At 38.6% G+C, this 144,179-nt stretch overlaps 3 protein-coding genes across 11 annotated transcripts; 2 read left to right on the plus strand and 1 right to left on the minus strand.

The window, feature by feature from the left end:
* Positions 1-10,141: 10,141 nt before the first annotated feature.
* Positions 10,142-33,346, plus strand: PCF11 (PCF11 cleavage and polyadenylation factor subunit). 4 transcript variants are annotated; one of them, XM_037138589.2, is made up of 16 exons: positions 10,142-11,181; positions 14,791-14,916; positions 16,958-17,146; positions 17,495-17,689; positions 18,814-19,928; positions 20,335-20,515; positions 20,620-21,103; positions 21,646-23,207; positions 24,493-24,592; positions 27,286-27,405; positions 27,913-28,015; positions 30,037-30,220; positions 30,724-30,879; positions 31,313-31,405; positions 31,909-31,944; positions 32,823-33,346. In XM_037138589.2, the coding sequence occupies exons 1-16, from the start codon at positions 10,990-10,992 to the stop codon at positions 33,036-33,038; spliced, it is 5,052 nt and encodes a 1,683-aa protein (XP_036994484.1). In that variant the 5' UTR covers positions 10,142-10,989; the 3' UTR covers positions 33,039-33,346. The 4 variants fall into 4 exon arrangements, with proteins under 4 accessions (XP_036994484.1, XP_036994483.1, XP_036994486.1 ...); XM_037138588.2 differs by having other exon boundaries at positions 10,143-11,181; positions 27,910-28,015; XM_037138591.2 differs by having other exon boundaries at positions 10,144-11,181; positions 20,620-20,710.
* A 7,874-nt stretch (positions 33,347-41,220) lies between these two features.
* ANKRD42 (ankyrin repeat domain 42) lies at positions 41,221-86,597 on the plus strand. 5 transcript variants are annotated; one of them, XM_037138595.2, is made up of 13 exons: positions 42,093-42,127; positions 42,606-42,779; positions 43,616-43,782; positions 48,699-48,806; positions 53,080-53,199; positions 56,417-56,552; positions 62,159-62,359; positions 66,762-66,887; positions 71,271-71,376; positions 74,067-74,242; positions 77,221-77,347; positions 81,551-81,695; positions 85,840-86,597. In XM_037138595.2, the coding sequence occupies exons 2-13, from the start codon at positions 42,722-42,724 to the stop codon at positions 85,927-85,929; spliced, it is 1,560 nt and encodes a 519-aa protein (XP_036994490.2). In that variant the 5' UTR covers positions 42,093-42,127; positions 42,606-42,721; the 3' UTR covers positions 85,930-86,597. The 5 variants fall into 5 exon arrangements, with proteins under 5 accessions (XP_036994488.2, XP_036994489.2, XP_036994490.2 ...); XM_037138596.2 differs by having other exon boundaries at positions 43,619-43,782; XM_037138593.2 differs by lacking the exon at positions 42,606-42,779 and having other exon boundaries at positions 41,221-42,127.
* A 3,632-nt stretch (positions 86,598-90,229) lies between these two features.
* Positions 90,230-108,715, minus strand: CCDC90B (coiled-coil domain containing 90B). Of its 2 annotated transcripts, XM_037138598.2 has the most exons (9): positions 108,405-108,715; positions 105,778-105,897; positions 104,426-104,529; positions 99,677-99,778; positions 98,967-99,008; positions 98,801-98,872; positions 98,644-98,697; positions 96,966-97,080; positions 90,234-92,437 (listed from the first exon to the last, which is right to left on the minus strand). In XM_037138598.2, exons 1-9 carry the CDS (start codon positions 108,502-108,504, stop codon positions 92,382-92,384), a joined length of 765 nt encoding a protein of 254 aa, XP_036994493.2. In that variant the 5' UTR covers positions 108,505-108,715; the 3' UTR covers positions 90,234-92,381. The 2 variants fall into 2 exon arrangements, with proteins under 2 accessions (XP_053526742.1, XP_036994493.2); XM_053670767.1 differs by lacking the exon at positions 96,966-97,080 and having other exon boundaries at positions 90,230-92,437; positions 108,405-108,614.
* Between the last annotated feature and the right edge of the window lie 35,464 nt (positions 108,716-144,179).

Genomic DNA, 144,179 nt, shown 5'->3' on the forward strand with positions numbered 1-144,179 from the left:
GGGAGGGTGTTTATTCTCTTGGCTTCCTCGCTGTGGTGCCACTTCTGGCTGCCTGAGTCCCTCAACTAAAATCGCAATTCCTATGGAAGGCAGCAAATCTACACACACCGCTTTTGTTCTAGGTTCTGGAACCCTTCTCTCCCCTTGTCCTTTGGACCTTGGGTTGATTATAGCACTACTGGCCTTGTGGGACCCTGATGTTTACTTTAAATTTTTTTTAAAAGATTGTATTTATTTATTTTTAGAGAGAGGGGAAGGGTGGGAGAGAGAGAGGGAAAGAGAGAGGGAGAGAAACATCATTGTGGGAGAGAAACACTGATCAGCTGCCAGTTGCTTCTCACATGACCGCAACTGGGGACCTGGCCCACAACCCAGGCATGGACCCTGACTGGGAATCGAATGGGTGACCTTTTGGTTTGGAGGCCGACGCTCAATCCACTGAGCCACACCAGCCAGGGCTAAATTTTTTAAAAATTGATTTTTAGAGAGAGAGGAAAGGAGAAAGAGAGAAAGACAGGAAGGGAAAGACAGAGAGACAAAAACGTCAGTCTGTTGTTCCACTTAGTTATGCATTCATTGGTTGATATGCCTTGGCTTATCAGCATGACACTCTAACCAACTGAGCGACATGGCCAGGGCCAATCTTCACTTTTATAAATCTGTAGATAAACATTCCTTAGCTTTCAGAGTACCAATTGTTCCCATCTTGACTATTACACTTTCTAATATTTATTGTCCCCTTATTTGGAAGCAGAATGCTCATTTTTACCTGAGTTCATTGCTACACAGCTAAAAATCTGTTTTTTCAAGTTTTCTTGTAGCTAGGCAGGGCCGCAGCAATAGAAATGATACCTGGTCCTTCTTATATCTCTTAAATAGGAATAGGGTCCACCCTTTTCTATTCCTCCATCCTGCTGTCTAGACAATGATACGATTCCTGGAGCTCCAGCATCTGTCTTGGAACGTGAGACTTAGAGCCACGCCCTAGAGATGGTGGAATAGAATGTGAGAAGGGACCTGGGCCTCTGACAACTGATAACTTACTATAAAAGCCCTGCACTACCTGTTTGCAAATAGGACCGTCTATTTGCATGAGAAATAAACTCTATAGTGTGCAAGTCTCTGTTATATTGGGCTTTTCTGTTATGTGCAGCCAAACAAATCCTAAATAATGTATTTTTGTAACTGAGGCTTTATGCTATGGTAGCTACTTCCTGTTTACATAACCTTATCACCCACTAATACATTATTTTTTTTATTGCCTCTTCCTCCCATTAGAATGTAGGCCCCTTAAGGACAGGGATTTTGCTTGTTTTGTTGTATCTCCAGCACTTAGAACAGAGTTTGCCATTAATAGGGGCTCAATAAATATTTGCTAAAGAATGAGAAAACGAATGAATTGGGTATCTGATGCAAACTGCAAAGGTGGGCACTGTTGATTGAAGGAGCCACACCGGGAAGTGTATCTTATACTCATTAACATATGATGATTACACTGTAGTTTTTTTGTTTCACACCTCCATGCCTTTGCATTAGCTGTTCGTCCTGTCCAGAATGGCTTTTCCCCTTGTTCATGAAGCACACTCTTACCTATATCTCAGGTTTTAACCTAATCATCACTTTTTCTGGGACACTATTCTCCAGGCAACAAGTAGTGTTGATCTTTCTTTATTCAACTCTATTTTCAATTCTTAGTTGAATTATAGCACTTACCACACTGCATTGCATTAACTGTGTACATGTCTGCCTCCTCAGCTAGATTCTGGGTCTTGAGGGTAAAGTCTATGACTTATCGCTATCTTCCCAGCATCCAGCCTAAAGCCCATCTCATAATGAGACTCAGTATATGTTTTCTGAGTTATTAGCAAGATGAAAGAGCTGAGGCTGTATTTTGATTCTTTGAGTGAGAGTAAAAACCATAAAGTCACTTTTGAATTGCTAGTTTAGTGGAAAAAAATACTGTGTAGGACCAGGCAAAGGGCAACCTGGTCCCAATCTTAGAACTTCCTCCCGGGTGACCTCTTTAAATATTTTTAATCTCTCTGAACATCTAAACCCTGAACCGTAAACGGGGATATAATGACCTCGCATGGTTGTTGTGATCAAGTCAATGATTTGGGGTGAAAGCACTTTGTAAACAAACTGGTAAGTTTCAGGCAAGAGCAAACAAATTACCCAAGTAAGGAGTTTGGCCTTTTTAATACAATCCCAGAACGTTTTTCTCCCATTCCTCTAGGTGCAAAGATGTATCTGTGCTGTAATTTAGGTCCATCTCTTTATCTTAGACCTTGAAAAGCCTCTGTAAGCTGGGGCAGCTTCCACATTTTGAGGCTGCTTGTCTTGAATCAGTCTTCTCCCTCTGATGCAGGTAGCTCTAGGATTGTATATGTTTCATTTAGGATTAATATTTATGACAAGACCTTTCCTTACTATCTATGAATCTGATACAAAATAGCAGCCAGAATCTGAGGCCTTCTTGTACTTGAAACCTGTGCTAAATGGCTGTAAAACGTAGAAGACCCCTCCCCTCAGCTTCTCAAAATTGAGCCTCAAAGTGAGTGTAACACTCACTTTGTTTTTCTCTTGTCCTTTGGGTCTCTTCTTGATTTGTTCTAGTTGGCTAAAGAACTTGGCAACTCAGCCAGTGAGAGGAGTCCTTAACAACCTAGTGGGAAGGGTGAAAGAAGACGCAGGGGGAAGATTCGAATGACAGAAGAGCCTTTTATTGGCTACCCTTAGTGCTCAGGGATGTTTTCATGGGCCTCACCTAGACTTATACTTTGATCATATGCAAACACGGGATCATTATTAACTCAGCCCTGGAATGCCAGCTATCAACACTGATGATGTAATTGCTATGGTGTGATTCTTCTGGGCTGGCTGCTCAGGGGCTTCCGGGTCCCAGCTGTTGCTGGGAAATCATGCGGATTTTGCAAGTTGCTCCAGGGCTTCCACTGCTTCTGTTTTCACGATGGTCGTAACTACATTTTCCCACTTTCCCTTATAGTGTCTATAACCTCAGGTTAGTTTTGGGATTAAAAAGTCTCTCTTTCCAAGTCATAGGTGACCTCATGGACACTGAAACAGCTGTGACATTCAGTTTTTCAAATTTCTGCTCCATTCAGAGTATTTCTACCACACTCGCCATATTTCATCTTACTTCCTCGCTTTTGCCCTCATTATTGCCCTCATCTGTTGTGCTCTTCCCTTATTAATATTAAATCATCTTTCCATACCCAAGTCTCAAGAACCCATCTCAATTTAATTAAACTTTTCTCAAATTCCAAGAATCTATGACATGGTAGGCACTGTGTCGGAATATGGGGACACAAAGGTGAATGGGATGAGAATGTGGCTGATAAGCTCACATTCTTGGATGAAAGACAAGAAAACTCACTGAATACAATGTGATCAGAGGTATCAATTAATGGCATGGAAAATACATACGCCTGGAAGAGTTTAGGGCATCTTATGTATTTTCTATGAAACTGTTTTGAACCACTCAAGACCAAACTTATGTATATGTTGTGGAAACTCATTATACTTGGCATCACTTAGCTTAGTTCACGTTATTTTGTGTCACAGTTTAAACCCCTTGAATTTAAGAACCATGTGCTCTTGTAACTCACCCATGTCACATAACATATTATTAAACATTCAACAAATAAGTATAACATTCACTAATACTTATTTGGCTTAATAGTTGTTTCCTTGATTTGGGATAGAATGGACTTAGAGAAAGAGCTTGGGGTGGAAAATTAGACAACATTGGGTTCTGATTTTAGCAATGGCATTTGTTAGTGGTAGATTTTGGCAAGACATTTAGCCTCCCCGAGTCTCAGATCTTCTTCTGAAAATGGAGATGAGAGTATCTTCCTCTGAAGTTGTTATTATTTAATTTGGACTGGTACAGCCACTGTAGAAAACAGTCCAGAATTTCCTCAAAAAACTAAAAATGGATCTGCCCTTTGACCCAGTGATCCCACTTCAGGGAATATATCCAAAGAAACCCAAAACACTAATTAAAGAACACAAGCACCCCTATGTTCATCACAGCATTATTTACAATCTCCAAAATACAGAAGCAGCCCAAGGGTCCATGAGTAGATGAGTGGATAAAATAACTATGGGACATTTAAACAGTAGAATACTACTCGACCATAGAAATGGGAAAATGTTACCCTCTTGACAGCATGGATCACATTATATTAAGTGAAATAAGCCAGTCAGGGAAAGACAAATACCATAGATGATTTCATCCCTATGTGGAATCTAATGAACAAACTGAACTAACAAGCAAAATAGAGACAGACTCATAGATAGAGAGCAGGCTGACAGGGAGCATTAGTGGGGGAAGTTAGGGGGGGAGGGACTGAGCAAAAAGAAAAAGGACTCATGGGTGTGGACAACAATACGGTGATTGCAGGGGGAAGGGCTATAAGGGAATGGTAATGTAAAAAACACAATAAAATTTTTCTTTAAAATGAAAGATATGGTCACAAACTTTGGAAACTTTTTCCCAATTTGTTAATTTATTCATATGAAAATCATGCAAAGCATAAAAATTAAACCATATCTAGTGATTCATGTAATCATAAGATTATAAGATCTGTGAGGCTGAGGATCAAGTCTATTTTGTTCATTATTGTAACTTGTTTATTTCATGCAAGTATTCAATAAAAATCTAAAGGAATGAGTAATTTGATTATAGGAAATTTATATCAAAAGAAATATAACAATTCACAAAAATCAGCTTCGGTTACCTGGATATTTGAAATTTGGACTGTTTTAAAAAGTCGAGATCAAAACTCTATCCTTCTGACCCCAATCTGACTGCCTGTGGCACAAAACCAGGGCGTAACAGTGTCTGATTCAGGAGGGTAGGCAGTAGGACTCCTACTAAGCAGGGGCTCCTGAGAGCTCAGTGGGGCAGCCACAAACAGAACAGGCACAGAAAGTGGAGTTTCACACTCCAGTAATCTCCAGTCAGAATGGAATTAGAGAAAGAGCTTGGGGAGTAAAGTCTAAAAAGGCCCCCAAATATTGATTTTGATAAGAACAGGAAGGGTGACAGCCATTTAGCCAACTACTCTCTGAGAAAAGGTGAGGCTTTTGACCTGTCGTGGGTTGTTAGGTGGGGAATTGGTAGCACCACGTTTCTCGACTATTTTCTAGTTTTTCAAAACACTTTGCTTCTTTCTTTCCTAGTGTAGTTGAGGTAATTCTATGAACATTTAAGCATTTTCTTGGTCACAGATGGTGTGCTTAATACCATAGGATGTAAATATGAATGCCATCATTCTTTATGGTAAAAATAATTACCATTTATTGGGCTTTTAATGGTATTTGCCAGGCACTATATATTTTTTAAATGTATCACCTCATTTAATCCTCAAGTAATCTGTGAGATTACTATTATTATTATCATCATCGCTGCTTGTTTTATACATAAAGAAAACGACCTGTTACAGTAACATAGTTAACAAGTAGGATTAACAAGTAAGTTAATCAGTAAGGTGTGGGATCTGGCTTTGTTTACCTGATCCAAAGCCCTTGCTCTCTTAACAAGCTATCAAAAGACTCTAGTAAGTAATTTGACAAACAGTTGCTCACTGCTAGCAATGTGTCTCACATCTGGTATGAAACAAAATAGGTTATATGTTTAAAATATTTTAAAATTTAAATGATCTTTGCTAACTAGGCATTCCTCACACCAATATTTTTGGAGAGCCATTGGCATTAGAAATCAAAATTTAAAACGTTTAACTCTTAATTCTACTTTAGTAATTATCAAGTAAATCTGAATAAGCAAATATATTATTATATTTGGGGTTTTGTTATTACCGAAACAGTCCATGAGATAAGGATATGAGAATAAGTGGTTAATTGGAACAGCGACCCCAGAATCAATGAGGAAGTGAGGAAATCAGACAGGGAAGGGCAGTGAAGTCAATACAAAGTGCAAGATTAATTAACAGATTACAACTATGGGCAACTGGGGCTCAATCCTTCTCAGGGGCTTATAATAGAATTTGCCTTAAAGGTGTCTTACCCAAGGAAGTTGAGGTAAGAATTCACAAGTTCCCATCCAACACTGGATGGTGAGCTGCTGGGTTAATGCCCTGCCCATGCACAGACCAAGCTTTCTCTTCCTACTGAGAAAGCCTAAGGTCAAGTCACAGGTGCTTGAAGTAGAAAGAGATCCTGAGGGTAAGGAAACAGTGAGGGCCAAGGGAGTATCCATGGGGAACCGACAGCATCTGTTGTAGTATATTAATATATATTACAGGTGTTAATTGAGTCATTGTCTATGATAACTAAACACTATACACAACCTAAATATACCGTAGAGGGGATTGGCTAAGGATGCCTAAACAACCTTATGACAAAGAGATATGAATTCTGCTAAGCTTTTTCAAAGATGAAAACCAGGAGTCCTTAACCTAGTGTGGAGAGGGAGAAGGCCGCTTTTCGAAAGTGACCATAGCCATGTGTATGTTGGGAGGGAAGATGAAGGGAACAATCCAAGCAGAGGGAATGGCATTGCTACAGCCGTTGCAAAGGAGGAGGCTTGGAGTGGGGCTTATGTGGCAGGAATATAGAAAATCAGGGCAGACTGGCTTCCTGGGGTTCAGGGATAAACAAGGACCAGAGTAAGACCAGAGTAAATGGGTCCTTGTAGGATTAGGGACTTGATCCTGGTTGCAGTGGGAACCCATGGAAGGGTTTAAGCTTTTTCAGCAGATCTTTAAAAATTGGTGTATCTTGATGGCTCTGGCTGTAGAATAGAGGGAGGAGGAAACTGGACCTCTAAGTTCTTTGAAATGAAGAATGTCAGGCTGCTAAATGTATTCCAAAGCTGATTTTGTTCTATTAAAAAATGATATATTCATTTCAAATAATCAGAAATACTTGTTAAAAAGTTTTTATTGAATTTATTGGAGTGACAATGGTTAATAAGAATTATAAAGGTTTCAAGTGTACAATTCTATCATATGCCATCTGTATATTGTTTTGTGTGTTCACTACCCAAAGTCACCTTCCGTCACCATTTATTCCCCTTCACCCTCTTCTACCTTCCCCCACTTCCTTTTCCCTCTGGCAATCACCATACTGTTGTCTGTGTCTATGAGTTTTATTTTTTGGCTGTTGTTTTTTTACTTAATTCCTTCACCTTTTTCACCCAGCCTCCCAACCCTCCCCCGCTCTGACAGCTGTCAGTCTGTTCTCTGTATCTATCATTCTGAATCTAACAAACTAAACTAACAAAATAGAATCAGAAATACTTTTATTTTTTATTACCTAACCTAATTCAACAAAGGACTGCTGGTGTTCATGTTGCCCTTATTTTACTTAATAATATCCCCAAAGCTCAAGAGTAATAATGCTGGCAATTGGCTATGCCAAAGAGAATCTCTAAAGTGCTTCCTTTAAATGAAAAGGTAAAAGGTCTTGACTTAATTAGAGAAGAAAAATCTATGATAAGAATGAATCTTCTGTCTATAAAACTGTGAAGGGAAAAGAAATGTATACTTGTAGTTCAATACTTTAGCATACTTGTATTTGAATTATAAAATGTGTGTAGCCCTGGCACTCAGTGGATTGAGTGCCAGCCTGCTGCTATCTGAAAGGTCACCAGTTCCATTCCCAGTCAGGGCACATGCCTTGGTTGCAGGCCAGGTCCCCAGTGGGGGCCGTGTCAGAAGCAACAGATTGATGTTTCTACCCCTCTCTTTCCCCCTCCCTTCCCCTCTATCTAAAAATGAATTTTAAAAAAGTGTAAACAATAAAGAATATTTAAATGGATAACATTGTTCATGTTTATAGTAAAAAATATATTATCTATCATATATACATAAGACAACATATATATTACATATAATATATAAATATAATATATACATTTATTATATATAATATAAATATTATATAAGGTGGAGAAAAGTAGGTTTACAGTTGTCATATTGAAAATAACACAATCATTAGTAAATAGGAATGAAGGAATAAACTCTTTCACATACTATTGTAAACCTACTTTTGCCCCACCCTGTATGTTGCGTATTATTTACACACACCGGATTCACATATTAAAGGGGAAATTCCACCTGCTGGCAGTGCTAGTTAACTACCTGTTTTCAAAGGGATTGCAGTCTTTTTTAAACAATCACTGAAGAAGTTATTTTTTAATTTTGCTGTATCATTGGGGTCAGTTGTATATATTTTTAGACTACAGTTGATGTACAATATTATATTTGTTTCAGGCATACAACCCAGTGATCAGACACTTACATAATTTATCAAAAATATTGCTTTTTAATTCTTGTTTCCTTATTTCCTTTTTTAGTTTCTATGTTTAGTATACACATTTTAGTCTTTCTAATGGCATTAAAAATTTACATCAGAAGGATAATTGATTGCCTAGATGAGAGTTTTTGTTTTTTGTTTTGTTTTTTTAGAAATCAACTATTCTCTTGCAAACACTCTGTGAACTAAGGGAGAAGTGTAGTTATTTCCTCAAAGTAATGGAAAGGTTTCATATTCTTCAGAAACACAATAGTCAATGGGTTTCATTTTTGAAAATAGCTCTGTAATACCCACTATTTCCTAGTCAGATATAGTACTTTTTCATATTACTCCATGAGATTATAATTATAATTAAGCTTTAAATTTCATGAAGGCTGGACCAAGGGCCTATCAGGTTCACCACTACAAATAACAGAGCTAGGCTGGTAACTGAGGCTTAATGTTGGTGCATAGAGGGCATTAATTGCATATTCTGGTGAAAGAATTAGCACTGAAATAATCATGGGAGAAGTTTCATGCATTTATTTGTATATTTAAAAATACTGATTATCTTAGTTTGCTATCTGTTCTGAGAATATAAGGGAAAATATTCTTGTAGTATAGCATATCATTCAAATAAGATTGCTACCTCACTCTTGAGTTTTCCACATCCTTTGTGGGTAATAGATTTGTTGATTTATATGCGAAGCATATGTTGTTTACTCTGTGTAACCCTCGGAGGGTTACAAATAGAAGAACTTTAAAAACTTTTGTTTTTAGACGTGCACGTGGTTGTTATAATAATATTAAAAAATGACAGGCAGATATGTTCTATAACTCAAAGTTTAATAACTAAATTCACGTTTAAAATTATTAAGGAAAACTGTTAGAGGACTCTCTCACCCCAGGCATCTATCTCACTCCAGAAAACAGGAATTCAGAAAGTTTCAAAATTTTAACTGCCTATTAACTACCAACAATGGTATGAAATTATTGAGATCAATAAAGAGTATCCACCAATATTTCTTAGCTTCACATGAGAAAAGGCAAGCTCTCCTCCCTGGCTTTATTTCTCATTCATATATGCAGTATGACGTTAAGATGAAAGATACATGTGTCAAAACAATCTTGTATACTGTATGCGCAGTTTATTAGATATCAATTATATTTCAATACAGCTGTAAGAAACCCCAAATAAAACAAAATAAAAAGAAATACAAGTTCTATGTTACATGTACAAATAAAGAAATTGCTTCATTTATTTCTTAGGAGCAGTTACTTGGGGAACGACAAAGTATCTCTGCAGAGCCTGGTAGCCTAATGAAGCAAATTTTATCTAATTACTTTTCCTTTTCTTTTTTTGCTTAGATTTAGGCTATTATCTCTACTAAATGAAAAAATAGCCTTTCAGTTTGTGTTACGCTGCAGCTCCACGGTGGAACTATTTGAGCCCTTTGTGTTTTTAAAGTATCATTTTCAGCCTCCAAATTAAATTGTAGAAGCTTGGGAAAAGAACCTCAGAGATGAAATATGAGCATCTTTCCTACGTGCCCCAAATAGCGTATTCTACGGCTGTTTTGAAGTGTCTAAGATTGACAGAGAGAGCTATCGCGATAGGGGCTGGGCGTGGCTGTTTTCAAAAACACAATCCAGAGATCTGAGTGGGCTTCCCAAAGATCTCCTAATTCCTAGGGAAGAGACTTTCACACACACAACCTCTCAAATAAAGACATTTTCCTACGTATTCAACTCAAGAAAGTCAGTGTTTTCATTGGTGGACGTAGGAAGTGTACTGGAGTCGACTCTCCAGCGACGCCTCCCGAGGTTATGGATAAATCCGACGTTTTCCTCTTTTCAGTTCCGGGAGAAACGTGGGTTTCAGCAGCTGGACGTGGCCGGGATCTCCGCGGCACCTGAGACTCGGGTGGTGAAAGGAATGGGGAGGGCCTAAAGCCTCCGCTCCCCTGGGCTCCCCCAACCCCGGACGCCAAGGGAGGCGGGAAGAAGGATGATTGACGGAGTCGATCAGTGGCTAGGGGATTGCAAAGGAAGGGACAAGGACAACGACAGCTGAGCTTTCCCCTCAAACAGGTTGGGTTGGGCCTCGAGAACGGCCTCTGTCAGGCCTACTGGCCTCTCTGAATGGGTTGTTATGGTAACAAACAACCGAACAGTCCCTTACAAACGAGCCAATAAGAAGAGCCGTCTTTTTCCACCGTTTCTTCGAGCCTTAGGTGTTGCGAAAGCACGGGTAGGGGCGCGGAGGAGACGGAGCCCAGACGTTCTGCGGTGCTGCCGGAGGAGGGGTTTATGACGTTACCGGGAGAGCCAATCACATTTGTGTTTGTGCAACGGCCCCGCCCTTTTACCGCACATTTCCCCTCCCCTAGCTCATTTCGCACGACGCAGCGGTTGGGAACACAGACATTTTCGGAGCTGGAGCCGCCAGTGCCGGCGCCATTTTGTGTTTGGAGAAAGCGGCCTCTGTGGCGACTGGAAGTGGACGGAGATCACCCGTGAGAGGGCGGCGTTTCATACCCGAGGTCCCCTTTGTGTCGTCCCCTAACCCCCCCTCCGCGGTCAGCATGTGGTGAAGCCGGAGCCGCGAGAGACCCGGGGAGAGGAAGAGGAGTCGGAAGGGAGGCGGGGTATCGAGAGCGGCTTCAGCTTCAGCTGCGGCGGATCTCGGAGGGGGGCCGCGGCGCAATGTCAGAGCAGACGCCGGCCGAGGCCGGTACTGCGGGGGCCCGGGAGGACGCCTGTCGGGATTATCAGTCATCACTCGAAGACCTGACCTTCAATAGCAAACCGCACATCAATATGCTGACCATTCTAGCCGAGGAGAACCTGCCCTTCGCCAAGGAGATCGTCTCTCTCATCGAGGCCCAAACCGCCAAGGTTTTTATACACCCCGCAGCCTCCTATTCTTCTAATACTCCCTGATTTTAGTGTCAGCCTCATCCCAGGTCTCGCTTCTATCCGAAGGGGGACAGTTCTTCCTCTCCAACCCTCCCCCCCCAACTCTGGCTCGGTCTTTGGCCCAAGCTTCGAGCGTGGGCCTCTCTTGGGGGGAGGGAGTGGGGAGGATAAAGGGTGGAGCCCCACTTCCGCTTACCAACTCCCTTTTTAGGTCACCGCATTGTACATCCCGACACACGCTTTGAATAGAGCCCTTTGGGGTGGGGGGAGACTTAAAGGCAGTTTGTGTTGTGGGGAACTAAGAGTTAAAACCATTTTAAGCCCCTGGGAAGGTGGGGAGTGGTTCTTCTCCCACATCCCCCCAGTATTCTTTTGGGTAATTGCTCTGTGGGTTGGAAGGAGGTGAAGGGGGACCTGGGAGCGAGCTGTTGGTGGGTGGGAATAGGGAATTGGCCCCGAGTGGAGCAGCCGCTTGTTAGGAGCCCAACATGGCGCCTGGAAAGCACATGATGCAAAAGGGAAGAGAGAAGAATCCATTCCCTGCCAGCCAGGCAGCTGCTCACACCCGTCAGCCCCATTTTGGGGTGGGGGCGGCTAGATACAACTTTTATTCTCCTATGGGAGTGCTTTATTTGTCCCCCAAAATGGGAAATTGGGGTTGAGGGTGGGGTATGGGTGGGGGGAGGAGATCTTATCCAACCTGTAGGTGGAGAACTGGCCCATTGGGTAACAAGTACTTGAGGTTTTTTTGAAAAGTTAAGTCCCTCCTCTTCCTTCTCTCTTTTTTCCTCCCTCCCCTGATGGTGAAGACGTGCTTTTCTTCACCCCTTGACAGAAGTGGTCCTCTGCCACCCTATATTTCCCTGTAGTCCTCCTCTTATGCGGATTCATGTGGGAGTGATATGTCACTTAAGTTACTGTTAACTTGGTTATCACAATGAATTTTAATAGCTTCCCAGCACAACGTTTTATTTTTCAAGCTTGTACTTACGGTTTAGTTTTTTCTAGTTGTTAGTGATTGAAATTATCAGGATGAGCCTCCTTTTAGCAGAGTGAACCCCTTTTAAAAGGCCACTTTAACAACAACCACCAATATATTGTTCAGAGGCGGTTTCTGTCTAGTGTAAAACTGAGTGGTCTGACTAATAAATGGTTTTGAAATGTGTGACTGGTATTATAAAATTTGTGAATAAAACATATAAAATATGTATTTGTCTTTTTTTATTTACCTTTGTAAGGTGTAGAATCTGCTTCCAAGACTTATTTTTATCTACGTGGTTGTGTGTTTTAAACAAAAGTCTTTAAGTGACTTGGGTTCATTCTTTAGGTTCCATCCACTCTTGGGTAAATCCGTTCACAAGATACACGGTTTCAGGTGGTCCTTTCATACCTTAATTTAAAGAGGACAAAAGTTTTTTTTTAAGGGCCCAACAAGTTTGTCATGCTCAGTCTGACAGCTAAAATGCAAGCGTTCATTCTCCTCTTCCTGTGAATGTCTGTGAAACGGCTATTTTTTTAAAGTATGAGATTTAAAAAGGAAGCATTCCTCATACTCAACATTTTTTATTGATAATCACAAACATGTTGGACATGAAAACTTAGTTTTTGCCTCCTTGAAGGCTTAACTTGACATTGTTAAGCCTTTAAAAGAAAAATGAAACCACTTACGCTTTAAAAAATAACATTGATTTTTAAAATTTAAAAAATCTAATTACCTGGTTTTGGGTGGTGGGGATTACTAATATTCCATGGAGCCTAATGTTTTAGTAGTGCAGATTGTCACTCAAAAGTTTTTTTTTTTGCTGGGTTATGGACCCAGAAGATCTTCGAGAAGTGAAAAGTAAATGCTGAATATAGTGATCACATTAAAACTTGTGTTTGTCTATGGATACACAGTGGTGAAAATAGGTGGACTATTTGCTGATAAAAGCTGAAATTTTTTGGCACACGTTTTCTGGTTATTTTTGTAAAGCCAGATTGAGGAAAAGATGTAAAAGTCACTTTGGGGAAATACCTTAACCGGGGTTGGGGTTGAGGGTGAGGGGAGGGATTTTCTGTCATTTGGTAGTAAACTGGCTTGGTTTTGTGTTTCTGGAGGTGAATGTTTGTGTCCTTATTCTCTAGCATCTCGGCATTACTAAACTTAAGGATTCACACTTAAATTGACTACATGAGGCAGTAGCGAAAAAAATTTTACATATAGGATTCACTTGTGCAATAAAAAACTAGCCTACTGAACAGTTACTGGCTTTATAGAAAGCCTGTTATTTTCATAAATACCACAATGACTAAAATGGTGTAAAACATGACATGATAAGAAAGACACAGCAACATAGCATTTGACACGTTGATTCTTAATTTACCCACGTGCCGTGGCCTTGTGAAACCCTTTTATTTGATAGCATTGCAAAAGAAAATTTTAATACAAGGTTTTTCAAAAGTTTCCTTAGCCAACTTTGGTTGTAGTAAAGATTATTGGAAATGAGCACTCTTCTACACACTTGTATGGGCAATTGGTTTTGCGAAATAATGGACTTGTGTACTGCAGAACTGTGAGCCTACCCTAGCTACAGGTAGCTATGGGTGTTGTTCAGAGTTAAGATTCCTATACACATGGGATGGGTAAATGGGGGAGGTTTTTTTTTTAAATCATGGTTGCTTCAGTGGAGTTGGATTTAACACTTAGTGTATGTGGTGTGTCTTAATGCTGCTCAGCAAGTCTGTGAACCTGCTGATGCTTTCTGGAAACTTGCTGTGCCTTCTAAAAGCCAGTGATGGGTAGGCATTGCAATTGAACTGGGGCAACGTTTGTTTGCTTTGGAAAGGGCCACCTGTATCCGCATCACCACACTGGCTCTGCACAAATTTAGAACCTCTGGTTTGTGCATGCCAGAGGAAAATAGTTCGACGGAGAGTCCATGCTGTGTGAAGAAAATCTTCAGGACAAATCCTGCCTTCCAGAGTCAAGTTCAACCTGATTTACATGACTCAGCGGCTGCTCCATCCAGTTTTTCTTGTATCAGTAATAACTTGCACCTTCCTGCAAGTTTAAAGGTGTTTTTTTTTTTTTACCATTAACTTCATGTGTGAAGTATACTTCTTTGTACATTGGATTATAGATAAGTAATCCTAATGATTTTACAGGTAACAAAAGCTTCATAGAATTTAACATATAAAATATACTTATGGAAATTAGGGTTTCTGCCAGAAGTCTGAAAACTTCATTAAGTAGGTACACCATTCTAAGTTAACGTGGATCACAAGTCTTATACTTGGATTGCAGAAAATAGCCCACTTTATTTTTGGTCACTTAAAATGGGTCTTTACCATATAGAATGTGAAACTCCATTGAGCATTAAATGAGCTTACTAGAGATTAAGGTTTTTCTTAATGGTGATTTTGAGCTTATTTTGTGTGCTCAATTAAAGATCACTGTAGGAGATGAGTGAACACAAATGTTTCATAAACGTTAATATTTAAAATTACCAACAAAAAGAGGTCTGTATTATAGGTTTAAAAACTCACTTTTAAAAGTACTTTTTTGGTGGCAATTCATTATACTAAACTTCTTAGTTTCTTTTTATTCAGGCTCCTTCCTCAGAGAAGCTTCCCGTTATGTACCTTATGGATTCTATCGTGAAAAACGTTGGACGAGAGTATCTCACTGCCTTTACTAAAAATCTAGTTGCAACATTTATTTGTGTGTTTGAAAAGGTATATATTGCATTTAGAAACATTTGAATTTTTAAAAAAATGTGTTCCTGATTAAATAAATACTTGCCTTTGTGTTGGGTTTTCTTGGGTGGTAAAATGTTTTCTCTTGGACATTTATCAAGTACCATGCTAAAGTTAGTGTTTTGTGTTAGATATTTAATGCAGATTCTAGGGGTTTTACATTACCCATTTAAGACTGGGCTGCTTTTAGGTGGGCAAAAAGATGTGAAACTATTAAGAGTGTTTTAAATTCCATTGTTTACATTCTTGGTGTGTGTTAGGGTGTTGGCTGTTTCTATCTGGAAAAGTATAATCCATGAGTGTCTTTTGACCTGTGATTGATGGCTTAAATTTATGTGATTTTTTTCCTGGAAATGTTTTGTTACTTTTCAAGTATGTTTTATATTAATGTTCTAGGATTATGTGAATAGTGGACTTGTTAATTGCCTTAGGTTATATTGGAAATAATTTTTATTCCCTTAGTGTTCAGAGAAAGGCTTATTTGTTTCTATAGCCAGAGATGGAACATTCCTTTGATAATGTTGTATCTGGCAGTTTGGTAAATACAGGCATTATGTTGAGGAGGACCAGAGACTTGTTTTATCTTTCACACACAGTAAACGGGCATTTATAAGATACTATGGTTTAGAGACTGTTTCCTAACACAAAAAATTGGTAGTTCTTATATTTTAGATGTACTCGTGTTTAAGGAGAACCTATAGTGGTTAGACTTGGAGAATTTGGATTATTTTGAAAGAACTCTTCAGTATCAGATTTTACTTGATTGTTAGAACAGCAAATGTAGTTGTTGCTTGAGTAGTTTTTCCCCTTTAAATTCCTAGAGAAAAATACTGCTAAGTAAGTATATGCAGAAGAAATTTGGAAAACTTTCAGATTGTGTTAAGGAGATTGTTAAAGTGTAACCTTTGCTAAATACTTCTTACCTGAGCCTGTAGCCTTAAGAAGAGGTTCACTTCTCTTTATAGAATTTGGAGAGCTAAACCAGCCTCTTGGTTTCAGTTTTAGTATGTTCAAATTCATTTTGGTGTTTGGTAGAATATCTTTACTGAATCTAAGTAGGCCTTAACACTATAGTTGATGAACATGAGCTTGTAGTAAATACAGTTATTGAAGATATAGGTATGGTCAAGGCTTTATTATCCTAAATTTAAATACCTTAACTCAGTTTTCCTAAGTACTAGGTTTCTCTAATGGCTAATTTTGAAAACATTGTTATGCCTACCATAAGCATGATTAGTTGTTATATAAAACTAAAGCTAATGCTAATCAGTGGGTAAGATTTTGAATTTTAATAATTAAGGTGCCTTCCACACCACAAATATCTTGTTTTAGGGAGAAACCATACTGTATTGCAGAAGATTGATTAGTGAGATAGTTTTGTCTTAATTTTAACTTTGTACTACCATGTAAATTAAGAAATTTAAGCCTTGCTCAGGTAAATTGTTCCCTAGTTTTATGTTTCTGTGCAAAGTAAGAATAACATTAGGAATGCTATATGAAACCTTATAATTTGGAAACATTTGGTACTTTTTTTTTTTCAATGGGCCTCTCCTATTTCGTGACAAGCAAGTTCAAGAAAGTCCATTAGTAGTTTTGTTCATTTGTCTGATTTTGCCACACCTGCGTTCTGGCCAGAAGGTACTTGGAGGTTTTTTTTTTTTTTTGAAGCACGTGAGCATCTGTGGTCTGTATCTTCTTTGTCTCAGTAATCTCAAAGCCAAACTTATAGAATTGCACTCTGGAAAGTACAAAGACTTGCCTAGTGGTTTGCTTTCAGGAAGGCTAGATGATGATGACTTTAATTTTTCTAATTTTTTTTTGAGGGAGAAATTTACATTTACAAAGCAAATATATCTTAAATAAAGTTTTACTGTTGCATATATTCATCAGTGAGCAAGTATGAATGCTATATATGAAGTACAACAGGGATTGATTTAGCCTTTTACTTATAGCCTTATACTTAATATTTAAAACATTCTATAGTAACTTAACAAGCCATAGAATTGTTCTGTTGTTTTAGGTGGATGAAAATACTAGAAAAAGTTTATTTAAGTTACGTTCCACATGGGATGAAATATTCCCATTGAAGAAACTTTATGCCCTGGATGTCAGAGTCAATTCATTAGATCCTGCTTGGCCTATTAAACCTCTACCCCCCAATGTGAATACATCTAGCATCCATGTGAATCCTAAATTTTTAAATAAATCGGTAAGTTTTACACAAATGGTATATAACTAATACTTTTAACTGTCAAGTTTTGACTTTTCTAAAATTTCTTGCCTGAAATAACAAGAATATTCTGTGCTGAAACAGTGTAAATTTTTTTTTCCTTCAGGTTCATAGTGCATTTAAAAATATATTCTTGTTAGGTGTTAACATAGTATGCTTATTTTGACTTTAAATTCCTGAACAGTTTTCTTCGTTCTTTTAAACATGATTGGCTGTTTAAAATTATAAAGGGTATTTATTAGAGATAAGCAGGTAATTTTTAGTTTCCTCTTAACTTCCTTTTTAGTTGTGATACATAGTTTTTTAAATACTAATTTTCTCTTATAGCCTGAAGAGCCTTCAACACCTGGCACAGTGGTCAGTTCCCCTAGCATCTCCACTCCTCCAATGGTACCTGATATACAAAAGAATCTTACCCAAGAGCAACTAATAAGGCAACAGTTACTGGCAAAACAAAAACAGTTATTAGAACTTCAGCAGAAAAAGCTGGAGCTTGAACTAGAGCAAGCTAAAGCACAACTGGTAAGTAGAGGAAATTTTCACTTTAAGTATTTTAAACATGTCTTCTGATAGAGAAGTAATTATTTTGTATTTGAATTTTATTAACATTACTTTTATTAATAGTGTGTTTTCCCTCTTTTATTTCACAAATTATGGTGATTTTGCTAGAGGAAATCTTTATATCCTTATAATACAACTCGAATATAAACTACACTATTTTCTTTCAAGTACCTTATTTTTTAAAAATTTTTATTTATTGACAGAGAGAGGAAGGGGGGGAGAGAGAAACATTGATTTGTTGTCCCTCTTTTTTATGCATTCATTGCTTGATTCTTGTATGTGCCCTGACCTGAGCAACCTTGGTGTATTGGGATGACACACTAACCAACTGAGGTGCCCAGCCAGGGTCCTCAAATATTTTTTATTTGATTGCTATGTTCTATGATAACCTTAGTTTTGTTAACAGTTATGTCATGTTCAGGTAATATCAGACCAATATGGTAGATATTGGTGAATACCTGCCATAGGTTGTGGTGAGTGTTTTTACAGTTTTGAATCTTTTATGAGCTTTTGCTTCATGAGCAGAAATCAGGTTCCTAGAAGCCATCAAAGAAAAGCCATTATAAAATGGCTAGGAAGTTCAGGAAGTCCATAAGGAGTCCAGGAAGACTATATGTTTATATGCACCAATCACTTTACACTAAGTTATTTTACTTGGCACTTATTTAAGAGTGGGGAGTTTTGTAAATTTATTATGAGTGCCACTTTTGCAGGAACTGAGTTTTATAACACTTTAGCTGGGACAATTGGCTCTTGTGAATCTGGAGTGCAGTGATTTATTTAGCAGTATCTTAGCATCAGTCTGGCTTAGAATCCTGAATAATGGGAAAGTGGATATTCTGTCCAGTCTACCCAGAGATTATACTATAAAACTTCAAAGTAAAGTACTAGTAAGAAGAGGCCATGTAAATAGACTAATTTTCTCTTTTCACTTTAATCTCCATTTAAACATTAGAAGTATACAGTGTAAAAACAGCAATGAATAAATGGATGTATTGAAGAAGCATATTCTTTAAGCTTCAATTTCTTGATAAATAATCTGCACATTTTACAGTATTAACATGAACATTTTCTTTGTATTTCAGGCAGTTTCTCTTAGTGTTCAGCAGGAGACATCCAACTTAGGTCCTGGATCTGCACCATCCAAATTACATGTTTCACAAATTCCTCCTATGGCAGTTAAAACTCCCCATCAGGTTCCTATGCAGCCTGAGAAAAGCCGTCCAGGTCCATCCTTACAAATTCAGGACTTGAAAGGAACAAACCGGGATCCCCGTCTTAATAGGATGAGTCAACATTCTTCTCATGGAAAAGATCAAAGTCACAGAAAAGAATTCCTGATGAACCCATTAAGCCAATCTGATATTAAAACAAGTAAAACTATACCCTCTGAAAAACTAAATTCATCCAAACAAGAAAAAAGTAAATCAGGTGAAAAAACCAAGAAAGAACTTGACCAATTAGATTCTAAATCGAAATCGAAATCGAAATCACCATCACCTTTGAAAAACAAATTATCTCACATAAAAGACTTGAAAAATCAAGAATCTGAATGCCCAAGGGTGTCTGATATGAGCAAGAGAGATCCAAGATTAAAAAAACACCTCCAGGATAAGACTGATAACAAAGATGATGATACAAAAGAGAAGAGAAAAACTGCAGAAAAAAAGGATAAAGATGAGCATATGAAATCATCTGAACACAGACTGGTTGGAAGTAGAAATAAAATTGTTAATGGCATTGTACAAAAACAGGATACAATAACAGACGAATCAGAAAAACAGGGAACAAAACCAGGGAGATCAAGTACTAGAAAGCGATCAAGATCTCGATCACCCAAGTCTCGGTCACCAATTATACATTCTCCTAAGAGAAGAGACAGGCGGTCACCCAAACGAAGGCAACGGAGTATGTCTCCAACCTTGACACCCAAACCTGGAAAGATTCGCCAGTCGGGATGTAAGCAGTCACATATGGAAGAATTTATGCCACCTTCCAGGGAAGAAAGAAATGCTAAGAGAAGTACTAAACAGGATGTTCGAGATCCAAGACGAATGAAAAAGACTGAAGAGGAACGACCACAAGAAACTGCAAATCAGCATTCTACAAAATCAGGCACTGAACCAAAAGAGAATGTAGAAAATTGGCAAAGTTCCAAATCTACCAAAAGATGGAAATCTGGTTGGGAAGAAAATAAAAGGTAGGATGTTCACATTTTTAATCAAGTAGAATAATATGTCATTTTAAAACAGTGCTAACTTAAAAATTGGATAATGTTCACTGGGTGTTAAAATTAGTGCTTTATTTTTCCATATAATTCTTAAACCCTCATTATAGGTTACATACCATTATTATTCCTATTTTACAGATAAGGAAAGTGGAGTTTAGGAAGGTTAATCTACCAAAGGCCACATATCTAGGACAAGGAAGAAATAGAATGTATATATGATTTTCTTGACTTCAGATCTTGTGCTCTTAATCATTTAATTAACTTTTATGATGACTTATATTCACTTTAACCAGATCCTTTGAAAAGGATTCTTAAGTATGGTCCTGAGTATTAAGAAAAGTTTATGAAGTAACAGAACTGCTTTTATGGTTTTCAGCATACAACAGAATGATGAACATAGTAAATCTCCTCATCTAAGACATAGAGAAAGCTGGTCAAGCACTAAAGGAATCTTGTCACCTCGAGCCCCAAAGCAGCAGCATCGATTAAGTGTAGATGCCAATCTTCAGATTCCCAAAGAGTTAACTCTTGCAAGCAAAAGAGAATTACTTCAAAAGGTAGTTATCATGATCCCATGTAATCATTACTCCTTTTGTCTAAGTATTTTTGTAAGTACTGTTTATATTTAAAATACTTGGTTTCCTTTTATTACCCCATGCAGACGAGTGAACGTTTAGCATCTGGTGAAATTACACAGGATGAGTTCCTTCTTGTTGTGCATCAAATTCGACAGCTATTTCAGTATCAAGAAGGTAAACATAGATGCAATGTACGCGATAGTCCTACAGAAGAAAATAAAGGTGGATTAAAAAAGAAACCTCTCTTATCTGATGCTGAATTAACCTACTATGAACATAAAGCAAAACTGAAAAGGACACAGGTTCAGCATTCATTTCCAAGACTTGATCTCTTAGATCCTGATATTTTTGACTACCCTTTGACTGATGCCTTGTTGTCTGGAATAGAATGTGAGCCATCCAAAAGTAAACATGCAAGTAGGAATAGTGGAGCACAGTTTGACAGAAAAGAACAATTTAGTGAAAGAGCAAGACGTCTTTCTCCTATTTCTGGGAGTCGTACTTATGCTGAGAATCTTTCACCCCATGAGGGCCGGAGAAGACATGACGAGCAAGTCTCTACTAAAGGTAGAAAGTTAAATCAGATTATGCCTATTGAATCACACAGCAGTGAAGGGAAAATAAACAAGCTAAGTGGGGATGGATTTTTGTGACTGTTCAGAGTGCCTTTTTCTGTTTTGATTTGGTATTTTTCCCTCAGAAGGGAAGAGAGTTAATACTTAAAAAAAAAAAACAAGTCTGTGTCAGGTACTTTAAATAGGCTCTTTATATATGTAATCTTAATTTGATCCTCACAATGACCCAAAGAAATATATATTACCCCATTTTACAGATAGGAAATAAGACCAGAGAGGTTAAATAACTTGGTCTCAAAATCAAATAATTAGTAAGTTGACAGAATGGGGATTTTTTTTTTTTTTTTACCCAGGTGTGTCTGACTCTGGAGGGCATCTGTTTACCTGTTGCTTGGTGCTATTTTTTTTTCTCCCTTCTAAGTGAGATAGTTACGGATATTTTTGGATAAACATTTACATGAATATAGGAGGTCTGTAAGATAATTTTATATAAATTCAGATTTAGGGAAAATAATATTTTTTTCTTTTTAAAAGGTGTACGAGAAGAGCAGAGATCACCATTCAATGATCGTTTTCCACTTAAGCGACCTAGATATGACGATTCAGATAAACCATTTGTAGATAGCCCAGCATCACGATTTGCCGGCCTTGATACAAATCAGCGACTTACAGCTTTAGCTGAAGACAGACCATTATTTGATGGACCTAGTAGGCCATCAGTAACCAGAGATGGCCCAACCAAGATGATTTTTGAAGGACCTAATAAATTAAGCCCTAGAATTGATGGACCTCCTACACCAGGTTCTCTTCGGTTTGATGGGTCACCTGGACAGATGGGGGGAGGTGGCCCTTTGAGATTTGAAGGACCACAAAGTCAGCTAGGAGGCGGGTGTCCTTTGAGATTTGAAGGTCCTCCAGGACCAGTAGGGACACCTTTGCGGTTTGAGGGGCCAATTGGTCAAGCAGGTGGAGGTGGTTTTCGGTTTGAAGGTTCCCCTGGTCTGAGATTTGAGGGATCTGCAGGTAGTCTAAGATTTGAAGGACCAGGGGGCCAGCCTGTGGGTGGTCTCAGGTTTGAGGGACATCGGGGTCAACCTGTGGGTGGTCTAAGGTTTGAGGGACCTCATGGTCAGCCTGTGGGTGGGCTTAGATTTGATAATCCCCGAGGTCAGCCTATAGGTGGACTTAGATTTGAGGGGGGTCATGGGCCATCAGGACCTGCAATTAGATTTGATGGACCTCATGGTCAGCCAGCAGGTGGGATCAGATTTGAGGGTCCTTTGCTACAGCAGGGAGTTGGGATGAGGTTTGATGGCCCCCATGGTCAGTCAGTAGCTGGTCTGAGGTTTGAAGGACAACATAATCAACTTGGTGGGAACCTTAGGTTTGAGGGTCCACATGGTCAACCAGGAGTTGGGATCAGGTTTGAGGGACCTTTAGTCCAACAAGGAGGTGGAATGAGGTTTGAGGGTCCTGTGCCAGGAGGTGGCCTGAGAATTGAAGGGCCTCTGGGTCAAGGTGGTCCAAGATTTGATGGTTGTCATGCTTTAAGGTTTGATGGGCAGCCAGGTCAGCCATCACTCTTACCAAGATTTGATGGACTACATGGTCAACCAGGTCCTAGATTTGAAAGGACTGGTCAGCCAGGCCCACAGAGATTTGATGGACCACCTGGACAGCAGGTTCAACCAAGATTTGATGGTGTGCCTCAAAGATTTGATGGTCCACAACACCAGCAGGCATCAAGGTTTGATATTCCCCTTGGTCTTCAAGGCGCACGATTTGACAATCATCCTTCACAAAGGCTTGAATCAGTTTCTTTCAACCAGACTGGTCCATATAACGATCCACCTGGCAATGCTTTTAGTGCCCCGTCCCAAGGACTGCAGTTCCAAAGACATGAACAAATATTTGATTCACCTCAAGGACCAAATTTTAATGGACCACATGGCCCTGGAAACCAGAGTTTCTCCAATCCTCTTAACAGAGCTTCTGGACACTATTTTGATGAAAAAAATCTTCAGAGTTCTCAATTTGGAAATTTTGGCAATTTACCTGCTCCAATAACCGTAGGAAATATTCAGGGATCTCAACAGGTAAGTTTTGCAGTTACTGCAAAATTATGTTTTGTGGTGTTAACCATTTTTAATGTTCCTAGAGTTTGAGAAAGGTTTTCAGGACATAGTTTATTCTATAGATTTGAATATTTTTAATGTATTTCAAAACCCCACATACTAGGGAAGTGAGAAGAAAGTCTTGGGGCTGAAATTTGCAATTTCAATCCAAGGATTTTCACTCCTTGAGTATCTAGGAGAAATCTATCGCCCACCCCCACCCATCATCTCCTCTTTCTCACCCACACTTTTTTTTTAGTAGACTTTTTTTTTTTAGAGGAGCTTTAGGTTCACAGTAAAATTCTGCTGTGAGGTACAGATATTTGCTGTATACCTCTTGCATTCACACATGTGGATCCTCCCCATTATGGATTTTTGTTCTTTATTATGTATACATACCACTGAAAGTTCACATGGATACTGAACAAGGTTTATGAATGGATATTTGTTTACATACCAGCAACATTTAGAAGTGTTACCTCACTCTGGAGTATAAATACAGTATCTGTTTGCCTGTACAGTACTTTTTCATGACTATTTTACTTTGCAACATTCCCTTGATGTCTTTCACAATCTACTTTGTAACCCAAAGTGTAATGGCCAGGCAAGATGATCACAAAGTTCAGATTGCTAATTAAAACAAGCTTTGAACACAGGTCACATCTCTGGATGTCGGTTCTATTTACAAGAGAAAGCATCACCAAGGTAAAGTGATTTGTGTAAGGTTACACAGCTAGTTGGTGGCTATCTTGTGTTTGCATGTGATGTCTTAAAATGATATCTTAAATTTTTAAAAGAGGCTTCACATCCATTCTCAGTTCTTTATAATTCTGTGAAACAGATTCAGGAGGTTATTATTGTTCATTTTTGTAGAAAGTGTAGAATTGAAGGGACCAGTCAGGTTATAGTAAATCTTTATTACCATAGAAACCAAGCCTTATGATTCATATCTGTGACTATTTTTTTTTTAAATATTTTATTTATTTATCTTTAGAGGGGAAGGAAAGGAGAGAGGGAGAGAAACATCAATGTATGGTTGCCTTTTGTGCGTCCCCTGCTGGGAATTGGCCTGCAGGGGACTGGTCTGCAACCCAGGCATGTGCCCTGACTGGGAATTGAACCGCGATCTTTTGGTTTGCAGGCCCGTGCTCAATCCACTGAGCTACACCAGCTAGGGCTATCTGTGACTATTTTTATCTGACAAGGATGTTAAAGTTTTACTTAAAATATGGAAAGGATGTTCTTAAAACTAAGGTTTCTCTTAAAGGTTCTGACTGGCGTTGCTCAAGCAGTACCGTTTGGCCAAGGACAACAGTTTTTACCGGTTCATCCACAAAATCTTGGAGCATTTGTTCAGAATCCTTCAGGTATGTACTTTCTGAACTTTTCAAAAGATAAATAATTATTGTCTTTTTGAATAGCTACCTTATTAATTTTAAAAAATGACAGTGTTGAGAGGGCATATGTGATTTCAGGAAATATAATCTGGCTGGAATGTTTTGTTTTCTTTCTGGGTTTACATCGTTGATGTGTGTTCACATATTGATTTTGTTTGACAACTAGAGATGGTTAATCAGGACTAGCAATCCATTAAAAATAAGAGGAATGAAACCTATTGGGTGCAAGCTGGAAAGTGGGATAGTAGTGTAATACTTGTGCTGAAATGAAATAAATGACAAATCTCAGGAATCTCAATTATTTGATATTTTGAGGTTTTGTTTTGTGTGTATATATGTGAGATAATCCAATAACCGTTAAGTAAATACTGGGTACATTGCCTTATAAAGTTGACCCGTTCATGTGTTTTTAATGGGCACTCAAATAATAATTATACCCAACATGTTAAAAGAGTAGAAAAAACTTCTGTGGTTCCCTTGCTAGCTCCCCTTATAAGCGCCTTTGTTACTGTGTGGTGAAGTGTAACAATATTGTTATGACTACAATAACAATATTGGATGCAAGGGCTTTAAAAATCAATTTTAGTTTTAATATGTGAAAAATAGGAAGTATAAATTATGGTGGTTTATAAAACAACTGCAAAGTTAATGCATTGAAAACTAGCGCACCAAGTCATAGTGATACTTTCTTCATTTTTGAATCTTCAGAAACATACTCCAGTATGGCAGTATTCAGTTTACAAATTTAGGGAGTTGTCTAAAACTTCGGACGTAGCTAGGAAAGTCCTAGCCAAGTTCTAGTTAATGCCTTAGATCTTAAACTGTGTCATCATAAGAAATTTATTCAATTAATTTGAAAGCTTTTTGTTTTTAATTTCTAGGTTGACCATCAGGATTAGTTAGTTTTTTTAAAATAAGATTTTATTTATTTATTTTTTAGTCAGGGGAAGGAGAGAGGAAGAGAGGGAGAGAAACATCAATGTGTGGTTGCTTCTCGTGTGCCCCCACTGAGGGCCTGGCTCACAACCCAGGCATGTGCCCTGACTGGGAATCAAACCTGTGACCCTTTGGTTCGCAGGACAGTGCTCAATCCACCGCACTACACTACCCAGGGTGGATTAATTAATATTTTTAATGCGTGTGGGGTTTTTTTTTTTGATGTCATTGTAATGAAAGAGATGGAAGGAATTTGGAATCTAAAGTTGAAAGACCAGGCTTAGAATCCCCACTCTGCTATTTCATGGATGGGCAGAATATAAGCAGATAACCTCTCTGGGTTTGTTTCTTGTAGACAGAATTTGATAAAAGTTATTTGCCTAAAAATTTTTTTATAAGAATCAAATGAAATTGTATATGCAAAAGTACTTTGTAACTCGTAAAGTGCTATGTTAATGTGCTTTTCTTTAAAGTTCAGATGTTCTTGTTGAGTAGAGAATTTCATGTGCATTTGGTGCACAGTTTTTTTTAAACAAATAGTGTATATAATGGCACATACCTCAGTGCATTATAATTATTAATTCATTTAGTTCTCATGACACCCTTAGCTAGGAACAATTACTGTTACTACCCTTTTACAAGTAAAGGAAACTGGGGTACATAAAAGCAGTGTGATCATGTCACACAACTAGAATGTGAGATTTTTAGTTAGAATCTCAAAGAGTCTGGTTCTATAGTTCATGCTTTTGATCACCGAACTTGGCCATCTGTAGACATGTGAATGGCTGGTTACCACTCTAAGACATAGACAGCTAATTCTAATGAAATGTAAATGTTAAACTAGTATGCGAAATGCTGTTGTTATTGACTATCAGGGTTGATTTATTCACTCATACGTGTTCAGACATTTCATTTCAGCAGACACTAATTACGCCTATTGTGTCCAAGCATTGTGCTAAGTGTGAAGAGTATGCAGTGGTTAGGAGCAGGTATTATGTATATTGTGGATGCAAATTGAATTCCTTCTCACAAAGAGGAATTTTTAGTAATTCACAACTTTTTCTAGAGGTGTAGTGAGATGCATGATAGATACATTAAAATATTTTTATAGTTGAGTGAAAGGATCAGAATTAGATCTGTGCTTAACAAGATATGTAATTGGATTGATTCCTCATAAGTGAGGTTAAGGAGAAGATTGTTATCCTTTTGTCATTTATTTAAATTATTGAAGCTGTTATAAGCCTCACACCTGTTTAACAAGAGCCTGAGCTGCTTTGCAAGGGTAATAATTCAGCAAAGGGCAGAGGGTAGGTATACTCTGAGCCACATGGCTCATCTTCCTTCATTAGTTTCCCTGGGTAGTCCTGTCAGGGGGTAGAAGCACTTCCACTTAGGCTCTGGGTATTTTTTTCCCCCCATTATGGTTAGAAGATGAAGATTAGAAAATTAGATAGCTGGAAATAAAGGTGGTGTGTATGTTGCATTGCATAGAAGGGAGTATGAGTATAAAGTATCATACTCCCTCCCATCATTTAGTATTTGTCCTAGAATATATTAAGATCAAAAGTTCATTTTAGGAGCTTTTTAGATAATTTATAGTCATCCTTAACAAGAGTGTGTAAAATGTATTGTTTGATAGACATCTTGAAGCAAACTTTGAAAATGTTTAGTATAATTTATACCTTCAAGTTCTAGTTTCATTTGAAGAGTGTTATTTTTCTTTAAAGGAGCCCTTCCTAAGGCATACCCTGATAATCATCTCAGTCAGGTGGATGTAAATGAATTATTTTCAAAACTGCTTAAAACAGGAATTCTCAAATTGTCCCAGCCTGATTCAACTACAACACGTAAGTATGTTTCCATACTTCATCTACACAAAGCTCCATTAAGTTACAAAGATATAATGTTAAGTTATGATAAGAGTTCTTACTTACAATAATTGAATTTTTAGGTATACTCTTTATTTTTTGAAAATCTAATAGAATTGGTTTACAATAATTCTTTTTAAGTTTTCTAAGGTGGAATTATTTTTGTAACGGACATTGTTTCAATTGACTAACATTCCTGATGCAGATAATGTACAGGCTTTTTACTAGTTATTCTGGGTTAGTTTTTAGAAGTAATTTGAATATCAGTGAACTAGTTTTGTGAAATTGACTTTTAAAGACCTAATATTATTTATCAATGTAAAGAATTGTATTAAGTTTCTTGGCCAGTAAATAAATACAACATTACAAACACTAAATAGACAAGATGGGCTTCTCTATTGCTTATAATATTGTAGTATTCCTCTATAAGTAAGAAATGGAGACTGATATTGAGAAATTGGTATATATTTTTGTTAATTGAAGAAGTAAATGAAGTTGCTGTTCAGCCTTCCACTGAAGAGGAGGAAGATCAGAATGAAGATCAAGATGTTCCAGATCTTACCAATTTTACAATTGAAGAATTGAAACAGTATGTAATCTGATTTTCTTCCTAATTTTCTAAAGGACTGACTTTACTAACAGTGGACAGTATTGTTAGTGCTATTAATTTTTACCCCTCTTACTGTTTTTAAAATTTAGGGAGCCTGTTTTCTTTTTTTTTTTTTTAATGTTGTAAACTATACATAACAAACTTTAGGAAACCCGTTTAAATCTTCTTTTAAAATATGTCTGCCACACAAGTGTTTAGGTCTGAAGGCTATCCCAAATGTCTGTTTTTTTCATATTGGTGCTTAGAACAACAAATACAGGGAGTTTAAATATTAGGTATTGATGATCACTCATTTTCCTTTTCATTTTCATCTTCCCTTAATCCTCATTATTTTTTCTTTATTGATATTCTTATATTTCATGATAAAGAAAATTAGATTTTTGTGGTCTAGTCTTTCAAAAAAATTTTAAAAATGGATTTCTACGTTATAAGTAATGCATGTTCATTGTGGACAATAGAAAGTACAAATGAAAGCAAGAAAATAAAATTACCTACAATTCTCACTTTGATAATAGTGTTAACCTTTGTCCCATATCGTTTTATAAATTTTTATTGTCTATATTATACTTATAAAAAAATCTAAAGCTTCTTTATGGATTCGTTATATCTTTATGAGTATTTGATTTAAAAATAGAATAGCTAATGTTTTTCACTTTTAAAATCAGTATTTTTAAAGTAATACTTACACTTCAAGTTTTGTAATGAAAGGCTTATAACAAATAATAAAAGATGGTATCCCTTTTTCCTAGTACTACTCTTCACCTAGAGGCAATAATTTTTTAAACTTTTTTTCTATGGTTCCTAGCATTTACTTTTGCATATTAAAAGATACATACATGCAAAAAGAGATTTACAGTTGTCAGTATGTGAAATGAACAACTATAAACCTGCCTTTGCCTAACCCTGTATTTTTCTGATATATCACATTTCTTGATTATTGTATTTAGAAATCTTGATTTTTTAAAAAAAGATGTTTATTTTTAGATGAGAAGGAAGGGAGAAAGTGAGGGAGGGAAACATCAGTGTGTGGTTGCCTTTCATGCTCCCCTACTGGGGACCTGGCCTTCAACCCAGGCATGTGCCTTAACTGGGAATTGAACTGGTGACCCTTTGGTTCGCAGGCCGGCACTCAATCCACTGAGCCACACCAGCCAGGGCAATATCTTAACTTTTTGAATGTGAAGGTTTAGCTATCTCCTTTACTGTTCTGTCAACTTTCTCCCATATTAGTTATATAACAATTTTTTCATTAGATCATTCAATATTAATATAACTAAATCTTTTATTTGCTGGTATACAAAGTACTAGTGTACTGTCCTTTGCTTTCTTCTACTATTTAAAAAATTGTTTGGAGTTTCTAACTGCCATGCTTGTGGATTTAAAGACCATGCCTGGTCTTTATACAATTTATTTCCAAATAAGGAGCCCAGAATTTTAAAAAATGATTTGTTGACTTGTTTCCCATTAATCTTCTAATTTTTCTTTTTAGTAATCCGTGCAATTATTATTTCTTCTATGCCTCTTTCAATATTCTTTAGATCAGGGTGGAGTGGTTGAGTTATTGAGTTACTGAGAACTTCAAAGATCTGGAGAGGTGAAATCTGATTATTCTGCCATATCCACCTGCTGTGTCCACCTTGATACTGATACTAGTCTAAGAACAGGCCAGCTGTTGCTTTATTAGTTAGTGCATGGTCGTTCTGTTTTTAGCCAAAAGGAAATAAGTAGCTGGGCCAGGTCTGTTAATAATAGGATAGACTGCATGTGCCAAAATTGACCAAAGTTAAGGAAAAGGAGGGTCACTAATATACATTAGACAATAATAATATTGATCTTTGGGTATTACTAGCTAGCTCTTGGCTGAAATATTATTTTGTCACATAATAATGGCTTCACCATTATTAAAATACAGAAAACTGAAATATTTATAACTGCCTTTTTTAAAGTTCTTTGAGCCAAGTTATATCAAAGCTAAAGATTATTTCTCTATTTCAAAATAGACGTTATGATAGTGTTATAAATCGACTGTACACTGGTATTCAGTGTTACTCCTGTGGAATGAGATTTACAACATCACAGACAGATGTGTATGCAGATCACTTGGACTGGCATTATCGGCAAAATAGGACTGAAAAAGACGTTAGCAGAAAAGTCACTCATAGACGCTGGTACTACAGTTTAACAGTACGTAACTCATGTCTCTGAATTGTCTTTTACCCTTTAAATTTTGTTATTGTAAAAGTATGTTAGTTTAAATAATTACTGAGATCTAACTTCTGAATTTTTAAAATATTTGACCCCTAGTATATAGGAGGTTTCTAAAATAAAACAAAACAGTATGTATTCGCTTTTTCTTGACTTCAGAGTAGGATACAGATTTCTTATAGCTCTAAAATTCCAAGTTGCTGTGACTGATTTTTTAAAAATATTGTATTATACTAATGGTCATGTTTAAATTATGTAGTTATAAATGTAGAGGTAATGGAAACTTAATATTAAGGTCTTAATTGTAATTAGTGGCCTTATGTTGTCTAACTATATGAGCCTCAAAGAGAAGGCATAATTATCAGTAATATTAAAATATATTGTGAAGACTGTACACTTACCTTTAAGTAACATTGTATTGAAGATACTCAGCTAAGTTTAGGAACAATGAAAATATTCTTCTTAAATCAACTTTTTTTAAGGACTGGATAGAATTTGAGGAAATAGCTGATCTGGAAGAACGTGCAAAGAGCCAGTTTTTTGAAAAGGTGCATGAAGAAGTTGTGCTCAAAACTCAGGAAGCTGCTAAGGAAAAGGAGTTCCAGAGTGTACCTGCAGGGCCAGCTGGAGCAGTTGAGGTAAGAGAGGAATGCTAAATAGTGTACCTCTGGTCATGTCACTTATTTAAAGTAAATGATCATAAATATATCACTTTTATTTACATCCTTCTTTTAATGATTTTATTTTTTCACTTGATCTTAGCCAGAAGGCCAAAAAGCGATTTTTGTTTTTAAAGATTTCTTGTAAGCTTTTCTCATCAGTAGTACTCTATGATAAGGCCTTGGGTTTTATAACCACTGTAGTTACTATATCAGTGAACAACAGCAGTGAAATGTTACCAATTTTGCATGGGAGGATGCAAAATTCTTAGAACTTATTTTGTTTCAGTATTACATAGGAACATTGTTTAAGCTTTTTAGAAAATTCAAGTTCATTCTTCCATTTAATATCTGTATGTTTTTACTTAATGTATCCTGTTAGTAAATTTCATTTTATATGATTCTATTTTAGAGTTGTGAAATCTGTCAAGAACAATTTGAACAATACTGGGATGAAGAGGAGGAGGAATGGCATTTAAAAAATGCTATTAGAGTAGATGGAAAGGTAATTTTCATTTTTTTTATAAATAGTTTTAAGATTTCTTTGCTTTTGTTTTTTTGTAGGGGTTGCTCATCACCACTTTGACAGAAATTCTGTCGGTTTTAATACAAAAGGTTTTTCTGTGTTTGAGTTGGAAGGGATCTTAGCAATCATCTGGTTCTGTATTCATTTTATGTAAGAGGTTGCATAACAGGTTAATGATAAACACAGGTCTAGGTCTTATCAATTTAGTCTTTCTGCCTAACCAGTTTTGATTCTAAATTTTTTTCATCATCAAAACTGTTAATGTCTTCAAAACCTATCATGTTATCTACTTAAATGTAGCAAGGTAAGTTTAAAGAGAAATCAGGATGAAAAATCTTTATCCATATTTGTGAGCAAAGGATTTTTATTTCCTTTTCAAAGATAGTTATCTTTTGGTTTAATTTAGAAAAGAAAATCTTATTAGAATAGCCATTAGAAATGAATATACATGTGAATACCTATTTTTATTCTTTTTCCTTCAGATTTATCATCCATCATGTTATGAAGATTATCAAAATGTAAGTTTTTTTTTGGTTACTGTTCTTATTTACATTAATAAATTTTATTTTTTGTATCAGAGCAATAGTGTTAATTTTGAAATATTGAGCTATTTTGTTTTGATACAGCATTTACGTTGTTCATGAAATATTGGTGCTAGAATTGATGGAAATTTTGAAATTTTTGCATTATTCCTTGTATTCCATTCACTTCAATATTGATGATATCTTTTACTACAGCGCTAGTCATAGAGAAATGTGAGGGAAACTGAAATAGAAGGATCACGATGGGAATAGGTTTCTAGAGTTGTGGGTAGCATTTACTGCTTTTTTTCTTACATACTTCACTCAGCCATGTATTATAGGAATAATTTTTAAATGATCGCACATGAAATCTGAAAAAGATGTCAATGTGTTTCTCTTAGAATTCCAATTTTTTTTTGTAGAGTGACCACTTTTTAAAAACCAAACAGGGGAACACATTGCCTTTCACAGAATACTTGTTCCACGAGTTTAAGAGGCTGTTTGGTAGATATATGTAGGTCATCAAAAGACTAGACTTCGTAGGATGTTTTGCAGGTTTGTGGACCTTTAGACATCCTTTGAGTGTTTAAAATTAGGCCTCACAAAAAGCCAGCCCAGGATTTGTAGGGGTTACCATCTGTGTGGGGTTAACTATAGAATCATATCTGATCAACCTGTTTTGGCCTTTTATTGGTTGCTGCTTTTCTTAGCTCATTGCTGAGTACATGTTAAATGCTTAATAGTCTGCCTTTATGGCATGTTTTGTAGGGAAGCAAGCATGTTTGTTTTTGTTCATATAAGGGTCTTATAGAACTGTCATTTAATAAGATACGTTTGAGCTTTAATCAGTACTTATAGGACTTTTCATTTTGTAGACATCTTCATTTGATTGTACACCATCTCCCAGCAAGACACCAGTTGAAAACCCTTTGAACATTATGTTGAACATTGTCAAAAATGAATTGCAGGATCCCTCTGAAAGCCCCAAAGTTAAGGAAGAACAAATCGATACCCCACCAGCTTGTACAGAGGAAAGCATAGCAACACCCACTGAAATTAAAACAGAAAATGATACAGTTGAGTCAGTTTAAAATAAAATGAGAAAGGTATGTTTTTCTTTTTTAAAAAAGCTGCTGTTGGATCTAGAAGGTGAAGAATTTATGTATATATAGTCATATCTATATAAATTGTGTAGCTGAGGCAGGGCCTTCAGCTATCATTTGGTTAATAAATACATTTTAGTATTTGCATTTCCTACTGCCTGCACAGTTTCAGGTGCTTGTTGTGTGAAAGTTCTGTAGATGTGTGCAAATTTAACAAAAATGAAATTGTATGTGTAAAAATGTACGATTTTCACATGTGAAACTGTAAATTATAAATAAAAAATATTTTTGCTATCCATGGAGTGTAATATTTATGCACACCATCAAATAAAGACAGTGTTTCTGTACCTTTTACTGGGTGAAAATGGAATTAAACAGCAACCTCAACATAAGATTTTTTCCTGATAGCTCCCATGATTAAGGAGGCAAAGTCCTAAGTTTTATTCTTCAAAAGGGGGTTTGTGAGAGAACACTGCAGGATTTTTCTCAAATAGAGAAGCCAGATTTGAAATATTTAAAAAAACAAAATAGGACATATTTGCGCATATATATATCTCCAGCTTTAGAGAACCATCCAGATGTCCATTTTTGAAGAGCATCTAATGAAGCAACTTTATTCTTGAACTTGATGCCATCAAACAATTAACAAATATATTTAAGTACTAAAGGTGATTTTTTTTTAAATGACACTTCAAATTTGTCATAATTTAATGCAGTGAACATACTTCTATTTTAAGTTACAGGGGGATCTGTAAGAATGTTCATTTGAAACATGGTTAACTTTTATATCCTTTGTTGGTTTTGACTGAACTAGATGAATACCATGTTAATATCTCATACATGTAATAAATAGGATGAAGAAGCTCTGTTTGTGTCTCTTTATTTCTTGGTTTCAGATTGTGACTTCATCAGCTTTAAAACATGAAGTGACACTTAATGAGCCAGGCACTGAGAAGCAACATTAATCTTTTCTGCCATCTTTTGAAGGAGCTAGACATAAGTAACAATGAAAATCATAGTTGGTTGAATATTGTGTGCCAGGCATTGACAGACATTTTACATATATTTTCTCTGGTGCTTAAAAATAATCCTACATTGTAAATGATACAACTTAGAAAGTGGTACAACTAGAATATGAACTTTACCCTAAGATAAATGTTAGGATAGAAATAAGCACACCAGACTACCTGGAGATAGCTACGTTTTTGGGAGATAACTAGGACTGGAGTCCACATCTGTAGGAAGGGTATCTATGGAGAATGAACAGCAAATATAAACCATGTGTTTTCAAAAATTAATTTTTATATGGTTAAAACCCAGAAACTTGTAACAGATTATGTACCTTGGTCATGTAAGGAGTATTACGTGGCAGCCACTTGTTCAAAATTTCTATTTTAAACAAGTAATAGTCTATCTGCATCTTGGCCTTTTTAAAAATAGAATCAAGTGAATAAAATTTTAGAGATTTTCAAATGCTGTAGAGGTCTAGTAAAAAAAAAATGGCTAAGTGTCCACTGTTACTTGAGTTACAAACACCATGTGATAGTTGAACTTTTGAATATATGTGAACAGTCATGGAAGAAATGTTGGAATCTGAATCTAAAAGTTTTCTGCTATGACTTTCAGAGGAAGTCATCAGTTTTCACCAAATGTTGAAAAGTATGTGACAACATTCAAACCTACTAATACCTGTATAGAGGAAGAGGTGCCTGGGGAACAAACATTTATAGGAAGGTGAGAGAACACTTCTGAAGTAGTGAGTGATAGGTGACAAAATAAGAGTTAACCTTAAAAAATTTAACTGAAGAGATTAGTGGTTAGAATGAGATGAACAGGAGACATTAGCATGCTAAGTTAGCTTACCGAAGTCATAGGTTCAAGAGAGATGTGACTTGTTACTTGGAGCTGGAAAGACTCCATAGCACTCGAGAAATTGGAGGGACAGTACTGGAATGACCAGATATTGGACCACCTGGAATTGGTTTTCCTTGGAGGTAGGGGGCTATGGGATATCCAGTAGTGATTTAGATGTCCCTCCCCCTGCACCCTTCACCTGTGCAAAATTTAACCAGGGCTGTGCTCTAGAAATGACAGTGAATGTTAAGAACAGATTCCTTATCTGGAGTCATTTAGTAGATTATCATTCAGAAACAACTTGTATTTAAGATGCTCCACAGTTATACTTTCTGCTTGAAACTAGTAAGTCAGTTAACTAATAAAGTTCCATACTTCATTCTAATGAACAGCTAAATCTCATTAAGTGATTTAGAAATCAGACATTTAACTTTAGCCACAAAAGATGGACAGCAGTAGCCAACACAGCACTGGGAACTAGTAATCTATACTGCAAGGTGTAGCAAGGAAAACTAGAAACTTATGGAAGGTGGAATGTTATCATTTGAAATGACTGTGAGAATAAATAAAAGGAATGGTGTTAACTGCAAATTTCATTACACCCTTTACATTGTCAACATAATTTACCTACTTAAAACTTTCACGTTCTAGAAAATACTACATAATAATCTGTTGTTCAGCTAAAAACAGCTTTAGGGAGAAAAAACTAAGATTCTCATATAACAGCTTACACTAAAAGAGAATTTTAGATTCTATCTTCCTGGTTTTCTTTACATACAATATTAGTGTCCAATACATACTCAAAGGCTTATACAAAATATTCAGGAAAGTATTAAGGCATTTAACCATGCCCACAAGTGAAAAGATTAAGCTAAAAATGTAATCTGGAGGTAGAGATGGAAAACCAGCCTATTGTCAAGGCCTGACCTTCTGTAGCTGAAAGTTTTCTCCTGATCCTATATAGGTTCAGATCCCTGAAATTATGGGACACTTCATTGGGCAGGCAGGGAAGGGCAAAAAGCCAAAACTTGGCACCAGTGGTGTCCCTCAGGATTTGCAGGTGTGCACCAAAAGGAAAGCATGAATGCAGACAGGAAGGAGTGTAGAGGTCACGAAAACCCTTAGTTCAAGTTTTAGTCTGGGGTTAGCCCTGCTTCCTTTTCTGGAACTAGCTGCAAACAACTGATTTATGGGGGATTTTTGGGACAAACTGATTAATTACCTTACTTAGGGAAACCTAAAGTGGAGGTGGAAGAGGACTAGCCATTTTTACTAATTGGAACCATAATCTTCCTGCTTATAAAGGGTTCCATTTCCTTAGAATGCTGAGATGCCCACTTCAGTGTGTTGACACGGTTTCACTTGAGAAACTTCATGTCAGTCCCTTACTTACCTTAAAATTCTGTGCAACCTGGTTTTTACATCTTGACTACTTCATTAAAATTCCTTTGAGTATTATCAATGACTCCTTGCCAGAACCAATGTGCTTTTCTCAGCCTCTTAATCTTTCCTGGGTCATATACTCCTTAAAATTATCCTTTGCTTTATGTGACAGTGCATGTCTTTCTGTACTTCTGTATTTTTACTTAGGAAGAACTAAACTTCAGAAATCAAATACAAGTATAAAAAATAGTCTTTCATGTCCTTTCTTGTATAAAGTAACCATGGAGTTAACAATCTGGTATAGATCCTTCTTGAACTTAGAAAAAAATTTTACCGTTATTTTAGAAATTAAATGAGATCACACATAATATATATATATGTGTGTGTGTGTGTGTGTATATATATATATATATACACACACACAAATATGTTTGCCTTTTTTCATTTACCATCTTACAAACCTTCCCTGTTGATTAATGCATAGATCTGTATGTCTACTGCTATGCATTTCCTAGCATGAATGTAACATCCTTTAGCCATTCTTTCACTGATGGATATTCAAATTTCTATTTAATTACAAATTGTTGCAATGACTATCCTAGTACATTCATGTCAGCCAGTTAGTTTGAAGATTTTACAACTTGAAAGCTGCTGGTTAAAGCATAGTATCTATCTAGAATTTTGACAGGTGTGAAATTGTCCTTCATGGGTCACTACACTTTAGTCTTTCACCAGCAGTCTTCAGAGTGCTTTGTTTAGACAACCTCTTGCAACACTTAATGTCCATAGTTTTTATCCTTGTGCTGCTCAAACAGCCTATGAATTTGTCCTTTCTTTTGCTATTTTCCACTTGGTATTTTAATTGTTTTTTGCTCATGACTTTGTTATTCTTTCTTGACTTAAACTTTTAGAGTGTCTTCTCCAATCTTGACTTTATAGTAACATAGGTTGTAGCCTTTTAAATGTTTATTATACTAATTTTTTCCCTCTGTGGTCTCTGGGGCTTGTCTTGCTTAGAGAGGTCTTCCTAAGATGAAACAACTTTTTTGTACTGTCTTCTAACACTTTATGTTCATCTTTAATTCTGAAATTGTTGTATGTGAAAATACGTAAGAGCCATTTCTCCATTTGAAAAAACCTCTGTAATAAACAAATAAATGGGCTTATTTCTGCACTCTATTAATAGTTTGTTCCACTAATGTCTAGTCCTGTTCCTAGACCACCCTGTTCTAAATACTCTAGCTTTATAGTTCTAATATGGATCTCACTAATTGTCCTTTTTCAGAAATGTTTTAATCCACATTTAATCTTCCAGATAAACTTTAAATTATCTTGCCAATTTCCACTAAAAATTACATTAGAATTTACTTAAAATGCAACCAATTTATGGTCTCAGGAGAATCCAACCTACAGTACTGACCCTCTTCACACAGGGACACAGCATCTTTCCATCTATCTGGATCTTTTGTAACATCCATAAATGAAGTTCTGTGGTTTTTTTCTGGTAGACTTTGCTTGCTTCTTGATAAACTTATTCCTAGAATTTTCCACCGTTGCTGCTAACGTGAATGAGATCTTTCTTTACATTTAAAAATTGATTCTAATTAGTGGCAAATCTTACTTTGGTATGTTGCTATCAAGCTTACCATCTTACTGAACTTTTTATTCTAACATTTAGTATTTTACAGTTGTCTTAGACATTCTAGATAAACAATGACATCATGTCTTCATTTCCTTTCCAATCATTAACTTATCTTGCTTATTATTACACTGGGACCAAAAATTGCAAACCAGTGCCATCTCACAGGAATGACTGCAATTAACATGGACTATAACATTAAGTGTGCTGTTTATTTGTTCATTCAGTTAAAGTTCTTTTTATTAATATGAATTTAACTTTAAATCAGTAATAGATGCTAATTTTTCAAGTGACTTTTCATATGACTTAAGATCATACAGTTTTCTCATTTATTAAATTAGAGTATTTTCATTGCTATACTGTCTAAAGGTAACCCATCCTTGTACTGGTAGGATAAACACAACTTGGTTATGACATTCTCTAAATGCACTGACTGCTTCATAGTTTCCTTAGAATTTTTGCATTCACATTGGTGAGACTGAGATACACTTTTTTTTTTTCTTTCAAAGCTCTCCTTATTTAGCATTTATTAAGTTAATACCATCATAGTTGGGAAGTATTCTTCTTTATGCTTTGTTCCTGGTGCCTTTTGTCAGGCATACATAGGTCATTCTTTTATGATTATCAGTTTATTAAGGTTTTCTAACCCTTAGGCCAATTTTTTTTTAAATTATACTTTCCTAGGAAATTATGCAAGTCAATTTTCAGGAGTATTAGAATAAGTTTACATTAAATTATTTCTGATTTTCAAAGACCCTCAAATCTGTAAAATGTTCCTTTTGTTTTCCAATTGTTTCCTTTTCTCCCTCAGATTTGCTAAGTGTCTATTTATTGTTCTTTTCAAGTGCCAGCTATTATTGTGATCAATTTATTTTCCATTTCAATTACTTCTGCTTTTACTTTTAAATCCTTTTTAATGTCTTTTGGGAGATTTTATTTTTTCTGCTTTTGTGCTGTTTCTGTTTCCTTTTCTGTTCCTTCCTGCCATGTGTACATCCTTTAAGGATGTACACATGGCCTCATTCCCTCAGTGAGTTTATCCAGAGCAAAAAAATGAACCCTTTACCATTATTGTGTAAGTGGCTACAGCACTATATTAATTTGGAGTCAATCATAGTTGGTTCCAATCCCCCACCTCCTAGTTATGTGATCTTGGCCAAATCTGCGCTGTTTCTTCATCTGTAAAAACAGAAATAATAATACTGATTAAATTTGAAACTATTTGCAAATCCCTTAGCATAGAAAGTGTCCCATATGAATAATTCAACAGATATCTGGTAAAATGCCGCAAATGCCCCATTTCTAAAAATGAGGTAATTGGGATGACTAATCCCCAAATCTCTCCTATGTGTAAAAACCTTTACTTTCAGTCTATCAGTTCATCCACCAGACAATCAACCAATCAGCCGACCCACTCACCCACACAGCAGTTAGTAAGCACTTCCCCCTTGAACTATATATTCTAGATCTCAGGAACTCCAAAATGAAGAAAGAAACCAGTACCTACCTTCAAAAAGCTCAGAGTCCTTGAAGGGTAGGGGTGAAAATCAACTGTTAACCAGGTAATTATAATACAATGTGATAAGTGGTCTAATATAAAGGTTGCAGGAATTCAGAGACTTTGAGGAGTATATGCAGCAAAATCAAAGATCTAGTTTGGAACCCTGATTCAGGTACTTCCAACTAACTAGTTATGTGTTCTGAGACAATTAACTTTGGCGCTTTATCTGTGTAAAGCAACAGTAATACTATCCTGGAAGGTTATATTAAGGATTAAATAAAACTAATATAAAGCACTTACTATAGTGCCAGACTCATCATATGAGCTCAACAAATGGCAGTTATTAATATTACAAGATGCTGTGGAAGTTAAAGAAAGGCAACTTACTGTATTTCAAGAGAGGAAAAATACAGTCAGGGGAATTTCCAAAAACCTATGGCAAGGCAGAGGTCAGGAGGTTAGGGGGAGGAGGTGAAAAAGGTGAAGGGATTGAGAAGTACAGATTGGTAGTTACAAAACTGATGTAAAGTACAGCATAGGGAATAAAGTCAACATTGTAAGAACCATGTATGATGCCAGATGGGTACTTAAATATCAGGGGCGATCACCTTGTAAAGTACATGATTGTCTGAAACTATGCTGTATACCAGAAACTAATACAAAAAATAATGAATGTCAACTGTAATTGAAAAACAAAATTTAAAAGTTTTGTAGCTTAAAAAAAGTAGCAACTATAGCAACTACAACTGCCTGCGGCCCCCCACCTCCCCCTGCCGTGGCACGGCAAAAATGATAGGGGAAAAAACCAGGATGAGGAGAATCAAGGTGGGTGATGACATTGGAGGACAACTGTAATTTCTGCATTCTCAGCTGCTAGTAAGTTTGCACACATTTGACCCATACATTTACAATAAATAGTTAATGAAAAATACATGTTAAGCAATAGGGTTGAAGAAAAAGATCTGGGCCAAATTGTTCAAAGTAAACATTTTACAGTTACAGTGAAAGGAACCTTGAATTTTAAGTCAGAAAACCTGGAGCAGTCTCTTAACAAATAACCTGTGATTTTTTTTGTTTTGCTTTTTTTGCACTGGTTCTACAACTTACCTGTTTGGCCTTGGCAAGTAACTGATACTTTGAATGTCCTTACCTGTAAAATAGGGGTAACACCTACCTTACAAAATTATTGTGAGAATTAAGTACCAAACGATTATCAAAGGACCAGGCAATAGTAAGCACTCAATAGTGAGAGCGGCTGCAGCTGCTACCTTTTCCTTTAGGTCTTTTTCCACACCTGTGAGAAGTTAGGATTAAGAATAGCTTTTCTTCAACGTCCCAACCAGCACTTAAACAATTACACTAGGTTTGCCAAGGACGAAAGGCCCCGCCCGGCACGCGCCACACAGGTCACCTACGCAGACGGCAATCCTGGAGCCTCCACCTGAGCGCTGAGCCATGAAGGGCACGATCCAGGCCTAGCAGTTACAAAGACAGGGCCTAGATAACCCTGGGTATGAGACCGAAAGGAATTTCACCGAAAACCGGTATACACCAGGACCCGACTCTCGAAGGGAAGCCTTGAAAAAGGTGAAGGAAGGGAAGACGGAAGTGACGCAAGTCGTAAGGAACTGGAAATGACCCGAGCACGCCGGAAGTTTATTCGTTTCCAAGGCGACGGCTCAGCCGCCGTCGCTCCAAGCAGGTGGCGGGAGTCAGAACGCTAGAAAGTTACTCGGAGGAGAGCGTACCCGTGTTCGGCGGTCGCCGCCACAGCGACTCGCAGGGAATAGCAGCCGAAGACGGCGGCCGCCACAACTGGCCCTGGTGTGTGGAGGATAAACGGCCGACCCAGCCATCGCGGCGGCCGGTCAAAGGAAAGAGGTAGCGAAGACCAGGAGTTCAGTTTCAGCGAAGACAGGGAAAGAACCCGTGAAGGTGATGACCGTCGCTGCAGCGTCTCCACGGGAAGCGTAAGTGAGGACATTATCTTCTCCATCAGTGACTCCAGAAGGGTCAGTGAAGACCTGGGTCACCGCCGCGGTGGTTCTCGGGAGACAGTTAGGGGAGATAGTGGCCACGGTCACAGCAGCTCTTGGGAGAGAGTGAGAGGAGACCGCGGATTTGGCAGCAGCGACATCCGTTTCAGTGAAGTGGGCGGCCACCACTCTAGTGACTCTGGGGGAACCGGCAGAGAAGACTGCGGCCGCCACCTCTGTAGTACCTGGGAGGGGGTCAGGGAAGTCCGCGGCCCCGGAACCAGCGACTCTGGGGAAAGGGGCAGTGAAGACCGCAGCCTCCGCCTCAGTGACTCTTGGGGAGGAGGGAGTGTTGATGGCGGCCTCAGCTTCAGTAGTTCCTGGGAGGGAGTAAGTGAAGATCGCGGCTACGCGGCCAGCGACTCCTCCCAGGTGAGCGGCAGCCAAGACTCCAGCCGCCGCCTCAGTGGTTTCTGGGAGAAGGAAAGTGAAGACGGAGGGTTCCGCTCCAGGGGCTCCTGGGAGAGAGCAAGGGAGGACGGCGGCCCTGGTCCTAGCGAAGACGAAAGCGGTCTCTGCGGTGGCTCATGGGTGACAGCCAGTGAAGACCGTCGCAGCAGCAGGGGCCTGGACTCATCTCCACCCCGGAGTTCGTGGGACCGCACCATGCCCGGGGTGCCCGGGTCAGGCCCCTCCACCTCCTCCACGGAGAACGCAACCCCGTGTGAGTCTTATTACTTCCATGGCCCTTGTCTCCTTTTCTCACTTCTGCCCCTAGCAGCCTTATCCCTTTCTGGCAGTTGTCTTTCTCAGCTGTCAATCCTCTTTTCCCCTTAGTGACTTATTTTCACTGAGTCTCAAAACTGTTCACCTTTTCCCCAACCTCCCTCGTTTTAGCTTTACTGCCTTTCTTTCCACCTGCACATTCCTGAGGCTTCTCACCCATTGATGTGCACTCTGGTTAAATCGTAAGAACCCTTTAAATTCTTCTTTGTCTTCTCTGAAGCATTTACCTTGTGGAGATGACATTAGACTTACCTAGTTTTCATCCTTCTGCTCTGTTGACTCTTCCTTTTCTTTGCTGATTTTTCTTCATCTTCTCCTTCATTCCCTGGACTGTGCCAGCACTGGTGCTTTTTTCCTTGTTATGTACTATGACTTCAACCCTAATGGGGACCCCCAAATCTATGTTATTCATTCAGCCATCTAGTAAAGATTTACGAAGTGGATAAAATGCACTGTGCCTTAAGGATATATCATTAAAGAAGACAAGCATATTCCTTACCTTCTCCTGGAGAAGATAAATGCTGAACAAATAATGACTAATGTGATGAATATCATAAAGAAGAGTAGAGTGCCATTAGTTCCAGTAGGAGGTGAGGATGGGTATCAGAAAAACTTACCTAGTACTGAGACACATCTAACACTGAAGTCTGAACCTCACAGCTCTGCTCCGAGCTGCTGACTCATACAAGTCCCTTGTGAAACTGTTGCTTGGGCACCTGGAGAACATGTCTATGGATAATTTTGTGTCCATATGCCTTCTCTGTCCTTTAGCATTCACTGTCTCAATGGTACCACACCAGGGAACTAAGCCAGACTCCTTGGAGTTATCCTAATACTCTTCCTTTATTTTGTCCACTATTCACGTCCAATTTCAGTGCAAGCTGTTTTCATAGTATTTGTTGAATATTCTGTTCCTGATGCCATTCTCTTGGTTGCAGATCTCAACCTTTCTGCTGTAGACTACCATAGCTATTTTCTTACATGGTCTTCCTGAATCTCTAGTGTTGAAATTTTGCTTCATAATCAATCCCCTAACCACAACCAGTCCTATACACCCAGCATTAATTTGATAATTATTATTTTATCTGTTTAAAATCCCTCAATGACTCCCCATTTAAGTGCTTCTAGCTCTTTATGGCTCCAATGGCTCCTGCTCCAGGTAAGCTGAACTTTAATGTGTTTCTCTGTATTTGTCTGTCTTTCCTGAGACCTCATTTCTCTGATCAGCCCAAGAAAAGTCATTGGTTTTCAGTTTGTTTACCAGTTCTCCATGCTTGTTTCATGTTAGAATTGGAATGGATCAATATGTTAATCAAAATTATCTTTGTAGTAAATTATTTGGAAAATCAAAGCCATTTTGTTCTTTCTTTGGACTTATTGCTTCAGTATTTTTTTGTGTTATAATTTAAACAATCTGATTTTTCAGTAGGCGCCAGGAGGAAAGTGCATTTTGGTAGCATACATGATGCAGTACGAGCTGGAGATGTAAAGCAGCTTTCAGAAATAGTAGAACATGGAACCAACATTAATGAAGTTGATATTCTCCATAAATTTACCCCTTTACATTGGGCAGCACATTCTGGAAGTTTGGAGGTAAGAAGGTGAATAAAACTGGGTTAAGTTTACAGCAATTTTGTAAACTTGACCAACAGGACTGAGGTCCTGTATGAGGCATTGCAAATATTTTCCTTTTCAGTTCAGTCTAATGTTGGGTGTTTTGGTCAATTGGCTTTGTAACAAATTAGACCAAAATGTAGCAGCATAAAAGAACCATTTATTTATGCTCAGGAGTGAACCAGGAATTTGGATCCCATTGACAACTTGTTCTGCTCCATGATATCTGGGCTTCAGCTACAGATTGAAAAGCTGGGGCTGGAACCTTCTGAGGTCTTGTTCATGCAGATGTCTGGTGGTAGATATTGGCTGTAGGCTGGGTACCTTAATTCTCCTCCACATGGGCCTATTTGTGGAGATTCTCCGCCTGGGCTGTTTTGTGCTTCCTCACAGTGTGGTGGCTGGGTTCCAAAGGCAAACATAAAGAGTAACTTAGAGTGGGTAACATAATGAATACCACCCTGGCTGGTGTAGCTCAGTGCATTGAGCGCGGGCCTGTGAACCAGAGGATCACGGTTCGATTCCCAGTCGGGACACATGCCTTGGTTGCAGTCCAGTTCCCAAAAGGAGACGCATGAGAGGTAACCATTGGTGTTTCTCTCCCTCTCTCCTTCCCTTCCCCTCTAAAGATAAATAAATAAAGTCTTTTAAAAACACATAGTGAATACCTAGTTCTCTGAAGTCCTAACATTTTTGCTATAATTGCTTCAGATTTTTGGAAAACAAATGTAATATTATAGATACATTTGAAGTCCCTGTGCAGCCCTCCTAGGCACCATTTCCCTCCTTCCAACGCCAGAGATAACTGTCACCCTGAATTTGGTGTTTATTATTCCCATCTTTGTTTTATGCTGTTATTGCATATGCTTGTATCATGGTCTTAAATGGCATGTTTTATATAAATGACATGTATCATTCTGCAGCTTGATACATGTAGTTAAATATATGTAATGTCATTTATTTTTTTAAGGATTTTATTTATTTATTTTTAGAGGGAGGGGAGGGAGTGAGAAAGAGAGGGAGAGAAACATGGATGTGTGGGAGATATATTGATAGGTTGTCTCTCACATGCCCTCAGCTGGGCACTCGTCCTGTAATCCAGGCATGTGCCCTGATTGGGAATCCAGCTGGTGACCTTTTGGTTCATAGGCTGACACTCAGTCCACTGAGCCACACCAGCCAAGACCTCTACTATATTTCTTTCAGCCATGCTGTGATAGTCTATTCTTAGACTAGTATCAGAATTCATTCATTTTTCAATTGATGGATATTTAGTTCATTTCGATTTTTAGCTAGTACAAGCAGTGCTTAGTAAATTTTTTATGCAAGATTTCTTATTCTTGGGCTGTGTGCAAAGATAATTGAGATTTTTTCTCAAGGTTCAAGGCTGCGTATGGGGAGCTTATTTTAGCTGCTATGTTTCCCCAGACTGCTGCAGTAGAGGGTCTAATGTGCCTCTAAATGGTCAGGTATTGCATGTTTTAAAAACTCTTGCAGCACACTGGTTGAAGATCACTTATCTAAAATATTTGTTTAGTAACAACAACAGAAAAACCGCATAGAACTATTATAAAACAGTATTGTTCGTTGTGATCATTGTAATATACAGTGCAAAGCAAATTTTCTCGGAAATCTGAGAAGCACCAAATGCGATCATTTAAAAAGTATCTCCTTGAGTTGTCTCAATTTTTTTCAGAAGCATTACACATCATCAACATTTCTGTAGATGAAGGTGCCCTTCATGGTGCACATTGATGCAGTAAGAACTGATCACTAAGTCAGTTGGTTCTATTCCATCTTTGTTTTTCGCTTTTGTCTTCTGCATCCTCATAGCCACTGCCTTAGATCTAATTAATTTTCTTTTTTGTCTTGTCTACTTCTAGTTTATATTCTGTATACAACCTTACCACTCTAAAACTAAAATCTCATATTACTTAACACTCACCCTCTATAGGACAAAGTTCAAGCTATTTAATATGGTAGACTTATATCTCCAATCCCATCTTCCAACATACGACATGTTAGCCCTGGCTGGTGTGGCTCATGGAGAACTAAAAGGTCACCAGTCTGATTCCCAGTCAGGGCACGTGCCTGGGTTGTGGGCCACGTTCCCAGATGGGAGCGTGCAAGAGGTTGATATTTCTCTCGCTCTCTCCCTCCCTTCCCCTGTCTCTAAAAGTAAATAAATAAATAAAATCTTTTTAAAAACCTTGACATTTCAGATTACATATTGTAGCGACTCTGGAGTTTGATCCTACTCCCTCACCCCTGCCTGGGGTGGTTGCTGCTAGGTGCTTGCTTGTTTACGTGCCTGGACTAATTAGGGGGAGTCTGGTTTTCTCAGCATGTAGCCACTGCTCAGTTGTTGTTTCTTTTAATTCTTGTTTTTTTTAAAGCCTAAAAAGTCCATTGGGCTTTTTAGGGTTCACTCCTAGGTCAGTATAGTTTAGTGGTCAGCCAGTGACTTACGAGAGCATATGCTTAAATACCTCAAGCCAGTAAGGATTTCTTCTTTTATTGATGAGTCTCTGTGTGTCTTGGTGAGTGTTTTCAAAATTGAAGCAATTTAAAAATTGACCGGACATCTGTTTTTTTAGAAAAATGTGTTTGTAAGGCTTCATGGTTAGCCAGGGATGTCTAGTTAACTTAGTTCCTCTTCAGCCTTTTCTTGAGTCTGAGCAGCCTTGTACACGCACACAGCCTTTTAGATTACGAGGAATAAGTGGAATCTTAGTAAAGCCCACTTTAGCCATCTCATTTTTTTGTGTCTCCCTATTAATTTCCTGGGTACTCTGTAGTTTTGTGCTTGCCCCAACCAGCAACATGACTTCAGGCTAGCTCTGATGTTGGCTTTCTCAGGCTATTCTGAGGAGTGGAAGTGTTTTTGACAATGTGTCTGGGCATGGAACTTTTCATGTTTAGCTTTTAATTAAGCCAACCCTTCCAGTAGGACAATGGAGCTGTCCTGTGGATCTGCCTGTCCATAGGTAGATCTTCTGCACCATGCAGTGGGGAAGAGGGGCAGCTGTAGGCTCAGTCTTCCTGTTCTTGCTGAGACTCAGTAGATTTTCTAGAATAAATTCTCCTTATTTTGTTATATTGCCTCTGGGAAATTTCCAGGGTCTTTAAATTGTTGTTTTTGACACCTTTGCCCAGTTTTATCATCGCTTCTTGGGGAGGATTTGCCAAACTCCTCACTTAGCCATTTCTGAATTCCTGCTTATTTGTCAGTTGATTTTTGATAAAGATGCAAATATAATGTAATGGAGAACAGATACTGTTTTCATTAAATGCTGCTGGCACAACTGGACATTTATGTATAAAAAGAAAGTTTGAAACTTAACCTTATAAAACTTCTAGAAGAAAAATCAGGAGAAAAATATATGCAAATCATGTATCTGAACTTGTGACCAGAACAAGAGACTTACAACTCAGAAATAAGAAAACAAAAAAAACCCAATTCAAAAAATGACAAATAACTTTAGTAGATACTTTCTCAAAAATATGGATGGCAGCTGAACATATGAAAAGCATCAGGGAAATGCAAATTAAAACCCCAATGAGATGCTGCTACATACATATTAGAATGAGAAAACAAAACCAGAAATACCCAAGAAATGATAATAGGAGATATTGACAAGGGTATGGAACAGTTGGAACTCTCATACATTGCTGGTGGAAGTATAAAACGATACAGCCACTTTAGAAAACAGTTGGTGGCTTCTTATAAAGTTAAACATATGCTTACCTATGTTCCAGCGATCTCACTTCTACATACTTACCTAGGACAAATAAAAAACCTGTACATGAATATTTACAGTATTCTCCAATACCGGAACAGGATAGTGTATTGTAGTCTCTCCAGAAATATTTGTGGAATAAATGAATGATTTACTGTGATTCTTAGTGAAGTGGAGCTTTCTAAAAAATATATTTTTGGCCACTAATCTCTGTGACAGGCAAATAATACCTAAATGGTAAGCCTTTTCAACAAATGATATGGCTATGACTGATTTTAGTGTATTGCAATGATATAATTAATTTTAAAAAACTTCCTGAAGGTAGAGCCTACAAACTTAATACTACATGTGGCACAGACCTCTAAGTATTATATTATAATGAGACTTAGGGTAATTTTTAAAAATCTTAAATGAAGATGCATTTGATTCCCACCCTTTTTAAAATATAAATCACTATGTTTTTAGAGAGTATCATCAGAATAGCAAAGTTTGCTTTGCTACAGGAGCTTCTGGACCCATTGGAAACATCCTTGGCAGAGGTTGCAAACTAGCAGCCTCTGAGTAATTTGGCTCACACATGTTCTGTTCGGGTTGTACAATATTGGTTAAATATTAGGTTTGGATCAACATTTTACTCACAGTGATGACCGGCCGGAATTGAGTAGCACCTTATTGACGAGGATTGTTGTCTCCAGTTTGTCACAGTTCCCACTGCTGCCTATTATTTACCCAGTAGTAAAGCCAAGCCCTGACTGGTGTGGCTCAGTAGGTTGGAAGTCATATTGCAAACTGAAAGATTGCTGGTTCGATTCCCGGTCAGGGTACATGCCTGGGTTGCAGGCCTGGTCCCTGGTTAGGGGTGTGTAAGTAGCAACTGATCCATGTTTCTCTCCCTTTCTTTCTCCCTTCCCCCTCTCTAAAAATAAGTGAGTAAGTACAAACAAGTAAGTAAATAAATAAAATCTTAAAGGAAAGTCTACATGTTGGTTACTGTATCATTGTGCCTCTGCTTTTGTTTTTCTTATACCTGGTTCCCTCACTCACTTATGCTTCTCTGGCTGCAGTATTTCATGATACAGACTAAATTTAAAAGATATAAAAATGTTCGAAACATCTGCCTTATCACTTGTGAACATGGTTATTTTCTTAATTTAGTGTCTTCATTGGCTCCTCTGGCATGGGGCCGATATTACTCTAGCAACTACAAGAGGCTGGACAGCAGCTCACATAGCTGCAATCAGGGGTCAGGATGCGTGTATGCAGGTAATAATAACTTTGTTTGCTTTTTAAAAATTCAGTAAGCTTAACACTTCAGCATAGCTCTCATAAGCTATTGCTTTTATTTTAATAATTAGATTTTATTTTAATGGTTTGATTCTGTAGATTAACTTCTGTTGGGTTGGCCAAAAAGTCCGTTAGATATTTTCCATACAATGGCTCTAGTAGTGTTTAGTTGTCTTCAGCTTCATTCAAAACAATTTTGTTGGATTGCATTGTGACAGGTGTCATATCAGTGTGCCTTTATTTCTAATATTTTTTGCAAAAATTTTTAGTCACTTAATTGTATTATGAAGGCGGACCAAGACTGGGCCTCATAAAACTTCTGGGGTGTTAGAACATGGGCATGGACATACAGGTAAAGTAAGAATTCAGGTGAAAGTTAAACAAAATGTGTTCAATGGAATGGTAGTGAAAACAGTCATTTTACCTTAAATAATGTTTATTGGCCAGTTAGACATTCTCTTTAATGAAGCCGTAATATTCTGAAAGTTATATACTTCCTTCCCTTCTTCAAACAGCTTCAGGTCACCAGTCTGGGGATGAGAATCATGACAATTGCTTATTCCTACACGGCATACTCGTCATAACAACTCTTGGGGTAGGGATTATTAGAATGTCCACTTTCTAAATGAGGAAACTGAGGCACAGAGAGACTGAGGAACTTGCCCAAGGTCACACAGCTAAGGGGTGGTAAAGCTGGAATTTAATTCAGACTGTCTGGCCCTAGTGCCTGGGTGGCAACCTCCATGTTATACCCCATGTTGCTCATACCCTAATAAGCCAGCGGACATCCTGTCTGCCCTCCCAGACTTTTGCAGGACTGACCATCAGGTTTCCACCTTGTTGAGGAGATAGGACCTAGTTTCTTTGCCATCAAGCCTGGGCTGATGTAAAGGGACACAGTCTGATCAGGGTGATAGCTGAGTATATTCCTGTTCTCTGTGCTGTTTAGAGGGCAGGGGATCCTGACCCCAGGCACAGGCTTCAAAGCTGACTTGGAGCAAGTGCTTCAGAGTAAAGTAAAAGCCGCACCAAAAAGATGCTGAAAGGAGAGTCAGTTGCTTGGAGATACAAGAAAAAAAAAGGGGGGTAGGGTGGATGGTTGTTGCCTGGAGAGGAAAAGAAACACAGGCATGAAGCTGAACTGGGAGCACAGTTGAAGGAATTCAAGACATAACAGTTCTGTTTAGGATCTGGTAACAGAATGCAAGAGTGAGGTGTCATTTTGGTGTAACCAAACTTTTCTATTTGGGGAAGTAACTACAGCTGATTGATCAATACATGTCTATTTTCAGAAACCTAGAGTGATTTCTTTTAAAAAAGAGAAAAAGGCCATGGTAGTTTTATACCAACCTTGAGATTATTCAGACATGTACTTCATATAACTATAAAGGAGAAATTCAAGATTATGTTAAAATAATAATTATTTATTTTATATTTTGGGAGATTCTATGAGGAATATTAGAAAACCCTAGAAGGCATCTATATCTTAGAGGGAATGTTTATCAATGCCAGTTCTTTAGAGAAGTCCATGTGAACTTCAGCTGTCTGGAATTCACATGGACTTCACTTCTCACTAAGATGCTTTTCTGGGCTTCCTTCCAGATCTCGGCCTCGCCCCTTCACCAGATTGCCCGCTGCTGCCTCTCCATCCTCACAGTCCATCTGCTAATTCTCACACCTTTTTCTTACACTTTATGTTCCCAGTGCTCTCTCAATTCTCCAACTAAAACTTTTCTTTCAGCTAATACCCTTTTCCTTATCTATCACCTCTTCCTGGACTTTGTTCTGAATTTATTTTTTTTAATAATTTTTATTGTATTTTTTTCATTACCATTTAGTCTCCCTATACACCCCTCCTCCTGCAATCACACTTCTGTTGGTTTGGCCAAAAAGTCCATTATATTTTTCTATATGATGGTTTCAGTAGTGCTTAGTTGTCTTTAATGTCATTTGAAACACTTTTGTTCGATTGTACTGTGACAGTTGTCATATCAGCTTGCATTAAAAAAAACTTATCAGAATTGGTGAATTTTTCTGCAGCCATTTTAACATTGAAGATGGAAGAAAGTACACAACATTTTTGGCATATTATACTTTATTTCATGAAAGATAAAGACACCACTGAAATGCAAAAAAAAATTTGTGCAGTGTGTGGAGATGGTGGCATAACTGATCAAATGTGTCAGAAGTGGTTTGCAAAGTTTCTTGGCACTGTTGACCTTTTGGCCAAATAAGTCTTTGCTTTGGGCCTGTCTCACACATTGGAAGATGTTTAGCAACAGCCCTGGCCTTTACCCACTAGAAGCCAACAGCAGGAGATCACTGACATACTTAAAATATACAAATCAATGAGGTTATTGGTGAAAATTAAAAACGTGCCTTTTATTTTATGGAAAAACTAAATGGATTTTTTTTCCAACCCAATATGTTCTAAATAAGAACTTATGGGATTCTGTGTCAGATATTTTAGTATCAACTATCCACTTAAACAAATGAGATAAGACAAGAGACCTTTTTATCTTCGAAGTAGTTGTTTATCTGTTTGGGTTGTTTTAAGGGCAGTGCACAGTTATGCACAGACCAATTAGAGATTTTTGGTATACTCACTAACCATAGAGGGTGAAATTAGGTGATGGCAGTGGGAAATGGAGAAAGTGATTTGACATCTACCAAAGCAGTCATAGACAGAGTATGGTGAGAATTTAAAGTTTTGAGTCAGAATGACAGGGAATTATGAAACTGTAGATAGGGATATCTTAAAGGCCAGGGAGATTTGGGAGAGAAGAGGTTGAGTTCAATTTAGCACATTTTGAGTTTAAGGTGCCTGTAGGTCATTCAGGTGCAGAAGGTGCAGGCTGTTGAAAGGGGGCTGGAGACAAATATTTCAAATAATAAAGTATAGAGAAGAGTGAGTGCTGAGTCTCAAATGTTACAGAATGTTACCAGTAAAGATGGAAGAAAGCAGAGAAAAAATGTAAGCAATTCACAGGAGGAAGTCTGAGAGGTAGAGCCAGGATCCATTAGGCTGCGGAAGTGAAGGAATTAGGCAGAGTACCAGTTATAGGATAAAACTAAAGGTAATAAAGCTTAGGGATGTGCCATTGAATTTAAGAGCTCACCATAGAGGAGGCTGGCTGTATTTCTATGCAGTGGTGGGGGTGACACTCAGTTTGCAGGTGGATTTAAAGTTGAGGTACTAATTTGAGAAGCAGGAAGTGGAAATGGTAACTTTAGGGGACATTGGGGTCAAATGAAGCTTTACTGGATACTTTCCTTCCTCTATTAAAGAAGCAATAGTTCAAGCCATTTTCTCTTGCCTCGATTGTCCTTTTCTTTCTGAAAGTGACCTCTTCCTTCTCAGAGCTGGTATAGTGCTTTTTTTTTAGTATACGTTTAGTTCTTGTCAAGGACAGACTTGTATGGTTATCTTTGTCTCTACATAAGCCTAATTCCCTAAGTTAATATGTCTTCATATTTTTTGTAGTGACTTTTAAAACATAGTGAGTGCTCAATATATGGTTTGAGACGACTTAACTAGTTTGTTAATGTAAGTCAAATCAAACCATGGAGATTATTCTTCTTAAAACTCTTGATAGGAGTGATGACTAAACTTTTTCTAAAATACTGCTACATATGGGATGCTTAAAAAAGGAAAAATGCTCGGGGAGAAAAAACTAGAAAAATATTAATAATTTTTTGAAGCAATTATTCTGCATATCATATAGAGGGATGTGCTGTGTATATGATATAACCCATACATAGAAACTGGGCCACTTGTAAATTCAGATGGAATCTTCTTAGGTGCAGTTAGAGGTTTGATTTGAAGCTTAGAAGTAGTTACTTTAATAATGGAATCCTTTTATTGTATTCAAAACCCAGTTAATAAAACACTGTGCTTTTGAAATAATGCAAGTTTAAATTAGACTTTTATTAGCTCAGGGTTAAAGTATTTAACTCAGTGGTTATTTATCAGTGTTCATGAAAAGTGTGCCTTATAAACTGTATGTAATGCTCTGATCAGAATGTGAAAATCAGATATTATAAAGGTTCCCTAGGCAACGTTAAAAAGGACTTTAAACATTTTCTTTGGATTAGTTAAGAACTTCTCATACTTTGCCTGTGGCACATATGTAAGAGCATACATAATAATTTAGCCAGGTTTATAAATTGCTTGCCTTTGAATAACCCACATTTGCATTTATGATTTAATATCTATAGTCATATGAACTCATTCTTATTTCTCTGTTGTTAGGCTCTTATAATCAATGGGGCGAACCTGGCAGCTCAGGATGACCGTGGTTGCACTCCTGTACACCTTGCTTCTACACACGGACATTCCTTCACTTTACAAATAATGCTGCGGAGTGGAGTGGTGAGGGATTCCTGTTAATCTGTGAGAATGTATAACCATATAAGTGAAATAGCATTTGGTGGTCCGGTTATCTTTTCCTAACTTTCTGAATACTCTCCATGACTTTAGGGAAATGATTTTTTGTATTACCCAAGGACATGTTTTCATTGCTCTTTAGAGAGAGAGGAGAGGGGAGAGAGGTAGAGAGCTAGAAAGAGAAAGAGGAAGAGAAAGAAACATTGATTGGTTGCCTTCTCATATGTACCCCCACTGGGGATTAAACCTGCAACCCGGTACATGCCCTGACCGGGAATCAAACTCAGGACCTTTTGGTCTATGGGATGACTTTCCAACCAACTGAGCCATAGAGGCCAGGGCTCTAGGGAAGTAATTTGATCTCTATAGCTTTTCTGTCTTTAAACACAGGAACAATAATTTAGATAAATCTTAAGAACAAACCCACTCAGTTTAGTAGTGTAAACTATTTCAGAGGCTATGGGTTCTTCATGCCAGTTCAGAGTTTAACTGGGAGGATTCTGAAGCTTTCAAACACATGTTCACCAGTGATTGTAAATTTTTCTGAATTTCTGTGTGGCTCTTATTTCATATAATAATTTATAAAGTGATTTATAACTCCAGAAATATTATTATGATATTTATTTTTAATATTACTCAGTGTTTGTAAAAAAATAACTTATTATAAGAAAAGAACTACCTATATTGAGGGCATTATGGTAAGAGTTGGTACTTCTGTAGAGAAAAGTGAAAAATCTTAGTATTTTTTTCATTAACTCTTTCTTTATACTCTTAAAGATATCATTTGATCATTTGAATCCATTCCTTTCATTTTATTGTCCAGGAACCTGTGACCAGTAAAATGACTAGTAAAGTTCTTTCTTTAAAATTGATTTCAGAGAGAGAAGAAGTGGGTGGGGGGAAAGAGAGAGAGAGAGACAGCATCGACAGCAATTTATTGTTCCACTTATTTACGCATTTATTGGTTGGGTGTATGTGTCCTTACTGGGGGATTCAACCCACAACCTTGACATGTACTCTTGACATAGCACTCTAACCAACTGAGCTACCCAGCTAGGGCTTTAAGGTTCCTTTTAAAAAAACTAGTTGTTTTTTTTTTTATTTTATTTACTTATTTTTCAAGTACAGTTTTCTGTCTATTTCTCCCATCGCAGCCCCCCCAAAAAACTAGTTTTTAAAAATTTTTATTTATTTTTAGAGAGAGGGAAAGGGAGGGAGAAAGAGGGAGAGAAACATCAATGTGTGGTTGCCTCTCACGCACCACCCACTGGGGACCCGGCCTGCAACCCAGGCATGTGCTCTGACTGGGAATCAAACTGGTGATGTTGGTTTGCAGGCCAGCATTCAATCCACTGAGCCACATCAGCCAGGGCTTAAAACCTATTTTTATGTGGCTAGTTATGTTCTTTTTAAAAGTATGTTATTAGCTTGTATGTTCAAGTCGGTGATTTCAGTAAAGTTTTCTTTTATATTTAGTGTTTGCCTTATAATTTTAAGAACAGCTGCCCATTCTTTTTTTTTTTTTTTAATTTTATTTAGTTATTTTTCAAGTACAGTTTTTTGTCTATTTTTCCCATCCCAGCCTCCCCTGCCCCTTGCTCCCCACCTCCCTCCCATTTCCTCCCCCTTAGTAATACTAAAATCTCGTCCCTGTGTCCTTCCTTGATTGATTTGTTCCTCACAAATCCCTCCCCCTTTTTCCCTTAACTTCCCTTCCTTCTCCCCTACTGGTCACTATCCCCTTGTTCTCTATTTCAGTGTCTTTGTTTTTTGGGTTTTTTTTTCTGCTTACTTGTTTGTTTTGTTGTTTAGCTTCCTGTTAAAGGTGAGATCATATGGTATTTGTCTTTCAGCACCTGGCCTATTTCACTCAGCATAATGCTTTCCAGTTCCATCCATGTTGTTGCAAAGGGTAGTAGCTCCTTCTTTCTCTCTGCAGCATAGAATTCCATTGTGTATATGTACCACAATTTTTTTGGATCCATTCATTTACTGATGGGCACCTAGGTTGCTTCCAACTCTTGGCTATTGTAAATTGTGCTGCTATGAACATTGTGGTGCATAGGTTCTTTTGATATTGATGTTTTAGGATTCTTAGGATATAATCCTAGCAGTGGAATTGCTGGGTCAAAAGGCAGGTCGATTTTTATTTTTCTGAGAAAAATCCATACTGTTTTCCACAATGGTTGTACCAGTCTGCACTCCCACCAACAGTGAACTAAGGACCCCGTTTCCCCACAACCCCTCCAACATTTGTTGTTTGTTGCTTTGTTTATGATAGCCATCCTGACTGGTGTAAAGTGGTATCTCATTGTGGTTTTAATTTGCATCTCTCTGATAGCTAATGATATTGAGCATCTCTTCATGTGTCTCTGAATGTTCTGTATGTCCTCCTTGGAGAAGTGTTTGTTCAAGTCCTTTTCCCATTTTCTAATTGGGTTGGGTGTCTTCTTAGAGTGGAGTCGTGTAAGTTCTTTGTATATTTTAGAGATTAAACCTTTGTCTGAGGTATCATTGGCAAATATGTTTTCCCATACAGTTGGTTGTCTTGCTAATTTAATACTGTTTTCTTTAGCCATGCAGAAGCTTTTTATTTTGATGAGATCCCATTTGTTTATTCTTTCCTTTACATTCCTTGCTCTAGGGGACATATCAGTAAAGAAGTTGCTGCGTGAAATATCTGAGATTTTCTTGCCAATGTTCTCCTCTAGGACTTTAATGGTGTTATGACTTACATTTAAGTCTTTTATCCACCTTGAATTTATTTTGGTGTATGGTGTAAGTCTGTGCTCAAGTTTCATTTTTTTGCATGTAGCTGTCCAGTTCTCCCAACACCATTTGTTGAAGAGGCTATCTTTACTCCATTTTATGTTACTGCCCCCTTTGTCGAATATTAATTGACTGTAGAGAGTTGGGTTGATTTCTGGGCTCTCTGTTCTGTTCCATTGGTCTATGTGCCTGTTTTTATGCCAGTACCAGGCTGTTTTGATTACAGTGGCCTTGTAATACAGTTTGATATCAGGTATTGTGATCCCCCCTACTTTGTTCTTCTTTCTCAAAAGAGCAGCTGCTATTCGAGCTCGTTTATGGTTCCATATAAATTTTCACAGCTGCCCATTCTTACTTCAGAGTTAAGTTGGTAGACTTAGTGTTTCCCCCCCAAAATGGAAAGAAACTTAGTCTTCGTGAATGTTACCTCTAGGATCCCAGCATAACTGATGCGAGAGAATGGAAACCTGTACATTATGCAGCTTTTCATGGACGGCTTGGCTGTTTGCAACTTCTGGTTAAATGGGGATGTGGCATAGAAGATGTGGACTACAATGGGAACCTTCCAGGTATTCGTGAGAGGAAATATTTTGTTTTTTCATTAATGTAAGCTTTAAAAATGTTGATCATTTTTTAAGAAATTTAATCTGTCATCATTCTGATGGTCCTTCACAAAACTTAAGTAGTAAGTATGTTAACATGAACATTTTTAAAATCTTGTATTACTTCTATATTGTGTACCTATCATGTGATTGATTTTTTTGGAGCTATATCAGCAAATGAGAAATTGGCAAAATTAAAATTGGATTTTTTTTCCTCTACCATTTAGTCCCCTTATACCTGCCTGTCCCCACAATCACTACACTGTTGTCCAAGTCCATGAATCCTTTTTGTACCATCCTTGTACTCCCTCATCTCCCTGTGACCACTTAGCTGTCACTCTGCTATCTATGAGTCTCTTTATTCTACTTGTTATTCAGTTTGTTCATTAGATTCCACATGTGAGTGAAATTATATGATATTTTTCTCTTACTGGTTTATACCACTTAACCTAGTGTTCTCCAGGTCTTTCCATACTGTCACAAAGGGTACATTTTTCTTCTTTTTAAAGACTGAATAGTATTCCATTGTGTAAATGTCCCATAGTTGTTTTATTCACTCATCTACTGATAGACACTTGGGCTGCTTCCATACCTTGGAGATTGTAAATAACACTGCGATGAACATAGGGGTGCTTATGTCCTTTTGAATTAGTGTTAGATTCTTTGGATATAGTCCCAGAAGTGGGATCGCTGGGTTAAAAGACAGATTCATTTTTAATTTTTTGAGGTATCTCCATACTGCTTTCCACAGTAGCTGCACCAATCTGTGTTCCCACCAACTGGGCAAAAGGGTTCCCCTTTCTCTACATCCTCACTAGCACTTGTTTGTTGATTTATTGATGATAGCCACTCTGACAAGTCTGAGATGGGATCTCACTGTGGTTTTAATTTGCATTTCTCTGATGATTAGTGACATTGAGCATCTCCTCATATGTCTATTGGCTGTCCTCTTTGCCCAGTATGTCCACTTTGGAGAAGTGTCCTTTGCCCATTTTTTAATTGTATTGTTTTGTTCTTTTGGTGTTGAGCTTTGTAAGTACTTAATAAATTTTGGATATTAACCCCTTATCAGATGTGTTGGAGAAAATGCTCTCCCATTCTGTGGGTTGTCTTTTTATTTTGTTGATGTTTTTCTTTGCTGTGCAAAACCCTTTTAGTTTGATGTAGTCCCATTTGTTTATTTATTTATTTTTGTTTCTTTTGCCTGGGGAGATAACATCTAGTAAAATATTGCTATGAGCAAGGTCTGAGATTTTGTTACCTATGTTCTCTTCTACGATTTTTATGATTTGGGGTCTAATATTTAAGTATTTAATCCATTTTGAATTTATTCTTGTGTGTGGTATAAGAAGGTGGTCTAGTTTCATTTTTCTGCATGTAGTTGTCCAATTTTTTCCAACACTATTTATTGAATAAACTATCTTTAGCCAATTATATGTGCACCATACTGTTTTGATTACTATGGCCTTATAGTATAGTTTGATATTAGGTAGCATGATTCCTCCAACTTTGTTCTTCTTTCTCAGGATTGCTGTTGTTATGCAGGGCCTTTTGTGATTCTATATAAATTTTGAAATATTTGTTCTAGTTCTGTAAAATACGTCATGGGTATCTTGATAGGAATTGCATTGTGTCTATAGATTGCTTTGGGTAGAATGGGCATTTTAATGATATTAATTCTCCCTATCCATGAACACGTATGTGCTTCCACTAATTTGTTTCTTTTTCAGTTTCTTTCTTCAGTGTCCTATAATTTTCTGAGTGTATGTCTTTTGCATCCTTGATAGATTCACTCCTAGGTATTTTATTCTCTTCCAGGCAATTGCGGATGAGAATGTTTTCCTAATTTTCCTTTCTGTTAGTTCATTATTGGCATACAAAAATGCAACTGATTCTGAATACTAATTTTATATTCTGCTACTTTGCTGAATTCATTTACCAGTTCTAGTAGTTTCTTGGTGGAATCTTTGGGGTTCTTTATGTACAGTATCATGTTGTCTGCAAATAAAGACACTTTCACGTCTTCCTTTCCAGTTTAGATGCCTTTTATTTCTTCTTCTTGTCTGATTATTGTGGTCTGGACTCCCAGGACTATGTTGCGTAAAAGAGGTGACAGTGGACGTCCTGTGTAGTTCCCGGTCTTAAGGGAAACACTTGCAGTTTTTGCTCAGAGTGATGCTAGCAGTGGGTTTCTCATAAATGGCCTTTATTATGTTTAGGTATGTTCCCTCTATTATCATTTTGCCAAGAGTTTTTATCATAAATTGGTGCTGGAGTTTATCTAATGCTTTTTCAGAATCTATGGATATGATCATGTGGCTTTTATCCTTCATTTTGTGTATGTGGTGAATCATATTAATTGATTTGTGAATGTCATACCAACCTTGCATTCCCAGAATCAATCCCACTTGACCATAGTGTATGATCTTTTCTTATGCATTGCTGTATTTGGTTGGCTAATATTTTGGTTAGGTTTAGCGACTCTGTTCATCAGGGATATGGACCTATAATTTTCTTTTTTTGTAGTGTCTTTATCTGCTTTTGGAATTAGGATAATGTTGGCCTTGTAAAATGAGTTTGGGAGCCTTTCTGCCTCTTGAATTTTATGAAATAGTTTAAGAAGAGATGTCAGTTTTTCTTGGTATGTTTGTTAGAGTTCACCTGTGAAGCCATCTGGTCCACAGCTTTTGTTGGGAGATTTTTGATTACTGCTTCAGTTTCTCTTGGTGTGATCTGTCTATTCAGATTCTCTGATTTGTCCTGATTTTGTTTTGGAAGTGTATGTTCCTAGAATTTTCCGTATCTTCCAGGTTGTCCAATTTGTTGGCATAAAGTTGTTCATAATATTTTCTCACTTTAAAAAAATTTCTTTGTCACTTATTATTTCTCTCCTTTTATTTCTGATTTTATTCATTTGAGTTCTCTCTCTCTTTTTTCCTTGATGAGCCTGGTTAAAGGTTTGTCAATCTTGTGTATCTTTTCAAAGTACCAGCTCTTGGATTCATTGATCTTTTGTATCTTTTTTTAGACTATTTTATTTATTTCTACTTTGATTTTTATTATTTCCTTGCTTCTACTCACTTCAGGATTTGTTGTTTTTTTTTTCAAGTTCCTTTAAGTGTGATATTAGATTGTTTATTTGAGCTTTTTCTTGTTTTTTGAGATAGGCCTGTAATGCTATGAATTTTTCTCTTAGGATTACTTTCCCTGTGTCCCACAGATTTTGGATTGTTGTATTCTTATTTTCATTTGTTTCAAGGTGTCTTTTGATTTCTTCTTTGATCTTGTTGTTGACTCAGTCATTGTTTAATAACATGTTATTTAGCTTCCACGTCTGTGTGTTTTTCAGTGTTCTTGTGATTGCTAGTTTCATAGCATTGTAGTCAGAGAAGATGCTTGAGATGATTTCAATCTTCTTAAGTTTATTAAGACTTGTTTTGTGTCCCAACATGTGGTTTATCCTAGAAAACATTCCATGTGCACTCGAAAAATATGTATATTCTGCTGTTTGGGTGAAATGTTCTGAAGATATCAATTAAATCCATTTGATCTAGTGTGTCATTTAAGGCCTCTGTCTCCTTGTTGATTTTCTATCTGGAACATCTGTCCATTGAAGTCAATGGAGTGTTGTAATCCCTGACTATGACTGTGTTTCTATCAGTCCCTCTTTTTATGTCCATTAAGATTTGCTTTGCATATTTAGTTGCTTCTGTGTTCAGTGTGTAAATGTTTACCAGCATTATATCCTCTTGTTGGATTGATCCCTTTATCCTTAGGTAGTGTCCTTCTTTGTTTCTTACTATAGCCTTGATTTTAAAGTCTGTTTTGTTGGGTATAAGTACTGCTGCCCCAGCTTTTTTCTTCCTTAACATTTGCATGAAATAATCTTTTTCTATCCCTTTACTTTTAGTGTGTGTGTATCTTTACATCGGAGATGGGTTTTCTGGAGGCAGCATATATATGGATCTTGTTCTCTTATCCATACATCTACTCTATGTCTATTGGTTGGAGCATTTAAGCCATTTACATGTAAGGTGATTAATGATAGATATGTATTTAGTGCCATTTTATGATTAGACCATTTTCCTGTGTTTTTTTTCTTTTCTCTTTTTCTTCTTGTTCTTAAAGCAAGCCCTTTAATATTTGTTGCAGAGTGGTTTGATGTTAACAAATTCCTTTAGCTTTTTTTTGTCTGGGAAACTCCTTATTTCTCCTTTGATTTTAAATGATAGCCTTGCTGGGCAAAGTAGCCTTGGTTGTAGGTTCTTGATTTTCATCACCTTGAATATTTCACACTATTCCCTGCTGGCCTGAAATGTGTCTGTTGAGAAATCAGATGACAGTCTAATTGATGCTCGTTTATATGTAACTACCTGCTTTTCTCTTGTGGCTTTTAGAATTCTCTCCTTGTCTTTAAGCCTTGTCATTTTAATTATGTTGTGTCTCAACATAGGCCTCTTTACGTCGAACTTATTTGGGACTCTGTGAGCTTCCTGGACTTGTGTGTCCTTTTTTCCTTCACCAGATTAGGGAAGTTTTTGGTCATTACTTCTTCAAATAGGTTCTCGATCCCTTGCTGGCTCTCTTCTCCTACTGGTATTCCCATGGTGCAGATGTTACGCTTCATGTTGTCCAAAATATTTCTTAAGCTCTCGTCATTTTAATTTTCTTATTTTTCTTTTTTGAAATATATTTTATACATTATGCTATTATAGTTGTCCCATTTCCCCCCTTTTATTCCCTTCTGTCCTGCACACTCCCTCCTGTCCACATTCCCACCCTACACCTTAGTTCATGTCTAGGTCTGTAAGTTTTGGCTTCTACATTTCCTATACTATTCTTAATCTCCCCCTTTCTATTTTGTATCATTTCTAAAAATTCTTTTTTCTTTTTGCTGCTCTGCCTGGGTGTTTTTTTCTACCTTGTCTTCTAAATTACTAATGTGATCCTCTGCTTTATCTAACCTACTGTTTATTCCTTTCAGTGTATTATGTATTTTATTTTATTTTAATTTATTTATTTTAAAGATTTTATTTATTTATTTTTAGAGAGAGGGAGGGAAACATCAGTGCGTGGCTATCTCTGGAATGTCCCCTACTGGAGACCTGGCCCGCAACCCAGGCATGTGCCCTGACTGGGACTCGAACCATGACTTTTTGGTTCACAGGCCTGTGCTCCATCCACCAAGCTACACCAGCCAGGGCTCTTCCCCCTTTTTTGAAAAAATATTCAAATTTGTCATCTATCTGTCTTACATTGCAAGCATTTTCTCATGTAAGGGTAAGCTGTATAACTGGGATTTCACTTTCCAAGAAAATTTTCTGTGGCCACCTATTTGGTGACCCTCATCTGGCCTTTCCACATGTCCAGTAAGTATTGCGTTGTTGTGACTAGAAGGCTGATAAGGATATGGAGGCTGGGAAAGTTCTGCTGTCCTTGCTCAGAGTCTGTCTCTGTTATATAGAGGGTGGGATAGTCTCCTCCCTACGAGGGTTAGAGCCAACGTGTTGTTTCTTTTTTTATGATTATTATCAATTCAAAAATGAAATTCTCTTTATTTCTCTCACTTATAGTTCACTTAGCAGCCATGGAAGGCCACCTTCACTGTTTTAAGTTTCTACTCAGTAGAATGAGCAGTGCAACGCAAGCTTTAAAAGCATTCAATGATAACGGAGAAAATGTACTGGATCTGGCCCAGAGGTTCTATAAGCAGAACATTTTACAGTTTATCCAGGGGGCTGAGTATGAAGGAAATGATCCAGAAGATCAGGAAAGTAAGTAAAAAACTTGAAATGTTTTAGCATTTAATATGTAGAATAAATGAAAAGGAGAAGAAGTTGTAAGCTCAAGGTTATGTTAAAATGTTACATATCATTGTCCATATATTTACTCTGGCTCTTGTCTTCACTGTGAAGTGGTTTAGGCAGAAATATATGTAGATTAATGTAATTAACAATCTTTATACCATTGGATTTAAGAATAAAATATTATAGATACAGTTGAATCTTTTGGATCTCTCTTACCTAGTACCATCAGTTCCATTTTTTCCTCCTCAGAGGATGTTTTGCATTTGTAATTCCATTCTGTGGTTTTACATTTAGTATCTATGTACCCACAAAAATATGCAGTATTGTTTTGTGTAATTTGAGAGTAAGTGACCAAACTGCTATAACTAAAAAGTCCTAACATTCAGTGGTTTAAATGATACAGAAGTTTATTTCTTTTATATGACAGCTTGGGTTGGAGAGTAAATCTGTTCTATTCAGTCACCAGGGACCTGTTATCTTCTCAACTAATTCTCTGTAGTTGTCGCTAATCCAGCAGGAGGTGGGAAGGGAACAAGAGTATATGCACAGGACTACCGATTTTCAAGGTCTAATTTGCACTCATTACTTTTGCTAACTTTCCATTGGCAAGAGTTTTATTACATGGCCATATGTAGGTACAAGGAAGCCTGAAAAATTCACCAGCTAGCTGAGAAGCCTCATTTGGTTACTGATGAAGGAAAGGGATTTTAGTAGAAAACTAGAAGTTTTTGAAACTTCTTTTCAAACTTTATAAAAATGGCATAAAGAAGAGTATGTTTCCTTCTGTGACTTACATTCTATGACATATTTTTGAGATTAGGCTGGTAGATGTTTCATAATTCTTTTAAGTGATAGTATAATATTATATTTTATGCAAACCATTATTTATCCATTCTCCAGTTGCCATTTACATTTTTTGCTATTTCCATTTTTACAGTTTTTCACTATTACAATCGATATGGTAATGAACATACTTTTAAAAAAGATTTTATTTATTTATTTCTAGAGAGAGGGGAAGGAAAGGAGAGAGGGAGAGAAACATCAATGTGTGGTTGCCTCTTGTGTGTCCCCCACTGGGGACCTGGCCTACAGCCCAGACAGACATGTGCCCTGACTGGGAATTGAAGTGGCCTGTGCTCAATCCACTGAGCTGCACTGGCTGGGGCATAGTGAATATTCTTGTCCGTCTTCCCTTTTATGTGCATGTACAAGAGATTCTTTGGAGTAATGCTTCCTTAACCTTTTTCACACGTAGCGCACACAGAAAATGATATTTGTATGGCACACTGGGAGCACTGGAGGAGGATTTTTGAGGTACTGCCTGTTTTCTCTGAAGACTAGGAGTTAAGAGCTCTGCCTTGGTAAATACTTGGGAAAGTCTAGTTTAGGTTTGCTCTGTGGGATAGGCCATCTTCAGTATAAATAGCTGTTGCCGCAGTCTTCATCAGTGTGGTTTAGAATTTACACTCTTACCATCTATGTCTGCTAAGAGTTTAGAGAAACAATATTCAGTGTTGCCATACTTAAAAATTTTTGCCAATTGATAGGGTATGAATAGGTGTAATTTGTGTTTACATTTGTGTTTTCTGACTTTTAGTGATGTTAAACATCTTTTTGTGAAGTTATTGGCTATTTTAGTTTTCTATGAATTACCTGCGTAAACCTTTCTCCCTTTTAAAAAATTGTGTTCTTTGTCCTTTTCTAAATACTTTGAGTTCTTTCTATAGTCTCAGTACTGATCCTTTATTAATTTTATCTGATATAGATGTATTTTCTCACATTGTGGCTTGTTTTTTCACTTTGATGATAGGGATACCATCCTTATCAAAGCAAAGTGTGGCTTGCTTTTAAAAAATCAACTTTATGAATGTGTTATTTATATGCAATAAACTGGATTCATTTAAAGTATGCAATTCAATGAGTTTTTACAGTTGTGTACACTCATTGAACTACAGATGGGAAGATACAAAACATTCTCATCACCTCAAGAGTTTCTTCATTCCCTCTTGAAGTTCATTCCTCCTTTGACCATGGCCCCATAGCTGCTGATTTATTTTCTCTCACTGTAGATGAGTGATTTTCAACCTTTTTCATCTCATGGCACATGTAAGCTGCTAAAATGCAGCACAACCGAAGGAGACATTTTTTGTCAGTTTGACAAAGGAAATAGGTATAATTTTGATTCATTAACACTGGACAGTTATTGTTGTGTTATTGGCTGTTGTAATTTTTTTATTTGACAATCTAAGGGAAGAGAGGTCAGTGTCCCTGACTAAATAGTCAGGTATTGTATGTTTGAAAAATTCTAGTACCACACCAGTTAAAAATGGCTGCTAAAGATTAGTTTGAAGTTTTTTAAAATTTTAGTTATTGATTTTAATGAGATGGTGGGGGCTGAGTGGAGAAAAAGGGAGAGATAGAGAGAGAGAGAGAAAGAGAGAGAGTGAGAGAATGATACTGATTTGTTGTTCCACTTATTTATGCATTCATTGGCTGCTTTTTGTATGCGCCCCAACTGGAGATTGAACCCACAACTTTGGTGTATCAGGACAACACTCTAACCACCTGAGTTACCTGGCCAGAGCTAGTTTGAATTTTTAAATGGAACCGTTTTGAGTTTCATCTGTGTTATGTATATTAGTAGTTCATCCTTTTTTATTGCTGAATAGTATTCCACTATATGGATGTACCATATATATATATTTTTTTACCATTCATCTGCTGATGAATACTTAGATTGTTTCCAGTTTGAGGCCATTAACAAAGAAAGCATCTCTGCACATTTACTTAGACATGTGTTTGTGTTTCTCTTGGTAAATACATAGGAGGGGGGCATATGGTAGATGTATACTTAACATCAAGAAGTTTCCAACTGCCTTCCAAAGTAATTGTGTAATTTACATCCCCACGAGATATGCGTGAGAATTCTGTTTGCTCCATGGAATTTCCAACATTTGATATAGTCAGTGTTTTATTTTAGCTGTTCTAATGTACGTGTAGTATTATATTATTGTGGTTTTAATCTACATTTTCCCAATAACTAATAATATTGAGCATCTTTCATGTGGTCATTCACATATGTTCTTTATGGTAAAGTGTCCATTCAGTTCTTTTGCCCATATTTTTATTGGGTTGCTTGTCTACTAATTATTGAATTTTGACACTTCTTTATGTTTTGGTAGATATGCGTATTGCAAATATTTTCTCCCATTCTGAAGCTTGCCTATTTTTTTAGTAGGGTCTTTCAAAGAGCAGGAGTTTTATTGTAAATTTTTATAAAGTACACTGTATCAATTTTTTCACAGGTCATGTTTTTGTGTCCTGTCTATGAAATATTTGCCCACTCCAAGGTCAGCAAGATATTCTCCTATGCTTTACAGTTTAGCTTTATAAATCATATTTTTGACCTACACCAAGTTAAATTTTATGTATTGAGTGAAATAAAGTGTTGGTTTTAATTTAAAAAAATACAGCCATTTGTCCTGGCACCATATTTTGGAAAGCCTTCCTTTTCCCTGTTGAAAATTCTCAGCAGCTTTGCCAAAAATCAGTCACCATATACGTATAGGTGTTTTTCTGGCCTTTGCATTCTGTCTTATTGATATGCCTTTTTACTTACCACTACTACACTGTCTTGATTACTGTATAGCTTTATAGTAAGATGTAGAATCAGGTAGTGTTAAGTCTCCAGCTTTGTTCTTTTTAAATAGTCTTTGGCTGTTTTAGGTTTTTCCCTTACTATATAAAAATGAGAATAGTTGTATCTCAGAATTAAAAGGGTTGAATGAGGCATTCCTTAGAATTGTTTACAACTGTGGCATTCAGTAAGGGCTCAGTATATGTAGTTATTAGCAACATTTTATCAAGTATTTACTATGTGCTAGGCACTAGGTCAGGTTATATTTACTCATGTATATGTTGCATTTATATGTATTTATACACGTATTTGTATATGTATACATACATGTGCTTTACCTGCTTTTAGTTTTTTTGCTTTCTTTGCTTCCTTGCAAACACAAGAAAAGAGTGATTTGTGCAAATATAAGACTTAGACCAAATACGTCCTTTTGCAAAGGGTTGAAAATGACCATCACCTTGTGTTTCGTGGTAGAACATGGGTAGAAGTGAATATGGCTAAGAATAGTTCTGGCGTACTACTACTCCTAGCATGTTTGAGGTCCTGAGGGCTACACAATTAATAATAGTCTTTTATGGTTCTCCTTTTAATACTTGTCATTGCATCGACTGAACTAATTCTGATATAACATTCTCATACTTCAGTTAATACTGAAATCTGAAAGCGTGACTGCTCAAGGCAGGAAACAAGAATAACTCGTATTTACTGAAATGCTGAATTTTTTGTTCATAGGTTTAGCATTTCCAGGTCATATGGCTGCCTTTAAGGGTGATTTGGAAATGCTTAAAAAATTAATAGAAGATGGAGTAATTAATATTAATGAACGTGATAATAATGGATCAACTCTTATGCATAAAGGTGAGTTACGATTCCTGCTTAATTTTCAATTCTGACACAATTGCTATTATTTACTTTTTTAAATAATTATACATCAGAAACACATGAAAATGTATAGACAGTACTTAATTTTTAATTCAGTGTGATATTTCTTTTATGATGTCAGACATTCACACATTATGACATTTGAGGGTAATTCTAACAAAAATTCTCTTTTTATATTGTCATGGTTAAGATGTGAAATTCATTGAGAGAGAAGTTTCTTAGCACTAACATTTTCTTTGACTAAAAATGACCTACTCATGCTAAAACAGAAACCATATATCTTGAAAAAAATCTAGAAAAAGATCTTGAAAAAGATTCCTTCTATGTGGAATTCTAAAATATAAATTAGGTTTTTTTTTTTGCTTTTTAATCAGACTTTGTCAAATTGTCAACTCAGTGTCAGGAGTATATCTCTAGGATTTATCCTTGCCAACCTTTCTTTTATTTATGAAATCAAAACCCAAATCTTTAACCTACTGCACTTGAAATTTCCATTTGCTTCATTTGTGATATGTTTTTAAATAATCTGATAGCTGGTAATTCTTATAAAAATCTTCATGTGTTTGAATTGGACTGTATTTCATAAATAACTTTGATTATGTTACAACCAGTCACAGATTATGTTTCTGTTGGTTAGGTTCTTAACTTAATCATTAAAGTTTGTTTAATTCATAATATATTTTAAGAATCTTAAGCACCATAAGCACCATATGGATCAGTAGTTTTATAGGAGAAAGGGTGGTTGGAGTGGGAAGAAGGGGAAATGAAGGGGGTTTCTTTCATACATAGAGAGGTCCTCACTTTGGTAAACACTACTCTATACTTGCAGGATTTTGCTTCACCGATTACTGCTAGCCGGCTAGGCATTAAAGCTTTTTACTACAGGATTTGTACATGGAGTGGAGACTGGAAATGTGCATAGAATATTGGTTTTTAAAATTATTTTATTTTTATTTTTTTCATTTTTTTATTGTTCTATTACAGTTGACCCAATTTCCCCCTGTTGCTCTCCCCTACCCTGGCCACCACCTCTCACCCCGACTCCCACAGTCAATCCTCATCCTGTTGTCCATGTTCATGGGTCATAGATACTTGTTCTTTAACTACGGTCTTCCCCTTCTTTCCTCTCTTAATCCTCCTCCCCTCTCCCCTGTGGTCCCTGTCAGTCTGTTCCTTGTTTCCATGCCTCTGGTTCAATTTTGCTCATTTGTGTGTTTGGGTCATTAGGTTCCACTTATAGGTGAGGTCACATGGTATTTGTCTTTTACAGTGTGACTTATTTCACTTAGCATAGTACTCTTCAGTTCCATCCATGCTGTCATGAAGGGTAAGAGTTCCTTATTTCTTTCTGCTGCATAGTATTTTGCTGTATATATGTAATACAGTTTTTTGATCCACTCATTTACTGATGGACACTTAGGCTGTTTCCAGCACTTGCCTACTGTAAATACCACTGTTGTGAACATTGGAGTGGATAGGTTCTTTTAAATTGGTGTTTCAAGATTCTTAGGGTATAATCCCAGCAGTGGAATTGCTGGATCAAAACGCAATTCCATTTTTAGTTTTTTGAAGAACTTCCTTACTGTTTTCCAGAGTGGCTGGACCAGTCTGCATTTCCACCAACAGTGTACTAGGGTTCCCTTTTCTGCACATCTTTGCCAATACGTGTTGTTTGTTGATTTGTTGATGGCCATTCTGACCTTTGTGAGGTGGTATCTCACTGTGGTTTTAAATTGTATCTCTCTGATGGCTAGTGATGTTGAGCATCCTTTCATGTGTCTCTGGACCTACTGTATATCTTCCTTGGAGAAGTGTCTGTTCAGTTCCTTTGCCCATTTTTTAATTGGATTGTCTTCCTGTCATTGAGTCATGAGTTCTTTATATATTTTGGAGATCAAACCCTTATCCGAGGTATTGTTGGCAAATATGTTTTCCCATATGGTTGATTCCCTTTTCATTTCATTTCAAGTTCATACTCTGATTTATTTTACAGAGGCACATATATATTCAGCACCAAACATGTGCCCGCACCATGGACACAGCATGAGATCCAGGCCTTACTGTTAAGGAGTTACATACTTACACCACGAATAACTCAAGATTTGTATAAGTCAGTATGTACTAAATGGCAAAAAGGATTTGGTTGTTAAAATATCTGGTTGGCCAAAAAGTCCATATGATTTTTTTTCCATAAAATAAAATACACATTTTTAATTTTCACCAATAACTTTATTGATTTAAATATGTTAGCTATGTCCCACATGGTATAATGTCGATTCTTCTCAGTTAATGTCTCAATTTGATTGCTGGCAACTTCAATTGTTCTACCTGACTGTGGAGAATCGTCCAATGAGAAATCACCAGCACAAAACTTTGCAGACCACTTTTGACACATTTGATCAGTCACAGCACCTTCTCCATGCACTGCACAAATCTTTTTTTGCATTTCAGTGGTGTTTTTAACTTTCTTGAAATAATAAAGCATAATATGCCTGAAATGTTGCATATTTTATTCAATCTTCAGTATTAAAATGGCTAAACAAAATTCACCAATTTTGATGTTTTTTAAAAAATGCACACTTATATGACAGCTGTCATAATGCAGTCTAACAAAATTGTTTCGAATGAAGTTAAAGACAACTAAGTGCTGTAGAGCTGTCTTACGGGAAAAAGAAAATGAACTTTTTGGCCAGCCCAGTACATGAAATAGGAATTTAGGAGTAGAAATTGAACAGAAATCACTAAGGGTTAAATTGTTGAGGAAAGTGTTCAGGGGAATTCAGATACGTATCTAAATTCAGAAATAATACCTTATGTTTATATGATATATATATATTTTTAAAAGATTTTATTTATTTATCTTTAGAGGGCAAGGGAAGGGAAGGAGAGAGGGAGAGAAACATCAATGTGTGGTTGCCTCTCGTGCATCCCCTGCTGCGAACTGGCCTGCAACCCAGGCATGTGCCCTGACTGGGAATCGAACCATGATCCTTTGGTTCACAGGCCTGTGCTCAATCCACTGAGCTACACCAGCCAGGGCTATATGATATTTAATACTGCGCAAAACTGTCATGCTTAATCCTTATTGTAGTTTCATAAAGCAGTAATGTAAGTCACTGCTGCTTTATAAATATGAAATTATCTCTGTAAAAGATGAGGAAATTGAGGTCCAGAAGAACTATTTTTTTTTTAATCCTTGCCTGAGAATGTGCTTGTTTCTTAAAATTGATTTTTTACTGAGGGAAAGGGGGAGGGAGGGGAGAGAGAGAGAAGGAGAAGAGAAATGGCTGCAAGACAGAACACATCGGTTGGTTGCTTCCCATACATGCCCTGACTAGGTGTTGAACCTGCAACCTTCAATAGGTATGTGCTCTGACTAGAGATCGAACCTGCAACCTTTTGGTATATGGGAGGGCGCTCCAATCAACTGAGCCACTTAGCCAGGGTAGAACCAGGTTCTTTGACTGAGATTATTCAGCTGGTAAGAGCAGAGCTGAGATTTCATTAATTTTTTTTTCATTCATTCACTCCTCAATTCTGTAAACATTATTACAGGTCTGTATATGCCAGCCACTTGGTAAATTTTGTTCTGTCCTCCAATATGATTGTTTAGTAGACTTAAATTCAGATCTTTTAAGTCTATGAAGTTTTTTTTGCCAGTTTTCCTGAGTCTTGAGATGGACCTAGAAGGATGGGTAGAAGTTAGATAAGTTCATAGTAGAGTAGTGGGCACTAGGTAAGAAGGCACCTCAGCAGAGTTGTGGAGGTGAAAATTAATATTGAGTGCATGTGTTTTGAGGACAAGATTTAGAAATAGGTGGTAAACAGTTTAGATAATCAGTGAGGGACATGTAAATTTTGAGTTGTGAGGGTCAGAGGAATGAGCTATGAATATAACATGGCACAGGATTTTCAAAGTCAGTGTGAGTCTCTGTGGCTAGATTGCATTCTCATTCTGGGCGATGTAAGATTGATCAGCAGCTATATAAATAGCAGCCGGTGAGCACTGGACAAGTATTAGAAAAAAACTAGATTATAGTTTCAAATCTCTTACTACCTGTGTGATGTTAACTAAATAACCTCTTTGAGTTTTACCTTTTATAACATAAACTTCTCTGTGTAGTTTATGTACTCTGTGGGATGAATACAGTACATACTTGACTAAATGTTTGTTTAATGAATGAATAAATGATATAGAGAATATTAAATCTACCCAACTTACTTTCATTGGTTATTGCAAGGATCAGTATTTATGAAAGTACTCTCTAATGGTACTATTCAAAATTTTGGAAAATTGCTACTAATAACAATCACTTTTTTGTGTGTATTTTCTTTTTTGTGGTTTGTTTTTTTTTACAGCTGCTGGACAAGGCCACATAGAGTGTTTGCAGTGGATAATTAAAATGGGAGCAGACAGAGATATTACCAACAAAGCAGGGGAGAAACCCAGTGATGTGGCTAAGAGGTATCCTTATCTCTTTTGTTCCTTTTTTGATTTGTTTTTAAGGTTTTGCATATACTCTCATATGCTCAGAAATTTCTGAAGATTTAATGGATTATAGGACTCAAATACTGATGGAATGACAATATTCAAGCTGAATAGACATTTGACAGTCTATCATCGCTTTTCTCTAAAGCTGTGATTTTCATCTGTGGATGGTATTGTCCTCTTCCTGGGGGGAGGAGCATTTGGAAATATGTAGGGGTTTGTCACAGCTACTAGTGACCGTCATTAATATTTAGTGAGGTCAGGTCCAGGAATGGGTAAACACTACATGTTCTACAGTACTCAGAATGGTGGTGCACAGCACAGAATAATTCCACCCAAATGCTTGCACCTGTTGAGAAATACTGTGTGCTAAAAAGGGGTAATCAAAAGGAGCCATGTGGCTTTTGAACCAAATTTGGAATTTACAGTTGGATTAAATATAACACCTATTATCAAATGCCTCCAGCTCATTCAGGTCAGGTCAGGCTCATTCTTTTGTTTATTTGGTTGGCTTTTACAAATTCTACTTTATTATATGTATCATGTTTCAAGTGCTATAGTTAGTGTTAGGATTACAAAGATGAAAAAACAGTTCTTGCCATCATAGGAGCTTAGAGTCTTGTGGAGAGATAAATTTTAATTATTGTAATAATCGTTAATTGTAATCCTTATTTTTTATAAACTACTGATTATAATCATTGTATCATATTACATTCTATATAAGGTATAGTAAGAACATAGGAGACTTGCCCAAGGCTTCCCATTTGAAAGTTGTGGGGGAGAAATATTAATACAGATGATGTTAAGTGTTATGAAGGAAACTGTAGGAGTACAGAATTTATATAGAGGTCAAGGAAAACTATTTTTTTTTTTTGGAGAAAGCAACACTTATGCTGACACTTGAAGGAGAAAGAGCTGTAAGAAAACACTTGAGTGTTTGAGGAACTGCATGTGGGTTCAACACTGCTTGAATCTAAAGTAGGAGTGTGTACCCTGGCCAGGTACCTCAGTTCGTTGGAGCATCACGCTGATATGCCAAGGTTGCAGGTTCGATCCCCAGTCAGGGCACATACAAGAATGGACCAATGAATGCATAAATAAGTGGAACAACAAATCAATCTGTCTCTCTAAAATCAATAAATTAAAAGCAATAAAGTAGGAATGTAGTCTAACAGATGCAAATGAGTCTTGAAAGGATGCAGGATCCAATCATTCATTAAATTGACATGCAATTTTTGTTTGTGAGTTCATGTTTCTTAAAATTTTGTCTGTGGACTTTCTTTGAAACTTCGGAGTGTAGTTTCATTGTATCTAGGTTCATATTTAACTGAGCCCACTTTATTTTTATAAACAGCTTTATCAAGGTATAATGGGCATACAGTAAAGTATACATACTTGTACAGTACAAATTAATACATTCTGATGTATATCCATGAAACCATCACAACCAAGATAGTGAATGTATTCATGAACCCCCACAGTCTTCTTGTGCTCTTTTGTAATCTCTCTCCTCACTGCTGGCTCCCCCAAGCAAACACTGACCTGCTTTTTATCACTATGGATCAGTTTGCATTTCTAGAGTTTTATATGAATGGAACCATACAGTCTGTACTCTTATATATCTGGCTTCTTTCACTCGGTATAATTATTTTGAGAATTCATATATATTATAGTTCATTTCTTTCTTATTGCTGCATAGTATTCAATTGGATATAGAATTCCAATGGAGTAGACCTGTTGAAGGAGATCTTGACTCTATCCATTTTTTTGTGATTATGAATAAAGCTGCTGTAAATATTCACACACAGGCTTTTGTGTGAATATAAATTTTCAGTTCACTTTGGTAAATTCTTAGGGGTAGTATTGCTGGGTCATATGCTATGGGTATATTTAACTTTACAAGAAACTGCCAAAGTGCCTTCCAAAGTGATTGTAGCAACTTGCATTCCCACCAGCAATGGAAACTGTGGCTGTGTAAGTGTATCAAAAAATAGAATTTGAGATTTTTGTGTTTAGCGAGTAACTCTCTATGTCCTAGGAGAAAACGTTAAACATCTCAGTTAGCAAAACTATAGAAAAAATATGCAGATCACATGCATTTACAACCACTCCCAAACCAAGGGTATATTACTAGAATATTCATAGCAATGTGGGAAAGATCAAAGAAAATAGACAATACAGATGGGAACAGTCATTATTTTCCCATTAAATTTAGAGCCATGCCAAGTGCTTTGCATTGAGGAAGGATAAAGACTAAGGGGGCTAGACCTATAGTTAGCCATAAAACTGGAACCAGAAGTAATTCCACAGTCTAAACTAGGTCATCAGAAACAGATAGTAAATGCAGGTGATCAAGTAGGGTGGTCTGGGGCTTTCTGTCCAATTTAGCCAATCTGTTTGGGTCTCCTCTCCCAGTTGGGTTTTTGCTAGTGAAAGTTACAGAATCTGTCTTTATTGTGACTGCTTGCCCTTAGTGTCCAGTGACTGTTTGAGTTTCCCACGTAGCTAACATCAGATTGGCCCTGATCTTCAGATACACTTTTGCTCCTTTACTGATGGGTAGGTTGGCAGCATAATGTACAGAGTGTAATTCCCTAAATTAAGTTCAAACTGTAGTTTCAATTTGAAAATTGTGCTTCTTGTTAATTGTTGATTCTTTTATACAGGTTTGCCCATTTAGCAGCAGTAAAGCTGTTAGAGGGGCTACAGAAATATGATGTAGATGATGAGGATGAAATTGATGAAAATGATACAAAATTTTTTATGAGACATGGTGTTGAGGGCAGCACTGATGCCAAGGATGATTTATGTCTTAATGAGTCGGATAAAACAGATGCCAGAAGTAAGTGTGCCAACTCTGTTGTGATTTATTCTTTAAGAAATGTGATAGCCATTTTTTTACCACAAATTTGGAAGTTATCCTGAAGACATTTACCATCTACGAAGTAAAATACTTTGATTTTGGAAGGGAACCAGAACTAGAATAATTTTTGTGCTATGGGATATCGAACATTTGAAAATGTAAGACATGATCTCTTTCCCTCAAGGAGGGAAAAGGTATATGAAAGGTAACATTTAAGTGGATCATAGGAAACAGGAAGAAACATCTCAAGAATTTCCCTTGTTAGTTGGCAAATGATTTTTACAGATAATAATGGCAGCAAATATTTATTGTCTACTATGTGCCAGATACTGTTACAGGTATTGGTGAAACAGTGAACTGCAAAATCCCCTCCTTACCACCAAGAATTTACATTCCGGTGGTGGTGGTGGTGTCAGATAATTAATAAAAAAAATAGGTACCTAATAAAATAAAGTGGGGCGGTGCTGTAGATAAGATAACCATTAGAGGAGTCCTCTCTTAAGGGGGTGACATTTGAGAAGAGACCTAACCGATGAGGGTGAGCCACATGAAGATCTCAGGAGACCGTTTCAAGCCAGAGGAACACTATGAGGTAGAATCGAGCTCAGTGACTGGACAAGCAGGGACTCAATGAGATCAAATAGAGCCTAATAAGGATTTTATGTTTAGATTTCATTGGTGGGTTTGAGGTGGGGACGGTGTGATCCGATTTATGTTTAAAAATAACATCACTCTAGCCCTGACCAGTGTGGCTCAGGTTGTTGAGTGTTGTTCTGCAAAGCAAAAGGTTGCCGGTTTGATTATTGGTCAGGGCACATTCCTGGGTTGCAGGTCTGTTCCCCAGATCGAGACAGATGCAAGAAGCAACCACTCAATGTTTCACACATTGATTTTTCTGTCTTCTTTCTCACTCCCTTCTCCTCTCTCTAAAAATGAGTAAGTAAAATCTTAAAAAAATAACATCACTCTAGAAGTTGGTTGGAAAATAGACTGGGAGATGGGAGGGAGCATAGCATTTCAGATGTGTTTTGAATCGGTGGGAAGAGAACACACTCACCTGCTAATGCAGGGTTAGAGGAAGTTCCTGATATAATTTAAATTTAGCAAGAATACCAAATTAGAATTGTACAAGAGAAGGTGCAGAACATCTGCACAGAGTTCCTGGGCTCCTAGAGTCCCTGGTGTAGGCCTGCAACTACCATGATGCTGGAAATCTCCATTGTTGTTTTGCTTCAGCCTTGCGTATGAAATGCTTTTACCACCATTCCAGAAGAGCTTACGTAAACATCTGTTTATTTTCCTTTGAGGTAATATTTATATACCCATATTTTCTCGTGTATAATATGCATTTTCCCCCAAGTTCTTGAGGGCAAAATAAGGATGTGCATTATACATGAGTAATACCCAAAATACCTTATATCTGTTCTTGTGTTTCATAATCATTTGTTATGTAAAATTTCTTGTACCACAATATATTCAAAACTAAATGCTAAAATACCTTTATAATAAACAAGTATAGCTAAATAAATAATGGAATTAAAAAATTAAAATAAAAGATTTTTTTTCTGAAAATTTGGTCCAAAAACATGGGTGTGCATTATACATGGCAAGATATGGTCCATCAGGCTTTCTTTGTTCTTGATCCAAACTCAGCATTGGTAAGACCATATTTATCTGGAGGGAGGTGGTGGAGAAAGCCGAATCAGGGTCCAGTTGGCCTTGACTGTTTTTGCCTCTAAATTTCCAGTGTTGTGGAAAGCCCATTTTCCTTTACACAGCAAAAGTAGAAGCAGGGAAATCAGGGGGCTGTGAGCTTAGTTCAGGAGAGAGGTGATCATGGTTTGGACTAGGCTGAGAATGATGGAAATGGTGAGAAATGATCAGATTTGGGTGTATTTAGAACAGAGAGCCAATGGGGTTTGCCGATAGATTGGAATATGAGGTGTTAGAAAATGAGAGTAATCAAGGCTGACTCTTAGTTCTTGGCCTGTGCTACTAGATAGTGAGTTTAAAAGGTCTCTTCGCTCAGAACTATAGTGTAGCAGAGAAGGGCTTGCACAAGCGGAATTTTGACTTTTCCATAAAGCATAGCCAGGGCTTAGATAGGCAAATAGATAAGGAAGGCGTTCCATTGATCTAACATGTATTTGAGTACCTACTGTGTGCACAGCCCTGGATTAAGGGACTTTAGGCAGTGCACCACAAATAGCCCTGATTTTTGAAAATCAGAAAACGTTTTGAACCTACTCATTGTAGTATTAAGAGAAATGACTGATATTGTGCTTTTTCAGTTATTTTTCTTCTACCATTAAACATGTTTATTAAGGACTCAGTTATGTGTCAGACACTGTTCTTACTTCTGATGACCCCTCCATCCATCAAGGTCAAAACAACAATGTACCCAGGCGTTGTCAGATGTCTCTTGGGGGAGAAAATCACCCCAGGTTGTTTAGTACTACCACAAAGGATAGAAAAGCCATAGGTTTGATAGTTGGAGAATAGCTAAAAGTAGCTCTCAACATACCTCCTTCTCTTAGTATCATCTTACATAGATATTACGTGTAACTAATCATAAAATTTGGGGGCTGGGTTAGTTCTTATTGGTTTTCAAGTAAATCCAACATATTTCAGTTTTTCTAAGTTTTTGACATAGATTGTGCATGGTCCTGCAGTATTCCACTAGTCCTAAAATACTGCTAGTCTTTAAACCTTCTTGTTCATAGTATTAATAGTTGCAACAATCTGGTATATCCTCCAACAGCAGGAAAAGAATCCTCCGTTTGATTTTTTTATTGCTTGTTCATCCAAATATTCCACTACTGATATTTATCCTTCTATGCGTATGCCGCCTCCCTCCTCCCTCTTCCCCAGGCCACACAGACACTGGTGTGAGAGGAAGAGCAGGCACCCTGTGACCACCTGTCTAAACTGCGTTTCTGTTGACCTCTCTCTCGCAGTGAGAGCCTATAAGAAAATTGTGGAACTGAGACATCTCCTGGAAATTGCTGAGAGCAACTACAAACACTTGGGAGGGATAACAGAAGAGGATCTAAAGCAGAAGAGAGAACAACTGGAATCTGAAAAGTAATGTCCTCCAAACTCTAATGGTTTGTTTCTAGTTATCTCTCTAAATGCCATGTGAGGGCTTGTTGACCAACAACTTGTTTTCTTTTTTATCCCCACCGAAGGGTAGAAGATTCTATTCTGTTTTCCTCCTATGTCCCGAGATGGAGAAAGCGTTAAGATTTTTTTATTGTAAAATACACATACAGTGTATCATCTTAAATATTTTTAAGTATACAATTTAGTAGTGTTAAGTACATTCACATTTTTGCACAAACAATCTCCAGAACTCTTTTCATCTTGTAGAGTTGATTTGTTTTGAGACTACAACTACTTTAAGCTTTTCAACCAACACATTTTTTTAACCATCCCTGTCAAATTGGACTGCTTACTCATGAATCAGGCCCACTGCTGTGTCCACTGACTGTAGTGCCGCATCAGAGGATGCGCTTGTGCTGAGACTAGAGGCAGTGAGCAGTTGCATCCTTGACTTCCTGCACCCTGAGTTGGCTCTCTGCGTACTTGGTGCCTCTCTAATTAAACGCTGCTGGAGTAGAGGATGCCTAGTTTCCCCCACTGCCTTCTGCTTGCCTGTCTGTTTTCAAAGTGGACAGGGAACAAAGATAGACAGGAGAGGAGACTTTTGATTTAATCAAAACTCGGTTTTATAAAGAGCAGTACACGTGGATTCTCCTCTTTCCCTGCCCTCTCCTTTGGTTGGATCTCTTTCACTCAGACCCTTAGAACCTCCCGTTTGTTTCCTGTCCCTCTATCCTCTTCTGAATATAGACTCAGTAAGAGGTCTGGTAAATATATTCAGAGTAATATCCAAATCTTTGATAAGGGTTATCCTTCCATGGGTACTTGGGAATTTGAAGAGAAGACACAGCTTTAAGCCAAAATACTATTAGTGGGATTTTAAACACTAGGAAACTGTGGAAAACCAAAAGAAAATTTTTAAAAATCAGGGTCTTTCTTCATATCTCACAAACCACACCATTTAATTAGTTGTTCATTTCCTATATATTGATTACAGGATTTTGAGATGTAGAATATTTTTAGTGTAAGAGCCTAACTGAGAGTTTTTAGATCCTTGTGGTCTAGAAAAGTACTTCACAATGGAGCAATTCTTTCCTAGATAATAAGTATTAAAATGTTGGTTTTCTTGGCTTCTCTTCTAAGCAGGTTACTCTACTTTGCTATAGCTGCTTGCATTACTTCACTACCTACCACCTGCTAGGTACTAGATAAGCCTACTGTTTACATTACCTCATGAAATTTTCACAGCTCCAAGGGCTCACTACATGGATTAGGAAACTGAGACTTAATATTGAGGTTAAATTATTTGCATAATATCAAGTAGGGAGGAGAAGAAAGGGTGGGGCGGTGGGGTGGAGCCAGGATTTGATGGAGCCAGAATTTGAGCCTGAGTTTATGTGACTCTAAAGCTGTTATCTAAGATTATTACAATTTTAACAGTCTTTAATGGAACTTTTAACTCTCATGTTCACTTTCGGTGAGAAATGGTTATATTATTGATGTAAATGATTTTGAACAGGATTTTTTGGGAGATGGCTTTAGCTTTTGTGCCAGAACATAGTTTCCTGTCAGCTGAGACTGTGATGTTCCTTCTGAGTTTTGATTCTTTCCAGAATTTGTTCTCAACTTTGTGTTGAAGGCATCTTAAGACATTTACTATTTGGGTACAAACTCCTGATCTTAGATCTAATTGTAAAGAAAAACTGGGTAAGTATTGATTTGAGGGAAGTCCTTTTCTTTTTTGTTGTTCTCCATTAGTTAGTCCAAACTCACGATGCAGCAAAACATTGTGCAGTTCTCTACCCTGGGGGTGAGTTTCTTCTCTTCTTTGCTGAATCCTAGTCTTCCACACATGCCATTCTTCTCTGCATTCAGTCTTAACCCCACTCACTCCTCTTGCCTGCATTGATTTTAAAATCTTCCTGATGTCTCTCAGCTTCCTGTCACTGACCTCTAATCCTTTACCCCCATATCCTGCAGTCTGTTTTCAACACAGTGTACAGAGTAATAATTTTAAAAGCTAAATCTGGCCCTGACCGATGTGGTTTAGCAGGTTGGATGTTGTCCTGCAGACTGAAATGTCCGGGTTCAATTCCCGGTCAGGACACATGCCTGGGTTGCAGGCCAGGTCCCTGGTTACAGGTGTGTGGGAGGAAAATGATTGATGTATCTCTCACACATCAATGTTTCTCTCCCTTTGTTTCTCTCTTCCTTCCCTTCTTTCTAAAAATAAATAAATAAAATCATTTAAAAAAACACCTAATTCCAGTAAGTCTCACATACTGTTGACGGAAAGCCAGGCATACAGAAGTATATAATGTACACTTTCATTTACAGGCATAGGCAGAAGTAATGTCACATGATAGCTATCTGGAAATGTGGTTGCCTGTGGGAGGAGGGTTGCCTGGGAAGGTCATGAGGGAACTTCTATGGTGAGGGAAGTACTCTGTATCTTGGTAGTGGTGGTCTATACAAAGGTTTACACATTAATCAAAAGTCATTGACTGGTTCACTTGGTAGTTGTGTATTTCTTGCAAAGTAAATTTTATATCATTAGAAAAAAAACAGCAAAGCCAAACAAAACAAAAATCTAAGTCGGATCATGCCATTTCTCTGTTCAGACTGTTACCTGGCGGGGCAGCCTCAGAGGGTGCGCCTCAGGCTGGCCTGAGGTGTGTGGGTTTTTGACTTTGTGTAGGAAAGATTTCACAGCATGAGTCCAGGTGATTTTGAGAGTATGTTTACTGAAGCTGGGGACAGTGAAACAAAGGCAGGCCTTAGGATAGACAGAGCAACAGGAGAGCCTGGGCAGTGTTCTGCTTTGGCTCCCTACAGTCCTTACAGGAAATGAGTGAGCCGAGACGGTACTGCTGTTGCCTTACCGAGAAGTCAGAGAGAAGGTGGCCTTGATTCAGGGGATTAGTCCAGGATGAGCTGCCACTGCCCATGTCTCCCCTGGCTGCAAGTCTCATGGGGACCCTTAGAGTTTAAGAGGAAGTAAAAATTCATGCCTGAGAAGGGGCATGGGTATGCTTTGTCTTGAGGTTTTTTCAAAATCTTTTTTCTGTGGGAGAGAAACTTAGAGTGTTTCAGCAGGATATTCCTCAGCTTTTCAGAGCGTTTTATATGCTGATGCACCGAAATGAGTGCACGGAGGAGAATGGGGTTGTTCTTTGGTCTGCTTTACTGTTTCACTTTTATCTTGGGTCTGTCTGGCTCTCACTGAGTTTTTATTCGTTCCTCTTACTTCATCTGCCCTTGGGTTTAGCTGGCACAAATGGTGTGAATTGGGTCTCTGTTCTCTGTTTCCCAGATGAGGGCGATTTAAGCTATGTATTCTCTGGTTAGGGAGGAGAGGTATAAGCTATTTGCTCTCAAGTGTCCTTAGGAAAATAAGGTCTTGTGATCTGCTAGCTGGCTATATGTTGTTCAAATTGTTTGGCCTTGTTTAATTTGCTAGTCTCAGTTTCCCTATCCTTACCCGGGAGTTTTCCTAGCTTCTTAACTATCATGTCTCGAGGTTCTCCAATGGCTTCCCATTTCACTCAGAGTAAAAGCCTAGGTCCTTGCTATGCCTTATAAGGCTCTTCGTTTTCTGGACCCCTTTCACCTCTCTGACCTGCTACTCTCCCTTTTATACCTTAAACTCTTCCAACCACTTTGGCCTCTGGTTTTCTTCCAGGTCACCGGGCATACTTCTGACTTGCTGTCCCCTCTGTGTGGAATGCTCCTCCACCAAATGTCTACTTGATTATCTCTCTTATTTCTTTAGAACTTTCCTCAGAAGACCTCAGTAAGGCTTTCCCTGGCTACTATGTGTGAAGTGTTAACCCCCTCTTCAGCAACATTTTATATTACTCTTTGTTGCTTTATTTTTTCTCCCACAGTATTTATCAACTTCCAGCATACAATATTTACTTACCTATTTTCTTTACTGTCTGTCTTCCTCCTCTGCTAAGGCAAGCCCCAGGGGGGCAGATTTGGCCTATTAGGGTCACTGCTGTATCCCCAGTGTCTAAAGTCTAGATCAGTGCCAGTTCATTGTGGACTCTCAATACATATTTGTTAAATAAGCAATTATTTGTTAATTGCCTTAAATATAATACATGGACGCTTTTCACTATTATGAAAAGTAATGTTTAGTTCATATTGGAGATTAATGAAAAACAACATCTTTTTTGGCAGGACTATCCAAGAGCTGCAGGGCCAGCTGGAGTACGAACGCCTGCGTAGAGAACAGTTGGAATGTCAGCTGGATGAGTGTCGAGCGGAGGTGGATCAGCTTAGGGAGACCCTGGGAAATACGCGGGTCCCCAAATTTATCACAGCGGTTAGTGTCCTTCTTAAAACATTTGTGGTTCTCAAGAAATAGTATACAGGAGTAGCTGAAGTACCAGATTTGGACTGGGGCTGTTTGGACTTGGGTCCTGGCTGTAATCCTTTTTGGTTTGAACAAGTCATTTAACTTCTCTATGCCTTAGTTGTAAATTTATACTTTCTATAGTGTCGTGAGGATTAAAGGAATATATGTATGTGTATATGTATATATGTATATATGTATATATATGTATATCTATAGATACAGATAAAACTTTATATATATACACATATACATTACAGCGGTGGGCGAAAAGTAGGCTTATAGTTATTTATATGGAAAAATACAAATTAATAAATAATAATAGAAGGTTAAAGTGTTTTGCATATTCACAATTACAAACCTACTTTTGCCCACCCTGTGTATATCCATCCATATGTGTATTGATTAGAAGAGCAGCCTGGTTGATAAATGTGCAGTAGTGTTATTATTCTTATTATTGTACCATGTAAGAAAAAAAATATTTGCAGAGTAACCATTGATCCCATATCCTTAGCTCTTTTTATAATTCCCGGCTAGAATTTTGAATTTTTAATTCAGAATATAGCTCTAGGATTTAGAAATGCTTAGAGTGATAAATGAAAAGGACAGATATCCAGAACAAAGCTCAAAAGAAACTGATATGCAAACAGAAACAGAGCCCTGGCTGGTGTAGCTCAGTGGATTGAGCGCTGGCCTGCGAACCAGAGGATGGAGGTTCGATTCCCAATCAGGGCACATGCCTGGGTTGCAGGCCAGTTCCCAGTAGGGGACGCATGAGAAGCAACCATACATTGATATTTCTCTCCCTTTCCTTCCCCTCTAAAGATAAATAAACAAAGTCTTAAAAAAAAACATCGAAACAGAGAACACATACAGGACAGCAGTCAGAGTATTTCCACAGTGGAGTGACAGTGACAGCAAGAAATCCTGGTGGTGCTTGAATTTCAGGCCATCTGGTCCCAGAGTAGAACAGGCAGCAGGTATACTGGGGACACTTTGACCCCTGCTCTCTCTGGGAGTGAAGCCAGCTGTGATGTGGCACCTGTGGACAGCTCACGTGACAGAGTGCAGGGTTGCAGGTACATTTCCTATTTTCCTGCCGTAGGAAAGTGTTTTCTTCAGTCATCGAGGGTGAGTTAGTTCTGCTCCAACCCTGTGCCACCCCAGATCTGACCTACAATGCAAACTTCTGGGCACTTTTAAATTTTATTTTGCACACACTCATCAGTAGTCTCTTTAAAATAACCACTTTTAAATAACGTATGTGCTGCTTGTGAAATATTTTTTAAAAAGGGCAGACACTGCTCTCCATACTGAGTTCTGCCCTCCAGAGGAAGCTACTGTTAATGATTCGGTATGTCTCCTTTCAGATGATACTCTGTTCATTTAGAAACGTGTGTATTTCTCTGCATATACAAATTCAGACACTTTCCTGGGTTTGAATTTCCCAAGGAATATAATTAATTATAAATACTCCATTCTCTTCATTTTTGCAGTGTTCACCTTGTACCCCCCTGAACCCCTGGGGAAACTTTAGTATGGAGGGGCCAGTCTGTGCATCCATGCGGTGGTGGCTGAAGACACACACACACTTTTTTGTACGCTAACCACTTCTGCTCAGAATATGTTCCCTCCCGCCCACAGGCAGGAACTCTGCTGGCTCGCACAGCCCCCTCAAGGGCAGGAGCATACGCTGTTCTTGTCCAGCTGCCTAGACCTTTGGACATCACCAAAGCTGACATCTTTTGAGTCATTCTAAAATGATTGTCTACTCAGAGAATTTTAGTTTTCTAGCTAGTTAAAAAGTATCCTTTTCATTCCCAGAAGCTCTCATCTCACAATGGGGTTCAGTTTCATACTCTAGCACATCCTTCTTAAAGCCTCGCTCCCTGTCAACAGTGAGTTGGCTTTTCAGAGAGCCGACTCCAGGCCCCCGCACTCTGGGCCAGCTGTGCTGTGCAGTCCTGCTTTAGGTGGTCTGGTTTTGGTATAAGAGCAGCGTCACTGACCTCTAATGGCAGCTGCAACCTTGGTGCTGCTTATATTCTACCGCAAAAGCGTCTGAATCTCAATTTCCTCATCTTTAAAATGAGGATAACATCTACCTTATGGCATTGTACTGATGTTAAAGGAAGTATTGTATAGAAACCCTGTCTAGCAATATTACAGTATTATAATCTCCCCTTCTTATCATTTTTTGATCTGTATTATGCACTTATATAGCTTTTTAATAACACAACTTGTTTTGATAATAATTATTGTTATAGTGCTTTCTCACATATTGTCTTATCTTAGCCCACATTAAACATCACTAGCTGTATTTTTTTCTATTCTCCTACATGTAGCCTGTATTTTCTGAACTTGCCCCACCACCAAGCCTTTGTTTATTTTGATACTTAGAAGGCTCTCTGTCAACTCTGCTTCTCTGATTCTTCTAGGAACCATCTTGTTTATGAACCCTGACTTAATCCTCCTGACTACACGTGATCTTCCTTCTTTTACCCAATAGTTTGTACAGTTCTGATCGCACATCATCACTTGTAGTTGAGTTTAGCTGGGTACTTACTTTACCCACAGTACTGAAATTTAAGTTTTGTGACATCATCTAACCTATCGTAGTAACAGCATCTGTATCAGGTTACTGAGTACGTGTTATGTATTAGCCTCAGTGCCATGAACTTTATATGTGGCAGATCTCCCAAACTGGTATCATTTGGTAAGTCTTTAGTGCAATGCTTTGGGCCATGTTTGCTAATTAAGAATGGCAAACCATAAAAGGTTGGTAATACTACTACTTCACTTGTTATGTATGTAAACTACGAAATCCAGTGGCACCATATGCCAGCTCCCAGTGAAAGGTTGGTTGTTGTTTTTAGACTCGTTGGTATGCTTTTCCAAGGGAAGAGACCATCAATACTTACCCGATGCTCACCAGTGCCTTGCCACCTGTAAGGGAGGGCTACCCAATTCTCCATCTAGTCCTCTCTCCAGTTTGCAGCTGAGATGGGGGGAAGGAACAGACATGTGGTTGTGTCTTTTCAGGTGGTGGTGGGACAATGGCAGCTTCTGTGCTCGTACAGTACGACTTGAGTTAAGCAGACGGACCTCATTAGCAAAGGTGTGGGCAGGAACACCCTGGGAATACTAACTCCAGCCACAGGATCTCCCCTGGACAGGTTCCTTGTACTGTTCATGGAGCCCTTGCACTCAGGTTGGTCCTGCCTAACTGGGTGCAAGCATTTTTGACTAAAAGAACTACTCAAAGATAATTTAACATGTAGTGAGCGTCCACTGTGTTTCTAGCCTTTCTCCTTCCCATAGCATTTATTAAGTGATTCTTCTGTGTTGGGTCCTGAGAACATGATGGATAAAAATACTCAGAAACAGTGGGTGGGAGGGCAGAGTGGAAAATGAGACAAGAGCAGTAGAGGGACACTGCGTGAACACAGAGGAGGAGGGAATGGAGAAGCCAGGAAATACGATTTCTAGCACTACAGGGCTTGCAAAGAATACAGATGACATAGTGACACTGTGCATTTCAGTTGGCAATCCATTGTGAAATATTAGTCTAAGTCAGCGATTTTCAACCTTTTTCATCTCATGGCACACATACACTAATTATTAAAATTCTGTGGCACACCAAAAAATATTTTTTGCTGATCTGACCAAAAAATAGGTATAATTTTGATTCATCCACACTGATGGTTATTGTGTTGGCTGTTGTCATTTTTTATTTGACAATCTAAGGGAAAAGAGTCAGTTGCTCCTGACTAAAGTCAGGTATTGCATGTTTTAACAATCTTGTGGCGCACCGGTTGAAAATCACTGGTCTAAGTTAGAAGCAGGAACAACAAGGTGTTCTATTCCGGGGACATTTTAGGTAGAGAATAGTACTGCGTGGCGTCTCAGGGTGCCGCCCAGTCTTGGGAGTCAGCACAATCTGATGCACTGGTTCTTCAGTTTTAAGAATTTATTTATACAAAATCCTAAAAGAACTGTAATCCAGAGTTGCAAATATCATTACTTCTTTTCTTTTGGAACAGATAATGTCGAAAGATAAAATGTGTCTGGGATAGAAATCTTATTTGGTTCTCTTTTCTTTTCTCATTTGTAGGAAAATGACTCTTCTTGTGAGTCAAGCAAAGAGAAGAGGCAAGTGAAGAAAAAAGTGTCTTCTGGGGGCGTTTTTGTGAGAAGGTACTAATCAGTGAAATAACTTTAAATAAACTTGCTTGATTTTTCTCTTTTATTTTAAAAATTGGTGTTAATCTATGTAAACTCTTTCAAAAATATTCTGATGCACTGTAACTCCAAATCTGAAGGGAGAAATATGTTACAGAACATCAAAGGAATTGTTAAAATTACATGGACTCAGTTGTACTCCACTCCCGATATATCCTTTTTATATTTATGTGGGCAAGTCAAGATTCTAGATTTATTAGTAATTTACATATAAACTTTAAAATATAATATGGTAGTGTCTAGACTTCAAAAGAAATCCAGTACTAGATATTAAAAATTGTTTTAGATATTAAAAATTATTGAAATTTCTATCATAGCATCATAATGGAATTATATTTCTTTTACTTGCTAGAGACTACCATTTCCTATTACTAGGGAAGATATTAATTTTGTAACTTTTAAACTTTTCAAATGACTTTAAAAAGCATCTGGACTTGGAAGAAAAATGCAACATAAGACCAGTAACTTTTAGAAACAGACAACTTTACAATAACAACCAAGTATTTCACTCAGGAAAGTTTTACAAAAAATGGAGAACAGTGCTTGCTAAAGGAGAAAAACAAAACTGTAATGTATACTTACTAAGAATGCCCATTTTAAATAAAACCTGCTTTAAAATTCAAACATTGCTCTGTCTTGCACGCTCTATAAGAAAGGATATAGAGATGAGGCAAATTACAGAGACTAAAAACATGCTTTATTGGTTTTTTTCCCCCTTGACTTTGCTGACCAAAAAAAAAACCACAACTGTGGCGTTTCATTTCAGTTCTGACTTAAGTTCCCTCACTTTTCCTACCCAACCCCACTCCTCGGTGACCTAGGGAACATTTGTCTCTCTCCTGGGGCAATTGTCTGTATCCTGCCTCCCCCTGAAGTTCTGATTGGTAGCTTTGAGCTTTCCTGGCAGCAACTTCTTGCCGTACATCAGACTGCCCACCGTCTAGTCCCTGGCATGTACTTTACATGGCCACTAAAGGCTATTTGGACTCAGTATCACCAGGGCCAGTATGCCCTGGTATGAGTGCACCTGATTGCTAAGACCAATACAGAGCTGGTCAAGGGTCTTTAAGTAGTATTAAAACCTTTTTGATAACTTTTATAGTCATTACTGTTAGTTTTTCTGTGATCTCAATGGATTATAGTAATAATTGTCAATGTTTATTGGGTACTTAACTATGTGTGGGATCTGTGCCCAGTCGTTTACAGATATTCTCTCAATTCTCACAACAGCTACAATAGATATTTTATACATGGAAGTTAAAAATAATTTGCCCAGAATCACACAGCAGTGTGGAGTCAGGATTCTCACCTTAGCAGGGAAAGTTCAGTCTGTGTTCTTCTTTACCACTACTAGAGTTCCCAAATCCATATTTCTCTCACCATCTGGGACACAGCCTTACTTTTTCCTTCTAGCCTGATGACCCTAAAGTTAAAACCAATCTTGGAAATAGTCTGTTATACTTGCTCCAGTTTTTTTAAGGCTTCATCTCCAATCTTTCTCTGTACGAGTACCATAAGAAATAGAACAATGTTGTAAGAGAAGTATGCACTGTTGTAGCCCAGGTTCCCTGGCCGTCCCCCAATATCCTTCCCTTTTTCCACAATATTAGAATTTACTTGGGCTTATTGCTGCCCAGGATAAGGACTTAACCTTGCAGCCTCTCTCCAATCTAAGATACCAAGTTGTGGCCAATAGAGTGTGAGCATAAATGGTGTTTATAACTTTAGGGTCATGCCTCTAAAGGGAAGGGGTTTGCCCACCTCTTGCCCATTTCTTCTGGAACGTGGATGTTGGGGTGAGCCCTGCACCTGGCAGATGAGGGCCACAGCAGGAAGTGAGAGCAATAAGATAAGTAGGATCTTGGCCCCTGATACACAGAGCTGGCTTACTAGCCCTGGAATGGTTACACTTGGGTGGCAGGTAAGAGAAATAAACCTCTATGTTATTTGAGCCACTGTTATTTTGGATTTATTATAGCAGCTAGGTCTAAATCATAATATAGCTCCCAAATTATGTGCTTTTGATTATAAATCACAAAAATATACTATCATCATGTTAAAGGTCGTATTTCCTAACACTAACAAGCAGTTCTGATTTGTCTGGATACCAGTTGGGTGTTTAGCAATTCAATCTGGACATCAACTACCCAGGGTTTAGCATCAGACTCCACAAGTTACGTGCTCAGTCTCACAAAACTGCTCCCACTTCAGACATTATTTGCAAGTCCCAGACTGTCACGGGTACTTCTAATTGCTGTTCATCTGGGGGTTGCCATATCACCTTCCTTGGATTCAATAATTTGATAGAATGACTTCCAGAACTCAGCATAACACTTCACTTACTATTACCAGTGTATTAAAAAGGATACATCTCAGGAACAGCCAAATGGAAGATGCATGGCGGCAAGGTATGGGGTGAGAGGTGCGTGGAGCTTCCATGCCCTCTGGGTCTTTTCCCTGCCCAGCACCTCGATGTGTTCACTGGGATGGCGATTGACGGTTGCACTCAATCTCTAGCTCCTCTCCTTTCCTTTCCCCTCCCCAAAGGTTTAGGTAGGGGTGGGGGCACCTAGAAGTTTCAACTCTCTAATCATGCCTTGGTCTTTCTGTCAAGCAGTCCCTATTCTGAAGCTATGTAGCAGCTCCTAGCTACCAGTCATCTCAGTAAAACAAACAAACAAACAAAACACTCTGAAGTCTCCAAGGATTTTAGGAGCTATGTGCCGGAATTGGGGACAAAAATTAAATATACAAGGGGAGGACCCCCTCAAAAAACAGGATTTATTTATAAAAAAGGGTTTTCACGAACTACTATAAAGGACACATGGACAAAACCAAGGGGGAGGGTGGAAGCCAGGGAGGGAGATAGGTTTGGAGGGGGAAGGGGGGAGGGGTGTGGAGAAACTGAACAATAAAATAATTTAAATAAAAAATTAATAAAAATGGTATATTCTTATATTTAAATAACTTCAGTCATCTTCAAAGTACTCTCCATTTGATGCAATGCACCTATAGAGATGTTTTTTCCACTGCTCAAAACAGTTGTTGAACTTGTGTTGATGCCTTTTAGTGCTCTTTTTTGTTTCATCTGTCCCACACCTGTGAAATGTTTCCCTTTGAGGACTTTTTTCATCTGGGGAAATAAAAAGTTGCTGTGGGCAAGATGGGGTGCACAGGGAGGGTAGGGCATGGGGGTTTGCCATTTTTGGTCCAAAACTGCTGAGTACTCAGCACAGTACGGGCTCATAAATCACCCCTCATGGAAAAGGCAAACATGATGCAACTCTTCAAAAAGAATTCAGTGAAGCTAAACACAGCCTCTCACAATGCCAGCTGGTACACTGATACAGATGGGTTCCTAGAACACTCACCGAGTGGGGGAAGCCTGTACTACAAGGGACCTGCCCTCCAGAAGATATTCTGGGCTCTTTTTGGTCCTCCCTCATAGGTTTATTATGCTACATTCTACTAAGGAAACTCAAACATAAAAGTAAAAAAGATGTTAAAAAGGATATATGTAGGAACTGTGATGTTTTTTCCCCATGCGTCAGCAGTTTGTCCATCTCTTGAGAAAGAGGACTCAACTTAGATGTTACTAGGGTATTGAATAAGAACATGAGATTTGGAGTTTAAGTCTATGTCACTTACCTGCTGTGTGACCTTGGGAAGTTAGTTAACTTTGCTTAGCTCATTTCTGTTGCTGTATAATGAAGGTACTACTACCTGCCTAAGAGGACTGCTGTGAAAACTAGGTGAGTTGATATATATTTCTTTTAGCATATTCACTGTTGTATGGTCATTAGTCTACACAATGACAATCACTAATTTCAGTGTTGGCAAGCCATAGCCTTTCCCACTGTCTCGTTTTTTTCTTTGTATTAAAAAGTACTTAAAACTTTAAAATAGTTAAACTTTAAAACTTAAGATGTTACACATCTCAATTTTTAAAGACTGATAAAATGGGCATTGTAAGTGTTGTTGTTTTTCAAGTATGGTGAAGGGTTTTTTACTGACTTGACTGTCCTTACATTATCTTGCCTGGTCTACTGTCACCAAATAGTAAGAATGGGCAAGTTAGGATCTAGTCTAGGCCATGTACAAGGTAAGGGTAACTAATCCTCTTAGGGATTTACTGTTCCATCCCAGAAAATGCCAGAAAGGGTTACACTCTCAGAAACACTATAAATGCAATGTTCTTACCATACCCATAATAAAGTATTGAAAATATTAAAAGTTTGGATTAAGATTGAGATCTAGTCACATCATTTACTCCACATGAATTTATGAAGTACCTCTTGTAAGCTTCTGGGAACTCAGTTTAATGTAAGAAACAGGTGTATACAACAATAGCTGTTTTATAATGGGTGCAAATGTTGAACACAGGTGTAACAATCCTCATTTTTCTTCATTTCAGATATTTACATTCCTTAAATAAAAACCTACCTAAACTCCGAAACACCAAAATAAAGTCTCCCTGGAAAAGATAGGATCTAGAAGTAATGGGAATTGGGTATGGTGTGTATACTTCTGTTCTTCCATTATTGGGATACAAAGCACCTTGCTAAATCCTTAAAGATGGAACATCTATTTTATCATTAATGGAACTGGGAATATTATTTGTTGAGGGTTGAGGAGATCCAATAAATGGCACTCCTCCTTCCCATCTGGGTTGTGAACCTTATTAAGATGAAGAACAAATGAATTGATAAGTCCCAAATAGTGCCTTTCTATACTGATACAGCTGATACTGGAGAATGTGTTTATATCTTCAGTAAGTTCCCTATTAGTGAACCTCAGAACTGGACAAACGTATTCACCCTGCCCCAAGCATACTGCACTGGGGTAGGCTTCACCCTGCGGAGGCTGAGCCTGATCTCGCAGGAGTGGGGAGGAGGTGTCTGCTCGGGCCCTGTTTCTCCCTTCACTTTACTTCACCTGGGGCAGGGTGGGTGAGGGGAGGAAGACAGTAGTGCTATGCTACTGGAGTTTCTTTCACGTGGAGGAAAGAAGTATGCCCTCTCAGTATTTTATTAAACTTTAAATGGTAAAAACCAGCAATCATTTACTTACTTGTTTACTATCTTCTCCACTAAGATTGTCAATTCCATAAGAACAAAATAGTGTTGACCTTTGTCTGCCATTCTTATTTATTCAGTGAACAAATGCACTGTCAAGTTTATTACAATGGAATCTTTTGGTCTATATTTATTATTAGTCCAATAAAAATGTATCTACAATGTGCCAAGAATTTTCTTAGGCAAGCAAATTCTGAAATAGAAATAAATCAGAACATAAAATATTAAAATAGTGTTTTGTTTTGAAAACAACCCAGCAGTTACAAGAAAATTTAGTTGGAAAGCCTCTGATTCACACTTACTAGACCATAAGGGCTAGTCTTTGACTGCTCTATTCTTTAAACTCCCTATTTATAACTAAACAGTGATGGAGTTTAGTTATATATTGAATTTTAATTTAATTCATTTTAACATATTGAATAAATAATGGTTATCAAACTTTTAAAGCTATTGCCAAGGCATTATTATGAAATCTTGAAATGTTTGGCACTTCCTGGCTTTGGCTTCTCGATCTGGGTAAAATTGAAGGTCTTTTTACTTTCCTTGAAATTACATGTATACTATTAATACTATTATATAAGGAAAAATATAGTTGACCCAATAGCAATAAAACAAAAGTATGAGTTTCTTGAGAGTAGGCATTATTTATCAGTAGATGTTTACTGAATTTAAATATCACGAGAAAAAGCTTTATTTTATGTAATTAATATAAAGCAGGGACAAGCTGGTTTTTGTGAATCAAAAAATTAATATGTGTAATAATCACGGCTCAGGATTTAGCAGCTCTACAAGTTTCCTATTAAGTCTCATATGCTTGCACTAGGACACACATTTTAAGATTTTAAATTTATTGTTTTTAATTGTTCATTACAAAATAATCCTCAAACAATCTGCAGCTATATGGTTATTTTTCAAATGCAAACAACTGTCTTATATTTTATATGAAAAGGCAATAGTGCAGTAGTTATCAGGAAAGTTGTATAACAAAATATGTAGGCATAAGAGAACCAAAGAAATCCTGTAGGATTTGCAGAATTGTTTATGCAAACACTAGAAAACTCTGGTTCAGTTTCTACGAACTATCAAAGAATACAAACAAAAGACCCTTCTGTCTCAAATTAATCAGGTTTTGAATGGCAGCTTTTCAACATCATAAAATACATAAAAACAAAGATAAAATACATTTCATTCTGAAACGTTTCTTTTTAGTACCTATGTAGTTTGAACAATCTTGTTGTATTACGTCTTGATCAACTTTCAGTGTTCGAGGTATACCAATCGTGGTGCAGTTTTAAGAAATCAATAGCAGCAGCAGCAGGAGCATAGTGTAGTTGTTTCACTATTTCCAGATTCTGTAAAATCCCAATGCTATTGCCAGGCAAGTAAACACTGAGGCTGTGAACAGAAGAAACCATGATTAAGGTCATGCATTTGAGATTATTTTGCAGAGAGAAACAGAACAATGTCATTTTCAATTTAAATGAACAAAACGCAAAGGGAATCCAACCAATTTTCTGTCTTAGGGTTTGCTTTTTTTTTTTTTTTTAAAGATTCTATTTATTTTGAGAGAGATGGAAAGGAAGGAAGGAAGAGAAACATCAATGTGTGAGAGAAACAACTGATGGGTTGCCTGTCACACGCTCCCAACCAGGGACCTGGCCCCAAACCCAGGTATGTGCCCTGACTGAGAATTGAACTGGCAACACTTTTCTTTATAGGATTGACACCCAACACTCGTGCCCCCTCCTGCCCCCGCACCGAGCCTCACTGATGAGTGCAATCTTAGGTTTTTCATTCCCTAGAAAGTTAAGCTCAAGATAAAGGGTATCTTTTGGGGGCAGGATTGATACCAATTCTTATAAGCTTCCTGTATTTTAAACCCAGTAAGGAAGACAGTAATTTAAAAATGTAGATCATATGTCAGTGGGAATCTATAAACTGTTTAAAGTCATTATTAACAGCATTATAACCTCTAATTTCAGATCTTATAGTAAGTGAAAAACTATTTCACCTATATCATCCATTAGAAGAAAATTTTGCCTTTTCAATATGTTTAAAAGTAATTTCTCATAACTATTAATATTTATATTAAAAACTAAATAAAAATTATATTTTAATGAAAATCAATTTTTTTCAAATACAAGCAAACGTTTATTTAGAAAGTCACAGAGATAGAAGAAGTGAGTCAACTGGGCCACGTGGGCTCAGAAATAAGTTACAGAAGCAAAGGAAGGGCCCTTGGACTCGGCAGAAAGCAAAAGTACATGCCTTCAGGAAAGAAAAGGGACAAGGTACAGGCATTCTCCAAAGAGAGAGAGGAAGAGAAGATGAGCAAGAAGATAGAGGGAGGGGGCAAGGGGAGCGGAGAGAGACTGAAAACCGTTTAAAAAATCTCAGTGAGGTAGAAGAAATGGCAGTGCAAGCATCAGACTTCTTTACCAGTTAATATACCACCTGCTCTTTGTTACATCGTTCTGGACAGAAAACTTTCCTGTTCTCCTTAAGAAGGTGAATCTGTGGGGGGCTTTTAGGGACTCCCTAGTTTCTAGTTTGTTTACACAGTCATGACTCCCTCCCCCACCTCCATGTACAAATGTATTTATTACATTATTATTTACATAGAAAATAACTGGAAATAACCTAACTATAACAAGTAATTTATGACACTATAGACTGCCTATTGTAAAGCCATTAAAAATGACACATACTCATAGAATAAAAAACTAACACGTCAGTAATGATTCCTTCTAATTGGTAGAATTATGAATGATTTTAATTTTCTTCTTTGTAATTTTTAAACAGCCATGACTTTTACAATAGAGAATCTGAGCTGCAGGGCAAATTTCTTTGACTACAGACACAAAAAACAGTCTTTCATAGTACAACTATCCTAATTTTAATGTATAAATTTATATAATCTCATTTGATCCCATTCTTAATGAAACTCTGTTAATGATAAGATCATTTCCTGTGTTTAATCAACTGAGCTACTATGCCAGGGCCCACCTAGGTGATTATATTCTTTGCTAAACCCAAATGGCTGATAAATTGTGTTATACTACCAATAAAGCATTTTATTCCTTAATCAGAAAACATAACACAGTGGTTTCTAAGTTTCTCTTTCACTTCTGTTGTCAACTGTTACTTTTCATTGCTATCGCTGTGCAGTCCCAAATTGCTTTCAAATTTGTTAACCTCTATGGCCTGTCCAGGACACTTCCTTTGGATACATAACATGCACAGGTGAGCATGCGGCTGGTACATCTTAAGTACTGTGTTTATTATTTTGTTATTCTTCTGCCCAGGACAGAATCTGCCACATTAATTCTATAGGTTAAATGGCAACTACCATTATCTTACAGCTCTTGTTTCCTTGGCAACAGTGATCTGGGTCAAAGGTGGTGTCTGACTCAAGATGGGCCATTCAGATTCCTCCCCTGGGATTTTCTGAATTGAAATTAAGGAGAGAGATGTAAAACATAAGACTGTGAAGTTAAGGAGAGAGATAATTTTTCTTGGTTGGTGGAACTGGAGTGATACAAAGCAGGGAGCTACTGGTTGCGATGTTTCCAATCTAGGATGTAGAGAAAGTTGACTCCAATTATCCCTGGGCTGCAGCTGTACCTCTGCTCTTCATAATTTCATACGTAAGCCAGTAAACTCCCCTTTACGTCTAAGCTAGGCCAAGTTAAAAATACAGTACTCAAAACTTAAAGAGCCTTGGTTGATGTATGCTGAGAAACCAAAATGATTAAAATTTACGATTTTAGAAGGCTTTCTTCTCTAAGAATATAAGACCTTTAAGGCTTGGGCTTTGTTAGTATTTTTCCCACTCTATGTTCATAATTGAATTTAATATGTGAATGTCAGGTAAGTGGAGTATTACTGTCTTGCAACATGACAGGTATTCTAGGTCACAATGGATGCTCTCAGGGCATTAACTCCCCACCTGCTGAGGGTGTGGGACTGAGTTCCTAAAAGGCTTGTCAGTAACAGCAGCAGTAAACAGATATTTGGGGAAGGATAAGGTAGGAGAAAGACAATGCTAACAGAAATACTGCTGCAAATCCTCACTGAAAAAAAGGGAAGATAACTTAGGAAAGATACTTTTCCAAACACTGACTTGCTAATTTCTTTTGCCACTGCCATTAAGTCTATTAGAGTCAGCCCTGTATGTATCCACTACTGAAGGAAAGCCTTATGGAGACCATCACTATCTTCAAACTGAATATAAATGATACTATTTTTAACTATGATACTGACTCTTTTCTGTAATAGAATTTGAAGCTGTTCCTAACCTGGATTGCTTTGAAATCTATTTTGAAAGTGGGAACAAACATTCCAATCTGGGCTGTTTGGAAATTTCCCAAACACTACCACTGAATTTTCCCCAGTTCCAGAGACTTTGCTAGAATAGGGGTGGTCAAAACTTGTTTTCGCCTTAGAACCCTTTCTTCATATAAATCTTTGGCAGAAGCTCAGAATTTTAAAACAGAGGCAAGCTGAGCCACTCAAGTTACAGTAATAAAGGGGTCTACATCATTGAGGGCTGGGGGGTTCCATCTTCACTCCTACTGCCACCTCATACTTAGTGGCTGCCCAGAAAAGCCCTCATGGTATAAATCAGCAATTTTATTTTGAACAACAGTTTGATAATATGAACGTTTTTAAATGTGCATATCTTTTTGACCCAGAAGTATAGATGTGCAATGCAATGTATACGTAAATACTAGCATCAGGGCACAAAGGGGTGTAGGGTGTATATATGTTTATGTTTATTAAAGCACAAACATACATGTTGTTTGGTGCAATATTGGTTTTAATGATGAAAAACTGGTAGCAGAATGTCAACAGATGTTTGGATAAATAAATTATAGCCATTTTATACAATGATTACTATGCTTTGTAGTAAAAAGATGTCTATTGATGTAGAAAGATATTCAAGACATTTGGTTAAATTTAAAAAAGTTGTGGTCTGTACAGTATGATCTAGCTATTATTTAAAAAAAATTGTAATGTTTATATAAAGAAGAAAAATCCTACAAAGATATATATTACTCATAGTAAAAATACCTATGAGAAGTAGACTTTTACTATATTGCTTTGAATTATATAACAATTTATATGAAAATATATTACTTTTTATAAAAAGAAAAAAATTACTATTTGACTAGGGCATTCTTCCTACCTCCTTGGGGTCCTGTGATTGTTTCAGGTCACATGGTACTTGAGCCCAGGATGGGTCAAATAATCTAATTTGGGGGTAGCATCTGTGTTCAGTCAGTTGGATTCAAGGTAGGAAGTATTTTTCCTCTTTGCTTGCTATGATTTTTTAAAAATCCTCATCTGAGAATATATAGTATTGATTTTAGAGGGAGGGAGGAAGAGGGAGAAAGAAAGACTGATGTGAGAGAGAAACGCCCACCAGTAGTCTGCAACCTAGGAGTGTACCCTGACTGGGAATTGAACATGCAACCTTTTGGTGTATGGGATGACATCCCAACCAACTAAGCCACCTAGTCAGGGCTGCTTGCTACGACTTTTAATGGCCTATATATATTTTAGTTATGCTTCCTCTTAAGTCCACTCAAATACTGATGGGAGAAGATAGCCAGTAAAAATAACATTTTTTTCCATTGTGGAATACCTGTTTTTCTTCACATCCTTTTGTAGTTGTGTTTATATATTTCCTGGACACCCATAAGTTTTTTCATCTTAGAAAGTTGCACAGCTGCCTGTTAAACTTATATCCTGAACTTACTGCCTATCAAACTTAGATTTTTCACTCACTGCAGGGACCAAGCAATGAAGGAAACCTGTGACAGCTCCTCCATTTCTTCTTCTGTGCTGGCCAGCGTTACCTGGTAGGAGCTGACAGGCCTGAAAGTGAAATGATAATAATTCCTTTCTCTGACAGCCTTACCTGCAAGATAACGAATTGTTTCAAGCTTGTTAGATTCCATTAGCGTTTTTAAAGAGGCAATTTCAGTGTCAATTTTATTACTGGTCTCTGAGATAATACTGTTGGTTTTAGTATCCTGTAGCAAATAAGAATAAAGACAATTAAGTTTTGTGCTTATGTATACTAGCAAAAATATTTACATTAGAAACCCTAATTTATGGGTGAATTGTGTTTTAACAAAAGTCTTAGTTGAGGAAACATAGTAAAAGCAATGTGATATTTAAAAAAAAAATTATTATGTGCCCTGGCTGGTGTAGCTCAGTGGATTGAGCATGGGCCTGCGAAACAGAGTATCGCAGTTTGATTCCCAGTCAGGGCACATGCCTGGGTTGCAGGCCAGTTCCCAGTGGGGGACACACGAGAGGCAACCATATGTTGTTTCTTTCCCTCTCTTCTTCCCTTCCCCTCTAAAGATGGATGAATAAAATCTTATTAAAAAAATATTATGTGAACATTATAAACTGACAAAAAATATTCCTTCTACTTTAATATTTGGAGACCATTTATTAAGATTATCATATTCTGGGCACATTCTACTAGAAGCCTCATAGTAAGATATTTGAGACTTAAATATATGAGGATAAACTAAGAAGAAAAATTTGTAGTCACTGAACTATCATTTCATGTATAAAAAAAGTCCTTAGGATAAGACAGTTAAAAATTCAAATATATTTTGAAAAAGAACCCTAACCAGGTTTATAATGTGAACTGGCACCAATAAGAAAGGAAATGCAGAAATGTTTACAGGGCAACACTGAATGCGAGGTGGGCAGGAGCTGAGAAACAGGAAGAGAAAGAAAATGGCACTTGGAGCTCAGAAATGAGTGGTGGGACAGATTTTAAATCTCCTAATGTCCTTTATCAGGCCAAAAAGGAAGAGAGGAGACTAGGATTGTAAGAAGGACAAATGGGATCTTCTACAATATTAGAAGCAAGAAACAGTACTGTCTCTTCTATTAGAATGTACACAATGCCTCTTAACTTTTCAGAAAAGGACTAGGCTAAGCCAGAAAATTGAGTTTTACTCAAGCCACAGATATTAATTATGACAATGTAGGATTACTGAGAAGGTTACCTTCTAGGTAATGAGAACAATGGGTTTAAATTCCAGGTTCACAGCCCAGCTTTACCACTAATAAGCAGTATGTGACCTTAACGTTCCCGTGCTTCATTTTTGAAATGGGTAAAGTGGGAATACAGACTGCCTGTCTCACAGAGGCTGATATAAGGGTTAAAGAACTTAAGAGAAAGAAGTAAAGCAAGCAGAATAGTATCTGACATACAATAAGCACTCAAATATTTACTCTTAGTTTTTAAAATTTAATTTCATCTAGGTACTCACTTAACTACTAATTGTGAATTATTTTCTTTTTAAAAAATAGTTATCTTTTCATGTATAAGTAAGTTAGTTAAAAAGTATGCTACCTGGAAAGCTCGATTCTGACTCAGATGTCACAGCTCGGGTACTGTCACCCACTGGGTGGCAGCTTTCCCAGTGCTGGTCAGACCAACAGCTCTGAGAAAGGCATGGATTCTACCAGGCTGGCTGTTTAAAGTCCAAAGTTATAAACTGATACACATACCGCAGTTACACAAGGCAGGAGAGCTGTACAAGAGACATTTTTAGGTAGTAGCTTACCTTTTTGGTAAATTCTGTGGTTGCTTCCATAAGTTTCTTTTCTTGATCTGTAAACTAAAGGATATCATGCATCAGGAGGTTAACAAAAAAAAAAAAAAAGACTAAAGGTATTAAAAAGCAATAAATAATCAAGAAAGTACATTTAAAAGCACATTACCATATCTGTTACTCTGCTCCTTTCTAGGTTGATGTCCAGTTTATTATCTGCTCTGATTTGACTGGTTTCATTCTTTAAAGAAAAATAAAATTTTAAAAGGTGATCTTGTAATGAATATTCTGAAATTGATAAAATATTCTTAAGTGGGAAGAAGAGTTTCACTTACTATCAATTGTTGCTTAACTTGTTCTAATTCAGTTTTCATTTTCTAGGTATAAGAAAGATCACATACAATTAACATTAAACTAAGAGCTCATATTGTAATTTTTTTCATAAAATCTGAAACCCTAGGTTAGCAAAAAGTAGATGATGTATGGATTTCTAATATAGGATTTGATTAAAAATAAAGACAAGAAAGAACAGTTCTTCATATTCAGAAAATAATTCTTATAAAAATATTAGAAAATGTATTTGTTTTAGTATTCTACTTTTTTAAATGATTAATATTCTAAATTAAAAAATAATTAAGCTGGTGGATAATTAAGTTCTGACTGAATTACAAAAATACATTTTTCTCCTAAATGACTAAAGTAATTAGTACAGAATCATATAAAATGGAAAATGTCACATTACTTTTATTATACTATGAACTATGCTAAAATCTTATACAATATTATAGAGCTCAAATATTTACATAATTTTTATATACATAAGTTACAACTCATTCTTTAGTATGCAAGAAACTATGCTTTATACATAGAGAGATTAGGTAGATTAAAGAGTATATTTTTACCTAAGAACTTGTAAATAGAAAAAAAAGAACTTGTAAATAATTAATTAATAACCACATAAACTTGCTATTTGGCCCTATTACGCACTAAGTAGACTACTTGTGACACATTATTTTATTGGTAATAAAATGAAAGTTTCTGTCACCTCGTTCTCTGCTCTCAGATTTGCAAATTCACTTTTCTCTAGGATGACCATGTCTTTCCTGATGGAGTCCAAATGAGCCATTAGCTGTTGTACTGTTATTTCCTAGGGGAAAAAAAAATCACCTAGTGATCTATGGAAAGCTATCCCCTTAACATGGAATTGTTTTCATGAAACTTGAAGAGTATCTTATGCTACAAGATACCACGTCACTTGGCTAAGTAAAAAAAAAAAAAAAAGAAGAAGAGCCCTGGCTGGCATAGCTCAGTGGATTGAGTGCAGGCTGTGAACCAGAGGGTTGCCTGTTTGATTCCCAGTCAGGACACATGTCTAGGTTGCAGGCCAGGTCCCTAGTGGGGGCCATGTGAGAGGCAACCATACATTGATGTTTCTCTCCCTCTTTTTCTCCCACCTTTCCTCTCTCTCTAAAAATAAATAAATAAAATCTTTAAAAAAAAAGAGAGAAAGACAAGAAAAATACCCTGGAACATATGAAACCTAGATATCTGAAATATCAAAATGAAAAGGAACAGGAAATTCAAGGAAGAAAAATGATTTCCCAGTGAAGAGAAATAAATGTCTAGAAACATTTATAAAAGAATCCCCATAAAATGCTTACCTAACACCTAAGAGTTCCTCAACAAATACGGGTTTTTTTTTGTCTTTAAATGGCTGCATAGAAAGGGTTTTGTTTTATTGCTTTAATTTTGAGGGATTTTCTACCACCAGAAAATGCCAGGGTACCTGACTCAGAAGTCAGGTAGTAAAACAAAATAGGTACAAGTATGGTTTAAATAACTACCCCTTGTCGGCATAACATAATTAGTGGTTTTCTTAAAAAGAGTTTATTTATTTTTAGAGGGGAAGGGGTGCAGAAAGGACAGAAACATTGATTGATTGAGTCTTGCATGCACATGGACCAGGGGCCAAACCTGCATCCCAGGCATGTGCCCTGACTGGGAACTGAACAGGCAAGCTCTTGCTTTGTGGGATGACTCCCAACCTACTGAGCCACTCTGGTCAGGGCTAATTAGTGTTTTTGAAAAAAGATTTTATTTATTTATTTTTAGAGGGGAAGGAAAGGAGAGAAGGAGAGAAATATCAATGTATGGTTGCCTCTTGTGAGTCCCCTGCTGGGAAATGGCCTGCAACCCAGGCATGTGCCCTGACTGGGAATCGAACCCCAATTATGTGGTTTGCAGGCCCACATTCAATCCACTGAGCTACACCAGCCAGGGCTAGTTAGTACTTTAAAATGACATTTTAGTACTGTCTCTCTTGGAACAGTTTCTGTTTCTGAAAACAGAAAAAGCAAGAGACATAAAAATGAAAAGGTGGGGGTGGAATATTAAACATTTTTATTATATAGTTGATTTTTGTTAAACCTTCAAGCCAATTTGCATTTTATCCAAATAAGTTTGCTCATGCCTGGGTGGCTATATCATGAGCAAATTAACACACACACACAAATTTCTGGGTAATTTTCTTATATTTGGTACTATAAGGAATATGTAAAAGAAAAGGTGGTTCCCACCTGATAGACTTATACGCATTTACTTTGCTAGGGAAGGACATTTTTATAGAAATAATTTAAGGCAGACTGTACAAAGAAAAAAATGTAACACTGAACTTTACTTGGTAGCTTGTTAACTCATTATTTCTTCCTCTTTACCAAAAGAAAAAATAAGGATGCAGCCATGAAAATGACCCCCTGTAACAGGGTATATAAGCAAACAAACAAAAACCCCAAATAAGAACAGGCTCACTAGTGGAACTCCCATAGTGGTCAGTTTGTGGCCAGGAGTGCACTGTTGGGGTTATAGTCCTCTACTGGCCATATGGGCAAGAAAGACCATTTCAGAACTGACTTGACTCTTAGAAAACAGAGGCTGTTAACACAGTTTCAGACGGGGGACCAAGAAATGACTCAGTCTTCAAAGAACCCGGCATGCACAACACTCTCCAGTGACAACTCCCACATGGCACAGTCATATGGAATAGAAGTTAAAAATGTGAGTTCTGGACTCAGGAGGTCTGGCTTTGAATCCAAAGGCTGTCATTTACTGTGGGACTTTGGGCAAGTTATTTAACTTCCTTGACCTCCTCATTAGAAATAATAACAGTGCCTAAACCTTACGAGAGCTGCTTGGAGAATTAAATGAGATGGTCCATATCAAATGCTTCAAATAATACCTGGCACTCAATGAATGTTGGTTATTACAATTAACCAGAGACAGGGATATAAATGGCTGAAGCAAGACAGTGTAACTTTAATTATGTTGATATGGAGAAGTTTTGCCTTAACTATTAACCCTATCATAAAACATTTATTTTTTACTGTGTACTCGAGACATCCCTGAGTCTCATGCCTTCCCTGTCATATATTACTGAGGATGGGGGTAAATTTTCTTTTATGCAGTTCTGTTTGAATATTCATGAAAATTAGTTAGGAAGTTATGCAGAAGTGGCTTTATGAGCTGTGTTAGTCCTATTGCTCCAAAATGTCATTATGAAACTCTAAAACATTAAATATGTTATCTTTTTAAATCTTTAATAACATGTTACTACTGAGACTATATAGAGAATAGTTGAAAACTGTAATTGCAGAGTTCTGGTGGAGTCTGAACCTGAGGTAAGGAACTGCACTATGACCCCAGTGGCCTCTTTTCATTTCCCTGTCCTCCTTTCAATACAGTCTGTGACCCAAAAAGGCCTACCAACCAGCACATGCGTCCATCTTCAAAATTGTTAAATGGAAAAGTATAATCCAGTATTAAGTAGTCAAATCTATTGAAAGGGTAATCATTGTAACTACTGTGGAGCCACCAGAGAAGATGACTATAATTCAGATTTTAAATGAGTCAGAGTATAATTGTATTTTCAGATTGAGCAGACCTGACTCAGTACAGTCCTTCCTGAAGTGATCAAGCATGATGTTTGAAGGCCTGAGTCCCAGCCCGATCTTTCATGACATCTTTGTGTGTTGTTCTCTCCTAGAGGTGGGGTCAGGAAGGGGATAGGCTCGGGGTAGAAGAGGATTTTAATTTCACACACTAGTAATAAAAAGTCAAAAGTTTAGGAGTAGTATTTCTACATCCAATCCTGTATTTTGAATATGTGATTAAACGGTCCTGGCAGCATAAATATTTCTCAAACCAGAGTTTTATATAATAGGTAATATAAACCACTAAATATATAATAGGTAAACTTAAAAGTCTGATTTAAGAATATATTTCCTTATTAAAAATGCCAGTGGCTCAATTAGCTGTTTCAGGACAGCTCAGAGGTTTGGGAGAATTAAATGACTGGCTTTTTCTTTTTTTAATTTTTAAAAAGATTTTATTTATTTATCTTCAGAGGGAAAGGGAAGGAGAGAGGGAGAGAAATAACAATGTATTGGTTGCCTCTCGTGGGTCCCCTGCTGGGAACTGGCCTGCAACCCAGGCATGTACCCTGACTGGGAATCAAACCAGGATCCTCTGGTTTGCAGGCCCATGCTCAACCCACTGAGCTGCACCAGCCAGGGCTGGCTTTTTCTTTAGTAGATTAGTAATCTGTTATGGTTCTGAATAAATTAAGCTAAAATAATGCACACACAAATTTATAGGTAAGTTAAATCCAAGGACTGAATGTTTTTAATTCTGAATATGAAACTGGAAATTATCATAAAAAACTTTAAAAAGCTTTTGAGTTATGACCTTTAATAGAATGAAATTTTATGCAAGAGCTTCTAATTTTACATAAGAACCCTTCATTTCCCTCTGTTGTCAAATATTTAACTAAGAAAGGAAGCCTAAATTTGAAAAAGTAAAATTTAAAGTATATAATCAAATGAAAGATTCTTAAACATAGTGAATGAACTCATGATGACAAACTATGAATTATTCCACAGTTAAGCTTATTCTGTCCTTTACAGGAAATCACTGCCTTTGTCCACGGCACCACAATTACAGCTCTTGCAAATTACTCAACCTCTCTGCTCATCTCTTCAGTGGCAAAAGAGAATAATTCTACCTACATTTTAAGATTGTTAAAGGGGTTAAATAACATGTGAAGAGTCCCAACACTGTGCCTCTCATATCCTAAGTTCTTAGTAAATGCCATTATTTGTGTATCCAGTCAAATTAAAGCATCTTAGCCAAATGCTTTATAAAGTCATTCCCAGCTATGTAAGTCCTATCCAGCCTTCTAAGTTTGGGAAAATTAAGAAGAATATAAACATCACTGCAGTAAAATATTTTTTAAAGATTTTATTTTTAGAGAGGGGGGAAGGGAAGGAGAGAGGGAGAGAAACATCAATGTGTGGTTGCCTCTCATGCACCCCCTACTGGGGACCTGGCCCACAACCTAACCATGTGCCCTGGCTGACTGGGAATTGAACCAGTGACCCTTCACAGGCTGGCTTTCAATCCAATGAGTCACACCAGCCAGGGCATGTTTTTATTATATAGAAGCGTTAGCTCTTCTACTGTGGAGGGCTTTCAACAGGGAAAAATTATTTCACAATGTACTACCATCTCATGATTCAAATAATGTGATTATCTTACAATGAAAATTTGGTAAAATTTCATTTGTGTTACCATAATTGTTATGACTATTCTAACTCCTTAATCTCTCTAGATGCTTTCTTACTAAAGGGATTTTTAAATTTTTGATCCTTTTAGACAGAACAATAAGGAAGATGCAAGTGTGTTTGGGAGGTTAGTAGATAAGACAAAAGATGCAGTTAAGTAATAAAAATTAAACTGTTACCTGTTGAGCTTGAGTGACCATCTCCTTATAGATAGTATCCAAGCTGACATTTGATAAAGTGGTTAATGCTGATACAATCGTTTCTGCCTGTGCTTTGTCAAATCCTGCAGGCAGCAAATAGGTATATTTTTAAAAAAGTGCACATTCTTATTAGAATAGACAGCTGAATAACCTCCCCTATAAATTATTCTTTTAAAAACATCTTTACAATTAAAAATTTGACAGATTACGTAAAATAATTCTCTAAAAGCACTCTACAATTTTGATTCCCACTGATCCATTTTCCCAATCTACATCAACACTGGATAGTACTAGTCTTTTTATTTTCAAGCAAATAATTGTCATGAAAAATGGTATTGCATTGTTATTTTAATTTGTATTTAAAATTTGCATTTCCTTGGTCAAGCATCTGTCCATATATTTATTGGTTATTGACATTTATTCTTCTGTGAGCTGTTTATAACTTTTGCCCATTTATGTTTAAAATTGCTTAACTTTTTCCTCTTGATTCATGTGAACTGTTTGAATTTCAAAGCAATAGGCTCATTGTCATGTGTGTTGCTAACAATTTTAACTTTATGGATATCATTTGAGATACAGATTTAAATACTTCTATAGCCAGGCCTGTTGTTACTTTCATTGCTTTCGAGTTTTATGTCTTGATTCTTCTAAAAATACTGTATATTCTAGTATTTTTTATAGTTTTTCTTTCATTTTTTTACATTTAGCTTTTAGTCAACCCAGAATTTATTTTTCAGTAAGGGGGAATCATATAACCATCTCTGTGATTAGAAATATCACATAGTACACATGGCTAGCTAGTCAGTTATTATAACTCGTTGGTTAAATAGTCCTTCCTTTACCGAATTTGTAATGCTGCCTTTAAATTTGCTTGCTAAACCCATGTGTGTGTATCCCATTCTACAATCACCTTTTCTATGTGCTATCACATAATTTAAAAGACTGTTTTGATAATCTGGTCATTTTGTGGTGCTTGTTCTTTGATTTTCTTTTTTGCTCTTCTTAAACATTGTCCTTGTACTTCTACATGGACTTCAGTGTCAGCCTAGAAGCTACGGGTGGTTTGTTTTTTTTTTTTTGCCTCTTCACATAATTGGAAATCATTCTACACATGTAACTTTATATAATGCTTTTTTCACTTAATGTAACTTTAGCATTTCTCATATTTATTTAAGTAATACCATTTTTATGACTGTAAAATATTCCATTGTATTGGTGGCACTTACACTTAGTGACACTTAATTGTTCCTAATAGTGATTCTGTCTTGACTAGGTAATTTATTATGAGTGGTGTTAATTTACTTCTTTCAAAAGATACCCATGTCTCTCACCATGAGTTTCCAAGTCTCGAACCAATGCATGGGTATCAAAAGTTAATTTTCTTTGTTCTAAAGGAGTTATGTCCACTCGCCTTGTATCATATTCTTCCTTGGTTGTAGTGGTGAAGAAGTCTGAAAAGAGAAGACAGCATTTTTATTTCTTGTAGTAACAAATGGAAGCCTCACGCTTTAGCTTCTGAAGCATTTTCCCCATCTATAATACAGTTCCAGCTCTCCTATTTAGGAATTCTGTAATTTTAGGGTAGATAATTGACTCCTCTGAGCCTGTCTTATCCAAAAGTGTCAACATTATTTGGCATAGCAAACATTCAGTAAATGTTTCTTTTGCTTCTTTTAGTATTCAGAAATGGTTTGTTAAGAATCAGTCTAGCTATGGCTGGGGGTAGCTCAGTGGATTGAGTGCGGGCCTACAAACCAAAGGGTTACTGGTTCAATTCCCAGCCAGGGCACATGCCTGGGTTGTGGGTCAAGTCCTCAGTAGGGGGCATGTGAGAGGCAACCACACATTGATATTTCTCTCCCTCTCTTGCTCCTTTTCTTCCTCTCTCTCTAAAAATGGATAAATAAAATCTTTTTTAAAAAGTCAGTCTAAAGTATTATATACATCAAAAGTTCTGGATATCTCTGCCACTTCTTTAATTCCTGGAGAACAGAAACTGCCCAACTCTCCTCAGTGCTTAGAAGTCTTTTATATACTTATGAGACCTATATGCCCATGCAAGGTAGCTTTCTGTACTCCCACTCTTATATACTCAGTTTATTTCCCACACAGTTCTCAGTTGAAATTATCTTGTTTACTATTTGCCTCCCTGAACCAGCACATAAGCTCCATGAAGCCCTGACTCTGTTTTTTATTACTGTATCTTTAATACTTAGAACAGTGCTGGTAAAAAGCTGGATTACAGTATTTTATTTTTGAATCAATGAATTTTATTTTAAAATCTGGAATATTTACTTTTAACACAAACTTCTAGGACAAGTTTCACATTTTAAAAATATATGTCCTGTTTAAATAAATTTCCAATTAAAAATATTATTTTTAGAGGGAGGGGAAGGAAGAAAGAGAGAGGCTAGTAGAAACACCAGTATGAGAAAGAACATCAACTGGTTGCTTCTTGTACATGCCTCCACCCGAGACCCAACCCACAACGCAGGCATGTGCCCTGACCTGGAATCAAACCAAACAGGCAGCCTTTCACTTGTGGGAGCACGCTCAACTAACTGAGCCACAATAAATTCCCAATGTTTAAGGCACAGAGAATGATGACCAAAACCAGGCATAAAGTTTTCACTGACTTTACAGATTAGTAGGCATTTTTTTTTTTTTAAATTCCCAAGTTTTAAGGCACAGGAGATGATGAGCAAAACCAGACACAATGTGTTTTCTTGACTTTATAGACTAGTAGGCAAGATTTAAAAAAAAAAAAATTGAAATCTAAACATAAACCTAATTCAAACGATGAAAAAGAGTACGGGGACACTTAAGGTTTCTTTGACAACAGTCAGATTCAAGAGGAGTAACAACATATATACTGAAACTTCGTTTACTTAAGGTGATGTATTTTCCAGTATTATATGTACTTCAAAGTTCATTCTCAAAATGTTTAATGTTGTTTTCATTTGAGTATGTAAACATACACCTCCAAAAGTTTACACAGATAGGATTGAGACTGGAGTGATTTTCCAGGGTTCAAAAAAATGCTGCCTCTTTTTTGGTAAAGGCCATCTAATGCATATGCATGCTAAACACCTAAATATATACTCAAAGGCGTGAAGGGCCCTGGCAGCTACACAGCCTTCTTACCGGGCATGAACAACTGTGTGAGGAAAAGGAAGCAATGAGCAAAACAGCACAAAATACAGTGGGTACTGGTCGGGTCATTTCACCTGGCACTGAAGACTCAAGGTGAACAGAGAATGCTGATATCAGTACCAAGTGCCCACTCTCTGGACAACCTTAGAGTTTAGAAATTGGGGGGGGGGGCGGGGACGGTGAGGGGGCAGAATACTGAAAACGTCTCTCAATAAAGTCAGATGTCCTCCAGGTCACACTGCTAACAGGGGTGCCAACTAGTTCAACACCTGTAGGTTCCAGCATTCACTTTCTACTTTATGAAATATGTGTTGACTTCAGGATACTGAAAATTAGAGAGAGAATAAAGCGGACCTGGCGTGTGATGCAGTCTACCAAAAACCTGGGGTCGAGGCCAGCACCTACATAACAGAACCTAAACTTGAACAGGCCACGAAAGAAATCAGGACTCCCCAGACACCGATTACCTTCCGCTTGCTCGCTCCCGGCAGATCTACGAGAGGGCGGCAATCATCGGTTTTATTTGACGGTAAAGGGAACTGGAGCTCAGAAGCCTGGCGGGGCTCTAATGGTGTAGCCCGGCGGGAACCCCAGGCCGTCAGAAACTCGCTCTCGGAAGAGGAAGACAGTCCTCCTGGTGGTCCCTGACCCCCTCGGGGGAGAGACCCGGCAGCAGGGAGGGTCTCCGGGGCCAAGAGTGGGTGGGGCAGGAGGGCGTGGCACCCTCGCCTCTCAGTCACGGGAGCAGGCACGAGCATCGCCTCTCTAGAACGCACTCAGACATAGACACGGCGCCTTTTCTCACCTCTCCGCAGTGCCCGCGAGAAACGCCCGCGGGGAGATGAAATCTGTCGCCCCCCGCTGCTTTCAGAGAGCAGGAGCCGCCAAACACTACGACTCCACATACCCTCAGCGTCTCGGTTGGACTAAGAACGGAAAGGCTGAACGAATCACGCTCAGGCTTTCGGGCAAGGTAGTCCTGCAGCCAGGAGGATGCCGGGAAATGTAGTTTTTGACGCGTCGCAAACACCCCTCCCAGCGCCTGCTGGACCAGAGGTTCCGTATACCCAGGCCTCCTCACACGCGGGTCCACATTTTGGTAGCATGGTTCACAGCGGCTCAGCCTCGCCCACCAGCCCTTCCCAAGCCCTGCACGCCGTTACCACCCTTAGAAAGCGGGATCTTGTCTTTCAACCTTCCGGCGCCAGCTTCCTGGCAATGAGGTACAGTTCAACAGCCGAGTGACCCTGAGTAGCCAGCGACCATTGCACATATTGGCCGGTGGGAGAAGGGGTGGGGGGGTGGGTCACATTTACCCGCACAGTAATCTGGGACTGAAATACTCCGCCAGTGAGCATTCTGGGGGAGCTGGTCACCTAGAAACCTTCTGGGAAGTGTAGTCCGGAGAATTCCTCATACTTGGGGCCTTAACCTGCAGCTTCGCCCTCTAGTGCACAGGAGGAGGAACTTAAGTAGGTTTAGTCCCTCTCTTCAGGGAAACTGAATTCCTCGGCTTCTAGGGTAGGACTGATATTACTATTATACTTATCCCTTTCAGACCTCATTTACTCCAGACTTTGCTCCACGTGGTAAAATGCTGAAAATAACACACAGTAGTTGCGGGGCTAATATGTATTTTGTACGTCTTTAAATGGTACACAATAGTTAGTTTTTAGGGGCTTGATTATTCTCACAAGTGTTTAAACAGTTACCACTGCATTTTGCCACCCATGTGTTTTCAAAGCTCTGGGAACGTCAGTTGCGTAACAAGCACCGTTCTAACTACTGGGGCACATTAAAAGAACACGTGATTCCCCCACCAGCAAGGGCTTTGACAAACCATTCATGGGGAGGAAATATAAATGGCTATTTAAAAACTGAAAATAAATAAGAAAGGACAGGTCAATCGCACCAGTTAAGGAAAACCTTTGCAGATTTTTTAAAGTTACGATTATTAATGCTGTCAAATATGAAATTCGGGAACTCATGATGCTGGCAGGAGTGTAAATGAGTACAACGTATTTGGAAAGCAATTTAATAATGTCTATGAAAACTCTAAAAAGTGATTAGCCAAAGTTTCACTAGTAAGAATCTATGCTAAGAAAAATTAATCACATTTGTAGCTAAGACTTTTATGATTTATAGACCTTACAGTGTTTATGTATAATAGTGAAAAATTGGAAATAATCTAAATATTCAGAGTGATTCAGTAACTTGCAGAAATGTTCCAAGTTGGGATAATATGAAGCCATTAAGTATTTTTTAAAATCTCAGCGACAGGGAAATTCATACACACACACACACGTACCCACGTTCTCACATTCATTGACCCTTGAACAATGGGGCGGGGTTAGGAGTGCTTACCTTAGCTAGTCTAAAATACGTATATAACTTTTGATTCTGTAATAGACCCTTCCCATCCACAGATTCAACCAATTGGGGACCAAAAATGGTATTTTCTGTCTGAGCTTGGTTGAATCCACAGATGTGAAACCCATGGATACCAAGGGCCTACTGTATTTATTGAAAAAAATCTGTGTGTAAGTGAACCGGGGCAGTTCAAGCCAGTGTTGTTCAAGGGTCAACCGTATATCTTCAATATGATTATAATTCTGTTAAATGATATGATCCGTACTCTGGAGGAGTTCACAACCACTGGAAGATACAGACCAGAAGTGGGACCACAATATTTCTACTTACCTTAAATTAAGTAATTATAATAAAAATATACCTCTTTATCTATTAATACTGGTTATTCTTTATATTACTGTAACACAAATACAAATACACAAATACAAGTGTTAATTAGTCATGTGACCAAAGCTGGACCAATCATATTCTTTTTTGTAGAACTGGTACTTGGATCCAGGGATTCTTAATCATTTTCTGAGCCTGGCTGGAACTTCAGCAAGTGAGCTCAGGGCTGGGACAGCCATATTCTGCCCAGCTGTGGGGAGAAGTACCGAGAGGCAGTGGCAAGGAGAGCACATGGAGTGAGAGTGGAGCTAATAGGTTAGCCATTCCCTGAGATGCTCTAATGCTTCTGTGTGTTTCCAAAATCTCCATGGTTGCTATTATATATTTGTATGCTGAAAGTCTTCATTTTTAAAACTATTTTCTTATGAATCTGTTAATATTTTTGTAAGTGTGTGTTGAAAAGAGTAAAGGAGCTAATAGAATGCTTAGCACAAGTACATGGGACACATAAACACTCCAGAAACAGTAACCATTTTTATTAATAATGCCTGTTGACCATGCTCAGTGTTGGGAGAGAATTCTCTGTGGGTCCGACATGCCCCACATGCAGAGGTCCTCTCTGCCTTTTGTTTGGACTCTCTTTTAAGGCAGTTTGTATTATGGACAGCCTTGGGAATATAATGTCTCCTTCTGGAGCAAAAGGCCTCATGCTTGCTGCCTATTATAAAAGATTTGGGTTTTCAGGGTCCTTCTCTGTAATGCAATCCACTGCACACTCAGGTGCAATCCTGGGCCCATCTGCATCACCCCATGATGCTCGGGGCCAAGGAACGGACACAAATATGCTGATGCTCGTGTAGCTTGCTGTGCCATGAGTAATGATGTCCTTTGTCTCTGGTCAAGGATCCTCATGTCTTCTGCCTGCATCCATGCCACTGTGAGAGGCTAACTTGTTAGCCCGCAAGTAGGGTAGGATCTCAGACCCTTCCTAATTCTTCACAATCGTTGCCCTACTCTGGACTTCATTTTTTTTTTTTTCATCCCTTCAGTTTTACTCACAAAAGTGCCAGCTAGGTCTAAGGTTAATGTGAGGAATGTAAAGAAACATAACTCAGTCCAATAACTATTTGATTTCTTCCTATATGTAGAGATTTCTGCTTTTCAAGACCTTGTAATATAGTTAGGAGAGCAGAACAGATATACCTGTAGCTTCCCCACAAGGCAGTAATAGTGTCACATAAAGATTACAGAAAATGAAACCTTCGGTTCAGTTGAGAATGATACTTTTCGGGTATGGTTATCAATAAGAGGTAAGGGTTGAGCCCTGTTTCTCAGGGTTTTTGTTAGGTGGAGACTGTAGGGCAGAATCTAACAGGGAGGATGGAATGAGCAAGGATGGCTTAGTAATCTCGGTGCTTCTTCCCACTTCAGGGCCTTTGCACATGGTGTTCTCTCAACCGGGGGTGCTTTCTCCTCCTCTTTACCTGGTTAATTAATCCCTTCTTGTCCTTCAGATCTGTTTAAATGCCACTTTTTTAGGAGGTACCCCATTCCCCGCATACAGATTTTGTGTTTTTGTTATGGACTCTTATAGCAACCCTACCTTCTCATGTCTCCGCACCCCTTCTTTGTGTCCTTCGTGATGGTAGAGAAAACATCTGTCGCTGTTTTCTCCAGCATCTAGCACAGTGCCTGACCCATAATGAGCCTGTAGTCAGTATGTGATGGATGAATGAGTAAATGTTCAAAATATACTCACCCAGGTTAATGAGGAGAGTTGATAGACTGGGACATAGGAGTTATTTGAAAGGTTGGGTGAAATTGGAGAACAGAAAACTGAAAAAAAAATAGAAAAGACTAACAAATTTGGGTTTCATTGAGGAGACTCTCAGGAGACTTCAAAAGTTTTTGAGCCCAAAGTGATAAAAGCCAGTGTGAGTGCTTTTCCACAGAATAACTATTTGGCATTCACAGCTGCAGGCTACTGAGTCGTCTCTCCTCCACATGTCCAGTGGTGTGGCCTGGCCCTCTCAGAAAGCAGCCCAGCGTCTCCACCCCTCAGAGGCCAGTGGGGTAGCAGAGAAGTGGGTCCTAGAATTTTCACTGTCAAGGACCACTTTTATCATTATTTTTAGCTTTATGAGCCCCAAATTTAAACATATCTTACCCTCTTTATCAACCGCATGTAGATAGCCATTACTTATTTTACTATGTTCAATTCAAGACAGAGAGTGAGTGGGATATGAGCAGTGCTGATCCAACACCACGCTGATACATTGCAGCTGAAGGCAAAGACACTTGCCAATTTTGGGGGTGGTTTTCACTTTTATCTCCAGTGATGGTACAGTTTCTTTAGACATTTTGAAATTTTAGAAACTTTTAAAGGACCCCAATACTCTTTCAGGTTTGGGCACTTCGGTTGGACACAAATGCACAAATGGCCTTAGGCCCTCCAGCACAGTGATTTCAAGGAGAGACAATGCAGCCTGGATGCCTCACATGAGTCGGGCCTTCTCTCTTGGGGTCCTCGATGGGAAGGAATCCCAATGGTATTTTTTGAAGCAGGTGAATGATACAGAGAAACAGCCAAGACCCAGTGGTCTCCATTTCCTTACTTGGAGTTCTTGACACTAGAGGGAGTAAGAGGACAGAACAGAGGACAATCCTTTGCTTTTATTTCTGCAATTCTACAGTTCTTGAATCAGAGGAGTCCATTGCACAAAAGCTTTGTGTTACTTTATGTTAATGTCACACTTATCGTGGCTTGCAAGTGGCCACCAACCCCTGTCCCTCACAAATCTGGGGTGAATTCTTTTCATGAATTGTACTAGGGGAATGGCAAAGATACCTAATTACAAGTTTGCTGATTATAAAAAAGAATGATTAAAACAAAAGAAAAAAAAAGAACTGTTAAGACATTATGTACTTTGCAGCGTATCCTTTAAACAGTGACACTTGTTGACCATTTATTCCTTGAACTAATTCTTAGTGCACACTCTTAATGCTTCAAGGCAGCGTGCTGAGCCAGGAGGCTACACACAGAAGACACAGTCCTGCCCTCAGGTTGCTGTCAATCTAACCATAATCAATACTACAGTGAAGCGAAGCATAGTCTGCCAAGGGAATGCATAAGAGAGGATTATACTACCCAAAGCAGGGAGCCCTCAGAAGGCTTTGGTTGGGAAGGGTGACTAGAAAAATGTTTTGATGAAGTGGATTTGGTGGACAATTGACTGAGGTGAGTTGTGTGCAAAAGGCAACAACACTTGCAAAAGCCAGGACATCTGTGCAAAAGAGCCTGGCTGGTCTAGGAACTGAAAGAATGGTTGGAAAGATGGGTTGAGGGTAGAGATTCAGATAGCGGGCTTGGCAAGGGTGGGCCTGGCACTCAAGTTCACTTTGACTTCCTCAGGTGTAAAGTGGAGTCACCGGAGGCTGTTAGACTGGGGAGTGACATTAAAAAGAAAGGGTCTTGGCCTACTCTTTGCTCACTTCTGTCTGGACTTTCAGGAGTCACAGCCCAGTGTTTCACCCGGGTGCCTGTGCTAGATACTGAGCTGGGTGACCTTGGAGAGCCCCTCTCTGCTGGCTAGGGACAGTCCCTTACCTGGCAGGTCCATGCAGAGTCCCCACTCTGTGCGGTTTGCATCATGGTGTGGGATCAGAGAAGCCTTCCTCGCCGGGCAGCTTGGCTGCCTGGATCTCACCGAGACTTGCTGGAAAATAGGGTTTTAGGGTGTCTTACCTTTGGGGCCCAAAATCTGCAGGGGAGTATAGGAGAGGCGACAGATCTCACCAAAGCTGCACCATGCCTGTGTCCTCCCCTCCCCAGCCAGTTTTTCCCTGAAGAACTGATATTCAGGTGTTGCTTTACCTCTTCCTATGAGCTCATTCACATGCAGTAGTTCATGTGAACTCCTTAGCAACTCTGAGTTGGGTATTATTACTCCTATTTTACAGGTGGGGAAACTGAGGTTGAGAAAGCTGACACGACCTGTCCCAGAGCACAGAGCCAGTAAGTGGTGGAGCTCAGAATTGAACGTGCTGTGTACTATGCAGAGAAGTCACCTTGTCACTCTCAGTCCACCATTCATTTTCCTTGGACACAGGGCACAAATTGTGAAATCACAGCCAGTCTGAGACACATGACCTCTCACCCTCCGAGGGGTCGTTTTGTTTTCCTGTGTTCACCTAGTACAGAGGTGGCAAATAGGTTTCACTTTCATGCAGCTCCCTTCGATTGACTGACTGTGCAGAACAAAGCATCGAATTGTGTGAGGCCCATCCTGACGCAGTGGGAAAGAATATCACTGCTGATTGGCACTGCCCTCCGTGGATGCAGGAGAGGGGAGGGGCAGCCCATATGCCATTCCCAGCACACATCTCTACGAAAGCCTAGAGACGACAGAGAGTATCCTCCCCAGATTTAGGAGAGCATGTGTAGGCTAGCTGTGTGAGAATTTAAAACGAAGCAACTCCAGACGGCTGCAGGCCTGTGTGTGACACATGAAAAGTAGTCTGGGGTAGAGGGCCTCTGGGTAGTGAGGGACCCCTGATGATGGCACTTTGTCTGGAGGTGATGCTCTTCCCTCCAGAGGCCTGAGGGACACATGTGACACGGCTCAGCTCCAAGCAGCTGCAGAAAGGCCAGCAGGATTGTGAACCCATGTAAGTCTGAGCATTTCATGGATATTCATGTTGGTGTGTTGGGAATAACGGCTGCTGGAACCATAAAAATATTGATGGAGTGATTCTATCAGTATTTAAGGCATGAACTTGGAACTATACACTTTGATCAGCTGAGAATTCTGAAAACCTCCAGACCATTAAAGGCAGGTGTGTGTGGGCCCTGGGCCCTGTGGGATGGAGAACAGGAGCCCAGTGCAGACTCAGGATGACAAATGAAGATTACTCTGGACAGGAAGAGGGCAGAAGTATTTCTTTAGACTACCCTGGCTAAGGATCAAAGAGTTTCACCACTCCCAAAGATACATTCCTACCATACTGTGGTGGTTATAATTGGTTTTCTATAAACGTGTGCTAAATAATATGCACAGTAATATGTATATCATTAATTCCATAGGTCAAGTTTGCTCATTCTCAAGCTTTTGCAGTCATGATACAGTTCCAAACCTTGAATCACGCAGATAAGATTCTGATGTCCAGAACAAACAGACCAGTTATGCAGCTCACAGATATAAAACGTGGTTCGACTCTAGCTTTTTCCTGTATTCAAGGGTTGATAGAGACACTATTTATGTTGCCACCTTGGTCAAGTAGATGCCAAGGTGTCAGTATGGTTTCTGACAAGACAGCTCTGAACTTGATGGGCACATGTAAAGGGTCTAGTTCTTCTGGCTTAAATTATCTAGACAATTGCCTTGGCTTTCTCTAAGTGGAGTAGCACAGTACAAAAGAGAAATTTCAGAATTTGTGTTCCTTTGGTAAGGTAGGCACTGGAAAACATTCAACGTCTTGATTTGAAATATGAAGCCTGTAGCTCTGGAACGTAGGCAGTTTCCTCACAGAAAGTTCCAACAAGGAGCAGAAAATCTTGGAACTAATCTTCCCTTTGCCTAAAAAATGATCAAACTACAATTATAACATTTAGGGGATAATTATGCCAATTATACCAAAATGGGATGCTCCAACCCTCTCTTTCTTCTGCTGACAAAAATAGATTTGCTGTGAAGATGGAACGGTGTTTCCAGACAGCTTACATTGAGCCTGTTCTTTTTATAGTGACTCTAGGGTCAGGGAAAGGTCTGTGTGGGCAAAGCCCTCTCGGGTCTGCTGGGTGCCAGCTTCTGAAGCTCTTCCCTTTTCACAGCTAGATCCTTTGAGACCCAGCTCCAAAGTAGTGCCCACCTGGACCTACGGCATTAGAACTTGAACCATTCTTGTGATATCCCAAGAGTCGGACGGAGGCCCCGACAGTTCTCAGATAGGCAATAGGGCGTATGAAGTGGGGAGTCTGTCCTGAGATGCTCTCATGGGGATGGGATGAGGACAATAGCACTTCAATAAAAGGGTTCTCCGGACAGGAAGGAAGGAAAATGTCACACGCTGGCAGGGTACTTTCTCAGATGGCATTTCAGGTAGGTAGCAGAATCCTGGGTAGTTGAAGCACAGTGGGAAGAAATGATGAGGTACAGTACTGGGGAGTCAGCCAGGTGAGCAGTCCATGTCTGGGAGTGCTAAGGTCTTGAGCTTCTGTCTTTGGCCTTCTGCCCGAGGAAGAGAAGGTCGCAGGACTCAGAACAGACACCAATCCTAGGAACTACTTGGGAGCAACAATTCAGGAAAAAATGATGGTAGGGTTGGGGGAGAAGAGCACATGGGAGCCCAGGAATTCATTTTTTTCCTTTAGTTGTAGATCACTATGGGAAGGGGGCAGGAACAGGTGAATGGTGAGAAAAGAAGCAGGAGCGGCACCTTGAAGAACTTTGTATGTTAAACAGGGAAGTCTCGACTTTCTCCTAGGGCACTGGAAGGGTGTTGGAGGGTTTTAAGGATATGACTTCATGTAAAGTTGGACTCTCACTTTGGCAGTCCAGTTGATTTGGGAGAGTAAGATGCAGAGGAAAATCTTCTTGGGTTTTCTATCTCTGAGTGATAAGTTTTTGATGATACAATTAGGGATTAGGTCCCAGGTCCCATTCAGGTCAATAATTCCAGCATCTAGCCCAGGGCCCCTGAGTGGAACAAGTTCTTCATACAATTTAGGTAAATTAGGCCATGATGAGGAATGTGGGAGTTTGAGTTGGGGATTAACTTTGGAAGGTGGAAGGCCAGGAGCTGTCTGACAGGCTCTGAGGGTTGTAGTTAGAGATAACAGAATCTGTTGTACCTGGTTAAGCAAAAAGGGGTTTATGATAAAGTATTATGGTTCACAGGATTGTTGGCAGAGCTGAAGGAACAGAAAGTGATGGACCTCCCCTTTCAGGAATGGCTCCCTAAAATCACACTGCAGGGTCGCTGGCTTTGCCAAGATCAGGAAGCTGCAGAAATGGGAAGCTGCTGCCACAGTTGTTGTTCAGTCCGCAAATCATGCCCGCAAAAAACTTGATGCCTCAGGCTTTGTCTCTTTTCCCATGCAACTCCATTCCTCATTTAAGTCTCACACCAGTGCATCTGATGAGAGAAACTAAATCACATTCAGAACCTGTATAAAAAGAAGCTTTGGAAATTGTGTTTTGAGTTTTGCAGCCTCTGTTGAGAGCACCATGGAGGGGCCCGAACAACCCAGTTCACCCGGTGGGGAAGACTGCCAGGACAGGGGTTAGGCATGGGGAGCCATACTCCCTCATTTAGTCAGCAACTATTCACTGAGAACCTACTGGGTTCGGGGGAGGGGAGGGGAGGGAGGTGCAGAGGCAGAGTTCCTGCCCTTGAGGCACTGACGCTCTGAAGGAACAATACAGAGATGGTCTGGATGAACTTCTTGCTCCTGCTTCCACACAGGGCTAGCTCCAGAGACAGGAGAGGATGGTGCTGTAGGGAGGAGTCAGGCAGCACCCCCAGACCACACTCACTGGAGGAGACTGGGTATGGATTCTGGCAATGAATGTGGGTAAGCCTACCAGCTTGCAACTTCCAGGCAAAAGCCACTCTCACAAAGATTCTCAGAGCTGGGAGGGCCTTGGAGGTTAGTTCGTCCAAATGTCCTGGTTGCACGAACTTCCTCCTCTCCAGTGTCTCTGAGAGTGACTGAAATTATTTTTGGTTTTATTCCAACTCTTGGTTTATTTTTTAGTTTTCAGGTTCTCATTTTATAGGTCGACATGTGGCAGGTTGCCTCCCAGATAAAATATGAGAACAGGTGTAAGAACAGAAAAATTAAGTAACAGTGAGTTTAAAAATATTAATGAAATCAGGACACAAAAGGCACCATAAGAGCTTGTGGGATATTTGAGGTTGTGAACACATAGGTGAGGCTGTGCTCTAGTTTCTTTCTGCAGGACATAAGATGGGAAAATAGTTATCACTAAAGAAGACCTGGAGGGGATGATGCTTAAATTACAAGAGGATGTGTGTAAATGAGCTTCCTTTGTAATAACAGGGCCCAGATTTCTTCTACTTTATTTATTTTGCCATGTAGATAACAGTGCAGAGTTTGTGGGCCCCAATCAGAGTCCACGTCCAGGCCCTGAGTGGTCCTCTCCTTCTTTGATAGAGCTGAGCACCCAGTTCATGGTGGCTGCAGCCACTTGGGCTTTTCCAGCTGCTGGGCCAGCTCTGTGGGCTGACAGCAATGAGAGAGGGCCCACCCTCCTTCAGCCTCCGGGCCATCAAAGGTGGTGAGAGAGCAAGAGACAGGGCATTTATAGAAGAGACATGTGAGCCCAGCCCTGGAAAGTTGAAAGACAAGGCTTCACCTCAGGGGAAGAGGGGATCCTTAGTAGAGTAGGGCACCATGGAGCCCCAAAGGGAAGTACTTTCAGAATCCAGGGCCTCAGGAGTGGGATTTTATAGCTCCTTGCTCTGTTGCTGTACCATCAAGGTGACTTTTCTTTATTTTTCTTTGTAAGTCTTTGGAACAGTCCAGGTCCCAGCAGGAAATGGCTGACATGCCTCAGCTGGTTTTGAAGCAACTGGCAGACACTCCACAGTCCTCACTGCTGCCTCATCTCTCCACCTCACACAGGAAGAGCCTTGCTGCAGATCGCTCATGTCTGCACACATTCTGTTGGACCAGGGAGGGGAGCATCTGCTGTTTGAACCACTTCGAGCTCAGAGCTTACATATGGGCCTAATTTCTTGGGAACTTTTTCCCTCCAGAAGGTATACATTCTCTTGCTCAAGGAACAATGAAGTCATCACCTCTCCTGCTCTCTTGTGCTCTGTTAGCATCTCGTCCTGTGCTGTGTAAAGGTGAGACAGGCCAGGGGTTGCTTTTGCTGCCCCAGCCTGTGAAGTGCAGACCAGCTCTATGGGAGCTAGGTCCGCTGGTGGCCTGTACATGCAGACGCTTATTTGCCTGTGTGCTTCCTGCATTGGTCTGTCCTTCCTGCCTGAGCTGTAGGGTCTGGGATTCTTGTGTGGGCTGAGAGGGAAGGAGCAAATGAGGCCACTCACTGGGCTTCAAACCCACCATCCAGGCTATCTGGACAAAGGAGTTCTGTCTGTATGTGCACAGTCTGCATGAGAGTTCCCAGCCTCCTTGTAATGAAGGGTGTTCTTTGGCCAGACCTTGCTCTACACTCATATTTCTCTCAGGAATCTGGTGGGTTGTAGGGGAATGGGCTACGGTGTCCAACCATTCACTTTATAATCCCTTCTGTTCACAGTGATTTGAGAAGTCCTTGAAAATACAGTTTTTCTCATTTATACGTTACAGTCTGAGTCTACATCTAGGAATCATACCTGTTTTACAGATGAGAGAACTGAAGTTTAGACAAGTTAAATAACTTGCTCAGTCTCATAGGTAATTACAGTCAGAAATGGATTAGAGGAGAGACCCTCCCCATCATAGCCAGCTAATGAGATAAAGCAAAATGTTCTCAAGGAGCTGTTTTCAAAAGTATTGTTAACAAGATATTACACTTGCTGTTCTTTTAATAGTTTTATCTTCCTCTAGTAAAAACAGCACAGATTTATCATTTCAACTGCAAGATCTGTTCTCAAATGAAAATAGCCATGAAATCTTTATATACAAGTATGTGTGCATCCCTCACAATCTGATGTGTTTTTACCAGCCTCCAGATACTGGAGTAAAGTGGTTTTAGGAAAATTGTTTTTGGCAATGCCTGCTTTTGAAATAAGTGCAATTATTATTATTATTTAAAAACTGTTTTTGATGAAATTCCTTAGCGAAAGCGAAGATTCACTTAGCTGAATTTTCCTGCCGAGGTATTCGATGTTTCTGTGGCCACAGCCTCCCAGAGTGCACCAGGGCCCAGAGCAGACCAGAGTACAACCACCTGAGCTACCAAAGCTGCAGCGAAAAAGCAGTCCAAAATTATTCCACTATCCCAATAAAGCAGTTACGTACGTTTTAGTGTGTTTATTTACAGTCTTTTTTCTTATGAGACCTTTTCTTTAAACATAATTGCATAAGAAACAATACATACACAATTTATAGCTTACTTTAGAAAACTTAATGTTGTGTTTATTAACTGTTTAATTATTACATTAAATAATTAATAAGCAGTTAACAGTTGTATATTATTGCCATTTTTCTGGAGACTTTTAAACTATTATAATAGACAATGTAGATTGAATTTTTAAAACAATTTTTATCGTTGGCCACTTGAGCCTTCTTTAATAAACAATATAAAATGTTTTCATGTTTAAAGATAAACTTCAGAATTGACTTTATTGGATCAATATATAAACATTTATTATTGCCAAATTGATTTTATAAATAAGCAGAATAGAAGATGATGGTGTAGCAGACATGCCTCACCTCTATGCACAACCACATCAAAATCACAGCTAAAATATTGAACACCTCAAAACTATTAGAAATCGAGTCGAATGTAAGTCTGACAACTACAGAATTAAAGAAACCACATCCTTCTAGACTGGTAGGAGGGTCACAGACACAGAAGGGGTAGGCCATTCTGTGTCTGTCCATGTGTGGTGTGTGGTAGATAAAAATTCAGGGGGGATATCTTGGGAGTGAAGAGTCCCAGACCCATGCCAGGTCCCCCAGCCCAGGGTTTCAGTGCCAGAAAGATAAGTCCCCATAACTTCTGGCTATGAAAACTAGCAGCAATTGAATTGGTAGAAGAAACTTCTGGAGCTCCAAGCAGTTTCCCTTAAAGAACCCACACATGGGCTCACCTACTCAGACTTACTCCCTCTTAGCTCCAGCTCCAAGGTAGCAGCTTAAAAGGCATCAGTGGAATATAGGAAGAAATGAACTGTTTGGCATCAAGGCAAGTAAATGCTGTTGTCCCTTTACTAAACCCTCCTCCTGCAGAGCCAGGAAGCTGGTGCCATTTCTAAGGCTCCATCAACCTGGCTAACACTGTTTGACTTGCCTTGGAGATCCCCAGAGACTCCACCCCATCCAACTTAAGAGCCCACCCAAGCTGTTCTTCCATATGAATGGCTGGTCTTGGCTCATGTTTCACGACTTCCTAAATCCTCTCCAATAAGCAACCACTGGCCTCAGTAAGCCCCAGGCCAGCACTAGCAGCAGTCAGCCTAGATTCATAGCTTTCTTGAATCTCAGATTGTTTTATGGCTCAGGAAAGTTAGCAACGGACAAAACACAGGTGGGGGATGACCTTGGCCTGCACCACCTGGGAAACCCCAGGGCCAGCACACTCAGTGAATAGCTACAGACCATGTCAGAGCACTACCACCCTGCCCCTGCACAGCTGATCGTCTACAGAGTACAGAGATTGGTGGTAAGTGGTCACAGCCAATCCTTGCAACTGACTAGCCTGGGTATATCCCAGTAATCTTTCCACAGCAACCAAGGCTCAACTACAGGAGGAGGGTGTACTCAACCCACATGAAGGACACACCTGGAGTACCAACCTTGGGTGATATGGGAGGCTGTACCACTGGACCCTACAGGACACCTACTACAGTAGGGCATGCCACCAAGACATGGAATCAAGGAAGCTCTACCTAATAGAAAGAAACATAGAAAGACTGCCAAAATGAGGAGACAAAGAAACATGGCCCAAATGAAGTAACAGATCAAAACTGTAGAAAAACAGCTAAATGAAATGGAGATAAGCAATATTTTGGATTCAGAGTTCAAAACACTAGTTATAAAGATGCTCAAGGAACTTAATGAGGACTTCAGCATAAAAAAGATCTAGTCAGAAATGAAGGATACACTAATTGAAATAAAGAACAATTTACAGGGAAACTACAGTAGAGTGGATGAAGCTGAGAATCAAATCAATGATTGGGAGCATAAGGAAGCAAAAAAGAACCAATTCAGAAGAACAAGAATAAAAAAGAATCCAAAGTAATGAGGATGGTATAAGCAGACTCCGGGACAACTTTAAGAGGTCCAACATTCACGTCATAGGGGTGCCAGAAGGAGAAGAGAAAGCAAGAAATTGGAAATCTATTTGAAAAAATAATGAAAAATAACTTTCCTAATTTGATGAAGGAAGTAGACATGCAAGTCCAGGAAGCACAGAGAGCCCCAAACAATATGGATGCAAAGAGGCCCATTCCAAGATACATCACAATTGAAATTCCAAAGCTTAAAGATAAAGAGAGATTCTTAAAAGTGGCAAGAGAAAAGCAGTTAATTACCTATAGGGAAGTCCCCGTAAGACTATCAGTCGATTTCTCAAAAGAAACTTTAAAGGCTAGAAGGGATTGGCAAGAAATATTCAAAGCCATGAAAAACAAGGACCTACAACCTTGATTATTCTATCCAGTAAAGCTATCTTTTAGAATGGAAGGGCAGATTAAGAGCTTCCCAGACAAGAAAAACTAAAGGAGTTCATCTTCATCAAACTATTATTATATGAAATGTTAAAGGGACTTATTTAAGAAAAAGAAGATGACAACTATGAACAATAAAGTGGCATATTACAAATGGCATAATAAAATGCCATTAAAATGGCATAATAAAATACATATCTATCCACAAGTAAATCTAAAAAACAAACTAAGCTAACCAGAACAGAATCATGGATACAGAGAGTGTTTTGATGGTTTCCAGGTGGGAGGGGAGTATGGGGGGGGATGAGTAAAGAAGTGAGGGGAGTAAGAGGTACAAATAGGTGGTTACATAATAGTCATGGGGGTGTCAAGTACAGTATAGGAAATGGAGTAGCCAAAGAACTTATAATATGCATGACCCATGGACATAAACAATGGTGGGGGGATTGCATGAGGGAGTTAGAGGTGCTGTTTGGAGGGGGGCAAATGGGGAAAAATCAGGATAATTGTAATAGCAAAATCAATAAAACATAACTAAAAGTGAAAAAGTATTAAAATAGGAAATTTAAGGTCATAAAAAATTAAATGGTATAAGTTCATCCTAGTATAATCTGTATTTTTGAATGCACCAATTTCCCAGTACCTTCACTAGTACTAGGTATTATTGTGACCAAAACCTTGTTTTCTCTACTAATTTTTCATATGGAATGGTACCTCATAATCAGTTTTAGTCTTTATTTATTTATTAATGAGGTTGATTATTTCTCTAGCTGTTTGCTAGCTCTTGTGTGTATTTTGGGTTTATATCCTTTGTCCAGTTACCAAATAGGTTCTTAAATTTAAAAAAATTATGTAGTGCATGGTATTGATTTTTTCCCCATTTAAATACTAGAGAGAGAGTAATCCTTTATCTAATGTATGCTGTGAATATTTTTCCATGATATATCACTTTTTCTTTCTATGTTGATTCCTTAGTAGTTTGTGTCATTTTAAAAGAAACCAATTTTTAGAAACCAATTTTTCAAGGAGCAAAAGGTCATGTCACCAAAAGATGGAATTGTGCTCTGTTGGTGTGGCTCAGTGGGTTGGGCATCGACCTGCAAACCAAAAGTTCACTGGTTTGATTCCAATTCCAAGTCAGGGCATATGCCCAGGCCAGGCCCCCAGCTGAGGGCATGCAAGAGGCAATGGATCCATGTTTCTCTCGCACATTGCTGATTTTCTCCCTCTCTTACTCCCTCCCTTTCTCTCTCTCTCTAAATAAATACAATCTTTAAAAAAAATAAATGGAGTTGAAGGGACTGTGTAGTTTAATCTGGATAAGACTTGGGAGACAGGACTGTGCTGCTCAATTATGTGAAGGGGCTGCCATGTTACAAAGGAGTCATAGTTACTCTGCACAGCTAGAGAAGACATAACCAGGGTAAATGATGGCAAGTGGCAAGTAGTGAACGACAAATGATATTAATTGAGTATGCTCTTTATACCAGGGTGAATATTTTCATGTCAGGTATTCATTAATCCTTACCACATGAAGGGGAGAATTGTTACACCTCTTTTTCCAGTGAGATTACGGGACCTGACCAAGGTTGTTCAAACAGCCAGTGGAGGAGCTGGGCATGAGCCCAGGCCTGGGACATATTCTAGAGCCCATGTTCTTCCCATGGACTGTATGATGGGGGTTGGTTATTCCCTTTGTGAAGGCCTCAGTTTCTTCACTGTAGCCTGGAGGCTGGAGCAGAGGTCCTCTACGATCCCTTCCAACTTGAGTGAGTGAATGAGGAAAGCTGAGGAGTCCATAACTGCTGCTCCTCACAGGCTGTCAGTAATCCTCATGGCCCAAAGAGAAGATCAGCAGCAGGATGAGGCCTCAGGATATCTATTAAACACTCTTCTTCTAAGGAATACTTCCTTCCTGTTTGAGTGTTCCCATTCAGTCTCCCCCAAACCCTGAGACATTTCAATATGTGGGAAGGTCAAGAACTAATCTACCTAAGGGAGGGGTCCTGTCTTTACATTATATGAAACACCAGAGTTGCCTTTGAACACAGAGAACCCAGTTGTTTTAAATGGTCATGGCCTTTCTGGAGTCGTTCAAGTTCGGATGTTTCTAGTAGGAAAAGTGTAGTGTAGTGTAGTTTTTATGCCCATGCTTAGTTAAAGGCAAATGCACAAACAAAACCAGCTCTAAGTGTTCGATGAGGACGGGAGGGAAAGCACAATTCACATAGGATATTTCCAAGCCAGAGCACAGGAGAAACCAACAGAGGAGGGCGCACTTAAAGCTTGGAATGTACCTAAGCTTTCTTACCCACACCATGGCTATATTACTATCCTTCCTTGATTCTAAGACATGTTTGCTTTTTAGTTTCATCAGCTCTGGAATTGGGATGTGTAGATTAAATGGTGGGATTTTCCTTTTTTAGTGGTACATAAATCAATGGTACTTCCTATAACTGAAGGTGTCTTATACAGAGTTACATGAATTGCATGAGATAACATGTACAGTACCTGATGCATTCACACAGGTGAGGTATGTAATAAGTATGAAGTATATTATATTTATTTTATATATAATGAATTTTGTTCCTGTTGCAAAATAGCAGTCCAAGAGAAAAGGTCAATTGCTATTAGTGCTTGTGGAAATAAAATAAGGAATGGAGATTTTTAGCTAGAAAACACAAGTCTTATAAAGAAAATTATAAGCAAAGAGTAATATTTGTAACTTGAGGATTGAAAAGATTTTTTTTGTTTTCTTTTTTTCTTTTCTTTTTTTCTTGATTATGCTGTTACAGTTGTTCTATTCCCCCCTTCATTCCCCTCCACCCTACCCCCCCGTCCCCACCATTACCCCCCCTTTAGTTTATGACCATGTGTCTCAAGTTCTTTAGATTCTATATTTCCCATACTATTCTTGCCCCCCCATCTATTTTCTATCTACTGTCTATGCTACTTATTTTCTGTACCTTCTCCCCCCTTCCCCTCCTCCCACTCCCCCTATTGCTAACCCTCCTTGAGATCTTCATTTCTATGGTTCCACTTCTGATCTAGCTATCCTTTTAGCTTGCTTTTGTTTTAGGTGTGGTTGTTAATAACTGTGTGTTTGCTGTCCTTTCACTGTTCATATTTTTTATCTTCTTTTTCTTCGATAAGTCCCTTTAACATTTCATATAATAAGGGCTTGGTGATGATGAACTCCTTGAATTTGATCTTATCTGAGAAGCACTTTATCTGTCCTTCCATTCTAAATGAAAGTTTTGCTGCATAGAGCACTCTTGGTTGTAGGTCTTTGGATTTCATGACTTGGAATACCTCTTTCCAGCCCCTTCTTGCCTGTAAGGTCTCTTTTGAGAAATCCAGCTGACAGTCTGATGGGAACTCCTTTGTAGGTGACTGTCCCCTTCTCTCTTGCTGCTTCTAGGATTCTCTCCTTCATTTTAATCTTGGCTAGTGTAATGATGATGTGCCTTGGTGTGTTCCTTCTTGGGTCCAACTTCTTTGGGACTCTCTGAGCTTCCTGGATTTCCTGGAAGTCTATTTCCTTTGCCAGATTGGGGAAATTCTCCTTTATTATTTGTTCAAATAAGTTTTCCACTGGTGGCTGTTCCTTTCCCCCTTCTGGTACCCCTATAATTCGGATGTTGGAGCGTTTAAAGATGTCCTGGAGGTTCCTAAGCCTCTCCTCATTTCTTTGAATTCTTGCTTCTTGACTCTTTTCTGTTTGGCCATTATTTGCTTTCTTCTGGTCCACTCCATTGATTTGAGTCCTAGTTTCCTTTTCATTGCTATTGGTTTCCTGTGCAATTCCATTCATTTCAATTAGTTTTGCCTTCATATATTTGTCTAATTTGTGGCTATCAACCAGTTCTGTGAGGATCCTGATCACCAGTGTTTTAAACTGTGCGTCTGAGAGTTTTGCTATTTCTTCATCGCTTAGATTTATAGGCTCTGGGGCTTTGAGATCTTCTTGAGCCATTTTTGGTCTGTTCGCGCCCTTTAAGTGTGAGGAACGGAGCCTTGGACTCCCAGGTCGCTGGGTTATGACTCTGTATGTGGGGGCGTGGTCAGAGCAGGGAAATGGCGGCCCCCTCTGCTGTTTCACGCAGCTGGGTGAGGAACGGCTCCTTAGGTGTTTCACCAGGGCAGGGCCACTTAGGTCGCTGGATTATGACGCTGTATGTGGAGGCGGGGTTAGAGCAGGGAAATGGTGGCGCCCTCCGCTGCCGCTTGCCGCTGGGGCTGCTGGCTCTTGTCCAATCGACCACTCCCTCGCTTGTCTGTCCACACACGAATGCGTGACCACAGTCAACCCGCAGCCCTGCTCCCTCGCTGTTTCCCCGGGATTGCTTGCTGAGTTGCCCACCAGGTCCAACCCTGCGCCTGGATTCCTCGCGCCTGAGTCCGTCTGACCGAGTTTTCCTGTGCTACCCAGCTCTGCCAGCTGCTGGTTTCGCCCCTCTTACAGGTCAGGCTGAAGAATTTGTTGTTATCAGACTTCCGAAAAGTTCAATTTTCTGTGTTCTGGCTTTGTTTTCTGTTGCTATTATTTAGTTGTCTCTAAACTTGGTTGTGTGAGGAAGCACAGTGTCTCCACCTATGCCTCCATCTTGGCGGAAGTCTTGAAAAGATTTTCAGTGTATTCCTCATACTTCCCAAATTCTGTAAAAATTCATCTGAAATAATCCTAGGAAATGAATTGTATTTACAGATGGATTTGGGAAGAATTGACATCTTCATAATATTAAGCCTCACAATTTAGAATATGGTATATCCAGACCTCCTTCTGTGTCATTCATGGGGTTTTTAAAAAATATTAGTAAGCTTATTTCTAGGTATTTTATAGCTCTTTACTATTGTTGCATTCGATTTCTTTCCTAAAATTTTGATAGAACTTCCTAGCAAAACCTGGACCTCTTGTCTTTTGAAAAGGAATATGTTAAGACCCTTTTCAATATCTTCCCTGGTTATTGGTGTCTTATTCAGACATTCTGCCTCTTCTTGAATTATTTAGACAATTTATATTTCCTAACAGAGTAATTCCTTTCATATAGATTTTCAAATTTATTAGCAAAGGTCTTATTCTGTTATAACTTAATCTCTGCATCTATAATATCTCCCTTCATTTAACTTAGTGCTACTATATGATGTCTTTTTTCCCCTTGACTAAACTCGTTAGAGATTTTTTATTTTATTAGTCCTGTTAAGGAATAAGCTCTTGATTGTATTAATCAGCTTTTTTTTTTTTGCTTTATTAATTTCTATCTTCTACTTTTGGGAGTTTGTTATCATCTTGCATCTAGCTTCTATTTTGTTTTCTAATAAATGCATGTGAGGTTATAGATTCTTTTTTTAAATTTTTATTTATTTATTTATTTTTAGATAGATGGGGAGAAAAAGAAGAAAGAGAAGGAGAGAAACATCAATGTGTAGTTGCCTAGTGGGGGCCTGACCTGGCCTGCAACCCAGGCGTGTGCCCTGACTAGGAATTAAACTGGTAAGCCTTTGGTTCACAGGCTGGTGCTCAATCCACTGAGCTACACCAGCCAGGGCAGATTCTTTTTTCTAATACTGTGTTGATAGTTTTCTAAAGTTTTGATATTTAGTAGTTTCATGGTTGTTTACTTTTAAAGTAATTTGTAATTTTATTTTTCTCTCTTTGAGAATAATTTAAAGTATATTTTAAGATTTTCAACTCAACAATATATATATTTCATCCTATTGTTATTAATACAATATTGTTATGTAATTTTAGTTATGTCAGGTTTTTTGGTTTTTTCTTTTTTCTAGGAAGTAATATCTTCTCAAATCTCTCTGAGGAGCATAATTAAACTGAATGTACAATAAATTCTCTTCTCCTAGCTCTTTAGGTATTAGTTCTTATTCATTAAATTTAGTTTTAATCTTCATGGGTATTGTTTTCCTCAGATGATTTCTGATTAGTGCTTATTTTTATGCATGCCAATTTGTGTTTGAGGGCCTCTGGATAAAGATTATACTTTCAGCTTTTGTTACAGTGGCAGGAGAGAGGCCAGGTACGTGCTGGTAGCTTGTCCCCCAGCCTGCAGCGCCATAGCACTCACTCCCATTGGGCAAACCTGGCTGTTGGCTGCCATCTATCCATCTTTCTACTATCTATCTCCCTATCTATCTGTCTGGTCCTTCTGTGGTAGGTAGAATAATGGTCTCCCCAAATACCCACATCTTAATGTCCAAACTTGTAAATGTGTTACCTTAATGACAAAAAGGACTATGCAGATGTGATTAAATGAAAGATCTTGAGACAGGTGCTTACCTGGGTTACCCTCATAAAGGAAAGAGGGGAGCAGGAGAGTCAGAGTCAGACAAAGGGATGAGACACTGAAAGCGGGGGTTGAAGTGCTGTGATTCTGTCTTTGGAGACAAATGCAAACAATGAGCCGAGACATGAGAGTGGCCTTTAGAAACTGGAAAGGGTAAGAAAATGAATGCTCCCCTGGACAGTCCAGGAGGAACACAGCCCCTGACTTTAGCCCATTTTGACTTCCTTTGATACCCATTTTGGACCTCTGACTACCAAGACTGTAACATAATAAACATGTGTTACTTTAAGTTATTAAGATTGTGGTAATTTGTTACAGCAATAGGAAATGAATACATTTAACCATATTAATCCTCAAAACAACCCATTTTAAAAGTGAAGAAACTGAGGCTCAGAGAGATTAAATAATTTGCCTAAGGTCACACAGCTGGTAGATGGTAGAGGTGACATTTGAATCTAGGTTGTTTGGCTCCAGTGGCTGTATGCTTGACCAATATACTATACTGCTTCTTATGTCATTTGGTTTACTTTGTTTTCAAAATATCTTTCCCAAAGTTTTGTAGGATTTTAACAAAGAGGTAAATGTATATGCTCAGTCGAAAGTTTTGATGTCGTCTTGGTATATCACTTGTGAATGCCAAGATTCTACTGTACCAAGCACTGTAGTATAGTGGTTGAGAATGGAGCTAGCCCTGACTGGTGTGGCTCAGTGGGTTGGGAGTCATCCTGCAAACTGGGAGGTCACTGGTTCAATTGCTGGTCAGGGCACATGCTTGCATTGAGGGCCAGGTCCCTGGCTGTGAGTATGTGAGAGGCAACCCATAGAAGTTTCTCTCACACATTGATGTTTCTTTTCTCTCTTTATCCCTTCCCTCCCCTCTCTCTAAAAATAAATAAGTAATATCTTTATAGTGGGATTATGTATATCAAGTATTTACACAGTGCTTAACAGAGTAAAAAGGTAATACATACTTATTGACCTATTCCATAGCTAATAATAATAATAGCATTATTAGAATAACAGCATTACTAGAATTATTTTTATTTACCATGTATGCTTATCTCAGGCACTACCAGCCCAACTCACATCCTAGAGCGCACACAGTGGGAGGGAGGAAGAGGCTCGTGTGCCAAAATGTCCTTTCTTAGGCTTCTGGAATATTACTGATGTCAGACCTGGGTCCTGTCATTTAATGAGAAGAGAGCTGGCAGCAACCTCACCCCAGTGCCCTTTTCCATCACGTAAAGCAGAGACAAAGGACATTCATCCAAAGAAATAGAGTAGGTCAGGCAATTTACCAATTCATTCAACCATTTCTGTCCTTTTCCTTCCCAAGGAGCTGTGTCCCTATCTGCCTCCAGCCAGTGCCTTTGTGGCCCAGCCTCTATGTCTGCAGAATCCCCTGCTGTGGGACACCCTGTCCAGGACCAGGGATGCCACTGGAAGTGAAGGTGAAGGGCTGTTTCTGCAGTTCACTGATGTACTTGCACTTCATTTCCCTTCTTGTTCTGGTCTCTGTGAGACAGCCTTAGGGGTGAGAGAGAGGGGCATAGTTCTTCCACCCACCCACTCCCTCCCTGCCTGTTTTGTTGTAACTCCCCTCCCCCAGCATCAGCAGAAGAGGGGGCAGCAGGAAGAGCTGTGCCTGCCTCCTGGCGCACCTGCAGAGAAGAAGGCTCTGGCTTTTCTAGCCTGTGAACAGCTCCTGGCTCCTCTTTCACAGCATCCAGTTGGGATGCTGCATAAAACAACAACAACAACAACAACAATAATAGCATGTATTGTATTATAAATCAATTGCTTGTCTGGAAATAAAAGTATGGAAATCTGTAGTGTTGAGAATGAAATTATTCTCGAACACTACGTCCTAAAGGTAAACACTGTTCATAGTTTGGTGCGTTGGTTTTCCATTGCACTGCGCTGTGCTTTTCTTACTTGGATCTCAGACATTTTTCCAAGTCAGTTCATCTAGGTCTGTCCATTTTTGTTAGTAACCAAATATTAGTATATGGGAATGCTAAAGCATTTTCCTTTTAACTAGCATTCCTATTAATGGGTACTTAAGTTGTATCCAGAATTTTTTTTTGCTATTATAAACAAAACTGCACTGAACATTCCTGTAGATACTTTTCAGTACATGCGTGTGAGAATGTTTACGGGAAGGATTCCTAGAAGTAGAATGGCCAAGTCAGAGTCTGCAATTTAAAGTGTTGAAATATATTGCTATACTGTACTCTAAAACATTTCACTAATATGCATACCTTTGTGCAAAACTTTCAAGGGATCTGACCAGCGTGTGACATGTGAATTGCCTGCACCAATGGCTCCTGAGTTTTATAGAGATTTGGACAATATTCAGTAGCTCTTTTGCGGAAGGTCAACATACTTTTGTGTGCCTGGAACAGATACTGTGGCAGGCATGGGGTATGTAAGGATTTCTAAAGGTTGACTAACACTCCATTTCCATCTTAGAGAAGTTTACTAGTGAGAGAAAAGACAAGTAATGAATATTAAGAGATAATCTCTTGGGAATCAGGCTATAGATAAAATGCTAAGAAAGCATGGAAGTGGGAGTAACTGCCTCTTTCTGGGGCCTTTAGAGAAGGCTTCCCGGAGGAAGTGGGCCTTGAAAGATGAGCAGGAGTTCTGATAAAGGAGTAGGGGGACATACTGGGCACCAGCTGGAGGAACCAGCCGGAGCAAGGGTCCAGAGACGGTGAAGTTCATGTGCTGTCTGGAGAATGGTTCCTTTGATCCGTAGGATGATTGGGAGGAGTGGTGGGAAACCAGTCAGGGGAGGTGGACAACATTGTGAAGGACCTTGAATGCCATAGGAAGGGGGAAATGTTCAGACCAGGTGAACAGTGGCTGGAGGGAGAAAGCCTGGAGCCCTGGAGAGTGAAAAAGAGCCTGTGCAGAAGTGCAGGCGCAGGTGGTAAAGGATGGGATTGTGGGGCTGCTGCTCAGGATGGGGGTCTGAGGGCGGGGTGGGGCTGAAGGAGTGGATAATGCGTGGACAAACTCCTTTTGTATCTCAGACTTGGGCTGGATTGGTAAGAATCAGGCCTAGAGGCTGTCATTTGGGGCAAATTTATTACACTGGATGGTTAATAAAACTGTATTGATTTCATTTTGTTTTGCAACAAGAAATCCCTCTACTGGGAGAAATGTCAAATCTGATGTATCAGAGCAATGAGCAATAGACCCGCTTAACATGGTTCAGCTGGAAACTGCGGTCTCAGGACTGGAGCTGCTTGCACACTGTGCTGGGCCAGGGTGAGACCTTCACTGGACTGTAACTTCCTTCTTGATTAGTGGCCCTGCCCCTGACCCCTGCTAGAGACATTGGAGAAGATGCAGAGGAGAAAACCAAAAATGAGGGCAATGACCTTGTGAAAGACAAAACCAGGAGTTACTATGGACATATATTCATTCATTCACTCGTTCGTTTATTCATTCATCAAACCCGCATGAGAATTTACTCTGTGCCCATCACAGTGCTGGCCATTAGAGACGTAACGTCTCTGTCCCCCAGAGTCCTGGCCTAGGACCAGAGCCAAAAGAGCTTTCAAATGGGTTTGTTTGGCACGGTCAGATTTCCTCTTCAGTGAAACTGGAGTTTGAGGTGTTTGTCTGGGAAGCCTCCTTTCCTCCCTTTTTCTCCACTGGGCCCCACCCAGGCTTCCTCATGATACTGGGTTTGTGTACCATTCTTGTTCTCAGCTGTCAGTTTCATTGCCGTTAAAGCATCAACTAATAGTAAGAGAATTTCTAAAAATAGCTTAGGCATGATCCATTCTGAGATTTCTTTTCCAATGTGTGAGAGAAAGCCTGGGAAAGCCTGGTCTTGATTCTGGCTGGTCCCAGCCTAGCTGCTCACTAGCTTTGCGACTTTGGAAAAATCATTTAGCCTTCCTGGGCCTCATAGGAGGCATGACAGTTCCTGCTCTGCCCTCCTCATGGTATATTGAGCTGGAAGGCTCAAAAGGATGTTGAGGTGCTTTGAAAAATGCTGAGCACAATACAAAAGCAAGAGCCTGTACTTACTCCCTGTGTTCTCTGTTGCTTAGAGATAGTGACCTTGATTGTTACTGCAGGGTACCTGCAATTCACAAGCTGCCCCTTTCTTTACCTCAACTCTCAAGGCAGTGAACATACTACACTTTGACTCACCTCTTCCCATTCAAAGACAATGGACTTTGAGGCTAAGAGGGTTGAACCAATTTCCCCCAATAAGAATCTGTGTGAAAGGCAAGGTAAGTGGGAGTCCCACTGATGAATCACTGTAGATGGCAGGACAAGAGCAAATAAGCTTAGACTACAGCAGAAGAGATGGAGTCAAACGTTCAGAAGAATAAACCTGGTTTTAAGAGTTGGGAGGCACTGACTGTGAGACCTTGGAACTTTCTAAGACCTGGGTGTTGTCTCTTTAGATCAACTGTGCAACTTCAGCCAACTTACCAAAGTCCCTTAATTACCATTACTAAGTTTACTAAGTTTACCATTACTAATATTACTAAGTTATCAAGGGTCTCGTTGTCAGTTATGTACTAGGAGTTGTATTGAGGTAATATTGTATATATTATTCCAAGACGTGAGCTGAATTGAATCTCCTTTTCTGAAACATGCTCTGATCTGAGAGATGGAGGCTGCTTTTTTTGTATAATTGGTGGGGCAGGAGGGTAAGTTAGGTATCTCAGTCCTGCAACACCATTCTTGAGAATTTGTATTGCAGACAGTATGAAAACTCGGTGAAAATCTAGTTAGCAATTCTGAACTGAACGTAGCCATTCACTTGCTGAAATGCCATCATTTGTGCTCATTTGGAGGGGACAAAAGACATTTAGCAAGCTGCATGCAGCCATCTTGAACTTTTCCCCATGAAATGTTTGGCAAAAAGAAAATTTTACTTAATTAGCTAGGACAGAAGGAACTAGTAAGAAGTCTGGCTTAAATGTGAGAAAGCTGAGTTTACTTGCCACTGATAAGATTATTTTCAAAGAAGAGAAACAAAGGTTTCAATTGCTTATTCATGTCAGAGAGAGAGAGAGGCTCCTGTCCTGTCTCTCATTAGGAGCACTTTTGCTGAGATCTTCCAAAGCCATGGTCACTGAGTGACATGATGGAGGACCTGTCATGAATGATGATGAGCATGTAATGAGGGTGGTGATGGGAGCTGACCTTCCCTAGAAATGCACCAGGTGTCAGGCTCTGTACTGTAAGTGCTTCCCATGGATTATCTCACTGAATGCCCTTCCTCACATGATGCATCATTATTATCCTCACCTTATAGAGGCAAACACTGAGGTCAATGAAGATGAATCTCTCTCCTGAGGTTGCCTCTCTAGGAAATGAGCAAACCCAGGCAATCTCACCCAAAAGCCAACAACTAAATATATTGTTTCTTAATTTGAATAATTTTCTAGCTCCTGCTGTAATCATTACCATAAGTTATAAGATATTTGAATTAAATTGAAGCAGTGTATGGAGATTTCATTTATTTTAGTTCTGCCAGATGGCTGAGTTTGAAACCTCCTTAAAGAGAATCTCTGAGCTTCCAAATCAAGGCATCTTGTGGCTTGAAAGATACCTTACGGTTAATTTTTGGAACAATCTCACAAGCTGTAGGCACTATTATCCCACTTAATAGATGAAAAAATGAGACTCATAATTTGAGTCAGTTTTCCTCAAACTTTAATATAGATCATCTGGGGATCTTGTTAAAGTCAAATTCTGATTCAGTAGGTCGATGTGGGGCTTAAGTTTCTGTATTTCCCAAGTATCACCAGGGCTGCTGGTCTGGGGACCACAGGGTAAGTAATGTGCTCAGGATCACACAGTATAAAAGAAGGGGATCCTTAAAGCCTAGCCTATTAAGACTACCCAGAGGCTTCCACAGTGTGGTACTGGTGGTACTGAAAATACATGGTTGCCCTTTGCTGGGACAGGCGGCTGGACAGAAATCCAGACTTGCATCTGGCCCTCACAGCTCAGCAGCCTCTTGGTCATGCCTTATACCCTTCTCTGAACCTCAGTTTTCCTTCTATACACAGAGTGCAGGGAGGGGCACATGACATAACTTCTCAGATGTCTGCATGCCAGAGGAAACATGAGGAGAAGTGCCAGGATGCAGGCTGGAATCCTGGGTGGAAAGGTGTTTCCTTGAGATGGGAAGATTGAAAGGGGTCACCTTGGAATACAGATCCTTTTATTTTTTATTTTATGTCTTAAATTTATTCTTATTTATTTATCTTTTTTGTTGTTGTTTTATGCCCCCCTTTCTCCTCCTTTGCCCCCTCTGTCTTACCTCTGCCACCACCCCTGCCACCTCTGCCACCACAGACAGCAATGCCTTCACTGCATTGCTGTCTGTGTCCATAGGCTATGCCTTTGCAACAGCTTGGATGGACTTGGAGAACATTATGCTAAGCAAAATAAGCCAGTCAGAGAAAGACAAACACCATATGATCTCACTCATACGTGGAATCTAATGAGCAAAATAAACTGATGAACAAAATAAAACCAAAGGCATGGAAACATGGAACTGGCTGACAGATCTCAGAAGGGAAGAGGGTGGGGGAGACTGGAAGAGATTAACCAAAGAATACAGATCATTTTTGAGAGAGCTTCCTGCCAAACATCAGTAGAAAAAAATATTTTATCCATGAGAAGAGAAATGATTAATGCCCCTCAGAGTGCTGATTTTCTAAGGGACTGTGATTATAGCACCAGAAACCTGGGGAGCTGGACAGTCAGACTCTCCAGGCTGTGATTTAAACAGGAGAGAGGGAGCAGCCATTGAATGTCTGTCAATCTGTGTGCCTTGCAGGCTGTCCCTGGCTTTCGGCCCTATCTGGGAAAGTAAAGATTTCCTCCTCACCCATCATTTAAGGCCAGGTGCCTCATCTTACACACAAAAGCCCTAAGGTAGATGGGACTGTTTGCTGAGGTTTGTAGTAAGTGCTCAAGTTTTCAAAACTCTCTTGTGGATTGTAAGGTGGCCTTTTAAGAGACTGATAATGATCCTAACAGAGACAGTTCTCTTATTGAAAAGACTATCCTTTCCTCCATTGAATGTCTGATTCATTTCTCACCAGAGATAACTGGGAAGGTAGGGTTGCCTCTTTGGAACTGAAGCCAGATGAGAAAAGGCCATTTCTGTATCTTCTTTGGAGAAATGTCTATTTAAGTCTTTCCCCCACTTTTAAATCAGGTTATTTTGAATTGTAGGAGTTTGTTATATATTTTGGATATTAATCACTTTCAGATGTGTGATTTATAAACATTTTCTCCTATTCCATGGTTTGCTTTCTTACTCTATTGATTATGTCCTTTGGTGCACAGAGGTTTTTCATTTTAATGTGGTCTGATTTATTTCTTTTTACTTAAAAATTTTTAAATTTATTTTTAGAGGGAGGGGAAAAGAAGGAGAAAGAGAGGGAGACAAATATCATTGTGTGGTTGCCTCTTGTGTGCCCTCTACTGGGGACCTGACCCACAACCCAGGCACGTGCCCTGACTGGGAATAGAACTGGTGGCCTTTTGGTTCGCAGTCTGGTACTCAATCCACTGAGCCACACCAGCCCAGGAATATTTCTTTTTACTTTCATTGCCTATATTTTGGTGTCATATCCAAAAAATCTTTGCCAAATTCAATGTCATGAAGTTTTTCCCCTGTTTTCTTCTAAGAGTTTTATAGTTTAGGTTTTACATTTAGGTCTTGGATTCATTTTGAATTTTCATTCTTTCATATGTAAATATCCGCTATCCCAATGCCACTTATTGAGAAGACCATCCTTTTCTCCACTGAATGTCTTGTGCACACTTGTCCAAATTTCTGGACTCTATTCTATTCCATTGTTCTCTGTGTCTGCCTTTATGCCAGTAACACAATGCTTTGATTACTGTAACTTTGTAATAACTTTTGAAATCAGAAAGTACGAGACACCAACTTTGTTCTTTTTCAAGATTGTTTTGGCTGTCTAGGGTGCCTTGATATTCTGTATAAATTTTAGGATGGAATTTTCTATTTCATTTAAAAATGCCATGCAGATTTTAGTAAGGATTACACTAATCTGGAGATCCATCTATTTATATTCTTTGATTTGTTTCAGCAATATTTTTTTGTTTTCAACATACAACTTTTTTACCTCCCGAAATGTGTTAAAGGTATTCTTTTATCTTTGTAACAATAGATACTGTTATGACCTCCACTTATAAATGAAAGTAGAGAAACACAGTTGTTAAATAACTTGTCCATAGTCAAACAGCTAGTAGGTGGAGGGGCCAAGAATCAAACCTTGGCTATCTGGATAGAGGCCCTGTGCTCCTAAATGCTTTACTATATTATTTACACAATTTGTGGGATCTCGAAGAAGTGGATGACAAGAAGAAGCAAGGGCAGTTCAATGCCAGAACTTCAGAAAGTCTGAGAAATTGGAAGTACGAGATGCCTCACATGAGGGGTGGGGCTAAAAATAGGATTCTACAATATGAGGAAGAGGAAAACCACTGGATGCCCTCTGAACCCTCTTCAGTCAGGCAACCACTTCTCAAGTCCCAGCAGATGAGGGGAAGGAGTTTATTCTTTGGAGGAATTGTCTCAGGCAGGCTCTGCACTCAAGATATCAAGGACAGCAGAGGACAGAGATCTTATTGAAAATAGTAGAATTAAGTAAAAGCCTAAATATTAGACAGTGAGGCACAAATCGTCTTACTCCCATGAAGCGACCAAAAACCAGACTGCCAGATGAAGATGGAATATAGGAGAAAAAAGAGATGTAATTAGAGAAAAAGTCAAGAGGCCCAATAGCTGATTTTCAGTATCTTAGATATTATTTGCAAATATGTTCAGAACCAAGAAGGAGAGAGAAAATATTCAAGAGAGAAAATAGAAACTCTAAAAGAATATCTTTTGAATTCACTGAATGCTCAGTACAATGACTAAAAAACATCCCTCCTTCAGGGCATTTTATTATATCATGAAATATCACAACTCCAATGTAAGTGATCAGTTGTCGGAGCACATTTATTTTTGATTCTACTGTACCTCTGAATCCACTGTACTCTGGTGAATAATCACATTAAACAGTAGTTTAAGACCTTGCTCTCAGGTCACACTAATGTGGATTGTGGGATAAATGGAGAGACATGAAGACATTACATAAAATATACATATTCATGGGATTGAAGAGACATATGGGCTGTAATCAGTATCATACATCATTGCAGTAGTACTGCATATATCATTGAAAGGTGGGCTTTGAAGGGTCTCTAAGGACATGTGAAGTTTTTAGGAGTGACAGCAATACAACCTAATTCCTTCTCCTGTGAGGAGTATGTGGCTGTAGCATTTTCCTTAGATTGGTTTTTATGCTCTTGCTGTACCTTACTATGGTTATGCTGGTAGTCTCTGGAGAAGAGATCCTAGAACATTCATAACTATTCTCATAAGACTCTGTGAGGTTATTTGGAACTCTATTTGAGAATATCTCAGAAAGATGTAGTTGACTCTTGGAAAACAAACAAAACCTTTTAAGGATCATTTAAGCTCTATCTTTGACAGCCAAGGCAAATGGAGCTGGGAAGATTGTCTTGATAAGAGAATTGTCTAGGAACAATTCTAGAGGGGAGATAAATCAAGTTGGAAATACGATTCAAAAGCAAGTTGTGTTGGTTATTAAATTATTGTCACTCAGCTCCAAATCCGAGTTTCTACAGTCCTCTCTGCATAATGTTTATCTCCTTTGCCAGGTGACGTCTTACTAGGAGGTACTAGAAGAAAATTGGAAAGCAAGGGGAGGGCCAAAGCCACCTTCCTCTTCCTGTTTGCTTTTTGTTTCTGGCCACCGTTGTTCCAGCCAGAGTCCTCTGCCCCAGTGAGTCTAGTCTCCAGCTTCTTTGGGAACTCCCGCCGTTGGCCTCATCCTGCCCCTTCAGTGCTATCAGCAGCAGCCAGGTTCTCGAGGCCAAATGAAGCAGCATGAGGCATCTTCTTAGTCTTTCTCTGTGTTCTGTCAGCCTTAGCAATGGTGGCGTCTAATGTGGTTACTGTCTCTGGGTACCTCAAAAGTTCTCTCTTTGTCTTTCAACCCTCTGATATCTGTCTAACCAATTGCCTATAGTAATTTCCCCTACTGAAATGTTCCGAGTGGTTTCTTTTTTCCTGACCAGACCCAGACAGCTTCTCAGGCTGATACAAAAATAAATCTGTAGAATGATCTTGTTTTCTTGCCAGTGAGCTGAGAACTGTTTTTCGATCTTTCTGGATAAAACTTCTTATCATCATCTCATTTCTGATATACAGCATATGACTTAGTAAATTTTGGAATATATAATTTTTCAGAAGGGCCAGATGATACCTGATCTGAGAAAAAACCAGTAGTGAGTAGGGACTGGGACACCGTTCCCTTACAGCTCTCCTTTGGAATCCATACTCTGCAGAATCTAGGTTCTATACTCTGTTGCATGTGATAAAAACTCAGTTCAAATTAAAATAAGCTGAAAAGAGATGAAATATTGTTTATGCAGCAGAAAAATCTAAGAGCAGATCTAGCTTTAGGTGCCTCTGGAGTTCAGACATATTAAGACCCAGTCTCTGCGTACCTTGGTTTAGATTTCCTCTGTTGGCTTACTTCTCAGTCAAGGTCTTTCAACATGATGGTGAAGACAGCTGTACAGTTTGTTCTTAGACTCTCGCATTTTTCTTAGAGCTTATGATTCCGAAGAAAAGTAAGACCTAACCCTCCCATCTTCCATTTCAAACCTCATAGTCCTTGATCTCATTTGTTAGGCCTGGGGCACATGCCCATTTGAGAAGTATCTGGTGTGGCCAGAAGAAGAGGATGAAGTAATTGGCTGTATGTGTTGGCATGACCCTTTACCTCTAGGTTGGAGGAGCAACCAATGCACATCGAGGAAGAGGGTGAATGATGGTGATAATAACTATTGTTGTTTAACATTTAATACACAAAACTACCTTGCTATCATCTAAATGTTTGTGTCCTGCCCCCCAACCCCAAGTTTTATTTTGGGGACCTAATGCCCAATGTGATAGTATTTTGAGGTGGGGCCTTTGAAAAGTGCTTAAGTCATGAGGGTGGAGCTCTCAGGAATGGATTAGTGCCCTCATAAAACAGACCCCAGACACCTCCCTAGTCCTTCCACCACACGAGGACACAGCAAGATTCTATCTGTGAACCAGGAAGAGGCCCTCTTCAGATGTCAAATCTGCCAATGCCTTGATTTTGAACTTCCCAGTCTCTACAACTGTGAGAAATAAATGTTTGTCATTTATAAGACACTCAGTTATCATATTTAGTTATTTCAGTCTGAAGAGACTACTAATGGGGTAAATATTATTACCGCATTTTCCGGACTATAAGACGCACCCCCCCAAATTTGGGAGAAAAGGGGGTGCATGTTATAGTCCGAATGTAGCTTACTTGGCTCACTGTGGAAGGAGGCAGTGGCAGCCTATGTTATTTATGTTATTAAATATTTTAGCACATTTTTTGCTTCAAAAATTTTTTCCTATTATCTTCCTGTAAAACCTAAGTGTGTCTTGTGATCTGGTGCATCTTATAGTCCTGAAAATACGGTAAATCTACTTTAAAACACTGAGAAACAAAGGTTAAGGGGGGGTGGGTTAAGATGCTTGCCTAACAAATTTAGTTGTGAGTGATTCAAGTCTAGGTCTGATAACTCCATGGCCTCTATGCTGTTTCTATTCTGATACACTGCTTATCCTGTAAAACTACGTCCACGATAGGGGCTGAGAGCCACTCTGGAGAAGTCATATTTGTTTTATGTCCTGGGGGTTGACCAAAAATACACAAATGTAAAACCTATTCATCCTGGACCTAATGACAGAAGATACAATTAAAAAGAATAGAGAAGTGAGGGGTCAAGGCGGAAATGAGATGTGGGAGTTCAGGACTTTTGCTGGCTGGGTTATGGCTGGGGTGCCCAGAACTCTGATCAAATACCCTTGATATAAAGGGCTTACTGCCTTCCAGGTACTGGTTGCCCAAGAAGTACACCAAGTTGCTTTGCTCAGGGCGAGCTCTTGCTTTTTGGCTCTTGATGAAGCCTCAGCTTCCCTGTGACTTAACTCCAGTTAGCTGTTTTCACTTTAGTCCCTAGGTACCTACATGTAGCTCTCTTCTTCAGAATCAGCTTTCTACCTTCTGAGTTTTCCTGCCCTCATCTGAGTGTCATTGAGGAGATGCATGAAATATAATCATCTTGGAGAATATGGGCGTGTACTTTCCTGAGACGTTTACAGGTAATCACAGGAGACGTGCACTCCATCTCTCCTGGGCAGAGTTGACCTTGTTGGACAGACTCTCTCAGCCTGATTTTCCACAGTTCACTGCAACAGGCTCAAGGGTGAGTTTTGACATGAGCAAGCTCTGATTCAGAAAAAACAATACACAAGTGAAAAACGTATTTGTCTTTTATTCAACAAATATTAACTGAGTCCCTAGTATGCACCTGGTACTGGGTTATATCTTAGGACGGGTGGGGGCAGAGAGGAGAAAAAACAATGAAAGACTCGCCCTGGGTGGTGTTGCTCAGTTGGTTGGAGCGTCATCCAGTAATAGAAGGGTTGTGGATTCAGTCTCTGGTCTGGACACGTGCCTCGTTTGTGGGTTCGATCCCCCATCCGGGCATGTACCATCCCCTGCCTGAGTGCATTTGGGAGCCAACCGATTGATGCTTCTTTCTTACATCAGTGTTTTTCTCTCTCCCCTCCTCTCTTTCTAAGAGATAGTGATAAAATGTCCTTGGGTGAGAATTAAACAAAAAAAGTGGAAGAACTTGTCTTTGCCCACAAGAGTCTTCCTAGCTGAAGACTTCAGTACAAGAAAAATTGAGAGATCATTTGAGGTTGAGATGATTAAATTTAATGGTTAAGGTGCTCACTCATTTGACAAAGCTATTTTATTTTATTTTATTATTTTATTTTATTTATTATTATTATTTTTATTGATTATGCCATTACTGTTGTTCTATTTCCCCCCTTCATTCCCCTCCACCCTACCCACCGTCCCCACCATTACCCCCCCTTTAGTTTATGACCATGTGTCTCAAGTTCTTTAGATTCTGTATTTCCCATACTATTCTTGCCCCCCCCCATTTATTTTCTATCTACTGTCTATGCTACTTATTTTCTGTACCTTCTCCCTTCTTCTACTCCCACTCCCCTGTTGCTAACCCTCCTTGAGATCTTCATTTCTATGGTTCCACTCCTGATCTAGCTGTCCTTTTAGTTTGCTTTTGTTTTAGGTGTGGTTGTTAATAACTGTGAGTTTGTTGTCCTTTCACTGTTCATGTTTCTTTAACTTCTTTTTCTTCAATAAGTCCCTTTAACATTTCATATAATAAGGGCTTGGTGATGATGAACTCCTTGAATTTGATCTTATCTGAGAAGCACTTTATCTGCCCTTCCATTCTAAATGAAAGTTTTGCTGCATAGAGCAATCTTGGTTGTAGGTCTTTGGATTTCATGACTTGGAATACCTCTTTCCAGCCTCTTCTTGCCTGTAAGGTCTCTTTTGAGAAATCCACTGACAGTCTGATGGGAACTCCTTTGTAGGTGACTGTCCCCTTATCTCTTGCTGCTTCTAGGATTCTCTCCTTCATTTTAATCTTGGCTAGTGTAATGATGATGTGCCTTGGTGTGTTCCTTCTTGGGTCCAACTTCTTTGGGACTCTCTGAGCTTCCTGGATTTCCTGGAAGTCTGTTTCCTTTGCCAGATTGGGGAAATTCTCCTTTATTATTTGTTCAAATAAGTTTTCTACTGGTGGCTGTGCCTTTCCCCCTTCTGATACCCCTATAATTCAGATGTTGGAGCGTTTAAAGATGTCCTGGAGGTTCCTAAGCCTCTCCTCATTTTTTTGAATTCTTGCTTCTTGACTCTTTTCTGTTTGGCCATTATTTGCTTTCTTCTGGTCCACTCCATTGATTTGAGTCCCAGTTTCCTTTTCATTGCTATTGGTTTCCTGTGCAATTCCATTCATTTCAATTAGTTTCACCTTCATATATTTGTCTAATTTGTGGCTATAATCAACCAGTTCTGTGAGGATCCTGATGACCAGTGTTTTAAACTGTGCGTCTGAGAGTTTTGCTATTTCTTCATTGCTTAGATTTATAGGCTCTGGGGCTTTGAGATCTTCTTGAGCTATTTTTGGTCTTTCACGCCCGTTAAGTGTGAGGAGCGGATGCCAAAGCTATTTTAGATGTTTCCTATATGCCAGGCATCAGGTACACCAAACAGACACAATCATGTTTCTTAGGAGCTTAAGTCTAGAAGGAGATGTTTACAAATAAGTAAAAGGCCATTGCAAACATTTTTGGGTTATTACTGCTAAGTAATGAGCACTATACTGGCCTTTGTCTTTTTTTTAAAAAAATATATTTTATTGATTATGCCATTACAGTTTTCCCATTTCCCCCTTAATTCTTCTCCACCCTTCACACCCCTCCCCTACCATTCCGCCCTTTAGTTTATGACCACGTGTCTGAAGTTCTTTAGATTCTATATTTCCCATACTATTTTTGCCCCCCCATCTATTTTCTACCTACCGTCTATGCTACTTATTTTCTGTACCTTCTCCCCCCTTCTCCTCCTCCCACTCCCCTGTTGCTAACTCTCCATGAGATCTCCATTTCTATGGTTCTGCTCCTGATCTAGCTGTCCTCTTAGTTTGCTTTTGTTTTAGGTGTGGTTCTTAATAACTGTGAGTTTGCTGTCCTTTCACTGTTCATCTTTTTTATCTTCTTTTTCTTAGGTAAGTCCCTTTAACATTTCGTATAATAAGGGCTTGGTGATGATGAACTCCTTGAATTTGACCTTATCTGAGAAGCACTTTATTTTCTTTTAATGTTTCTTATTTTTTATTGTTTAGAGAGAGGGAAAGGGAGAGAAAAAGAAAGGGAGAGAAACATCGATGTGCTAGAGAAATGCAAACAGTTGCCTCTTCCACACTCTCAACAGGGGAGCTGGCCCAAAATCCAGGCATGTGTCCTGATTGGGAATCGAACCGGCGACCTTTCAGTTTGCAGGTGGGGCTCAACCTGCTGAGCCACACTACCAGGGCATACTGGCCTTTGTCTTTTGAACTGAGAGTACAAAGATGAATAAAGGCAAAAATTTAATCTTTTAACAAGGTCACATACTAATCTTAATGACAAATATGTAAATACATTTTCA

This window comes from Artibeus jamaicensis, unplaced genomic scaffold (genome assembly GCF_021234435.1).
Source record: "Artibeus jamaicensis isolate MK-2021 breed Jamaican fruit bat unplaced genomic scaffold, CSHL_Jam_final contig_64, whole genome shotgun sequence".
NCBI classification, from domain to species: Eukaryota; Metazoa; Chordata; class Mammalia; order Chiroptera; family Phyllostomidae; genus Artibeus; species Artibeus jamaicensis.

What these genes read in the sequence shown, in the direction of transcription:
- PCF11 (XM_037138588.2), top strand. Translation starts at nt 10,990, where the DNA reads ATGTCAGAGCAGACGCCGGCCGAGGCCGGTACTGCGGGGGCCCGGGAG. An exon ending in TTATTTGTGTGTTTGAAAAG is followed by an intron (nt 14,917 to 16,957) that starts GTATATATTGCA and finishes CTGTTGTTTTAG; the next exon opens with GTGGATGAAAATACTAGAAA. An exon ending in AAAGAGAATTACTTCAAAAG is followed by an intron (nt 20,516 to 20,619) that starts GTAGTTATCATG and finishes TACCCCATGCAG; the next exon opens with ACGAGTGAACGTTTAGCATC.
- ANKRD42 (XM_037138593.2), top strand. Translation starts at nt 42,070, where the DNA reads ATGCCCGGGGTGCCCGGGTCAGGCCCCTCCACCTCCTCCACGGAGAAC. An exon ending in CACATTCTGGAAGTTTGGAG is followed by an intron (nt 43,783 to 48,698) that starts GTAAGAAGGTGA and finishes TTCTTAATTTAG; the next exon opens with TGTCTTCATTGGCTCCTCTG. An exon ending in CCCAGTGATGTGGCTAAGAG is followed by an intron (nt 71,377 to 74,066) that starts GTATCCTTATCT and finishes TCTTTTATACAG; the next exon opens with GTTTGCCCATTTAGCAGCAG.
- CCDC90B (XM_037138598.2), bottom strand. Translation starts at nt 108,504, where the DNA reads ATGTGGAGTCGTAGTGTTTGGCGGCTCCTGCTCTCTGAAAGCAGCGGG. An exon ending in TGGTCACTCAAGCTCAACAG is followed by an intron (nt 99,779 to 104,425) that starts GTAACAGTTTAA and finishes TTTTTCCCCTAG; the next exon opens with GAAATAACAGTACAACAGCT. An exon ending in AACAATTCGTTATCTTGCAG is followed by an intron (nt 92,438 to 96,965) that starts GTAAGGCTGTCA and finishes TTCTGTTCACAG; the next exon opens with CCTCAGTGTTTACTTGCCTG.